The sequence below is a fragment of the Phalacrocorax aristotelis genome, chromosome 2, assembly GCF_949628215.1.
Source record: "Phalacrocorax aristotelis chromosome 2, bGulAri2.1, whole genome shotgun sequence".
NCBI classification, from domain to species: Eukaryota; Metazoa; Chordata; class Aves; order Suliformes; family Phalacrocoracidae; genus Phalacrocorax; species Phalacrocorax aristotelis.
In genome coordinates, this window is record NC_134277.1 from 108,182,367 (window position 1) to 108,326,545 (window position 144,179).

Here is a 144,179-nt window from a genome sequence, read left to right on the forward strand (position 1 = left end):
ACAGCAGTAATATAAATAGTCATAACACCTCATCAGTTTTTCCTCTCTAAGCATGAAATAAAATTGCTGAAGCCTGAAGTGAATCATTTATCTCACAAGATGGTAATAGCGGTAGCACCAAGAGTTACAGGAATTGAAATAAAACCTTCTGTTGTCTTAATCATTTTGTGGCTAAACACACAGTGGTGTATCCTGCTGCTTTGTGCCCGTTCTCCCTGGCCTTGGGGAAGAAAAACTGTCACACCACTGCCACTGAATTGCTGCAGAGACCTGCCCTTTCCCCACCTCTCTCTGCGCTTTTCCCCTTCCCGCAGGGCTGCCTGCTGTGGCATTGCTCTGCCATCCAAGTGCAGGCCATCTCCTCTTGCAGGAGGAGCAACCTGGGAGGCAGGCAGACCCTCCCTGGAGCAGGAAGAGGGACCAGAAACCATCCCCTCACCCTGAGGATTCATGACCTTGCTGATAGATGCCTCTCTGTTACTTCAGAAGCAGAGAGCCACCAAGGAACGCATGGGGCTGGAAGAATTAACTAATTTTTATCCAAAGTCCTGCGTGTTACCTGTGTGTTGGCAGTTTAAGAGTCTTTCAGTTATTCTCATCAAAGTGTTCACCTATGCAGCTTCAATAAGTAAAATAACTGGGTGTAAGCATGGTTTTTTTGTGATGGATGTTTGGTTAAGAGGACATGACTGTGAGCTGCAAGAGTCATTATCTATTAATTTTGCTGGTTTATTTTAGTAAGCAATTTATAGCTTTTCCAAAATCTTTTTTACATTTTCTGCTCATTAATCGAGTCCCATTTATACTCTTCCTTTTGCATTAAAAGATGTATTGCACTATTTAAAGTCTTAATTTAGCCCATATGTCAAAACTATATCTAAATGAGCCACTTACAGCACTTTTGTATAAATTATGTTATGTAAGTCTTTCCCTTCCTGTCTTTTTTATCCTTCCAGATTAAAATTCTTTACTAGAAGGTAGGAAGGGAGCAAATAAAGTATAATAAGCAGCAATATTCAAACCAAAACTTGGGACTACGAAGTCAAGTTCAAGCTGTAGAAGATATTTTAACTGCCTTTAAAAATGGTTCAAAACCTTGCACAAAGGTGCAAGTAAGTGAGATTCTCCCATATAAACTGGGAAAAATCCAAAGCCTTCATTTTAATTTACATTAATATGGTTTTTCCATATAGTAGCCTATAGTTTTGAAACTTGTAATCCAGGCCTTTTTTTATCTGTCCTCCTAATTTGTGTACTTAAGTTATTGCTGCTATCATCATGAAAAGAAGGTGCATACCTCCACAAGGTAATGTATGGTAGGGAAAAAAAAAGGCAGAAGGAGGGAAGATCAAGGCAGACCATTATCACAACTTCTTTCTCAAATCTTATCCAGTCTTCCAGCTTCTGGCAGTCCTTAACTCTGGGGAAAAAAAAAATTAAAAAAAAGGCCAAAACAGAACAACCCCAACCCTGCCTTTCGATCTACCCCAGAGTTACTGAGGCTAGGACACATTCTGTCTTTAAACAGTTGGTTTTTTATGTCTGGAAACTCTTCCGGAGGTTTTGTTTGTGTGTTTGTTTTCTGGCAAGTAATTTCCTCCTGTCTATATACTAGCTACCTATGCGGTGAGCTAGATACTTTACTGGTTTAAATTTTCATATCTTTCCTTTAATGTCTCCGCTGAATGGCCCATTGATTCCAAAACAGTGTATTTACAACAGAGTACAGGAAATGTCGTTCTTTTCATTGGTTGTTTAACAGCAGGCAGTGACATCTCCCATTGGGAGTAGTACCTTTGCACCGTTCAAATGTGCATATAACTTAGATGCTGATATTGATGTTCAGAGTAATGATGTTTGTCATCTGCTCCATTGCAGGTGTGAGAAGCTCTTTCCCACTTAAGCACTACATAATAAGGTGTCACTCTTGTGGTTCTTCATGCTTCTTTCTTCCTTCAGATAGTTTGGGGAACTTATTTTACTTTCTCTTTTTATGAGCAAATCATGAACTTTGTTAGATTATTCAAGGTAGGTACTCTATTTTTAAGATCTCAGTTAACATTAATCAAGATGGGTTTTTGCCCTTAAAACTGTGAGTATTGTCAACATAGGTTTCCTTTTGCTCCCACACTATTTTGTGCTAATATATTGCTTATTATAAGACACAATATTGCCAGTGGTTATAATAATGATCTTTAACATCTGTTCTTTGCAAATACCAACTGTTCCTTAATTTGGTGCCATATTTAAAAATAATTACCCACTTTCAGCCTTCTAATTTAATATCAAGTTATATTTCATTTAATTGTATTTTACTAGGTAGCTGATTTGGTTTCTTTTATTGTACAGTTGATTTTTAGATTATAACAGTTTACTATTTCTCTCACCCTGGATAAATTTGATGGAGAGAATAGTACTCCATATTATTTGCTTCCATTGACAACTTACTTTCAAGCCTGGTGAAAAACAAAAAATGACAACATATTACTGCATTATCCTGAGCAGGAATTTGGATGTACTAGAATCTGAAGGTATATGTACTACATATCTAATGGTGTTGCTCTTTCCTAGTGACTAGTCTTCCTCACAAAGCTGATTTTTCCTTTTTTTTTTTCTGTTTCTTTTTTTACATATTTTTAGCAATACTTTGGAACACTATGTGCTTTTGCCTTTTACTATAAAGAGATTTTTTAATATAAGGCAAGGCACCTTCATGATACCTTCTTTACATCAGGTTTGGAAATCCTTCCAATCCCTGGGCTGCTGATGCATCTGATGCAAAAACAAGAAACAGAATAATTCTGAACCCAAACCTTGAATGTTATGGGTCAGATAATGAATTTTATAAATTTTTTTTTACATATTAGAACTTTCCTGGACTTATTTGCTCACATCCTAACTTACTGTCCATTTCTTCAAGAAGTGTATCCTAACCAGTCCTTGTACCCAAGTAGAGTCCTTCATACCCCTGTAGTGGGTAACATGACACACACTTTCAACTTGTTAATTTTGAGGAGAGGTTTCAGTTATTCAGGCCAATGTGCATTATCACCACCACTGGAAAAAACCTGAGCTCTCCTCCAGATCTGCCCTGCTCCACAGGAAAAACTTTTTGCCTTTCTTTGCCTTCAAGATAAGGTTGGAGAAACCTGAAACCACATAAGGATATGATCAGGCTCTTGATATGGATAGTTCAGAAAAAGAAGTGGGAATCACAATCACTTAGTACAGCATTTTTATAACTTTCTTGACCAGGTTAACATCAACAAATGTTGAAGCCTGGCTCCTATTCTAGCTGGACCTTGGCCTATATTGACCTGTGGCTATTCCAATGTTTCTGCAATGACTTCCATACTGATACTGGATTTATTCCAATTTTCTGCTGAACATAACTTAAGTAACTTGACAATCATGGACGTAAACATTCTCAGAGGAAGCCATGGTCATGCACAAATAACTTTAAAGACAGTTGTAGGTGGTTATCCCTGTTAAGTTTATTGCAGTTCAGATAAAGGAGGCTGGAAATTACATTAAGTTATGAACAACATAGCTTGTAAGACTGTATAAAAGTGACCAACATGGTAGAAATGCAGTCAAATATAGTCAAAATGCATTTTATGTCTATGAAAGGCCTAGATAATTTTTTTTTCTTACAGACAAGGAAAATAGTTTGAATTAATCAAGAACTGAATACAAAGTAGACACAGATACACAATTTTTGACTTTTAAAAATATTAATGAAAAACTAAACTTCTGGTTTTCATGTATACTTATAGCTATACTTCCTGAACAGCAAGACACAGAAACTGAGATTTTAGAGATTTCTTTTCCTGTTTTTGAACTGCTAAAGTCACTGAGCAGAATATTCAAAATCTTATACAAACATATGCTCTTGGAAAATCTCCAGCTTTTCAGAGTCTCAGATACTGGACAATTCAAAGATGACAAGTTCATTGCACTGGAAGTGCTCTGGTCTAAATATACGAACTTTTGTAAGCTTTATTTTTACTGTTGATAGAAAAATCAATCTTCTGATATTTTCCTGATTATGCTTAAAATGAACAGACCGCATACAGATGATTATTTTTTTAATTTATGAATATCAGACTTAACCTTTAAAAAGGGCAGCAGAAACTGTCATTTTTTATTGAAATATTTAGAGCACATATTTTTTTGATGAAGGAACTTACTCTTTTCTCTGTTTGTACAGTACCTAACAAAATAAAAATGCTATTTGTTAGAGTTTCCTAAACAATATTACACATAATATGAAAAACTAATAATGTTATTAACCTGGTGGGGTAGAACTTCAGAATAAATTTATTTATTGAGTTTTTATATTATTGAGTTATTATATTATTTCAGAATTACATTTCTAGTAGTTTGAAGGATTTATGAAATAAAATCAAGCGATAAAGATGTGATATGAAAGAGTGAGTTGTTTTGTGACAATGTATTGGCCTTAGAAGCAAAAAGGGCAGAAAGTCAAGTACACCTAAAAATGAAATGTCTTGTCTTTGACTTCTGGAGAATGAATATTATTCATTGTAATGGGGAATGGTAATTTTGTTACTTACAAATTATGTCTTGAACAGCTCTACATTCCCTTTCTAAATTGCTCATTTTAAGAATGATTGTAAAATTTTAGGTTGAAAGAAGTACTAAGCTACAATATGCAAACATTTTTGTTATGTGACATTAACAATAGATGAGAAAGCCTTACTACCTTGTTTGACGAATCTTAGGATATTATTCTGAATACTTTGTTTCTGCTTCTTTTTGTGTGGGTTGAGAGAAATTGTACACTGAAACTTCAGCATACCTAGCCCTTCACTGGAAGGAGCTAAATGTTGATGTAGATAGCATCTTCCCCCTCACAGCCTGAGGTGCTTTTATTTTACATTGTACCTTGTTCTTTCTTCAATGGTCTGCATGACCACATCCAACATGAACGTACTGTATATGGTATGTTTTACATGTTAAGCCAGGTAATCAGGTTGCATTCTTTTCATAAACAGTGGTATCTCTTCTCTAGTACTACCCTACGTTCATAATTTTAAGACCTCTGCCCTTATCCTGTGCCTCCCCTTCTCTATGCATCATTTCACTCCAGGGTCATAGACAGTTCATTCTACATCAGAAAGCTGCTGAATATGAAAATCAACCAGCTACCAAAATGTACATAGCTATACAAACAAACACATATGCATGTGTATACATAGTTACACAATTTTACAAATATAAACAAAGATAAAATAAAATGAGATAAATATTAATCTGATCATTGGATAATTGTTTTTATGGTTCAACAAGCTAAAAAAATCTTCAGAGAGGAGTCCAGACAAAGCCTGGTAAGTCCTAGAGCATGTGTTGTTTTCTCAAAACAAAGTCTGTAACCAGTTACAAGCAATGATGTCATTCTACTGAGCTAGAAGGCTGTGCTTGCTTTCTTGAAAGCGATTGTCCTAAGAAGATGCGTGCATTCAATTTATAGGATCACAGACTGACTGATTAATTTTTCCAAAGGTCATTTGGCAATAGAACTCTGATTAAATTATTGTCTTGGTAGATTCCAGCATAGTAGATTTTTTTTTCAATTAATATAGAGCCATGTGGGGGACTCTGAAGAAATTTTTCTCTCCTGGACAGGCCTGGAGCATGTTTGTAAGACAGAGTTTACAATGGCACATACCATTTGATTTTGTTTTCTGTAACACAGTTTAAACTAATGAGCTGCAAGTCTTGAAACTGCTACTTTCTTCATAAGAAATACAGTCCAGACTGATGGTAGCAAAGATCTGAAGCAACAGCTGGATTTAATAATTTACTTCACTGGGAAACTATGGTTCTATAGAGATTGGACAATGGAGATACCAATGCTGGAAGAAACCAAGCCAGCAAGTCCATATAACATAGTGCAAAACTATATAGCTATGGTACACTGTTTATTAAGTTTAGCTCTTATACTGATTAAGTTTACCTCTTCATACCAGTTTCAGTGACCTTCCACACTCCAAACAGGTAACCTCCATCACTAGAGAATCCTTCACAGCATACAGGGGCCCTGCATACCAGGATGCATTTAGCTTTCTAGCACGTACAGCACTCATTACTGAGATTAAGATGAGGGATAAGATAAAGAGCTATACTTATCACTACTCCGAAGTCTGTCATTCTACTGCAAATTAGATCAATTTTCTAAGCATACATACAGTTACATAAGCTCAGAAGTGTAATCAGACAGATAAACCCTGATTTTTGGTACTTTTAGTATATTGTACCTGTGAAAGAAGCTATGTGTATATCACTCCTAGGTCTTAATTTCTAGATTTACTAACTCGGATTTCCACTATCTCATGCATCTTTGAACAGTTTTATGGAATAAACATTCAGATTTCAAATCTGCATTTGGATACAGGCATGGCATTTTTGTTGAAGAGAAAGGAAGATTTAACCTGTACAGTTTATAGAATATTCATATATAAAAAAACAAGACATGGAGAAAATTTTTGCCTAATGGGCAAATGTACTATTTTGGGACTGCAATTTAAGCATTATTTTAATTTGTCATATTGGAATTAAAACAAAAGTAACACCAATAAATTACAGTATTACACTAATGAAAGTTTTGCCAGACTTTTTATCTTAAGTGAACACTGAAAAATGTTTCATTTTTTCCCTGTGAAATAAAGATCAAACATTTTAATTAGTTTAATAACAATAATAATATGAATGCTACTTTTAAGTTCTCTAAGGAGCAGGCAAATTTGAGACTGGGCTTATAATAAATGTTACTAGCAATCTCACAAATGCTGGGCCATTTCAGTAAATAATACTGTGTTTCTTTGGCACTTCAGGAAGCAAGGTATTTGGCCAAGGTCAAAACCAGAATGTTGAGCTTCTGTGTTTTGTACCAAACAACGAATGCAAGTCCCTCTATCACATCCTTGCTAGATTTAACTTCCTGAATCCCTAAATGCTTTCTGAAGAGTAGAGTCATCCAGTGGCAATGTTAGTTCCTTCTCCTACCAATCAGCCTCCTTCCCTCTGTGAAACCCCACAGCCTTGCTGTTTGCACAGGAGGTGGGATGGCTCAAGGCAGTGGCCTGACCACTGCACGAGCTGTTCTGCATCTGGCTGCGGGTAAGCTGGCCAGCACCCAAGGCACAGCTGACCTTGCTCCTGGGCTACCCACATCTTCATCTGTCTGGGACCTTGCTGTGCTTCTCATCCTTTCTCCTGACTGCCAGAAAAACTGGTCCTCCATCTGGCTAGTGTCCAAGCTGATCCAGTCACAGTTTGTCCATCTGGTTTATTCTTGAAAAGATGAACTGGATGCTCTTGATTTAGAATAGTAAGTCTGTCCCTACCCTCTCTCCCCCAGCCTACTTACTGACTCTACAACATATGTAATATTGGCTAGGTTTCTGCACAATTTCGGAGAGGAGATCTGGGTACACACCCCCCACACACACACCCCACCACCCCCACACCCACCTACCTCTCTCTTGTCTTTTGCTTTTTTATTCTTGAGTAGCTGACAGAAAGTTTCATAAATACTGTGAAATTGTCACTGATTGCTTCTTCATCCTTACACAGCTTTCGTGTTTATTGCCAGCTGTTTTGTAAAAACAACTTCTCCCCCCCAAAAAAAATAGAACAGCTTAAAATTTTATTTTATATTTTTACTGTATTTTCTTTGTCTGTTTGATACACCACTATCAAATACACACAGATATCCCTTCCTCTGTCTGGTGGGTAAAGCCCTTTAACAACACGCATTCATAAAGATTAATTCCGTATGAACATCATATTTTTAGTACCAAAGGGTAAAATACATAAACAGATGATGGCTTTAAAAGGAAGAGCTTCTGTGAATATTTTTAGCTTACTATAAAATATCTCGGTGTAACTAGGCTGATTTTTCTCCCCACATTTTATCACACAAGGTCTTGTTTGTTGGTTGATTGTGCCTCTGACTCTTAGAGGTCAATGTGTTTCCATGCTGTTACTCATGTAGCATTCATGTCAGGGTCTTCAGCTGGTCTAATTGGCATAGACTACACAGCAGTCAATGAGGCTAGATAAGTTTACATCTGCCCATCCTGCTCACAGATCAAATAGGAGCATTTTACAAGTGGCAGTTACTCAGTACTATCTCTCTGACCTGCCTTTGACATTTAAAGATAGGATAGTCTTACATTACACTAGCTATAAATCTCTGTTAGGCAATGCTATGTTAACTTTTCAGCAACAGCTATGGTAGCATTTTTTTTAAAAGCCCACAAAATTTGATATTGTTTATGAACAATTCAGGATTCTGATGTTTAGCCCACATAAACAGACCTGCTGGTTTCTTCATGTTTCCATTGATATTAGTGCAACTTCAAACTGGTTTTTAGACAGAACATGCTGTTAACACTTGCATGATACACAGATATTAAACAGGAGAATCTCACTGTGGATATTACAGTGAGAAATACAGAAAAAATAAATCACACTATAAGGTTGATTTCAGATATTTTATGGAAGGTAGAGTGAATTATTTCAGCCAAGTTATTAATTTGGCCCTCTTTTTGGGAGGGTAAAATGTTTAAACTCAGATTTTTTAAAAAATACTTATTTTATTTAACTAAACCAGAAATCCTTTCAGACTGCAATAGGTATTAATATGGTGCAAGCAATCACATACCCTCTAGGTAAAAATAAAAGGAAACAAGTTAGGATTAGTGTCATTATAATGACATTGAGGTTAAATTGTGCCCAGAATGCAAATGCAAGCTCTGTATAAAAGTCTATTTTGTCAAGAGTTTACCTCTGAACCTCAATGCAAAATACAGCTGGAAATAAAGAAAAAAAAAAGTAAACATTTTTCCCTTAACATTTTTCCCTGTGAATTAGAACAACAAATAAAACAAGGGGGCAATTCCTTAAAAAAGAAAGGGGGGGACTGGAGGGTGGTGAGGGGAATTGGTGTCAAAGAAAGCAAGGTTCTTCTAATTTCATTTTTGCTGTCTGAAGGACTTTTTCTCAGGGTGTAACTGAAAAACCCAGTTTTTTCATTCTAGAAAACCAGAGAGCTCAAAATATTGCCTTACTGCTTTCCTCTATCCTGTACCTAGAAATCAAAAAAATGTAGAGATGAAGGGTGGTCCACTGAACGTAGAGTGAGGGCACCTTGTCCTATGTCATCTTCTTAGCAACATTAATAAAAAGAAAAAAATTTGGCCTTCTGCTTTCCTCTGCCTCTTGGTCGAAGAGATAAGATTTGGATCTTTTCTTTAACCAGCAGCTAATCTCAAAGCCTTTTCACTTTTCATAGCTGTCTTCCAAGCTATCACTCAGGCTTTGCTGGTGAGACATGGGATGAAATGTTGACATTAAGAAATTCTTCAGACAGGAATCTTTCATTTTATTTTATTGTGTTCTCTTTAATTTCATTCATTTTGGAATGGAAATGTCATGGGTATTAATTAAAAGAATAAAACCCCAAAACACGTTGACATTTCTGAAATTGAAATATTTCATTTAGCTTTGTTGAGCTAATCCAAAAAGGTTATTTTTCTGCCACTGAAATTTGTGCATAAATATCTTTTCCAAATTAGGCTGACCTAGCCATGTAATCTATATTCCAGTTCTCTTACTAATCTCTACACGGGTTTTTATACTGAGAGGTTAAAATGCAGCAGAACACTGGGCTGATCAGTCACATCTATAGACTTGGTCTTCATGAACTTGTGTTTAATATTTCTAATATTTATTCTACCTGCATGCTTCATTTTTTTCTACATGAAAATAAGTATACTAATATTTACTTCACTACCTACCGTAGGGGTAGAATAGCCTTCTAACATTTGTAGCAGACTGACCATGTATGTGAAAAAGTGTATAAGGGTTACATTGCTAACCAAATGGAAAGAAATATTTGTCTTGTTATTCTTCAACATATTTTATAATAATTCATGACTGAATTCTGACTTGTACTATATATGGCTTGTATCTGACAGCAGCTGCTGTCCTCTCTGCAGGAGACAGGTGGGAGAATATGAACTGGCTACTTACAGAAATCAGCCGAATTCAGGCTCTTAGGATGTGATCATCAGAATTAGACCTTGGGCTAAAGACAAAGATGAGATGACATCCCCAATTTCATTCAATTTATATCTAAACAGTGTGTAATAGAGAATAAGGGAGTTCCATTGCTTCCAGGGATCATCTTGAAGATTTTCCTACTCTGAATTTGCTCCTGTTGGTTGTATCTTCTGATGGGAATATGAACAGGAAAAGATAATAAGGTGTCTGCATATTATTTTCCAAACACAATGTATTCTATCATAACAATATTCACTGAGAAAAAGTAAGTGAAAAGTAATGGAAAAAGGAATAATATTTGGAAAGGTCTGATTACCGCATGTTGTTCAGATTCTTTTAATTAAGAAGGTTATGCACCATTTCCACAGACTTTTCACACAAACTACTACATACACACATCTTAAGTAATTATACTTTGTTGCAATTTATTAAACTTCATTCCCCTCTAGGAAGGAAAAAAAAAAAGGAAAAAAAAATTTTGTAACAAAGAAAGCACAAAATCAGATGGGAAAAATATAAAAACACACAAGTTAATCACTACATATTGAAACAAATAAGACACAAAGAGATGTTGAAACTGATTTCAAATAATTCCATGAAAGTCTCATTGGTATTGTAGGACAATCCATGCATTTTTATATTTACACTGCCTCATGTGTAGCTTCTAGCTTCTGTTCCAGAGCTGTGATTTATAACATATTTTAGTGGGAACTGAATTTTAGTTGCAATGGAATTATTAAAGAAATGGAAGAAAAAAAAAAAGTACATTCCTTCAACAAAATGTTTCCACAGAATCACAGAATCCCAGGCTGGAAGGGACCTCAGGGATCATCTAGTCCAACCTTTCTGGGAAAAGCACAGTCTAGACAAGATGGCCCAGCACCCTGTCCAGACAACTCTTGCAGGTGTCCAATGTGGCCGAGTCACCACTTCCCTGGGGAGATTATTCCAATGGGTGACTGTCCTCACTGTGAAAAATTTCCCTCTGGTGTCCAATCAGAATCTCCTCAAGAGCAACTTGTGTCCATTCCCCCTTGTCCTCTCCATGTGACTTCTTGTAAAAAGGGAGTCTCCGTCTCCTTTGTAACTACCCCTTAAGTACTGGTACATGGTGATGAGATCCTCTCCGAGCCTCCTTTTCTCAAGGCTGAACAAACCCTGTTCTCCCAGCCTATCCTCCTATGTCAGGCTTCCCAGTTCTTTGATCATCCTGGTGGCCCTTCTTTGGACCCTTTCCAGGCTGTGCACATCCTTTCTGTATTGCGGGGACCAGAACCGTACACAGTACTCCAGGTGTGGCCTGACAAGCGCTGAGTAGAGTGGGATAATGACTCCTTTATCTCTGTAGGTGATGCCTTTTTTGATGCAACCCAGCATCCTGTTGGCCTTCTCGGCCACAGCAATACACTGTTCACTCATGTTGAGCTTCCTGTCCACCAGGACCCCCAAGTCCCTTTCCACAGAATTGCTCTCCAGCCAGGTGGATCCCAGTCTGTGCTGCACTCCCGGATTATGTTTCCCCAGGTGCATGACCTTACACTTCTCCTTGTTGAACTTCATAAGGTTCTTGCTGGCCCACTCTTCCAGCCTATCCAGATCTTCCTGCAGAGCAGCACTCCCTTCTGGAGTGTCTACTTCCCCACTCAACTTGGTGTCATCTGAAAACTTCATCGGGCTACACTTGATCCCATTTTCCAGATCACTTATGAAGATGTTGAATAACATTGGGCCCAATATTGATCCCTGGGGGACCCCACTTGTGACAGGTTGTCACCTGGAAAGAGTGCTATTTACCACCACCCTTTGGGTGCGGCCCGTCAGCCAGTTCCCCATCCACTGCACAGACCACTTGTCTAGGCCATAATACATTAATTTCTCCAGGAGGAGACTGTGGGGGACCATATCAAAGGCCTTGGAGAAGTCCAGGTAAACAATGTCCACCACCCGCCCCATGTCAGCCAGGCAAGTTACTTTGTCATAGAAGGCCACCAGGTTTGTCAAGCATGATCTGCCTTTAGTGCAGCCATGTTGGCTTTTCCCAATCACGTGCTTCATTTGACTTGTGATGGCCCCCAGGAGGATTCGTTCCATAACTTTCCCAGGGATTGAAGTAAGGCTGATGGGCCTATAGTTACCCGGATCCTCCCTTGAGCCTTTCTTGTAGATAGGGGTAACACTTGCCTTCCTCCAGTCCTCTGGGACATCCCCCCTTCTCTATGACTTCTTGAAAATTATGGAGAATGGCCTTGCGATGATGTCAGCCAGGTCTCTCAGCACCCTTGGGTGGATGGCATCAGGGCCCATCGATCTGTAGGGGTCAAGCTCTTTCAGTAATTCATGCACTAACTCTTCCTTCACTGTTGATAGGTTGGTGCCTGTATAAACCAGCAATTTTGTTCCCAAATCTTGGGACCCAACAGTGCTGGTAAAGACAGAGGTGAAGAAAGTGTTGAGGGCCTCTGCCTTTTCAGCATCATTGGTGATTGATTCTTCTTCTCCGTTTAACAGTGGGCCTATATTTTCCTTCTTTTTCTGCTTGTGGCTGACATACCTGAAGAACCCTTTCTTGTTATTTTTGACATCTTTGGCCAGTTTTGATTCGAGCTGGGCTTTTGCTTTTCTAACTGCCTCTCTGCACGCCCTGGCAATGTCCTTGTAGCTCTTGATGAATAATGCTTCACTTCTCCATCTCTGGTATGCTTCACTTTTGGATTTGAGTAGACCCAGGAGGTCCTGGTTGAGCCATGGGGGCCTCTTGCTCCACTTACTTCCCTTCCCTTTGCAGGGGATAAATTGGCTTTGTGCTTCAAATAGAGAGTTCTTGAAGAACTCCCATCACTCACTAGATCCTTTGTCTTCCATGGAAGCTTTCCACCGAATCCCTCGCAACTGGCCCCTGAGTGAACTGAAGTTTGCTCTTCTAAAATCCAGAACCCTTGTCTTAGAGCTGACCTTCAACACACTCAGCAGGATCCCAAACTCCACAATATTGTGGTCACTGCAGCCAAGGCTATCACTAACCGAGGTATTACAAAGAAGGCTTTCTCGGTTTGTGAATAGCAAGTCCAGCAGTGCTTCATTCCTGGTTGGCACATCTAATATTTGTATCAGGAAACAGTCCTCTATGCATTCCAGGAACCTGGTGGATGACATGTGAGCTGCCGTATTGCTCTTCCAGCAGATGTCTGGGTAGTTGAAGTCACCCATCAGGACCAGGTTCTGTTGGCCAGAAGCTTGCTTTAGTGCCCCAAGTATTGCTTTGTCAGCGTTGTCATCATGATTAGGAGGTCAATAGTAGATGCCCACAGTGAGGTTCTGTTTGGAGATGACTCCTCTGACTTTGACCCTGAGGCATTCGATAGAGCAGTTGCAATCACGACAGTTGACTTTGACACATTCAAGGTTTTCCTTAACGTAGAGTGAAACTCCTCCGCCTCTTCTACCCTGCCTGTCCTTCCGAAAGAGCCTGTAACCATCCATTGTGATCCCCCAGTCATTTGAGTTGTCCCACCATGTTTCAGTCACTCCTATGATGTCATACCCTTCTGAGTGGGCACGGAGCTCCAGTTCCTCCTGTTGGTTACCTAGACTGCGTGCATTTGTATACATACACTTGAGGTGATTACTCTTCTGTTTCACCTCTTGGGAGACAGCTGAAGAACCTTTATCACCATACTGTTTGGCCTGACTTACCCCCCCATTGGACATGCTGGTGTGAGCGTTTTCACAATGGATCCCACCCCCGAAGTCCTTCAGTTTAAAGCCCGCCTCACCAAGTTAGCCAAGTTATGTTTTCATTCAACATAGTATATTTATTCTGTAGAGTGATAAGATATTGCTCAGGAATGCCAAAAAATTATTGCATTTCAGCCTATGCAAGCCTCCAAGCCTCATTTCCCCTTCTTCTCTTGGTTCCATTTGGGTCCACTCAGAGCTGTGCCTCCCTTAAGTGGTGATAGGTAAGACGCACTTTGGAAAAAGCTGAATACCTGAACCCCCATAAAAAGTCCATCTAGAAATAGCAAAAATCCCAACAATAAAAAAACCCAAACAAAACAACAAAACAAAACAAAACAAAAAAATATTACAAATGCTCTCATTGCTCTTTCTCATGCCCCACTGCTGCTATTCCATGCCCCACTGCTATGCACCTTCTCCACCTCTTAGTAGTGTTGTTGTGGCTGCTTACTTAGCCTGGAATAATTCTGCTTAGATTGATGCAAATTCCAGGTGCCTGTTCCAAACAGAAGATCCATGATTTAGGTATAGGTGATTTGGGAGAATCGTCCCCCTTGAAACCTTGAGTTCTGTCCCTCTCCATCCCTGTCCCCCTACTGAGTAAATTCAGCGTACTCTGATATCAGATCAATATTTGAATAACCTACCTTATTTCCACCATTATATATTTGCAAAGGTTATAAGCTGTTACTTGAAAGTTGGAACTACCATATGTAAAACAAAAATAATCAAAGAATAAAACTTCACTCTTTTCATATTTCAAGCCAATGATCTATAAAAGTGTAAAAACACCATAACCTGCATGATATTCGGAGACTAAATATGGAGATGAACACCTCCTCTTCCCCCCAGTTTTAGTTCACAAAAGCAATATATTCCTATGCAAAAGCGAGATCAGGACTTATTAGATAAGTCTTTACATATGTTGCTTTTATATAGCAGCTTGCCATAAAACTCAGCAGACGTTTGACTAACTACATTTAACCTTTTCCAAAATATGAGGCTTTTTAAACTGCTTTCTTTTTAAAATAATATACTTTATTTGTAGATGAAACCATGGCTTCTTATTCTCTTCAAACTGATATAAATGCAATTTAATAATTAATTTTTCACCTTCTAGAGACAAATATCTTCAATGAAAAAAATCTAGTTTTGCTTTGTATAAAGTCTTTTTATTTAGTTTCCTGTGTTTTATGACAGAAATACCCCCTCAGGTGGATAGAAGTGAAATCCCATCACTAAATTTCCTCCAAACCCCTGTCCTTGGGTAAATGCAGCCCATGAACACAGTAGAATAATAATTAACAACTACATGAAATAAGAAGAAACAAACTATGTTCTTTTTTCCTCTCCCCCCCGCCCCCCCCTGTTTTTTTTTTTTGTTTTGTTTTTTTTCCCCTGGAGGGGTGTGTGTATTTCTGTCCCCTTTTGATTTTCCAAGATTTTTCAAGAAAACATTTTGCCCTTGCCAAAGTATCTGTCTGTATTTGAAATTCTCCTCATACTGCAAAGTGATTAAGGGAAGAACTGTTTACCTATAGTCCCACTGAATGAACACAAAAGCATGAAATCCTCTGCAATTAGTCCAATTAGGCAAGTGTCAAAGATGAAGATACCATTTCATTCATTTCCTTGAATGAGAACTGACCCCTATAGTGTTCTTTATTCTATTATTTAAAAATAAACAGTGCTCCTAGGGTTCCCCATCATTATTTTTTCTTTAGTTACTGGAAAATTAAATAGATTTTCCTTAAAAAAAGAAAAATAACTCTACTAAATTCTCCAAGTCTTCTTCAAGTCATTAAGGCACATACATATATAGCCACAAAATATGATTGGTCATTATATTTGAAGAGAAATTTAACTTTAAAATAAATTAATAGATATCATAATACAATTGACTGATCAGAAATCAAGTTTTAAATTGTATAGATAATTGAATTCCATTTTTATTATCATGTTCTTACCCCCAAACAAACACTTAATTTAAGCTATAGCTTTTGGAGGGATAAAATTCCTATTTCTAATCACAATATATATAATGAAAAAGGAAAAGAATCCAAACAGTTAAACTGGAATTCTGAAGTTTCTCTCTCAGTCCCCAGTGTCTATATGACAACTCATTTATTTATTTAGGTAAAATAAAGTTCACTCAACTCTTCCAAACCTCCAGAACAGTTTTGCTCAGGCGATGAGTAGAGCTCCTCATGTGTTCCTTCAGAACGGGGTTTCCCATTCATGGTGATTGTGCAACTAATTCTGCTGTCAGCAAGCAACAGGTCTCCCCTGTGGAGTGAGATGACGTTAAGATTTTAACACACCTTGGAGGGAAGCTGTGCCAACTGTCAAGGTGACAGTGGCTCCTGAAAGCTACTGTACCTCTGAGATCCCTCTCTGCAGGAAATAACATGGTCTGTGAGATCCGGGAAGAGCTACAGGGTAAGCGTTTTCCTTAATATGTGACAGTCCAAACTATTTCCTTTCAATGTTAATATCAGAAATTCTGCCTGTTATTAACAGGTGCCTAGACAAAGACAAGCAGAGAGAACACTCTACTTGGAAAAAGTATGTGTTTTCTTCTCAGTTGAGAAAAGTTATCTCATAATTTTGTGAATTAGCCTTCTTATTTGACTTCTTTTTTAAGGTGTAGACTACACAGCTAATTTATTTTTTTCCTTAATGCTGCATACTATCTGTACCTTGTCAAAAGCCCCCCTCTTCTGGGCAGTTTGCCTCATCCGTTCTTCAACAAACATTTCCAAGAAACTTCCATTTTTATTTACTTCCTACTGCTCGTTTCTGTTCCCTTCGCATGACACATCTTACTTAGATTACATCCTGCGACAGGATTCAGTATTCTCAGTAAACGAGTACATCTTGTTTGCCAACTGTCAACAATGGTTTTACCCTTTTCTTACACCTATGTCTAGTTAATTCTCACCTGGCAAATGAAACATCGTCTTTTCTGTATTGCTAGAAAGCCAATGAGAAGCAGTGTAATAAAAAAAGCACTGTTTTTCCAGGTGATAAATGGTAACCTATCGCTGAATTCCAACTACACTTCTTCGGTTTCTACAGATCTTAGGAGAGCATCCTTCTCATTTTTCTATTTCATACTTGCTATGCCCCACCCTGGGCAAAGCTGATGTCAGACCATGAACCAAAATTATTATACAACCATTTTCACTAATAGCAGCTACCCCCAAACATTCCTGTTTCTTAAACAAACAAACAAGCAAGCATGATAAAAAGTACAGAAGAGATGAAAATGTAATCTTAGTTTATGGTGGCTCCCTCAAACAAATCTAACATCAAGCTTTAGACAAGGATATCAAGGTTTGCCTAGCACAGGCAAAAATGCTTGAGGTAAGACCACCAGAAAGAAATCTTTGTCAGCTTGTTTTTGATATCTAATCTAATAAATAATTAAATAACCATTACTAAGAACACAGTGTTATCAAAGAAACTGAAGATGTATAATATTATCATGTTTGCTCTGATTTGAGAAAAAAATAGTAGCCCATCTACTTCTTAAAGCTGAAACTGTATATAATTTGATAAATTGTGTGTTCATTTCCAGTCCGATATACTGAAGTGGTTAGGAGGAGATAATCCTCAGGAAGTTATCAGGAGATCATCCTCAAAAGACTGAGAATTAATCCTGAATAATCTCACAAAAATCCAGCTGCTCAGATAGTGTACACAGTACTATTCTGTAGAGTATCAGGCTTTCTGATTGTGTCAAGATGGACATAATGGATGGACAGTTTTCCTGTGTTACTTCAAGCCCATTCATTTCAAGTTTCAAGGTCTGTGATATTAGAGGGTTTTGTATTTATTAGAACCAGCTGATTGGCCCCTGACATCTAGACATAAATACAGTCAATAGCGATTCAGTGTTAGCCAAGGTACCAGAGCTCACATATCCATCAGTCAGAACTGTTCCCTTTGCAGACCATGTTCTGCTCTGCTGTAGTTCTCTGAGCTGGCAACACTATCTAGTTGTGTTTTCTTATAGTGTTACATACGCTGAAGAATCACATTTCCTCATTCACCATCTTTTCCGTTCTGGCCAAGATTCCTGAATGTCTGAGTACTAACTGCAGGGCTGCTCAGAATTTACTTTCCGTCCTTTCCAGAAAAAAATATGTTAAAAATATGTGCCAAAGGTACAGAAAAGAGTTTTTCAATTTCTGTGTAGGAAGAGGTGCTAAATTTTCTTAAACTGGATGAGGAAGAAGAAAAAGGGACAGGTAAATTTTCTCAAGATGTCAAAATTTTCTGTTTAAAGGGGGCAATTTCAAGAGAAAAAAAAAAAACAAAACTGTCAGCTGAAGGCATACTTATTCCTTAAGCTACTAATTTCCCTAGTGGAAAACCTAAAACTGTTTTAGAAGTTTTTGGGGTGGGGTTTTTTTTTCAGTTTTGTCATTAACAGGGTACATTAAGTCTGACAAAATGTTATGTTTATTGTTTTACCAATTAGGACTTCTCAGAAATCTTCTTGGCCTGAAGCTAATACTGATGTAGCACTAGGCTCTAAATTATCTCATCATAAATATGTCTTTCATAATAATTACAGAAGTGTTACTGTAATCCACAGTTCTTGTTTATTCCCAAAATATCCTTATTTCTTTTTGAGATCACAGGGAATGCACAATGAATATTTGAATAAAGGTTCAAATTTTCCTAAACTGACTTAAGATAAAACGTAATTACTGTGAAGAAATTATAAACTGTTGCATAATCATTCCACAAGATTTTGAGGGTCTTTTTCTTCTTTTATTTCTTTTTTAAATGAATATTGTATTATTCTTATTATCTTTTCCATCTGACTATAAAAACCAACACTAGCTAGCAGACAAAAATTAACTTTTCTAGAAAGGAACAAGAAAAGTAAAAGGATTTATTTCATGTCTCCCAAAGTATGTAAGGACATAAACCAATACCTTGGGCATGTTTTTTTTCTCAGCACGAAGATTTTATGATTCTTGAAACTTAATTATTTGGGGGTGGGGGGAGAAGCAGTAGGGCAAAAACAAGACTGTTGAAACTCTTTTCTTTGACTAACTTTTGTGACTACTCTAAATTGATCACTTGTTTCCCTGACTAATCTCTGAAAGAGGGCATATCCCTTTCACTTGCAAAATACTCTCACACAAAATGAATTACCTTCCCACCACCTTGGTTACTTGCCAGGGAGTACTTTATTTTTCCACTAGGAAAAAGAAAATCAGCTTGTATTTTACTTGCTAGAGCCTTCTGCATTTTAATTTTGAAGTCTGAATGAACATCAGAGAGGCCTTATGATGTTTTGCACAAAAGTGCCTGTGTTCATAGTTTTACTCAGGGCACCCAAAATAGCATGCAGTAAGCAGTGTCATACAGTGAGTTTTCAAAACTAAAAGCAGAAGTAACTTATACTAGCAGGAAGCTGTAACTCCTAAAGCTTTCCACGGATCTGTGAACTAGAAGAGAACTGCTTACTTCTCTGCATTAGATGTTTAATTCAACTTTTACAATACCCATTTCTTTAAATCAAGAAGGCCTTGAGGTTACCCAGGTAAGATTTCTATCTTTTTTTTTTCTTTATTAACTTCAAAAATCAAACTTAAAACATTTAGCTGGCTGTCTCCGGTGCAAAAACCACAACAGGCAAAGACAAACTCAGAAGCCACTCAAAACCTCTAGAAGGAGAAATCTGCTTTTTTTTTTTTTTCCTCTGAGTCCACTGGCTAACTTCCATAGCTGTGGAAATCCAACTTTCTAAGTTGGATTTACCAGAGGAAATACTTACTATGCCTGTTTTGTGTTCAACTTGCACATTAAAATTTTCATGCTGATTATCGTTCTGTTTTTGCAAGACCCCCACTTCTGACAGACTGCTTGCGATGGTTTCATCTACATTTAGGCAAGTGATTGTCACTAAAGTGTGCTTATGAATTCTGAGGGTGACATCAAGAAGAGTTAAAAGTCTCTTGTTTTACAGGAACACTTAGAAATACTCACTGGTTTGCTACTCTCCATTCTACTGTAGCAATAATATATATTTTTTAAAAAACCTTGTCTTCAATTTACATTCATGTTTCTGTTCCCATTTCTCTTTATAATTCCACACCTAGCAACTGAAAAGTCTTTCAGACCACAAAAAAAGGGATATCTCTACTTTTCTTGGATCTCAAGTGTAAAATGGCAATTTGTTAATAACAAGATGTTCAAAGAGAAATGTAGTACATATACACTATCAAAATGTTTGTATTGCATGTTTCTTTCGTAAGCCTTCTATTAGGAGGTACAGCTACAATTTATTTTTCATGTTCAGACTCTCCGATTAGACTGTAGTCAAAAAACAGCCAGTAGAATATAGACCAGAGATATTTAATAGCAGTTGATTGGTTATTAAAATGCTGAATGACTGCCATCGTGTTAATTTCTACAAATTATTTTGGTACGGAACTGGTGGGAATTACATGGCATTTGGATTATATATATTTTTTAATAGATTGTTATTTAGAATCATTTGTCATTGCAAAAGCATTCCAGATAAACTACTTCTAATTTTACCAGGAAAAAATTGAACTAAAGTGCAAAAATTGACTTGTGGACTCAGTTTTAGGAGTTATAATGATATATTCCAGTGTTCAGTATTTTTCTGCGAGAGGTGTTGAACTAAGCACTTGTATAAAATGAATACAGGGCTGTGTCTGGAGTTCAGGCTTCCTGCATTTTTACAGACTAAAAAATGAATTAGTGTAAGAGCGAGCAGACAATGAAAATCCATTCTTGGAATTACTTTTAGGTAAAGGAGGGGGGAAGAAAGAGGAATCTGCCCACAAAATACTTTAAGAAAAGTAGCTTAAAATTGAAGAACAAAATTACAAATCTTCTGTGGAAAGCCATGTATTTTTAGGACATAGATTTAAACACTTCAACCTGGTGTTAGGTAATATATGAAATTATAATGCACATTTTACATTCAGAACTCTTAAAATGTAGAATATTTAAAAAATTAACTCAATATGTTCCCTCTCTGTTTCAGAATGCTTTACAATCACCAACCTGAAGTAAATATCAGACAATATCAGCACATTCAGGTGTTGAAATAAGAAAGCAATTTGTGATGTGCTATACAGGCAGATTTTAATGATGCCCATGCTTTAAGCTACCTATTACTTTTCATCATTGCCCTTAACTCATTGGGGTGAAACGTCCATTATGTAATCTTTGCATCACATTCACTATAAATATACTTGGAAACTTCTTGTTTAGCTTAATCAGAAAGATTTGGCTATTTCTTAAATCAGTCCAAATTAAAACACATAATTTTGCCAACAGATCGAACAATACAATAGACAATACTGAATTAAACTATTAGTTCTTTTGTAGGTGAAAACAATTATTCTCATTTTACTTTGCAAGTCACAGGAAGTCTTGATTTCTACCAGAGGCAGTGCAAATTATTTCACCACAGTCCTGTATGGTTTTCTTTTTCTCTATTTCAACTATGTTCTCAAGCTCTTTTGAGACTACGTGATGATAAAGGAAGAAAGGAGAAACATAATGTCTTCCTTATCCATCCTTTCAATCCTCTTAACCCAGCAAAATATTTGTTTCTGAAGATGAATGAATCAAGAGGCCAGAGAGTGTGTATGGTAACCTCAGCTGCCCTGGCTATCCTGAGTATTGAGGGAGGTTTCATTCCAGACCCTGCTAAGTAGACAAGGTACATATCCATCACAGGGGGAAGTTGATGAGGATGGAGCAATGTCAACAAGACCACATGGGACAGACTTGGGAACATTGGATACACAGATCCAGATCTCTCCACTGCTGCGTTGCCTGTAGCATAAAAGGAACTGCAATTGCTGCTGCTAACAAGTTGCAACTGTTAACAATGTTTGCAAAGCACATTACTCCCAGCCTTTGTCAGGGACACAAACATAGTGAAGACCTTGTAAATGGAAAGCGATATTAAAATAGAATCCCTCATTTTCAGGCCACTGACCTAACTATTAAATCAAACTCCTTTTGAGACAAAATAATTATAAACATTGAAAAAAACAACATAAAGGATATTCAGTTGGGAAAAAAAAAAAAGTAACGCCTCAGTAAAGGACTTTGTGTCTGCAAATATAGTATTGGAACTAAAAATACGATAATACCTGAAATAAGATTACTAAGACTATCTTAAGGGAGAACTCTAAAGTTTACATATTCTAATGCAATGGATTTGTGGAGGACAAACTCTTTTTTTTGCATTGGAGCTATTTTTTTTCCTGACTTATGAATGACAGTTGTTGCAACCTTAAAATTGCTAACTAAACATTAGAGGAAGTGTAAGCTGTCACTTAACATTTTCTTGTTTTACTTTTTACATGAAGTTATGACACTTTGGAAGCCAAAAGACTTCCTAGTAGAGTAAATATAAAATATAAATAACGAAAGAATAACTGAATTCAGTGTGACTAAGCACAGCCTTTACATGTTTATTCTGATTCAAATCTAGCCAGGATAAAATCTTTCTGCAAAATAAACCCTTATTCATTATTTCACAGATCTTTAAGACAGTCAGTGGTAAATAACATGGGTAAATGAAACAGCAACTTAAAGTTTTTGAAGGTTTATTTTGCTTGACAATATTCTGTTTAAAACTGTTTTTACAACTATATTAAGCAATATTGTACATTTTTACTATATTAGTAAATATTTAAAATGCTCTGTCCCCATTTTCATGCAGCATAAAGAAGGTTTGTGGCTCTTCATTGTTAGAATTTTGATGGTGTAGCCAATCTTATGAGTTCTCTTTAAATACAATGACTACAAAAATTAAAAGGGATTTAAAGAGGCAGTGCTTGGCAAAAGGTAACAACACTATGGTTCCACATTGCTTTCTCTGTAAAGAACCTTTTTAGAATTGTGAATAGGCTATGTAGAATATGCGGGGAACAATTTACATGGCAACATGGTAAATTCCTCCCTCCTGTAGTTCATAAGTTGAAGTGGGATAATGCTCTCTGTCAAAACTGGTCATAAAAAAACAGAATCAAAAGACTTTGCAAAGAAAACTGTATTTATTTAGTGTCTCTTTAATAATTTGAAATTGTTAAATGAGATCTAGATATCCAAACTTGAATTTATGAGGCGATAGAACAAGGAGTTATGTCTTATATTACTTTGTAAACAGATTGTCATTTGCTGCATGCTATCACAAGTGAACAGAGCTCACTTCCTAGGAGTTTTACCTGTGGTAACTAAACACGAGAGCCAAAACCCGAAAAGATGGGAATCTTTGTTAAATAATTTATCTGTGATTTCTGGATGATTGGAAGCACTCTGAAAATTTCGAGAAAACTGCCAACAAGCTTCATAAATAAAGCTGAGAAAATCATAACACAACAGCATGCAAGAATTTATATAATCCAAAATACTCTAAATGTTCTCTGCATATTTTCTGAGATTTACTAAAAAGAGTCATACAAGCACAAATGCCCATACAAAAGGCAATGCTCTGTGTTACATGTTGGCATAAGGAGTATGAATGTGCAAATTGCTTCAGAATGTACCTAAGTGCCCTGACACATTTGCACATATTTTTCAGAAGGGGGACACAGAGTAGGAATAGCCCTAACTTTGGTTGCATTTTGAATTATCTGTGACATTTGAGGTGAGCTGAAATGGGATATTTGTTCTCTAAATGGTGCAAATTCCTTCTCTCTTTCATTCTTGAGATGGAGAACACAAAAAGACACCATTGTCCAAAGGTCAATGAGCTGTGACAATGGGTCATGCTCATGACACCCTTCCCAGGTGCCTCAGCTTCCCATGGAGCCCACAGAAAACTTGAGGGAAGGAGTGAAGGGAGAGGAGGACGTGCCAACACGATGTAAACTACAAACCCCGCATATTTCCTAACAAATTGAAAACAGTTCTAGTTTCAATTACTGCACTGTTCAGCTTCAGTCAGCTGATCTCTCACTCTGTCTTTCTCAATGAGATGCAGATAGCCATCGGAGAAGATTAAGGGCATTGCTGGTGCTCTTTTTATGTATCACTGATATACCTGGGCTGGACCAAAATTTTCTCTTAACAGTAATTCCCAATGGTAGATGAGCTAGAATGATTTATTCTACTTTATATCCCATGAGGTACCCCTGGAAAATAAAAAGACGTTTCTAGACAAATTAAGATGACAACCAGACTTACAGAACAAAAATGTGCAAGTGTATTGGTTTTCCCCTAACATCAAATTTAACATATAAATTGAATTGGTTTCAAATGCCAGATCATTAGATAGCTGGTGTACATGGCTATTTTCATAAAAGACTGACCCATGAAATGTATAAATAGCATTTGGAAATGTCACATAGAGATAACTGTGCTGATTGCTCAGCTTTTTATATGTATACTTTCAGGAGTGTGCAAATGTTATAAAATCAGACCCATTTTCTGGTGCCTTACATTGTTAAAGGAGAAGCCGCTGCCCGAGCATTCACAGACCATTCAGGAAGTTGCGCACACACCCCACCTGAGACTTTCACTGCTAGGACCAGAGTCCCTTCACAGCGGGCAGCTCCACTGAGCCGACAGCTGCCCCTTTTTGACTCACACACACTCAGTCTCACATGCTTTCTCTTCCCTCAGGCTCGACTCTAGTTTTCCCTTAAACAGCGTCTCCAACACAACGTATGCCAGATTAATTTATTGAGAGGTATGGCCATCAAAACCAGCTCGAGCTGGGTGCTTCCAGAGAGGGACCCCAAACAAAGAGATCCCAGAGCAATTAGACCCTTACAATTTAAGTTTCCCTCACCTCACATGACGATTTTGTCTGAGAGCAATATTTGGGTCTGGGGTCTTCTTGTTCTTTATTAGATCCTTTCTCTGTCTCCAGGTGGGACATTCCTTTATGGACATCCATCTTAATGGATACATCTTCTGCTGATGGTTGTGGCTACCTTTTCTGTCTGGTTTGCACAGATTTCAGTATATGGTCAGCATATCTAGGTGAAAGTTCACAGCTTGCAGCTTAAGGCTTTGATAAGCCTTTCTACTAGTGCTATGTGTCGGATTCTGTTTGAGCTAGACAGTAACTTCTGGAACAACGTGTAATATTATTCTACTCAATTCTTTCTCTCAGCTACTTTTTAAAGTGATTATCTTATGAAAAGATTTTTTCCCCACTTAAAGATTATGGGAAAACAGAGTCTGGACTCAAAGACTGCCACAGTTTAAGACCAATTTGACAATGTGGAGGCTAAATGGCCTCAGTTGCCTGAACATTTTAATCACAGCTGTATGAATTTATAAGTGACCCTAATCCCCTGACCTTCGGGCTGGCAGGGGGAGATGGTGCCCTCCAAGAGAAAGACCAGGAAGGTCAGCACAGCAGTCCCCACTGTGTGGTAGAGTCTGGGCTGGGGCCATGGGGGCCCTTGGGGTTTCTCTGGTCCCCTCTTAGAGTCCTCCCACATGTACCCAAATAGTTCCTCCTCTCATATAACCCTGGTGTTCCTCCCCTGTGTACCTCTGGGTTCTCTCCCTGAGCAACCCCAACCCCATCAATTACAGGTTGCACAGGCAATATATGACTGGGACCCCTCATTCAAATCCTCCTAGCCCCCCACACCAGCCCATGGTGTGACTGTGGCTGTGGCCCAGCCCCTCTGGACTTTTCTCCTCTGCTTGGCAGGTCCCGCAGCCGTGGGGAGGCTGATTGCTCCTGACATACTTCTCTGTTGTGGTGACAGGGCTGCTCCCTTGTGCAGTGGAGTTCACGTTCTAGCCGGGCCCAGCAAATTTCTCAAGAGGTACATCAGTAGGAGCAGCTGACACAGAGCAGCATTGCAAGCTGCATGCAATAGGATCCTGATCCCCCCTCAGGTGCTAAACCAAGGCCAGATCCTGAACGGTCCTCTTTTGGTGGGCAGAGCTAGTTAGTTTCACCACTAACATCTGAATGATCCAGACAAGTAACTGCCTCCTTTTAGCCACCCAGCATTAACAAAGCAAAAATTTCCTATTACACTAAGTCCTTAAAAACGAACCTAAGAACTAAGTTATATTAAAAAAGAATTCTCAGCAGATAATATTATTTCCTGCAAATGAAATTATTCTCTCAGAAGAAATAAAAATTTAAAGCAGGAACTTAACCCCAAATACAGTGTCTACAAGCATGGGTTTGTTGCATGTGTGAAGCATTCAGAGAAACTCTGAAATATAAATTTATAATCACATTTTCCAGATATATTCTACAAACTAGAAATATAAATAATTCAAAGGTATGCATAACTTGTAAGGTGTCATAAATCATGGATTTTTGCTTTTCTGTCCATTGGGTTTTTAGTTGTGTGATTTGCCTTTTTTTTTTTTTCTTTTTTTTTTCTGATCAATAGCCTCTCCAGAATAATAGCTGATTTTCAAGTGGAGAAATACTGCTTAAGCCTGAGATACTATAACCTGATTCAGCCTATCTTGGTTTAAAATTAAAACAAGGCAGCACAGTAAAAAGTTTTGCAACATAAAAATGATAGACTGTACTCCTGTGTATTACTAATCATAAATGTCAGATAGGTAAAAAGTATACTATTTCAGTAGGATGGCTGAAGATAAACTGTGTTGGAATAATTTCAGTGGTCTTTTACACACAGCAACTTTAGGTTTCTAGCAATTTTTAATTGTTGTGTGTAGGCTTTCTTTTTTTAAGTATGTAGGAGCAATATTGACTATACCTGAACCAGGAAAGTGAGATGAGCCTACAGACTCATGTAGCAGAAGCTATTGGAGAATGAACTGACATCAGACTGAAATCATATTCACTTGTAATGTGTGAAAAATGTGATAGGTTCAATATATATGTGAAAAAATCACAGGAAACTATAAAGTGAGGAAATAAAGAAAACTTAATTTTGCTTTGATGTTCTTCCATGTACAAAAGAAACATGTTTCTTTTCTTTCTTCACTATGACACGGTATTTAGGATTTACATATGATAGTATGATACCATGGTAGTATGACAAGGTAGTAATCATATTGATCATAAATCATAATAATCATATGGAAGAAAAGCATTCTGGTAAGCGTCTGTGTTAAGTAGGGACTTAAAATATGCGAGGAAAAGTTTCCTGAAGATTTTTTAATATACTGGAAAACATGAAGAAATGTCAACTCCTTTGGATAATATTATTTCTCTTATTGACTCTAGAGACAAATGTTTTCTATGAAGTCCTTATATTATAATTCAAAGTAACTTGTACCAAGAAGATAAATAGTGTGTTTTATAAGAGTTTCCAACATTATTTTAAGCCAGTTAATCTATGAAATGTCTTTGTTCTGTTTTAATTTCCTTTACTGGAGTCATGTATCTCTACCTAAAATGCAAATCATATCCAACAAAGGAACTGTGAGCTATACTCCTAAACGCAAATTAGTACTAACATATTTAACAAGATGTACCTTGACCTTCAGTACTATTAATACAAATTCACGTGTGAAAGAACTTCAAAAAACATAATATTTCTGTGGGGATGGCAATAAGTTTAAGAATGCAGTTCATCTGCCCTGTTTGTAGATGTCTTTTAGGTAATCTATTATCTTAGGCTAATTGTCAAGATCCTCTCTGGACAGAAGGAAAGTAGTTTAGACTTTATATGTTAGTTACCTTTCTTTCAATGCAGTAAAATACATATGCCTTTCTCTTTCCATTGACTATTGAGGGAGCTTGCACATTACACTAGGTCTTTAATTTCAGGTGCTTAAATTAATAAATGCAGTCCTAAGAAAAAATGGGAGCCTCAGGCTTTGTATTATTAAAAACAAAAAAGCTTCCTATGTCATAAAGAATAATCATTCTCAGGCATGGAAAAAAATTAGATAAACACTTAGGTTATTAGCAAGCATAAAATATCTATGAGTCCACAATAAACACTGAAATATTTCATCTTATAGTCACAGTTTTTCAATAAAAAGGAACTTTATTCCATATTATGTTCTGTTCTTCTGGTAATAAAATTAATTTTTCTACCTCATTTAGCAGTTGTATTTAGCAGGCAATGATTCTACAACTAGAATTAATTCACATAAATAGTACTAATAAAGGTAATGTAATAATATTGTAAAAGAAGTAACAAGCAAAGATAAAAAAAATAAAATTAAACATTTTGGACATTTTAACTTTGGCCAAGGCTCTGATATATATTGTCAAAGTGACAGTGGGTACCTGTGGAGAAGCACTGGATGGTTTTTCCTCAGCAGAAACTGTGAATAAGTTTGATTTAACTGAGGCAGAGAGGCTGCAAATTGATTTCTTGATTCATTTAGGACACAGTCAGAGGTAGCATATAGAAAACCCTAGAGAGAAGAGGACAGCATTATTGTTTCCTTCCTTAATAGGTGTAAAAGGTTGGAACTCTGTCAAGTGACGGCAAGTTCATCTGTGTAAAAGACAATGTAAGGTATTTGCCCATCAGACACATCGATTGGTTGATGCAAGGGAGAACCATAGGTGACAGCCTCAGCAACTGCTGATGCCTTGCTGCTTCCCGCGAATGGGGGAAGGAGATAACCAAGGGATGCCGAGCGAGCTGAGCCCTGCTGCCAGTCATACCACCAAGCTCAGGCATGCAGGCTGCAACCGCACTGCTGATAAATCAGGGGAGGTTTATTAGGCACAGCCTGCTCAGTCTTGCCCTATATTGCTTCATGAAGTTAACGGTTAGTTAAAAATTGGTCCAAAATTAGTTCACAGTTAAAAAATAAAATTTAAAGCAATATATTCTCACATCGTTCTCAAAAGAGAAAATGAATTTAAAGAAAACAACCCTTTTCAAGTTTGGAAAAACTAAAATGGCACACTGTATGGTCTTTAGATGGAAATATATTTTTATTTCTAAACACCAACATATGAACAATGGTCATAAAACATCATGGAAACAATTTTTTGCTTTAAAAAAAGGTTTCAGTTAAGTATCCTGCACTGAAGTTACAATGACTTAAAGATTTTTGGAGGGCATTCCTCAGTAGTAATTGTTAGTAGTAGTTAGATCTTCAGGACTTCTCCATTAGGTAGCTAGCTATAGATATATATTGGTGTCATGATCCTCTGTTGGGTTGAACAGTTTGGCAGAGGTAAAACCCCCTTGCTTTCCAACCAACCTCAGGTAGCTCTGGGTGGTTGGGGGCAGCAGGACTTAACTTCTGATTAACTCCAATGTGTTATCGTGACTAGGTTCCTTTTACATTCTCGGAAACAGAATTAAGACTCAAAATGGAGTCAAGTGCCAAGTCACTTTATCCAGCCAACAACAAGTATGCAAGAGAAAAGGATAGAAAAGAGTGGGGAAGGGACAGAGTTGCGATAGTTACCACCATGCACCCACGGCATCCCGTCAGTCCAATGTATCTTCATATCCAGTGGAGGAATGTTCCAGAACACCCACCCGTCATGGTCGCTGCTGGTTTCCCCTTTAATAAGATTGTTCTCTTGCACAGTCAATAGCTGTTTTGCATACCCACGCCTCCCACTCGGCAGTGGGCACATGCCCTGTACTGTCACTAGAGGGTGCTTGAAAGTTCTGAGGGTCCGAGCCCCCCCATATGTTGTCTGTCGACCCTGGACCCGGGCACATGCGCAGGGCACTGGGGCCATGCGCTCCGAGACAGCACAACGCGCACACATTCCTGTCGGGTAGAACTCGCTCGGTTGCTGTGGTGATGGGGCCTCGGTGGCTAAACAGTCCTGCTCGGTTGCCGTGGTAATTACCCTGTCCTGCTCGGTTGCCGTAGTGATCAGGCTTCCTAGTTACACTGTCCTGCCAACAATGTTGAGACGAGTTTCTGGTCCTTTACAGTTGGTAAGTTTGCATAAAGTTCTGTGCATTTACCACTACTTACCATTTATTTAAAAAATAAACTACATATATAAAACAAAGGAAACAATTTGATAGCATGTTCATTAAATCACATATAAAATCCATAATTTGCAAATATAAATTGGGGTTAGCTTTTGATCATTTACAAAATGCTGGCTGTACAGCAATAGTCCACCGGTGAATACTAATGGTGTGTTAAAACCCCATCCTTTTTACTGTTGGAAATTATTTTACACTTTGAACTTTTGAAATACTTCTAAAAATGCAGTAAGTATAGATATATATTTAGTTTATGTTTTGTTTTCCAATATCCATAATGTCCTCTAACGCTCCCATTTCTAAATCTGTGATAAAGAAAACAAAAATAGTTACAATGTCTTTCTCTTGTAACCTTTCTGCAGACGACAGTTATGGCAGCTGATTCTTTTACCATGTTTCGAGATGAATTTCCCATTTGCTGATAACCTTAAGCAAAACCTGTAGAGTTCAATTTACTCCATTAAACTCAACCCAGTCAAAGACCTCTTTCTATAAAAAACAAGAAAGCCAGGCAGAATCTTGGTTATCCAATGGGTAAAGTGATTAAGGTCCAAGAACTTTCTGGCTTGCACTGGTTCTTGTATTGAGCCAGTCTTTCTGATATTTATGTATTAGTTAGGAAATTGTGCTAAAATCTTACCAGAAGACATTATCTTGAAATATTAATTTTCTTTCAGTTCTTTTTATGTCTCTACTTCCTACACAGAAAAAAACCCCATTGTTTTAGACATATTATCTAAGCATTCTAAAGAGGAATAAGCATTTGGATTTAACAACTTTTTTTTTTTTGGGGGGGGGGGGGGGGTGGGGCGTGGGGGGGGGGGGGTGTGTGTTCAGTTTGTTCAATTCATAGCATATGATTTCCCCATTCAAACAACAAACAAGAGGGACTGACCAGGGTGATGTTAGAAAAGAAGGAAAAAGCAGCCTAAAGTCATGGTGCTACTGAAAAAACTTCTGTTAAACTATAAGTTACAAACTATAAACTATCCTTTAAGAGGATTTCAGAAGAGCAAGGTAGTCATAGAGTAGAATCCTGGAATCATAGAGTCATTAAGGTTGGGAAAGACCGCTAAGGTCATCAAGTCCAACCATCAACCCAACACTACCATGCCTCATGGTCCTTTGAGGAGGTAAAAAGGGGACTTCTTACAATTCATTTACCACTTCACACAAAACCCCCTGAATTTTTAATACAGAACAATGTTCCTCTGAGACCTGGTGGAGGAAGTGCTCTTCAAGGTGAAGTGCTTGCATTGCAGATGAATTATGTGGCCTGTATACTGAATCAGTTACTGTTTCCACAAAGATGCTGTTGTAAATCCAAAGTGACTGAATTGCAAGAATCCTGATAATAGATCATATTTTGCTTTAAGCTTGCCTTTTCACAAAACCTGCTTGGTTTTTATTTGATCCTAGCTACAAATATTTCTGCATCCAGTTTGATATCAATATTTGGGGAAAAAAAAAAATCAAGTTTTGTGATCAGCAGAGAAAAATGCCCCCTTTTCCTGTTTCTGTGAAGCAACTGGATTTGCATGTGATAATTATTTTTTTCCTTCTGATTCTCTTTAACAGAGAAAGATATTTCTTTGAAGCATTTCAGAGAATTTAATCAGCTTGGAATTTCTCAACTTTGAAACAGCTCAGACTTCAACCATTTCCTCAAGGTAAAAATATTTTTTTTCAAGCAAATTGCAATTTTAAGCAGTAGTACTGTTCTATTTATTTATTTTAAATATTGTTGCATGCGTTCTGTAAAACTCACCTGATATCAAGGAGAGAAAATGGCAAGACATCTCAAAAGGTAAATGCAGAAGAGCTAAAGTCCCTTATCTACTCCCTGTTCTAGCTGGCATGTTACATCTTTTTCTTTTGGAGGTTGTGCGTCAATGTTTCATACATTTGTTTCTTTTACTTTTACCTAATCCTTCTTGACACTATTTCAGCAATGAGCAGAGTCAATGCATTAGATTTGTTGGTTACTCTACAAAGTAGAGCTTATTTTCATGTTCTACTAAGAAAGCTTGAAACCCTTATATTTATTTTTTAGGAAAATTACACTTTCTGTCCAGTGGGGATTTCTTGTTTTGTTTTCACATTGCTATGCTAGCACTCTGAGCATGGATAACAGCCCTGGCCACTTGCCAGAGAGGGGAATTTCTGTGCCGTGCGTAAGATTCCATAACACCTTGCCAATACCCTGTCCCTGTTTCTATTCCTTTGTTACCGCACATCTGTGAGGGTGAAATAGTACAATAACATAATCAGCATTAGCGACATACATTTCAGTTAATATTTCAGTTAAGGGCAAGAAGGTCACAGAAGTAATTTGTAGGAAAATGAGAGGGAAAATGTACCGAATTTACTCTCGTGGCTGACAGTTGCTGGTAATAACAGCAAGAACTCAGAACTAAAATATTTTCAATGCTCTTTTGTACATCCTTCTCTATAGCAAAACGGTGAGACCAGGGGGTAATCCCAGTTTATCTCTACATGAATTTTCAGCCAGTTGTCTAAATACTTTAATCTTAGGGTTTTTTAAACAAAGCATTAGTGAAATTATGATGCACTACTGAATGAAATTTCATCCCAAGGTAATTGAGACCATCTCTGTATTTTGAAAATGCCCTGCATGGGAAAGTACCCTTCCATTCATTACACTGGCATATAATGTCCTTCGTGAAAACAGTTAAATATATTTCTCTGATTAAGGCACTGATTTTCAAAGAGTCCTTTTCATTCTGAGTGTCCAGAGGACAGATATTTTCTTTAAAATTAACACCTACTGTTGAAGTCTAAATAGGCTGTAGCATGCAAAATACAAGTTCATATGTTCTGTAACAGCCTTTGAGGGGAAAAAAAAAAAGAAGTAACAAAAAAAAGCCATGAAAACTACTTTTGTATACTACTTTGTACTACGTCCTGAATCATAAGACATCTTCTTATCAAAAATTTTTTCCATAAGAGACCTCTAAAAAGTCAAAACATGCTGAACAGAAGTGGAGGTTGGAGAAGGGAAATGAGAGAAAGAACTATCATTAAGGCAGCTGCCTATGTTATCTCACAGCTCAGGAGAGCTTCCTGGACAAAGCAAAACTTACCTAAAATCACAAAAAGAAACCCCAAACCTTCCATTATTTTATGGGACAACAAAAGAAATTTATGATAGTGACGTATCTAACCATTCCTTGCTGTATTTCACTTTTGTTAACAATCTTTTTATTTCTCTGAATAGTTTTCCACATCTTGTTGCCTTCATGCCATTTATCCATTATTTACAAGGCAAGAATCTATGAAAGGACCCAAACCATCTGAAATGATTGGAGATAGCTGGCATGACACAAAATGTAAATCTAGTGATAAAGTCTGATAGCATGATGAGCAGTGGAATGCCATTCAGGGAGGAATATAGGTGTCAGTCTGCTCTATGAATTAAGTGAGCAGAGGAAACACTGAGGTTCAACATCCTGCTGAAAGCTGGCGCTAGAATTAAAATGCAAGAAAAGAATGAAATAAAGCAACATAAAAATACAATAAAGCTGTAGTGACAATTCCCATCTGGGCTGTTCTTTTCACACTTGCAGGATTAAAATGAATAACGGATGTACTCAGAAATCTCATGAAAAAGAGCTACAGAATTCATTAATCTAGGGAATTAAATGATATAGAATTGGTTCTCTAAGACACTGGAGTTATAGGTAGATTTGATGATTAAAATGTCCCAAGTTATAGGTAGATTCAATGATTAAAATGTCCCTATCCATTTACTAATGCAAAGTTCCCAAAGAATGTTTATGATATTTATAATATTTACCAATGCTATTTAGGAAATTTGCAGTGCAGCAGGCCTGGTTTATGGTTTTAATCTGCCCAGTTGCTAAATGTTGTATAAAGCAGAAGGTGTGGGGAAGGAGGGCAAAATTAAAAAGAGAGAAAAAGTGTTATTGTTCTCAGAGTTAGTGGCTGATCTCACATGAATTCAAAGAAAAAGATTTTCAGTTCATTATCAAGAGGCTGAGAAGCAAGGGATTAACTGAACTAAGCAAATATATAATTATTTTTTATTACTTAATTTTGTCACATCCGTCTTGACACCACCTAACCTAACAGTTGACTATGCCACACGCTTATTTTAATCCAAAAGAATGCAGTACCCCTGAATAGATCACTCTGCCCATGACAAAACTATTTGATTCATAACACATTGATCAAGATACTTCTCCTTCAGTCTTGTTCTTCCACATCTTTCTTGTTACTTGAGCAGTGTCACTGCAAATTATATCTGTTGACTGGGAACAACAACGATTGACTCCAGTCCCATTGTTTTCAAGAGATATTGCAAAATTCAAAGTATGTTGTCCTCTGTTACTGTTACATCAACATGGCTTTTATAGAGTTTAACAGCTCAGTTTGAGCAACTTTTTTGAAATAAACTCTTAATAAATTAATAAAATAACTCTTAACATCTCTTAACATGGAAAGGTATACTGTTACCGTAACCTGGTTTCTTGTTCCTTTTCATTCTCCTTGACTTTTTCATAGGCTTACTATCCAACATACAACTACTTTTGAGACAGCATGGGGCAATCAAAGCCCATTTTTCACTGAGGGACTGACACCTATTTATTAAATATATATATAATCCATTAACAGTGGACTTTATAGGCCTAAATAATTTAAAACCGTTAATGTCTGCAGGATATGAGTTCTGGCTTATATAAACTAGTGAATTAAGTCTTTGTCCATTCAGTTACTATGGCAACTTTATGGACTTGCCAGTTTCAGCTGGCTTGCAATGAATTAAAGTCAGAAACTCTGACAGACTCCTGAAATAAGGGGAATAATGTGGATAAATAGCTTTAAAGAAGTTAGATACCCATACAAACCTATTTCAGTAATTTCTTTTGCAAGAAATTTTGGGGGCAAATTTAAACAATCTGATTCAGTGAATCATGGAGTCTTTGAGCCTCAGGCATATTCACATGTTCATATGCATTGAAGTTGTGCACTCTGCTGTGTAGGAACCAGAAAATGCTCTCAAGCCTGATGAAGGAAAGGAAGTGTCTACAAGGCAGGCATACTGATGGCCAGGTCCAAGGCCAAGAAGTGGCTTGAAAAGTATCCATTCATTTCAATGCACTTTGAAGCGCTATTTCTTCCCTACAAATTTTCATGAACCACTGTGAAAGGATGAACTTTGAAGGAAGTACTGAAAGCCTTATGCATCATTTTCACAAAAAACATGCCTATCTCCATGAAGATGTCTCCTATCTCCTATCGTGGGATTTTCTTAAAATATTACTTCCTAGAGGAAACTCCCCAACTCATCTCAGAAACATAGTCATTAATATAGTAAGTGATAGGAAATACAATCCATGCTTGTTTTTCCTGCTTTTCTGCATGAGTTGCTAGCTGACTTTTACAGAGACATATAAAAGGTACCAATGTAATTAGCAGTAAAATGTACTAAAATGGTCATGACAGAAACAGTCCTGGTCATCTTTTGCTATCTAAACACCATAAGTCTCTAATTTTTATAGGTATGTTTCCAAGGTCAAACACTGGTTATTGTACAGGTGCTTCTATTTAAGAAAAGCTGCGCCAGGGGAGGTTTAGATTGGATAGTAGGAAAAATCTCTTTCCTGAAAGAGTGGTCAGACATTGGAACAGGCTGCCCAGAGAGGTGGTGGCGTCACCATCCCTGGAGGTGTTCAAAAAATATGTACATGTGACACTTCAGGGCATGTTTTAGGAGGCATGGTGGTATTAGGTTGATGGTTGGACTTCATGATCTTAGAGGTGTTTTCCAAGCTTAATGATTCTATGATCCTAGGGTTCTATGATTCCTGTCACTTAGCGCTCACCATGACCCCTACACTATTAGTCATCCTAGTGAGGATTTACTTTTAGTGTGAACTCCTCCTATTTCTGCCTCTCTCCTCCACTTGATTTTTGGCGTAAGAAGCTCCTTTGAGTGAAAGGAAAAGTAGGTGATGAAGTTTAAAAATGTTGAGTTTGATTCTGCATTTTAACACGTTAGTAATACTGAGGATACCTGCTAAGCTGGAGATAGAAGAGCTAATGCTACAAAGTACATAAGCACTCTTGAAATAGGCAAAATTACCCTCTGAATGACTCACAGGGACTCTGGCTCAACAATATAATACAGCACAATTTATTTTTTATAATAGGTATCTACGAAGTAAAATATCAAAAGAAATTGGTACAGAGAAGCCTGATTGAGCCACAACGTTGAACAGAGAAGCAACAGAGGGTCACACAGGTAGTGGGAAGATAATGACATGTGAAGCGAGAGATTAAAAACTTGGTTAAAGATGCAATAAACTGTTATTGCAGATGCGTTACAGTGATGGGGACAGAACTGAAGAGTGAGTAGGTAGTTCATCAATCTTAGTGCAAACAGAAAAGCAGGTTTTAAATGAAGAATAAGAAAATAGTGGGGAGGGACCCTCACTGCCTCAGCTTCTCAGTGAGAAAAGAGAATTCAATGCAGGTTAAGAAGAGGAAAAATCATGTAATAAGGTAAAAAACTGGAAAATGGAAGAAATGAATGAAAAGTAAAAAAAAATCTAGAACAGAATATATGGAAAAAACCAAAATATTTTGCAGAGATAACAAAATATTGTAGAGATGTGACAAGGAAGGCCAAGACCCACTTGTAATTAAATCTGGCAATGCATGTCAAAGATAACAAGAAGGGCTTCTTTAAATACATCAGCAAAAAAGGAAGACTGGGGATACAGCGGGCCCACTGCTGAACAAGGAAGGGGCCCTGGTAACGCAAGATGCAGAGAAGGTGGCGTTACTGTATGCCTTCTTTGCCTCGCTCTTTACTACTAAGGCTGGCCCTCAGGCATCTCAGCCCCCAGAGAAGAGAGGAGAAACTGGGGCAAAGGAAGACTTGCCATCAGTTGAGAAACACTGGGTCAGCGATCACCTATGCAAACTGGATCCTCACAAATCCATGGGCCCCGATGGGATGCACCCACGAGTGCTGAGGGAGCTGGCGATGTTCTTGCTAAGCCACTATCCATCATCTTTGAAAGGTCGTGGAGGACAGGAGAGGTGCCCAAGGACTGGAGGGTAGTAAATGTCACCCCAATCTTCAAAAAGGGCAAGAAGGAGGACCCAGGAAACTATAGAACAGTCAGTCTCACCTCCATCCCTGGGAAAGGTGATGGAGCAGTTAATCCTGGATGTCATCTCCAGGCATGTAGAGGAAAAGAAGGTTATCAGAAGTAGTCAACATGGACTCAGCAAGGGGAGATCATGCTTGACCAACCTGATAGCCTTCTATGATGGCGTGACTGGCTGAGTCAATGAAAGGAGAGCAGTGGTTGTTGTCTATCTCGACTTCAGTAAACCATTCGACACTGTCTCCCATAACATCCTCACAGGCAAGCTAAGGACATGTGGGTTGGATGAGTGGACAGTGAGGTGGATTGAGAACTGGCTCAACAACAGAACTCAGAAGGTCGTGATCAATGGAGCAGAGTCTGGATGGAGGCCTGTCACTAGCTGTGTTCCCCAGGGGTCTGTGCTGGGTCCAATCCTGTTTAATCATCAATGACCTGGATGAAGGGATAGAGTGTAACCTCAGCATGTTCACTGATGATACCAAGCTGGGAGGAGTAGCTGGTATACCAGAAGGCTGTGCTGCCATCCAACGAGACGTGGACAGGATGGAGAGCTGGGCTAAAGGGAACCTGATGAAATTCAGCAAGAGCAAGTGTAAGGTCCTGCACCTGGGGAGGAACAACCCCATGCACCGGTACGGGCTGGGGGCTGAACTACTGAAAAGTAGCTCTGTTGAGAAGCACCTTGGAGCGCTGGTGGACAACAAGCTGACCCTGAGCCATACTGTGCCCTTGTGGCCAAGAAGGCCAATGCTATCCAGGGATGCATTGAAAGGAGTGTGGCCTCCAGATCGAGAGGGGTTATCCTCTCCCTCTATTCTACCTTAGTGAGACCATATTTGGAGTACTTTGTCCAGTTCTGGGATGCCCAGTTTAAGAAAGACAGGGAACTGCCTGAGCAAGCCCAGTGGAGAGCTATGAAGATGATCAGGGGAGTGGAGCATCTCTCTTATGAGGAAAGGCTGAGATACTTGGGTTTATTTAGCCTGGAGAAGAGAAGACTGAGTGGGGATTTCATCGATACCTATAAATATCTAAAGGGAGGGTGTCAGGATGATGGGACTAGGCTCTTTTCATTAGTGCCCAGTGACAGGACAAGGAGCAATGGGCACAAGTTGGAACACAGGAAGTTCCACCTCAATATGAGAAAAAGGTAATGTTTTATGTTCATATTCCTTTTTTATTCCCTGTGGTCCTTGCTTCCTATCCTTTGTGGCAAATAATAAAAATCTATTTCCTGTGAGGGTGCCAAAGCAGTTGAACAGGCTGCCCAGGGAGGCTGTGGGGTCTCCTTCCCTGGAGACATTCAAAACCCAACAGGATGTGTTCCTGTGCCCCCTGCTCTAGGTGTCCCTGCTCAAGCAGGGGGGTTGGACAAGATGATCTCCAGAGTTCCCTTCCAACCCCTACCATGCTGTGATTCTGTGACTCTGTGATTTTGCCATCTTCAAAGACAACTGGTTGTCTAGCTTTCCTCTGTCAAGATTACTAGTTTAGAAGATAAGTAATCTTATCTACTAACAATAAAAATTAGCTGAAATAATATCAGCTGAATACTAGGCATTACTTTGAAGTCTTTAACCATACTGAATTTTTAATGCAGTTTTCCACTGCTCTCACTGCTTGCCTTTTTTTTCCCCTCTAAAGTAATGTAATACACCTGAAGAGTGACCAGAGTTTAAGGACCTCAGATAAAAGTGTGTTAAAAAGGCAGCATTTTACCAGAAGTATGTGTGGGTGTTCAAGGCACCCAATAATAGCTAGGAACTTTTCAAAGGCTATTTCCTACATAGTTATAATACATTACAAAACCCACCCAACAACACAGTATGACTTGAACTGTGACTTTTAGACAGGCAAGTTTCAACACAAATTCTAGCAGTGTTTCTCACTTTCTGATTAATGGAGTTTTAGTCAAAAGGGAATTTATAATTAATAAAAATGTCACAAGATATCTTAATTTGATTTGAGGTAAGGAATATGTTGAATGATAATGTAAGTATAAACAGTATCCCCCCCCCCATTCTGCAGGAATACATATGTTGCATGTTCCAAGTAGCAAGATGATAAAAGAAAGTGGAATTATATTTTTTGGATAAGCATGAAAGTAATAGACAAAATTTATGCTCTGAGACATCATAGGAAGAAAAGGCAACTTGGCTATGAAGAGTGTGAAGACATAGGTCTGGGATACTATGCAACTTAGGTTTTTGTTTTGGTTTGGTTTTTTTGTTGTTTTGGTTTGGTTTTTTGTTTATTTTTTTACCTGAAACTATTCTCTGATGTTATGCTAGGAATATCAAAAAGTCTAAAGTAACTCATATCCTTTAAAGTCAAGAATTTTTGGAGGAGGCAATATCAATAGCTACAAAAGGCATTAGATTTTTAGTTGTTCTTTTTTTTTCTTTTTTAATGACTGTCAGAAATTGTGATTGCATTAAAAAATATTCACAATTTGTAACTCTGATGGGATTTTTTGGACTATACCTGGAATATTTTATTCCATACCTTGAAGCAGAACAGAAAAAAGAAGAAATCTTTTCTGAAAATCTTTGGCATGAAATTGATTATACAACACCCTTTATTTGGCCTGGATGACCTAATGCTCTCTTCTTATCTTGTTCTGAATACCTCGGTGCCTGGGAAGTGCTTACAAAGTTTAATGAAATAAAATAAGAACCACATTGGATTAATATATCTTCAGCATATGAGACAGATAAAAAAAAAGGTTATTAGCCTTTACCATATTTGATAGAATGAGTGAAGAAAAAGGATATGTTCCTGCTAATGAAGCAAAAGAGTGAAATATTATAAAAAGGAATAACGGAGAGACAAGCCTCTGCTCATTGAGGTCTAAGCAGAACTGAAACTGAGGTTACTCCATTGCAGGAGATAATGGAAGATTCATCAGCTGAGAACCAGACTAAGAGAATAAAAAGTCAAGAAACAATATTATATTTTTAGCAAGTTTGTCAGTTTAGTCTTTTCCATCTCTACTTCTCACTACTGTGAAAACTACAAATACTCTTCAGTTTGTTGTCTCTATCAAAAAGCAGACAAATTCTATCCTTTTCTGCCTGATATTATTGCAAACTTTTTGAGGGAGGTGCATTTTTTCAGCATGTTTCCAACTGACCTCCACTGTGGTGGTGCACAGGGTGCATATATGTATGTATGCAAGAGACATTGTTCATGAATTTAAATTATGTCTTTGAACTGTATTATGTATCAGAGGAAATTAATGCTGTTAAAAGTAATTGTTCCCTGCTCTATTTACCTTAATATGTTTTATTAATAAACAGAGCACAGAGTTAATGGAAAGAAAAAATTATCTTTTCTTTTTGCTTGTTTTTTTAAAGTGAAGGCATGGTTTGTTTAACTGCTTGTAAGGGACTGGGTTTTAAGATTATTTATTCACTTTACAAGTGAGTCCCGGTAAGTTTCCTCAAATACAAGCATTTGAATTTAATTTCAGTTCAGTTTCGCTTTGACATAGACTGGATGATTTCATTTAAGGGCGTTTCTGATTTACCTCATTTTATGTGGAAAACTGACTCTAAAGCCAAAACCATCAGTTTAACAATAAGTCAAATTATAGCAAAAAGCATCCACTTAACTGAAATGTTGAAGCTTCTTTTTATCCTTGGGCATTTCCTTTTTGGAGGAATTAAATCTCGTTTAAAAACAGGGGAAAGTGGAATTCATTGCACTATTAGTTTTAATGTATGTAAAGAATAATTATGAAAGAAAGCAAAAAGAGGAACCTGAACCCTAAAGAAAGTTTTGGGGGATTTCATGAAGTGCCTTCCTGAAAATCATTTGGCAAACAGATTGAAGTGCGAATCACAGAATGTGGTCCTTTACGTTCTTATGCTGACAAGTGGTTCTCAAGTACTGAGTGGTATCCTGCAGAGCCGAAAATGTTCCACTAGGATTTGCCCACTGAATCAACATCTTATAATTGTATTTGCTACTTCTCTACAATAAAAAGCAAATGCCAGAAGGCAAGAATTTCTGTTTTACTGTGTACATGTGTTAGTTTTTTAAATCAGCAAAATATTTATGCTAAAAGACATGGGTTGTCATAATTTTGTATAGTGCAAACTATCTTTAAAATAAATAATAGTAATAGTTAGGATAGCTACTATTAAAACTAAACATTTGCTAATTTTTAGTGTAGAGAGTGCAGTGTACCACAACTACTGGCATACCTGAATACTTTAGCATCTTAGCATCTGTTTACTAAATTGATTTCTTCATCAGAATAAAATTGCTGAAGCTATTGAATGACTGCAGAAAATGGCAATAATTTTTCATAAAGTTAAGTCCTAAGGTAAGCATTTCAATTTTTCTTTAGCTAGGAAGCATCTGGACTAAAGTAGGATATAGCTGTATGGCAGAATAGTCTGTGAAAAAGAGCTAAATATAATAATTAATTTACCCATGTTTAGGAAAAAGACACAGATATTCCTACTTAATTTTCCCTTTTCTTTCAAATAACAAATAACAAATAACAAATAACCTCTATTCTTCAGTTAATAACATGTGGAAAAACTATGTTTCCAAAAGAAAGAAGATGCCACACCACCCAGGGAGAAACCTTAAAGGTTTCATTACCTTTGGGGAACCTGCTGGAGCTCTGTGTGTGTGTCAGTGTGGCATTCTTGGTGATACCTGCTGGTCCCTTTGGGTGACTTCAGTAGACTCCAAAAGAAACCTTTAATTCTTCTTTATTACTTTATGATGTTCCAGATTTAATTTTAATATTATCTTGGTTCCAGCAGAAAAACAGTAACACAAGCACTCTCAGAGAAAGTTTACAGTCGTACTGGATTGTATTTAGCTCCACCTACACACAGTGTTTACCTTAACCAGCACTCCCAAAGGTCACCGCTGCAGAATGAAAGCAGTCTGGCAGAGTCTTGCCCACCAGAAGTTTATCCTTCCCCACACACTCTATTCTGCTGATGGGAATGGTGTGGGTGACTCTTCCTTTGTACCCAGAGACTTTTTAGATGCATTGAGACATTTTAGCAGTCTGTTTCTAAAGGAGCTCAAAGGAATTGCAATGAGAAAACTTGAGTCTCCTTCTGCCTCGGGTGTGACTGAAGCGTTTGAGGCTGGACTTCCAGCTCTGTGTAATATGATTGATAACAGTGAGTGAAATAATTATTTCATATTTCAAAATCATTATAATTGTCGACAGAGTCTCAGCAGTGGCAACAGTCACCTAAGGAAAGTCAAACATAGGAATGCTGAACCAGACCCAGAAATACTGAGCTGGTCCCAGCTACATGTATCTCCAGCAAACTGCAGATCAGGAACCAATTGCTCAGTATTAATAATACTGGTGGAAGAGGGTTGAAAAAGGCAAGAGACCAGCTATCTTATCTTTTATGATAACATCCATTAATAAATAGGCATTGTGCAGCCAGTTTTATATGACAAAAGTCAAGCAGAATAGAACAGCGCCAATAGTCAGTGGCTTTAACTCAGAAAAAGGCTGTTTCTCCATGTTAGTTTAGTCATGTCTTTTGGTGATTAATATAACTCCGCTAAGGGAATGAGAACGACCAATGATACCGTGGCATGAGGCTATAAAACATAGAATATGTTACCCAGTCCTCTATACTATCTCCTTTGGCTTGTTGGCTGAACAGAGAACAGCTCTATCACTTGTTTTGTTCAGTCACGGCAGGAAATCTCATCCTTTGGCTTTGACCCTTTTCCCCTCGCTTAAAACGAATGTCTTAGCTTTCCCTACAGTTCCTATAGAGTTTTAATGGGAGACATAGGATTTTAAGAAATAAAAATCATGATTTGATACTGTAAAATGTGTTTTGAATCTCTAGATGGACAGACTTCTGGCTACTGCTTGTCATGTTTTGAAGACTCAGGGCTTTGTCCTCTGAAATGCCATCTGGACTTTTTCTACACTGCCACAGATATTCTAGTAAAATACTAGGATCAGATAATATGTGTTAATATACTACCTGGAAAGATAGTCAGTAAATCGTTATAAAACAATAGGAATGACAGGATTTCTAGTCAGTCAGCTCTGCACTGATTTAAAATCCACAGACTTAAAGGCACTAATCAACTAACATATTAATATCTCTAAAGCTATTTTGTCCATGTATAACTGACAGATAATTACTCTGGTGATTCTTTATAATAGTTTGAAGGCCTTCCCTAATAGTACAATAGCATATTTACAAAACTAAGAAAATAATATACCAATTAGAATGAAGTGAAATTTATATCACATTCATAATATCTAAGTAATTGCTCTCCATGTGAGTGAAGTGCTGGGTGACTAGAGGAGACACGTGCAGCCATACTGTGTTAATGTGCACTACCAGTCAATATAATTTGGCCAAATGTCACATCAAGACATGTGTTAAAGAAGGCACTTCTTGAGGTTAAGTAGTAGCTTTTAAAATAGCTAGTCATGTCACAGACTCGCAAGACTGTTGTTGATACAGCTCTAACTAATTAACTGAAGGCCTTATTGCATTTTAAATGTTAGTTCTGATAGCCACAGTGTAATTAAATTCAGCACACTTATTAAATGTATCAGTCCAAATTTATTTTAAAAAAAAAAAGTATGTGAAAGACCCGAATGTAAAAAACAGACTAAATTAAAATATTTAAATTAATACAAATAATAGTTAAAACTAAACCAATATTAAATGATAAACTAATCATAAAGAAAAAAATCAGGCAGATAAACATAAACTGAGAGGCATTATAGAAAAGGTGACCTGAGCTGCAGCAGGACTGGTATCAAATTTACCCATTCACAAAAGTCAATCAATCAATCAAACAATCAATCAATCAGTCAATCACACTGTATGTATGTGTGGCATATGACAGCTGTGATATTCAGTAAAAAATGAAGTTCAAATTGCAAAACAAATTCTTGCAAATTTTAGTCCTTTCTTCCCACTGTTGCTTTTTATCAGCGCAGTTAAACATTACTGTCACAGTAGTGATTTCTCCTGTGCCAATCTGCGATGGTAGTTATCAGTGGAACCAGAGGGCAAATCCAGCATAGTTGGAGCTAAATATGTCATATTTATTCCTTAGCGGTTTAGTATGCCTTCTTCTAGTGTCTCCAAATAAAATACTTAAAATACACGAAGAATGGAAAACGTACATAAAAAAATATATTAGCACTGATTGCGAAAGATCAAATCATATGAAAGGTAATGAGGATTTTTCAACACAATGAAAATGATAATTAAGAGTTTCTAACACACCAAACCTGTAAAAAATATTATCTGCCTCTATATGAAATTTAGTAATGGTAAGAAGCAGCAAGAATAAGATTAAGTCCACTACTTTGCACACTCTGGAAGATTCTATCATTGTTCTATACAGATTAAAAAAAAGAGACTACACCACAAAACATATGCATTAATTAAACTAGTTGATATCTATCTATCTATCTATATATGTATCTATATGTGTGATTAATTCTTTGGGAATTCTAGAAGTAATACAGCATAGGTATCAACCGTATTGTGTGAAACCTAAACTGGTCAATGAAAATGAGTCCGTATACAGTCTTTTCTGGAAGGAAAATAGAGCAGCAGCACTATATAAACTATGATTATCAGTAATCAGCCATATAAAATGCAACTAGAACAAATAGTCAGTAGACATAGTACAAATGAACAAATGTATAGTTGAAACTATGAAGGTTTCTATCCATTCAGGCTTTTTCTAGCACAGTGATCTGTACGTGTTAGTTACAAATATCCTTTCTTCTTTATCCTATTAAGTGAAAATTAAAGATAGCAACATACAAGGGAGATAAATTTTAATATAATCATAATAACACTGATGCACAGAACAGAACTTGCAACTGAAACAACGCCATGTTAGGCTGCTTGAGATAAGAGATATGTTTCAGAAGCTGCATAATAATGAATTAGATTGGCTTACACGATTTTTTCCACTTCGTTGTTGTTGTTTGCTTGATGTTATTAAATCAAACAAAGACGAAAGCAGTTTCCACAAAAGAAATGTCTTCCTGTCTGGAATTTTTAGTTCTGCTCAGTAATTTCAAGGACAGAGAAATTTGGTTTTTTGGGAGTCACTGTTTCAAAATCCTACTGTACAGTAGGATCAAGTACATACATGAGATGGTCCAAATGGTCTCCTTTTAAGGAGCATCTACCACATCTCGTGTTATCATGTTCCAGTGTTTTGCTACTTCTTAATTAAAAGGCTTTACTTATATCAAATTATGGGGGTTTTGTGATAAAATTCAGCTGTTTTTTTCCCTTATTCTTCAGCTAACAGAACTAGAACAGGATTTATCCTCACCTTCACTCTAATCTGTTGTTTGGAATTTTTTTTAATGCTTTAGAAGGTTGTTGTTTTTTCCAACCTTAGTCCTTTATTTTTTCTATCAACAAATACATAACAACACTATATCCCAAAGCCTGTATTTTTTAAAACTTTTATTCCTCCTGTTGTTATTCTTTCAATGCTATGCAGGAACAGGTATTATTTTGTAATGTAATGACATAGTCATAATGTAAAATAAATCACTATTATTGAAACAAAGAGTATTCAGAACCAAGTCAGACTACTACCAGGACACCTAAACTAATATCCAGTTTCAAATGGTGACAGAATGTCTCTTAACGATGGTTCTAGAACAAACCTAACAAAGGACTCTGCAACTTTGTGCAAGAAGGTGAATCTGTTCCTAGTCTACAGGAAACTTGTGATTTTCATTCAGTATAAAAGGAAGATACTGCTTTAAAAGCTGTAGCCTGCTTGTTACAACTGCAACTGATATTCTCATTACTCTGTTCTAAGTATCAGTCTTTATTATTGCAATCCAATGCAAGTGAGAGAGAGTGGACATGTACTTCCCGAAGAATAGGACAGGAGCAGAACAATGGTCCCCATTTCTTTCATTCCCTTGGGAAATTATTAGTGATTGCTCATTTGCCCATCTCTGAAAATATATTTGTCTTTTTTTTCAATGAGACATTATTGTATTAAAAATTTATCTATTTGTGCATATTACTATAGCACCTAAAAGCTCTGTGCTTTTACTAATCCTCCCTTCTGCTGCATATTATAATTATGACACACAGTACAAGGTCATTTCATTTACAAAGACCTTACAAATTGAGTGTAAAACAAGAGGCAACTGATGGATAGAGAAAGACAGAGGAGTACAAGGGTATAATGAGACAATACTAGTCACTGTGATAGGCAGCAGTCTCAGCATAGAGTCACCTTAAACACTGTGAACACTTTTTTCCCGTCGAGTAGATAACACTGAATTTTAGATTTTTTTTAAGGAAAGACTAGAAATAGAGGACAGAATAAGAAATTAATTTCTGGATATTTTACAGGAGCTACTTCTGAGAGTGAGTTACAGTCTGTGGAATAGAAAGAAGGTGATTTTTTCACAAGGGAACAATTGGATTTATAAAGAATGGCAACATGTGCTGGCCAGAGGCTGGAGGCAGTGTCTCAATGCCAAATGAGTAAGACATTGGAAGCAAATATGCTTTGAAAGGTCCTAAAAGCAAAGGCAAATTGAGCATGTCTGATATAGCAGAGATGAGAAAAACAGAAATACATATAACTCTCAATTCCATTACATAGCTTTATGGTTTTTTACAATAATTTGTCTACCATCTGTATTTTCAAATTAAATTCTTTTTATACACGTAACAGTGTACAACATGTCAAAATCTAAAAATGTTTATTCCCCCTCATTTTGTCCAAGACTTGACACTTAAATCCGTATATCATAGACTATTAACATGAATCAATAAAGACAAGACACTGAAACAGACCAAAATATTAATTATGGTCTTTAAGCTGCTGATGTCTAACTGCTGAGTGCATTGCTAAAAGGTGGCCAACAGTGGACCAGCGTAACCATATTCTGTACCCTCACTATGTTTGTGTGTATACACGGTGTCTGTCAGATGAGCTGGATAATGAGTGTCTGTTTGGCATTCACTCTGCATGAAATACTGCCCAACAAACCTGAAATACTTTTTTGAACAAGGTGGGCAGTGTCAGAACAAGTGGCCAAAACACCAGCTAATGGGTAGCCAGAAGCATTTGCTTTGGTCCAGACTGAACACCTGTCTCCTCATTTAAACAGTGATTGAAATAAATGTCTTTACAGTTCCTCAGAAAGGTATCTTTGACTATTCAGCTTTCATTGGTTGAGTTGTCTGTCCTTTGGTATGTACTGCAATAAAAAAATGCTCATTTTCAAGATTAGTTTCTGTGCAAATTACTGCTTAGCGTAAATGTACCCACTGTACAGAGTGTCTCTCCAATGCCTTTAGGCCTTTTAAACCTCACTCCAGCTTTGTTTCAGAGCCAAGTTGAGCTTTCTTGGCCTTGTCTTCCACATCACAAATATTATCCTTGCAGCTTTAGGAAAATAAGCAATTTTCCACAGAAAACTGAAATGAAAGAGTACCCAAATCACATTCCTTCCATTCAAGTCTCATCTTGCAGTATTACAGCTTTACAGTTGAAAACCAGAAAATGTTAAGAATTAGAATGCACACTTTAACACCTACAATTCTATGTGACTTACTATTAGAACTCCTTTATCTCTTTCTCAGTAAATATTCATACACAGATTACTTTTTAACAGAATAAAGTTCAACGTAATGTAAAATTGCTGGAAGGAAAGAAATAGTTGTCTATATGACCTGTCTGTCATTTTAAGCAATTATGACATTCCTCTTTGCATAAGGATGGGTATTTATACCATTATTATTTAAGCCATTATCTTAAAATACATAAATACATATTTTATCCTGGACAGGTAAAAGGCTCCTGGATTTTTCAGGCCTAAAGTAAATGCAGCCGAACATTTTTTCCAGTGTGTTGTACAAACTGACTGATGTGATAAATTCATAAACCAGAATGCTCCTGCATAGGATATGTTGTTCTTCAAGGCTAAAGCCTTGAAAAGAATGGCTAATGACATTGTAAACTAGGGTTTTAAGACCTGAAATGTGTGTGGTAAGGATTTTTTTAAATTTTCCTTTTTGCCCCATAGAAGACAGACATTCTTAACTCAGCCTTTCATGTTATTTAAAATTCAGAGTTTCATTTACAGTACCAAAAATCACTGAACAGTCAATAATAGCATATATTTTGTGCAAAGCTTTCATTTTCTAAAAGAATACTTTTTGCCAGTGAAACCAGCTGCACAAGCCTACAGCTTTGAAAATGCATTTGCCCTTTGCTTAATCAAAGACAAGAATGTCAGAGGTGGTAAAAAATTTAGGACAATTTCAATTGACAAGGAAGAATAAAGTTGCATGGTTTTGCTGCTTCTTATGGCACTCTATGACCTTCGGCATTTTTACAGACATTTTGCTCAGTTAGGAAAAAGGGAAAGAAGAGGTTAAAAAAAATATCTGCACTGCTCTGTTTCAGCTGTCAGTCATCAGGGCCACTAAGGCTCGATGTTCACCCTTCAGGCAGTTCTGTGACTGCAGCTCAAAATGAGTCCTGCCTAAGCAGAAACATACAATTATTCCAATCAAATTATTCCTAGGCTACACAATGCAATTACCCAGCTTAATTTGGAAGATGAATTAATTGAAGGATAATTTTTCTTTTTTGTATAGAAAGTCCCTGTGTAGGATATTCATAAAGGAAAGTTGAACATTTGACTTTCATGCCAGAGTGTCTAAGCGAATATCTATTTTAATAGAAACAGACTTTGTTTCAGGTCTTTCCTTTTAGAAAGAGGTTTTAACACTGCAAATCAGCTCTTATATTAGAAAAATATCAATATGTAAAAGTGGCAAGACAAAAGTGATGTTTTGTCAAAGTTTTTTTCTTTTTTCCTCCTCTTCCACAGATGAAAATTGATTGAAAGAAGGGTTCAGCATGAATTGCTCTGCATTGCTATCTCTCATGCTGATGCTGGTTCAGCTTTGGTCTTGTTCTCCAAGTACGCAGATTCACAGCGCTCAAAACATAGATCTGTCTTTCACAGCATCTCGAAGAGTGAAACGTGGCTGGCTGTGGGAGCCACTTTTTGCAACTGAGGAACAGACTTCAGTGGTGCCTGTGTATGTTGGACAGGTATGATAAGTAATGATTGAAAGATGGTACAAGGTTAGATGCAACGTTGCTGATTAGCAGCTTACTACCTTGACTTTGAAGAGCAAGCATCTCCAGTGTCCTGGAATTATCAAGAAAGGTAGAAAGAGGAGCTCAGGGGGCTGTAATTAGGCAGCACAACATCTCTCCTCTCCTGTGACTTGACTTAGGGTCAGAGAACTCCAAGAGCTGGAGGTCGTTGCTGTACCAAGGACCTTCCTTAACCTATGTGCGCTGTCAAGGAAAGTCCACAGTCACTATGTTACTAAAACTAGTTCCATACACAGCAGATGAAGTTATCAAGCTGAAAAGTTCTTTTCTGTCTTCTGAATGAAAGTTAAGGACTCATTCATCAACATCTGGCAATTTGCTTGTGCTATTTTTGGCATTGCATCAAAGCAGCCATACTGAGTGCAGTGTAGTTTACAAACAGTATTTAGCATGATTTTCTATTACACTAAGTAGCAGCTGATTTACCCCTCATTAATTTTTAATGAAGCAGATTAATACTAAATCCTTTTACCACTGAGAAACTACAGGAATCTGCATGGTTCATTAGATTAAAGTAGGTTTAGAACAACGAGCAATTATTTTTCACCCTCCTTTAAAAATGTACTTTAAGATAATTGTCTTAATGAGGCTTTATCTGCCCCTTTCTTCTATCTAGTATTTTTTATTATTATAATTCATATATTTATTTATTTATTTATTTTTGTATACTAGAAGTCATTGTAATCTTGAGATCTAGTTTTCTTTTCTTTAAGGCATTTTCTAGATGAATGAAGCAAAGTAAGTTTAACTGCTAATTAACTAGCACTAAAATTTAATTGGGCCCAAAGGGTGAAGTGCTCAAAATTCATTAATTACTTTTTCACATCCCCTTTGAAGTAACTGCTATGGAAGTGTGATGTCTCACTTCTGAAAGAACAAGTGTAGATCTACTCATTTTTAAATTATTATTACTTTTCCCATAGCTGGAAAACAGTTTCCTATATAAAAGCTTCATAAGTGTCATGTATTTTCATAGAGCTTTAGAAAAAATTCATAATCTTGCCTTTTTATTTCTCACAGGTAAACTATGGGGAAATTTTACTGAAGATTATGGATAATATATTGCAGTCTAACTACTGTCTAATCAGACATACTTACTTGTTTCTTTTTATTGAGTAGAATATGCTCTGATATCAGTAAATGAATAGATAGGCTACCATCAGCACACAAATTTTTAGTAAGTAAGGCACTGAAGGAAACTGCATTAATGAAAATACAAAGGCAGAGAGCCTGTGTTTTTAAGTCACTATTCCGTATCAACATATTTTTGCAGTCAGATTCAAAGCTCAATCTTTAAATTTCATTTAACATACTCATTAATCCTATTCTATTATCATGTTTAAGAAAAAGAAATGTGTCCATCAGTACTTCAGTGGCAGATTTATGAGGGCAAGTACATCAATTCTTGTTCTGCTTTCTCATTTACAACAGAAAGACCATTTATTCTTCCATGTCTAGCCTAATAAAACAGGAAAACTAAGAACCTTCAGTATGCTTTCTCAGCAAATGTCATCTGTAAGGGACCTCTCATTTAACATGGTCAAGGTCATGAAAATCTTCTGGAGATAAATGATTCTGAGTGAAGCAGTTCAACACAGGTTATGCCTAAACAACCAGTCCAAGGCATGCTTCCAGTCTCTAAGGGTTTGATGCACTCTGTGATCACACCCGAACCCCATCTTAGGTTAAAGATCTATATATTCATCACCTTTCCCATGTCCTGGGTTCATGAAAAGGAAATGAAGATTTATGGATCAAAAAGAATCTATGGTGCCCCTTAGCCAGATCCTAAATCTGGGTGGTATTAAAATGAATTTGGCAAGACCACTCATAAAGGGGTGAACCTGCCCCATATTTTGCACAAAACTGCTTATGCTGAAAATATTTGATTTTAAGTTGTTCATATTTTAAATGGTTCTAAACTCCTTAGCCTTGAAAATTCTCTCTCTTTTACTAGCAAGGGGAATTAACTCTGTGTAGTTTAGAGATTAAATACTCTGACACAACTCTGACCAGGAACTTGAATCTGTTCCTCATATCTCAGAGAAGTGTCCCAGTCACAATCTGAATAAACTATCCTTTTGATTCATGAAGATGCATTATGAAAATCCTCAAAAGGCATGGGCAAATAAAATTTAAAATTATTTTTCCAACTTCAGAAGCTATTACAAAATATATTGAGTAGATCCAATAGGGACATGTGCCCTTTACACCCCATAGTTACTTCTTTCCCACTCTGTGGCCTCATATCCTACACTGAGCTATAGGGTCAATAAGCGTGAAGACAAACAGTAAGATTGTTGAAGTCAACAGGTAGACATTATTTGCGTTTAAAACCCACTGCTTTGTAAGAGGAACAAGCTGAAAGAAAACTTTTCTTTTTTTTTCACATTGGATTTTCAATGATTATCCAGGCTCTTAGAGACTTTGACATCTTTTATTCTAAACCCAAAATATATAAATAAAAAAGAAAAAAGAGAATTAATGATGGCTATAAAAATTGGTGTTCCCATAAAATTCAACTGTGGATGCTTAACATATAAAGAAATTAAGTTATTACTATTTAAAAAGTACTGTTATATATTGTTTAACATTAACAGAACAATTTTGTTGACATGAACAAATGCAGCTGGACCACAATGGTCTCCAGGGCTCAGCTTCATCAGAGGAATCATCATCATGAAGTTCATCTTAGCAAGACAGCAGGATGCAGATCACCCTGGAAGGAAATGGAAAATGTCTATCAATTTATTTTAGAATAAATAATACAGGCTTATACCACAAAATGGCTTTTCACCTCTTTAATATTTCAACAGAAATAGAACATCACTGTCTCTCGTATTTACACTTAGTATTGCTAAATACAAAAATATATATAAAACTTACAAAGTACCCTTGTCATTTGTAATAATAAAAAATTTAGGTAATGTTTAATGATCTTTGCATTGTTTTCAGCAGAAGTTTATGGAAGCTGATGAAACAATGAACTAAAGCAAATACTTACATTCATTCCCTTCACTTCGAAGTGGCTGAAGCATCTTTTTTTTCAGGTTTACCATGCATGTATATGTCTGTTATATCAATACTTTAAAACTGAGCTGTGACTGGCTGAAAATGTGACTGAACCATCTTTTAAATATCAGTATCCAAGAAGGCTCACTAGTGATGGGGTTCACTGTAGAATAAAAACAAACAAAGCCTAACATGAATATTTTCAAACGTCATTCCTCCCAAAATGTGGCTTATTTTTCTGTTTTGTACTTACAGCTGAAATCAGATTTAGACAAGCAGGATGGCAAGCTAAAATACATTTTGACTGGAGAGGGAGCTGGAAGCATTTTTACCATTGATGAAAATAATGGCAAAATTTATGTGACACAAAAGCTGGATCGAGAAAAGAAACCCTTCTACACCCTAAGAGCACAAGCAATTAACAGGAGCACTCAGCTTCCAGTTGAACCTGAATCAGAATTTATTATCAAGGTTCGAGACATCAATGATCATGAACCACAGTTCTTGGATGGACCTTATGTTGCCACTGTTCCAGAGATGTCACCTGAAGGTATGAACCAAAATGCTGTGAAATAAAATCTTCATTTCCTGATTTTTTTTCTAGATAGCTATATTGATATGAAATCTTAATAGCATATTTTATAGACTGTTTTCAGTGATAAGGAAGCAAACTATTCTAGAAGCTTGGAAATTTGCAGAGGTATCTGCTTAAACTGAAGGTTGTGCATACCTCTACTTAACACCCTGCCTTAAATATTTAGGTACCTGCGTGTATGCAAGTCCTTTTACAGAATCTGAACACATGCTTGGCTTGACTATAGAAAGTTGTCTTTCCCATCAGTGATTCAGCCTTGAAAGTGGTACTTGTTTAAAAATATAACATTACCATTTGAAATATGTGGAGTACTACAGCCAGTAACACTGCAAAGGAGATTTGGGTTTAAGAGATTTCACTACTTTTTTGATCAGTATAGCACCCTAGTCTCTAGAAAATTGTTCGGTGTATGTTGTTGCAACTTGTCAGCTCTTCAGGCTTCTACCTGAAAGAAAAGTAGCATGCACATAAATTTTAAGGTCCTCTGACCTCAGCTGACTCTCTTAAGGACATAAATATAAGCATTGTTGAACCGGTAAGTACTCAACAGAATCCTTCAAATCCTTCAGTCTGCTCTGATTCTGTTTAATAATTAAAAATGTATCTTTATTATAGCCTGTGTAGCATAAATCATATTGTACTGTAACTGGAAAATAATCACATTCACATCACAAGCACTCACGATTTTGCCCCCAAAGATCGGGATAGTTTCCTTCCTATAAGTAATGGGTTCAGAACAGGAATGGTATGAAGCTGATTTGGGTGATGACCACCCTCACACCATGTATCATTCCTACCTATTTACACTGCCAAGTCTCTTCCCTATCAGTCAGCTTCTCTTTGTTTGGACTAGATGGTGTGCAGTGAAGGACTGCCTTCTGATTTCCTAAGCACATGAATCGTAATTTTCCTGTCAAGAGGAATAACTTAATCCCTGCATCTCTTCTTCCCCACCTCCACACAATCAAACAGACCTGTACTAGGATCTGTCACGTACCTGGAAACTTAATACAACAAATACAAAGTAAAGTCAACATCTGACAAATAAACATGTATATATACATACATGTGTACATACACATACGCATACATAATGTGTATATACATACCTTTAAAACCTTAAAAAAAACCAAAGTGTGAATGCAGCTGACATAAATAAACATGATATAGATATTGCTATCTCCAAATAACTATCTTCAAAGTCAAAGGAAAACTGGTTCCTTTAAATCTTACAAAAAGAATCCCAGTAATCTTTTAAATTTATACCCCTATCTCTTCTGGTTATTTCTATTACAAATAATATTGAAAAGAAATTCAAATATTGTGCTACATAGAACTATGTGAATTAATGAGATCATTAATGTAATAGCATCAGCAATCATAAAAGGTAATAAAAATTATGTTTCATTCAGCATTGCCCATTCAACTTTTAGGGGAGATTCAGTGGATCTTTCTCAGGGAGCTGTAAACTTTATCTTCTGCCAGCATGGATAGCAGTTGCAAGAAAAGGATATTCATGCCTGGGGTTTAATCAAAAGTGGGGTTAGTATCCTAATTTATGCCAGGAAGCAGAAGCTCACCATCACTAGCAGCAACAGCTACAAAAGACATCCGTTTAATCAATTTATTTCCTAGTCACCCTGCTTATACCACCCTCTACCAGGGAAATCACTTTTGGGTGTGTGATTGCTTCTCCACTGCCACTTTCTTCCATGCAGACAGACTTATTTGTCTCAAGACTCCTGCATCTGAGCTGTCAGTCAAATAACTTTTTCTAACATAATCAGTTGCTTGTTCAGAGGGTACTTCTAACCTTTGCATCTTGCTTACTCCTTCAGGCTTGGAGATGGGAAGACAGGTGCCTTGTCAAGAACATTTGCATTTTTTAATGTGTTCATGGTAATAATCAGTATAGTTCATTGTCTAGAATTATCTGGGTATTTTTATCTGGGTTTACACAGATTTAGGACTTTGACAAAACCCTTTTTTCTCTTTCTTTTTTTTTTTTTTTTTCCCCTGTGGTAAAGCTTTGTTTATGAGGCACTTGGTCTCTTACACATATGGTGCTAAAATAGCTGATAATAGCTAGATTTATACTGACACAGACCTGTAACCATTCACAGAAGTATTTCAGAAATTGACTTATGATTTTCTTCTATCTTATCTTCCTGTCTTAATGATGAGCAGCTGTCTTAATGATGGCTATCTGGGAAAAAAAGAAAAAAGCTAGATAGGGTGGTATGTATGGCCAAGCCCAACAGTAGTAATCTTTTCCTGTATACCTCTGTTTCTCACCTGAAACCACCAACAAGCAGTTGACACATGAGAAGTTTCAGTCTATATTGACTTCATTTGGCCATAAATTGCTACCCTAAGAATGAAAGGCTCTGTAGTCTTTTTCCAACCTCCTGTGTCATCTATCATATATTTAAATTCCTAAAATATCATATCACTTCAGCATAAGATTAATTAAACTGCAAAAACCTTAATTTACTTTGTGAGATTGCTGCAAGGTTATAGGAAAAAAATTCCAGTAAAATGCAGAAATATATGAAAAAAAATCAGAAGTAACACCAGCTCCCGTTTGTCAGAATGGATGAAAAATAAAACAAGATCCCTGTGTGCCTCCTCTCTCAGACACAGACTACCTGAAATAGTAAACTCTCAGATTTGCGATGATCCAGTGTATGATATGTGAATCTAGGTCAGTCCTATGTATCTTGAAATATTTTCTACACTGCTTCTTCTACGTTAATCTCAGAGATCACTCTTTCACCTACTACTTCCATGTGGACACTACTACACTACTGGCATACTAATGTGTAGGTTTGGCATACAGAACGCGAGTGGAGTGGTATAAAATAGTATATATCTTCACAGCGGTCAGCTCCAGTGAAACAGCTGAGCCATGCCATGAGAACTTCTCTGGGCTCCCTTACCCTGCTTCCTAAAGGGTAGGGACTGCGCTTCTGAGGTGAAACCTCTTTTTGTGTGCATCCTAAAGCACTAATCCTTACAAGGAAATTCCTAGTCTCACAGTAGATAGAAACAGTAACCAACTAAAACTTGCAGAGTAGTTACTGTAACAGATCATTATATCAGTGCCTTTTCTCCCAGTAGAATAGAACATCCCCTTGCATAATAAAGGATGTAGACCAGTATTAGTTTAAATGATACAGTGCAGTAAAGACACTTGGCCTTTGCTCTGTTTCAGAGCTCTCTAGCAGCAGTTCAGCTCACTGATGCTAGACCTGGGATCTCCTAGTAATTTCCTCATAGAAAACAAACTCAGTAAGCAATACTTGGGAAAGCAGTTCACTGTTAGTGAACATTTTGCCTGGAACTAAGAAAGCAAGGCAAGACTAACTCACAGCCAACCACTTGCCTCAGAGAACCACAGAAAAACAGAAAATAGACACAAATAATTTTGCCTAAAGTTAGGTACAAATATCAATATATATACGCTAATGTGCCAACAAACTAGAATACATTTTACTCCTTTCTTAGCTGTCTTTTATCTTCAGTACTAAATTTTATTAGGATTTTATATGCAAGTGTCAAAGTATATGAAAAGCGTGTCAGCAAATGTACACTCTTCCGAGAACACAGGACTGTGATTTTCCCTCAGGCATTTGGTACAATTTTGCATTAAGCACCTTCCATATAGCTGTTAAACTTCTACAAATGCAGTATATATGATGGAATGGTTAAGAATCAGATGCAATAATATATCATTATGTTAATATATTAATGTTTTTATAGATTTCAAGCTCTAGTTAGAAAAATGAATAACTATTTGCCATATGAGGACCCTACAGTTTACCTAAGAGGTGGCAATATATAAGTGGCGCTACAACGTTTTGCCAAAGAAGGGTAAAACCAAGGCTACAGGAATACAAAGAAAAATCTTAGGCAGCAATCAGCTAAATGTAGTTTGCCTTAAATAAATCTAATAAAAAGCAAAAAAATGTGTAAGTATGTTTACTATCCATCTTAAGACATTACTGTGTACAAAAAACACATATTTGAGGCTAATGCTTAGATCAACATCCTACAGAGTCCCGTATTCAAAAATGTGTGTTTGAAAGCCCACAGACATATTCAGTAAATTTGTCTCTGTCACGATATCCATTTTCACATAAACGTTGTGAAACTCTATGATGGCTGGATTGTCAATTATATCTTGTCGTGGCTGGACTGTCAAGAGGTGGGGTTTTGGGGTTTGTTTGTTTGTTTAGGGGAGGATACGTGCTCATTGATTGTTTTAAAAAGTATTATTTGTAACAGAACAATTATTCTTCTCCTAAACTTTGAGTTACAAAAAAATGGCTTTTTGGAGTTTTTGAGTACATAATATTAACATTGTAACTTCTGTCACTCAGATACAAATGTCTAGGTAAACATGATTCTGTTCACCAAATGGCTTGCTTTTTTTTTTGTGCTTCAGGTTAAATGTATAAAGAAATACAGGCTTCATGGCAGTGAAAAATTAAAAGCTGAAAAAGTATTCTGAACCCAGGATAATATTTTTCTTCTGCTTATTCCATAGTCCATATTTAATATAAAGGTTCATGTAGTGATCATGAAATCTTTGTCCTAAAAAAATGTGAGAAACCATAGTCTTCTCTTTACATAGCCTCCTATCATCTCAGTTTAAAAAAATAGTCTCCCACCCTGAGAGTGCCGGAGATCTGTTATTGCTCCCAGCAGACTGTCTCCCTCTTTACCAGAGGCCCCTTGCCTTCCCACCTTTCCATCATATCCACCAGCTGCATCTCACTGAGACCAGCTGGGCAAATTCCATGCTTCTGACTTCTGCTATACTCTGGAAGGGTCAATAGGCAAGCAGAAAAGGAGGCTGGGGCTTAGGGAAGCAGCAAATGCTGTTTTAGATTCAACGCGTCTTTCTAATGGTTAGAAACTGTGTAGAAAATAAATCCACTTTGAAATGAATGAGATGCAAAAAACTGTAGTGATAACTTTGCAGTCCTATATTTGTTGGATTTTATTCCTGATTTATTAAATATGGTGGTCTAAACAAGTCCATTTCTAAATGTAGTTGTGGTAACTTGCATTTATTTAGTAGGAAATGGCATTTATAACAGACTGTACCTGTTGGATTATTCATAGTTCTTGATCACTTCCTAAATAGCACTCAAATTTTTTTCAAAGCAACTGCATTCTCGTCATGCTAAATTGTCTTAGAGGATTAATTTGCTGTATTAAAATGGTTTCCAGAGACCACAGTTGATACAAAGTTAACAGTTGTGTAGCTAAGGATTTTCTTTACCCCTCAGTCTTATTAAAGAATACTGTTATTTCTGAAGCATATATGTGTCCTGATTAAATATTAATCTGTTATTTTATCTTTAAATTTCTCCAGAGCAATAGGGAGAGGTATACATATATGTAAACTTCTATACACGCACCTAATACACACCTAAATATCACAAATTTGGTATTGTATGTTTTGAAGGACATATAGCTCCAAAAGTTGGTGGCATTTAATAACATCTAGTAGCGTGTCTCCACTCTGAGAGAAAGTAACATGCATTATAGAATCACTTGGATTGCTGCTGAATAAATTGTGAGAAAATGCAAAAAATATTTTTAAAAATAATTTAAATATTTCATTCAGCATAAACTTATATGGTAAAGCCTTCTTAATTTTTATTTAAAAACAAAACCATTGAAGTACTAGAAAACTCAGAAATTCATATATGTGTTTTATTGGGGATAAGTATCAACTTTGAGTTTGTAGTTAAAAAGGTGTTTCTGGTCTAACTCCTTGCACTCCATCATTTCTTCTTCTTTTCTCCTCCAGCATAACTATACAGCTATATTGGTAAGCAGGTGCAACCATGTGAACGTATGCCAGAAATTTTTAGAAAGTAGCTTGATTTCCTGCTGTTCCTCATGAGAAGTGATATTTGTATTCTTATGCAGAACCTAGGTGAGGAAAAAAAGACAAAAATAATGATTATTTCACAAAATTATGCTACTGTGAATATCTTCTTTTAAAGGACAATCATCAGTGATGTGCCATGAGATTGTTGTCGATCTTGTATTTAAGATATAACCATCTTCCAGCTAGAGACAAAAATCAAGCTCTGCAGATTGATTCTGCTGTGCCTTTTGCACTGGGGATTCTGACATGACTCTTGTCCTGGGACAAGCTCATTAAAGACTCAAGGCTAAAAAATATTATCAGAGCCTTGTTATACTTCTTGGCTGCTTTGCTTGCTAACAATTCAATTCTTTATCACCAGTGGGCCTACTGGTGATAAAGTGGCTGTGTTTTCTTATTCTCATGGGAAACTTCCATAAAATGCTTTCAAAAATATACAAGGGGAGTAGAAACAATTTGCTGTACTTCACTCATGTAGCAGAAATTAGGGGAAAAGGTATAAGATGTGTAATATTTTAAGAAATATAAATACAGTGCTGAAAAGTCATACACTTTAATTTTAATTAAAAATTTGAATGCAATAAGGAGAGTTGCAGAGGAAATATTTTCCCTTTTTAATGATAAATTTTAGAAGATGTCATTTCCTTCTTTAAATTTTCAGGACTGTTTGCTAATATAACTGGTATGTGAAAAGCTTTTTAAAGAGTTTATGTTGTTTATGTTCTGTAATGGTGAGATAAACATAATCATTTTTATTTTTTTCCTTGAGGTACTTCGGTTACACAGGTAACAGCTACAGATGGTGATGATCCTTCTTATGGGAATAGTGCCCGTCTACTTTACAGTCTCATTCAGGGACAGCCTTATTTTTCTGTGGAGCCAAAGACAGGTACTGCAAATTGTCTTGTAACTTGAAAACATTGATAAACTAAGATAAAATGGATGTGAGCAAAAACGTCTGTCTTCAGTTCAACACAAAGATCAACTGATATGACCCTACACTTGTACATATTTGTATAGTTCTTACATGTGAAAAAAACCCCAGTTCTTTCTTTGTCTCTAGAGAATCAACAATTTATTTAGCATGTTATCTTGCTAAAAAAAAAGAGTTGGATTCTGAGTACCCCATCCAACAAATGGACCTAGGAACACTTCTGGGTTAACAACTCTACAACTCATTATGTCACATATCTACCTCTATGTTGGAGAAACCACAGATATGTGACATCCCTCCAAAATCCTCATTTCTGGGGAAGAAAGAAGGTTATGTATGGTAGGGGAGATATTTGGTGTGTTTTGCTCCCCAGAACTCTAAGTATGCAGAATGGATCTGTCATACTGTGCAGGTGTTGCCAAGAGTACTGATTCCCAGTATTAAGACAGTTGTGCTGTGCATGGTTTTAGAATGTAAACCCATAGCTGTGTCCAATGACACATCTTATACCTATATTATATGCTCAAATGCTGGGAAAAATTGGACCATTTTATGTTATTATATTATACTTTTCATTTTTAGGGGTCATCAGAATGGCTTCCCAAATGGATAGAGAAACAAAAGATCAGTATTTGGTCATCATCCAAGCCAAAGATATGGTTGGGCAAGCAGGGGCATTTTCAGCTACAGCCACTGTTACCATCAACCTCTCCGACATCAATGACAATCCACCTAAATTTCAACAGCGTGAGTATAAGCTACTTACAGTAGTTGAGGCTTTGAGGAAACTTAGATCTACTGAAACTCTATTTAGTTCACTGGTAAGTCTTTTCAGAACATGTCTGTGTTTTAACTTCAGCATACAGATTTAAATAATAATTTTTAAAAATCCCACACAAAAGCTCAAAACAAAGAGGAAAAGAAAACCTATTATTACAAAAGACCCCAGGCCTGCTGTTTTCATCACTAGTCTTTGTAGACAAATGACTTACTAAACTGCTTTCCATATAGTTTGCCCTAAGCCTACAAACTGGACAACGGGATATTTAGTACCATTTTCACTCACCTTCTTTCTTTTTCTCCTGTCTTTATTCTTTGCTGACAGATACTGTAAACTTTTTGGCAAATGATGTGACCTTCTCTGTCCAGGGAACTCCCAGCTGCTGGCTGGGCTGTCAGGAAGCAGTAGTAAAATGTAGTTGGGAAGTGCTGCCCTCCACTGTCTTTTCACCCTGTCGGTTCTCCTTAGCTCTTTATTTACTGGTAAAATGGGGCTGAGAGAGGAGGAGTCGAGTGGAAAGGTTGTCACCCTCAGCTCCCAAGATCTATCCCTTGATGGATTAGATACATTGCTCTCATAAAAGATGGGGGCTTTCCCCAAATTTCTGAGAGCCTCAGGCCATCATAGCTACAACAGCTATTAACCACAGCAGATCGCTAAACTGTGTCAGTATTTGTTTCTTTAGGACTCTATTATCTGAGCGTCTCTGAAGAGGCTCCTGTCGGCACTACTGTAGGCACAGTCTTCGCAGAAGACAGCGACATAGGGGAGAATGCAGCCATGAACTATTTCATTGAAGGAGATAGCTCAGATGTTTTTGACATCATTACTAACAATGAGACTCAAGAAGGAATTATCTTATTAAAAAAGGTGAGAGCTCAGAAACCTTCTAAAACATCTCTAAATACTGGAAAGAATCTCCTCAGGCAAGCTGGATACTTAAAAAAAGCCTATTGCTTTGGATTTAACTATTTTTTCTTTCTTCAGGCTTTGTGATTTGATTAACATATTAAGGAGATAAAAAGAAATATGCTTTTATTTCTGTTTACTTTTTTTAACTCATTCCTATTATTTCTAAGCAAAATAGTGGTAATCAAAGTATCCTAATGTTATTACTAGCTGTGCAGCATAGTGTATACCATTGTGAAAAAACATTCTCTCTCTTCTGTGCATCATCTGTAAAATCTTTATCGATACATTGTACACAATATTGCCTCCCTTCCAACACCTCCCATTAAACCTAACTGAAGCCAGAACGTATTACAATGTTAGATAGACAGTGGAATTTTTGTTAAGACATAGGTTTGAAAAGACACTCAGAAACATACCAGTTTATGAATTAAGATATTTAAGAGGCTTTTATACTCTACGACTTATTTTGGAATCACATAGGAAGATTTCTGGGTCATCCAGGTCATTATCTGTACTGATGATGGAGTTTGATAGCTTAGTGAAATCTGGAGCCTGATTGGAATGCTAGAAATTTGGTTTGGGCTTTGGTTTGGTTTGGTTTGGTTCTGGGTTTTTTAGTGGGTTTTGTTTGTTTCTTTGTATGTTTTGTGGCTTAATTTAGATTTATTGCATTTCAGGAAGGTTGGGGTTTTTTTAGTATTTCTTTTTTTAATTACATAAGATAATGACCACCTAAAATAGTGATAAACTAGTGTTTATTAAACAGTGTTGCCTTCTGGAATTTATTTTCTTTAGAGACTAAATTTTAACATACTCAGCTTAACCCCTACAGATTAACTGATTTGCATTGTTTATGTAAAAGTAAAGAACAGTGTTTACTAAGGTTACTCCTATGTTGGAAATACAAGTACTAATACAAGAAGTTGTTTTTCTTAGGGCTCTGACATTTTACAGGAAGACTTTTTTTACAGTGTTGTTTAGCTATAACATTAAAGTCAGCCTACATGTGAAAGCAAACAATGGCATAGCACAGTTTAATTTTAAAGTGTTTTTAAGATTAAAAAAGAAATCTTAGAAGTAATTACTTTAGAAACATTCTTAAAAGAAGGGTAGCACTATTTTGTCTTTAATCTCACACCACTCTAGTTCAAAGGTGGAGAAAGAAATATTCCACATCTCACTGTCTTTCTTAACAGAGAGTGGATTATGAGAGCAAGAGGAGATACAGTATTCAAGCAAAAGTTGTAAACAGGTACACTGATGACCGTTTTCTGAAAGAAGGACCATTTGAAGACAAAACCATTGTAAAAATCAATGTGGAAGATGCTGATGAACCTCCAGTTTTCACCCTGGAGAACTATGTGATGGAGATTGCTGAAGCAGCTGTGAGTGGTTCGTTGGTGGGCGTTGTAACTGCTAGAGATCCAGATGATGATGACTGCCCAGTCAGGTATCTGACTTAAAATGAAAACAGGCGTCAAATATTAACATAGTTGGGATTTCCAAAGCCTATTTCTGTTCCTTGCCTTGGCTCATGACTACAGTTAATCATGCTTTCATTGTGATAGCTTAGGCTATTCTAGGTGTGATTTAATGCTGGTAGGCAGCTAAAGACCACACAGCTGCTTGCTCACCCCCCCAGCCAGTGGGATGCAGAGACTATCAGAAGGGCAAAAGATCAAAAATTCATGGGTTGAGATAAAGGCAGTTTAATAATAAAAAAGGAAGAAAGAAAACAACATAAGGAAAAAAAAAACCACCCAAAACTAACAAAACCTCAAGAAAACCAAATGATAAAAAACAACCTGAATTGCTCACTGCCAGCTGGCCAATACCCAGCCAGTCCCTGAGCAGCAACAGCCCTGGCCAGCCTCCACCCCCTCCCAATTTTATTGCTGAGCAAGACGTCTTGTGGTATGGAATATTCCTTTGGTCCGTTGGGGTCAACTGTCCCGGCTGTGTCCCCTCCCAACTTCTTGTGCACCCTCAGCATACTCACAGGTGGGGTGAGAAGGAGAAAAGGCCATGATGCTGTGTAGGCACTGCTCAGCACTAACTAAAACATCACAACAGTGTACTGTTTTGGTCACCAATCCAAAACATAGCCCCAAACTAGCTACGATGAAGCAAAATACCTCAGCCAGAACCTGTTCACTAGGTTGAATCCCACCCCCTAGCTCGAATCTAAATAAACGAGCTTTGTCTGTTCATCTTTGCAATCAGTTTGAGATGGGGTAATATTTTAAACAGTAGCCTGGAAGACACAGTGCCTAACAGCAGAGCTAGGGTACCACATCCAAATCTGTAAGTGCCTGGAGGTGTTCCAGTCTGTTTCCAATACTCTGGAGATATGGAGAGATGGACTCATTTCTGGGAAGGAGACACAGAACAGCACCACTGACATCTGCTCAGCTCAGCATGACCAAAAATTTACCAATTGCCTACATCTACCACAATTGTCCCGTACAGGTATTATATAAAAAGGGTCCCCCAGGCTTTCAGTTTTGCAAAATAATATTTTTGCTTTCTGTAATCTGTTTCTTAAAGGAGAAAAGAGGTAATTAATCTTTAACAGCGGTTATAATTAAACTAGTTTTTTGAGTTACTTGACTTCACTGTATACTGTGCAATTTAGACAAGCTAGGATAGAGGGACAAATGGATGAGACACAAAATAACTTCTGATGTATATATGAACTTAGCAGATTCTTAACAACAGAAATATATATATATCTATCTGTAGTTACAACTTCAGAGGTTTAGTGAATGAAAGGCCATTTGCTGTGATCTTTCATGCACTTACTGTTATCTAGTAAGATAGTAATGGGTAAAATTAAATAATAATAAATATAATCTACATGTACATTTTTTCAGAAAAGAAGGGCTTGTTTTATGGTTTTTTTTAGATGACTGTAGCATTTCCTGTGAAACATTTAAACACAGTGCATGTCTATGACTTCTTAGTTTGAAATATTTTGATGGAACTTGCTACAAAGTGAATATGTCTGCATAGTCCCAAAACAGTGAAGCATATATTGCAGCACCGAGTTACTTTAAAATGGAGCATGTCACTTCTATGTAAAGATATTTTTCTTGGGCTAAGTGCCATGCACATGAATCTAATTTTGAAGCCATGGCTATCATAAATGACAGTGGTTGCTTATGATACAGAAAACGAGCTGTGTGGCATTGTGGACCCCAGTTTTCAAATAAACAAAGTTACCAAAACTATGCAACAAAACCTCACTACATCAATAATAAAAAATAACTAAAATATATAATAGATTTTGTGAAAATTATCAATAAAGAATCAAATTACCAAAAAAAACCCAACCCTCAAACTAAACAATACACCAATGTCAGAAAACCCTAAACAAGCTTTGGATGCAAAGGCTGAGGAATACTAATATTAAAAAAAAAAAAAAAAGAAATTGAATTGTAAACCTCTAAATAGAGGTTCATAAATGTCACATCTTTGGCTCAAATGATAAGAACTTTCACTGACTGTGTTGTGCTGGTTCCTTGATTTATCCTCATACTGATTTTCAAAACAGATAAAGTGTAACTATAAATAACAAGTTATAGAGTCATCCAACTGCTAGCACATAGCCTGGGCTGGAGTCCTAAGTGCCAACAGGAGAGAGAAAGACTCTGTCAAGCACAACTAAAGGTACAATTAAAGTGGGAATAATTGCATGTGAGAGTTCCAAACTGGAATGGTAAAAACCTTTCAACTTTCCAAACCGGTTTCGTTTCCATGAAATAGTCTCTGCTAGGAACTGTGACATACAGGGCTTTTTTATATGTCATAAAAAATATTTGTAAATATCCTTTCCATGTGAACCAATATCTTTGGTGTCTTTTTCAGTCCATCTCTGGCCTGTGACCAGTGGTTAAACTTTAACAATTTGAATGGTATGTATGTATGTACGTGTGCATGTGCATGTCTGCATACGGACATAGCATCCAGAGCCTTCTAAGTGGAGACTCAGGAACACTGGACTCATTTGCAATCATCTCCTGCATTAGGATTTTGTACCCACCTAGGTGACACCTCGTTACAGATAGTTGCCTGCCTTTCTTTATAATGCCCGTTCCCTTGGCATCAGAGCATTTCAGCAATGATAAAATAGATTTGCCATTATACCTCCACTTAGCTGTTAGTGTTATTCATTTCACAAGAGGCACTTTTGCTGTTTCTTTTCAACAAAGTCATTCACCTGCTGTGAGCCTGACTTTAGAAGAAAGAATGAATAATGCATTCCAGATTCAGTTCACATTAATATAGATCTGAGACATATTTAGTTTTATAAAAAGAAGAGCTTTGATCTTGGCAGCAGTGAATTTTAAATGTTTATATGTGTATATTTTTCATGATTTCTGAGTTGTTGCAGCGCACATTTATATGTATATATGCACAGTTCTGTTTTCTCAGCTGACAATAGCTCTCTATGTCCTTGCTTCTGATAGAACACTTCAGTGTTAGGGATTCTCTTTACTTTTTTTGGTACAGGTACTCTATTGTCCACGGCATGCATTTAAAGAGATTGTTCAGCATCAATGAACACAATGGAACAATCGTTACAACTAAACCTCTGGACCGAGAGATAGCTTCTTGGCACAACATAACTGTTACAGCCACAGAAACAAGTGAGTAAGAAATTTAAGGAACACTGTGTTTTATATACTGCAGACTGTAATTATCCTCTGAATATGCCTTCTTTTAAGTGGAGAATGCATGCTTCTTTCTCATTATATTACCGTTGCTTGCTACATTAAGAAGCATTATTAAAATGATTAGTTAAATAGAAGTGGAATGTATTTGAGCTCCAAGGTCCTGTGCTCTTTCATAAAAGATGACCTTATAAAAAAAGAAAGGAAATTATAATAGGATCAAGACTGTAACACTTTCAAGTTACACTGAAGCATATGAATTGCTCCTGCAGTGCAAGTTCTTATGTTAAATTAGACCCTGGTTAATTTCACACCAGATTTTTGACTAGTGTGAAATTAGCCAGGGTCTAATTTAACACCAGTCAGAAACCTGTGGCTCATTAATTGTGAATGTAAGGCCTAAATCAGCTAGACTTCTCTTCAGTGACAATTAAACCTGTGAAGCATCCTTTATATAGATTTCACCTGTCAGTTCAGTTTGAAAGTCAAATGCAAATTGCCACTGTTTGTGCTTTTGGTGATCTGGTTGCCCTAACTCTGTGACAACACTCTAGAAAATTAACAAATACTGATTTATAAGGCAGTTTAACAAGATTATTAGGATATTATTTAAAAAATAATCACATCCATCCTCAGGAAGGAGAAAAAAACATATGAAACTAAAGTCCAATCAATAAATCAGGTTTTTGCCAAATCCTTTTAGCATGTTTTCTTAATCCTGAATCTTAGTTAAATGTTATTTATTCCTGAGACTGCTTTAAACACATATTCATAAATTGCATTCTTCCCAAAAAGGAGCATTCCATGTATATATGTAGAATATTACTGCTAGCAGTTTAATATAGGATAGTCAGTAGCTATGTTCGTTGAATTCTTTAGTGTTTGGGAATTGATAGTATTCCCTTCCTTTTCAGTTTCTTTGTGAGTTTTTAAGTATGAATGTATTTTACTGCTCATGTTGTTGGGCAGCTGGCAGGTGTTGGTAAAATTGATCTCTGGCATGTTTTTGTCATGTCTTGAATGGTGTTATGGAAACACAGCAGGATAACTTAGGTCTGGACTTTTCTGTTTAGTTAAACAATAAAATAGGAAAGAACAAAATGTTACAAATGAATAAGTGCCTCCTGCAGCAAAAGAGAGTCTTTCACAGTAATGAAAGTTATTGTAGAGAAATCGAGCCCTCATTATCTTCATATTCTTATTCTTTATTTCTTTAATGATAATAAGGTCACTGTCTATAACACTATATTCAAAAGCATTGAAGTTAGGTCACCTTGGTCTGGGCATACCTAAAATGATTTATATTATGAACTAGTAGCATTTTATTCATTGAAATATAGTCATATCATACACTGTGTGTATGAGACATTTGGTGGATGACATTGTGGCTCCACTGAAGCCAAATCAAAATGCTGTTAGAGTTCATCCACACAAGATATTCATTGCAGCTGAGGCAGATATTGAAACTGCATTATAACAGCAAGATCCCTAGGGGCCTATTGAGGTCCTGGTATTCATAAGGGACACAAGTCTTTTGTCTCCATTGTAATGACAGGGATCAGAGCTTAGTAAGAGGAGCTTGTCTCTGTTATTGCAGACTTGTGGTGTGGATCATCTTATCTTCACACCATCGAGCTAGCATGTTTAAAGGTACCCAGAAGTAAATCTAATTTATTGGACCTTAAACAGAAGCAGTTGGAACCTGTAATCTGTTGAGTCTTATTCCACTTTATGCCTAAGATGGTTCTAGCTCAAGAGAAATCAAGTTTCTTTTGGTCAGTTTTTAGTTGGTTGTAATCAGCTTCCACCTAGTACAAGGCTGAAGCATAAACAGCAGCATTCTAACCATGCATGAGAGCAAGAAATCCTTAAGTCATCAGCTTAACACTGATTTATTAAGTCTGTAAGAAGATTGACTGACAATTGATTGATTTAGAAGAGGAAGACCTGCTTCAGCTCTCTATCTATTGAGCTATAGACAGACAACAAAAATTCCTGATAGCAACTGGCTTGAGCTTACTTTGATCCTCATTTCTCTATAAGCCCATTGGAAAAGTGTACTGCCAGTCATAAGCAAACTTACCCACTAGAGACAAGAGTCATTTTTCCACTGGATCTTGTAAATGTCCTTTCATAGTGGGTTCCAGACCTACTACGTGACTACAGAACTTACAGCTCCTTGAAGGTTTCAGTTGTGGATCATATCTTTAATTCAATATTTAATTGTCACTCCACATTGGTCATATATACTTTTGTTGATAGAATTCATAACTTTTTAATTGATCCTTTTTTTAAAAAAAGAAGTTTTCATTTCCTTTAGGAAGTAAAGAAATTTGCTTTAGCCTAAATTATGATTATAACAACAACTGTTATTATTATTTGTTATTATTACTGTTATTATTAATATTACTACAAGTTTCCTTTTACTGGCTGATGACAATGCCAAGCTTTCTTTAATCTCCTGCAAGTATTAAGTTCTACTGTGTCTGTAGAGATGGTCACTGCTTTTCTTTTCACACAGCTCCAAAATAAGCAAGTTACTTATTTAGGTCTCTTATAATTAAAACATCAACTTAATTCTTCACACTGATCCAATCTATTGCATTTGATATCCTGTTCGTTCAGACCTTGTTTTTCCAGTTATGATCTCTCTCATGGACATTCTGACAAAGAGATTTTCTGCTCATTGAAAGATCTTTAGCCTAATGCAGGATACAAGTACGATAGCTGTATTGAAATTCTGACAAGTTTTCCTGTGTAAGGGATAAGGACAAAATAAGTGTTGCCCACCATCTTCCCCAGCTGCAGCCAAAGGATTTTGCTTCACCCAAAATCTTCAGTAAATATTTATGAGTCACTGATTCCCAGAGTGGCTTTTTAACATGTTGCTCCCTTGCAAAACAAAACACCTGTAATTTCAGAAAAATTAAAATCATCCATACAGTTATCTTCCAACAGCAACATGAAAAACGCTCTTCCTTGTCTTTTAAATATATGCTGTGGAAAAAAAACCCAAAAACTACCACAACACAACAACCCAAATGTAGTAAGGAAGTAGAAATAAGACTATTAACAAAACTAAAATAAAAAAGAAGGGTTATTTGATGAAAGAAAACATGTGAATGGCAGCTCTGGGTTGAAAGCTGCCTAAGTGTTTGTGCAAGAAAGGGTAGGCTTTAAAGCCAATACAGAATCTATGAATCTTATAACAAGCAAGTTAGGAATAGCCCAATGTAGCTGGGTCCTTCCCATGCCACTTTATATATGACTGAAGCCACCAAAGGTATTCTGTGCCTCCTAATAAGTGTTACAAATTTTTCCTTGCAATGACAGTCCAGCCAAATCTCTGCCCTACATATCAAATTCTGACTTAAGCAAAAGTGGTTGGGTAGGTCCTGCACTCTCAGTATTATTTCTAAAAAGGATGTGTGCTACCTTCTATATTTATATAAAAAATAAACCAAGCACTGTTTCATTGCCTATTTTATTATTATGGATGTTGGGATTCAACAAGACAAATGTAATCCCACAAAGAAGTATTTTTGAGATGACTGTGACAGATCATAAGCTTTGGTAAATTAGCAACGACTCTGATGATTTCACAGGAGGAATAGCAATGTGAAACTGCTGAGTATCTAGCCCTTTATCTCTGTGGTAGTTGCTTTAGCTGCCATTTCCTTTGGCAAAAGACTCAAAGCTACGAGCACAGATTCCATGAGATCCAAGAAAATAAATGTTTGCTCCAGGCAACTAGTGAATTATAAATTTAAAAAGCAATGTATTAACGAACCAAACCTATAGTTTGAAGTGAACAGGTCAGAAGCAGTGACATTAGCACCTATCATGAGGCATATTTTAACTATAATGAATAGTCTTGTGAGTGACATACTTCTGGTTTAGACAGAGCAGATTGATATATTGATAGTGATATAGGTTTATAGATATTTAGTATTCCTGGAATGGTTTAAGATTCTTTTATTTGTTGGAAAAATGTCTTCATTATGGTCCTTACCCAACAACGTGTCCAAGTTAATGTCAAGATTACTGTTGCAGAGAAACTTCTTGCCTACTAGAGTAAAAAATTACATCGTGGGGAGGGCATACATTTCTCAGAGCTATGCCATGTAAGTGATTTGATGTGTTGATAGGCAAGGGCTTCTGGGAAGTATTTAGTAGAAAATCATGTAATCATTAAGGTTGGAAAAGACCTCTAAGGACATCAAGTCCAACCTAACACTGCCAAGTTGACAACTAAACCATGTCCCTAAGCACCACATCTACACATCTACCTCAAGAGATAGTGACTCAAACACTTCCCTAGGCAGCCTGTTCCAATGCTTGACAACCCTTTTGGTGAAGAAAATTTGCCTGATATCCAATCTAAGCCTTCACTGGTGCAACCTGAGGCTGTTTCCTCTTGTCCTACCGCTTGTTACTTGGGAGAAGAGACCGACGCCCACCTCACTACAACCTCCTTTCAGGTACTTCTAGAGAGAGATAATGTCTCCCCTCAGCCTCCTCTTCTGCAGGCAAAACAACCCCAGTTTCCTCAACCTCTCCTCATAAGACTTGCTCTCCAGACCCTTCACCAGCTTCATTGCCCTTCTCTGGACACGTTCCAGTATCTCAATGTCCTTCTTGTACCAAAACTGAACATGATATTTGAAGTGCGGCCTCACCAGTGCCGAGTACAGGGGCACAATCACTTCCCTACTCCTGCTGGCCGCACTATTCCTGATATAAGCCAGGATGCTGTTGACATTCTTGGCCACCTGAGCACACTGCTGGCTCATGTTCAGCTGGCTGTCAACCAGCACCCCCAGGTCCTTCTCTGCCAGGCAGCTTTCCAGCCACCCTTCCCCAAGCCTGTAGCATTTCCTGGGGTTCTTGTTACCCAAGTGCAGGACCCAGCACTTGGCCTTGTTGAATCTCATACAGTTGATCTCAGCCCATCAATCCAGCCTGTCCAGATCCCTCTCTAGAGCCTTCCCACTCTCAAGTAGATCAACATTCCTGCCCTTTCTGGTGTCATCTGCAAACTTACTGAGGGTGCACTCAATCCCTTTGTCCAGATCATTGATAAAGACATTAAACAGAACTGGCCCCAAAACGGAGTGCTAGGGGACACCACTTGTGATTGGCCACCAACCAGATTTATCTGCATTCACCACAACTTTTTGGGCCCAGCCATCCAGCCAGTTTTTTACCTAGTGAAGAGTGCGCCAGTCCAAACCACAAGCAGCCAGTTTCTTGAGGAGAATGTTGTACCTGCAGATCTTCCTTCCCTTGGTTTCAGGTGACATATTTATAACCATTTTTATTACATAAACAAAATTTATTTTTAGCCTAGTCTACACACAACTTTTGTGCCATGAAACTAGCGTAGTTAGGTCTGGCTTTTCCTCATCTGTGGTAGTTATAGTAATATAAACTTGTGTAAATGCAGTAAATGCAGGAAAAAAGTGCCTTAGAGTAGCAAAGTTTGGGGCTTTTTTTCATATGGGAATAAGCCATACTGACATAGCTTTTATATCTAAAGCCACAGTAATAAAGTGGCTTTAGATATATACAGTAAAAAAGTAAACTTTTATAACAGAAGCAGTACAGTTTCTGAGAGTACAAAATGCCTAAGGAATTTGTGCAAGTAATACTTAGAACAAACCTATAAGCTCAGTCTATGAAGTCCGTCAGCAGTAATGTGTTTAGACGCGCCCAGGCAAAATCAGTGTTCTTTGCCAATATGTATTTGGAGACCAGTGGATAGAACAGCTCTGTTGTTCCAAATTCAAAGTCTCAGCTTTCTGCTTTGGCTAGGTTCAGGTATCAGTGTCCATTGCAATTACTCCACATCTAGCAGTGGCAGAAATATTTTTGAAGCATATGAATTTTGGTGAAATTTCCTCCCAAATCTTCAAAATTTCAAAATACTGAAGAAGAGGAAAAGCAACAGAATTTCTTAAAGGATTGTGGCCAATTGTTGTGGTATCTATGATGTTAAGTGATGTAAGAAAATGGAGCCACCTCCTCTAGCTGCTCCAGCCCAGGACCTTCCTGCCTTGCACTGAAGCCCAGCCCAGCACCCAGGGACCTGTGGCCTCTGCCCAGGCTCAGGGATGTGGCTGATATTTATCTGTTTGCAGGCTCAACCCAAGCTGAGCACCTGTCCCAGAGACACACAGACACAGAGGACACTGACACAGCCAGTCACACAGATTGCTACAGACAAGGCACTGCCTTTAGCAGCACCTACATACAGAAGACACATAAACCACAAGGACAGACAACCAAGTCCCCTCCTCCTCTTTGTCTAGGGAGGCAGGGGGTCACTGGTGCAGGTGCACACACATGCGATACTCTCCAGGTTCACAAGCACACATACACTCACGGATCCCTTCAGTATCCACACAGACCCTCTATCCACTCTGTCCGCTCCCCTGCCTGGATCCCAGGTGCTCTTATCCACACCATGGGTCCCCAAATCACCAGCTAGTCCATGCTCAATGCTCTTTGGCAAACCCACAGCACTCACACACTTGTCCTTCATGCACCCCACGTTTGCAAGTTCAGCCTGAGTGTACCAGCGTAGATGCCCCTAAGTGCCTGGCCTGGATCCAAGGACCCCCTACTCACTGTTGAGTCCAGCTTAAAGTTTGCTAATGAAAGCACATACACACCCCACACACACCTAGTCTGGGGAAGATACACTCATGCCCTGCACCCACCATTCGCTCCAGTAGCTGGGATTAATGTGCCAGGGGCACCCACACCCTCATATGACTCCAGTAGCTGGCACGAATTTTCATTCACACGTGTGCATATCTCACCAGTAGCTGGTACTTAGTCCCTGCACTACACATACACATGCAATGATAGAGAGTTAGGTTATTCAGGGAGATTGCTAAGAAAAGAATTAATAAGATAGATGATAAGACTGACTGGTGATCAGGTGCAGGGCTCAGCCAGAGAAGCTTACTGTCTGGCCCTGTTTTACATGCTACCAGCCCCTTTATACCCCTTTCAGTCTGCCCCCTCTTTGCTCCTGCCTGCGTGTCCCCCATGTGTCTGTACAGCTCCATTGATTCCTATGCCCCTCCAGGTCTGGGGTCCGCTGGTTTACAGTCTTATCAGTTGCAAAATCCCGGTTGATCTACCTGGAATTATCACCCTGGGGTTCCTGGATAGCCCATCAATTATTGTGAGGTTTGTTTCTTGTCACTATCTCCATGTTTGCTTTGTCAGGTCTGTGTTTTGGTATATTTTGTTTCTGTTTTCCCCTTTTTCCCCCTCCATTTCTCAATTGACAAGGTCCTCAATCTGATAACCTCGTAAGAATAAACTTTCTCACACTCTCACGTGCCCCCATCAATTAGTGTTTCTGACCAGGTTTGGTTCTTATCACCCCCTTCCTTATAATTTGTCTCTCAGATTTATGTCCCATATGTTCTTGTTTATGGCTTCCTCCTTTTCTTATTAACTCTTGTTGCACCGAATAAGGTCTTTGACCAGATACCCTCAGAGGACCAGACACTCTCCTTCTTATACCCTTACACATGACTAGTAGAGAAAACTGTTCTGTGTGAACAAAACCTCACTCAATTTCTTCAGATAAGATTTTGGTTTTTACATTTAAATCGGTTTCTGACTTGGTAAATAAAAGAGTGAAAAAAAAATATTACATGAAATGTCCTTATATATTTCAAGATATACTATTCTAATATAACAAGATGGATTGGTGGGAAAAAAAAACCAACAAAACAAAACAAAAAAAACACCACCTTTTGTGAACAGAACCCCAGCAAAAAAAGAAAATGTCCTTTTTTATATATGTATAGGATACATTTGAACTCATTATAAAGAATTAGTATAAAATGTGTCCATAGGTCTCACTGACTGTTTTTTTCTCTGCAGAATATAAGTAAAATTTTAACTTTTTCTAATGCCTAGATTATAGCTTTTGAATTCTGTCTTTTTTTAACCATCAGGAAACCCTGAAAAAATTTCAGAAGCAAATGTATATATTCAAGTTCTCGATGTTAATGATCATGCACCAGAATTCCCTAAATATTATGAAACATTTGTTTGTGAAAATGCAGTTTCTGGCCAGGTAAGTGTGAAAGAGTTAGCCATCAGTTTTCTCTTTACAATGAAGATTTGGTCTGAGATGTTATTATTTCCTTTAATATTGATTATTTCAGAACTGTGAGTACAGGCTGTATTTTGTCTACTTCCAAAATCAGTTCAGTTGATATATGTATAGACTGAAATTTAGATTTCAGAAGACTGATATGTATTTTTCCCCATTTAAAACAAATTTGATACATCTCCTTGTTTGTCTACCAAAATAGGTAATAGAGAACTACAGACAGAAATTTCTGAAAAAAGAAAAAAAAATAAAAACAAAAAACAACAACAACAACAACAACAAAAATCATAAAACATGGATTTGATTCATGCTTATGTCACAGAAGTTAAAACTAGGCCTGGTATCTACAGCAACAGCATAATGTAGCTGGGAAGAACCAGACTCAGATTCAAACCAGACTCATTGTGTTCTTTGGTTATAAATAATTTATTATGAACTGAATTCAAACCCTGTCTAGTTCAGTGGAAATCTGAAGATCTTTAAGTCACAGCCCTTGCAACACCTTCCCTAGCTGGCAGTTTATGGGATTTCCATATTAAGCATCCTTCCCTAGGGGTTTTTTAAAATTTCCTACTCACTCCCTGGGCGAATGGGGTCACATCAGTCAGCTGCCCTAATGCCCCAGGTCCACTGCTGACTGTTTTCCTCCGCCCACTTTCCTCTACAGCTTTAGATTTTTTTTCAAGTGATACAGTTCTACCTCCTAAGCCCCAAACTGTGCAGTAAGCATGCTGCCAGGCTCCACAGAGGAATCTAAAAGAGAACTGAAAGAAGGAAAACAGGATATTCAAAGTTTAAAAAAAAAGGTACAAAATGAGCAACAAAAAACAAACAACAAAAAGCTATAGGCAGAAAAATCTGTCTATATGGTCAGGGTTTTTTTACCATTTTAAAACATTCTTGGACATACAAAAGAGACCTTTGGGATATTTGTGATGGTTCCATTCAAATGTTTTGCTATGTTTTGATGTCTGAATCACAGAGCCTTTCTTTTTACACCAGTTTGGTTTGCTTTGACCTTGATCAGTCTGCAGGTAAATAAAGCTTTCTTTGCAGCAAAAGTAATTTCCTTATAGTTTGTTCAATCCATGTATATATTTCTCTATCAGCAGCTGGTTTGTTTGTTCTGTATTTGGTAATTTTCCACTCTGCAAAGGCTACCTCTGGTTCAGAAATACTTGGAGCAAGCCATTTCTTTTGGTCTTTGGGTAACTCATTGGCAGATCAATACACAGGCAAATGCCACTTCATGTTCCTTGTCTTCAAGACACCATGAATTAAATATGGAAACTTGAGATGAATATTTGTAAACCATGTTTTGGACTTGCCTACAATATAAAATCCCAGGTGATTTATTTCCCAACGTTTTTATTATTTCATAGTTGCTTACTGATAAATAACATCCGTCTGCTAGCCCATTAATGTCTACTTTTCAATAACAGATTAAGTATATATATATTAAGTATTTTGAAGATCACTGGAGGAAATGGCACTGTAAAGAATAGTAGTAGTAACAATAATAATAATAAACTCTTTAAGCATAGGATACAGAATTATTCCTGTTTAACATTGTAATACCTGAATGAGGAATGAGCAGGATATTTTTTCCCATTTTACAGACAGGCAAAATTTTACTGTTTTTTTTTTATTATTATTTTTTCCATTGCTGTAGGTTTTTGAGAGTCATGGGCATCTTCAGTTTAGCCTTTGGAGACCATGACAGTAATGTTAAATAATCTGCTCATTAACAAATGATCTTAGGAAGAAGAGAAAATTGCTATTAAAGTGCATAATTATCACAGTCAAAGTTTATGAAATTTTATTCAATGTTTGTGATTTAAAGCAGGTTTGATAGCTGATGTATCTCCTTCAGTGCTAGTATTCTTTTTCTTGTTTTACTTTTTACTCACAGAAAAAAATATACTTTATTTTCATCAACAAGAAGCCAAAAGGTTCAAAAATCATTTTATAGATACCCTGGTTGTCCACTGAATAACAAAATTTACATTTCAGAAGAATCAGTTTAAGCAGTTGAAAGGCTTAATCAGGACATTACATACCTTTTTATCTTAGCCATATTTCTGCAATCAATTCCAAACAGCTCAGGAATCTGCTTACATGTTATGAGTTGAGATCAAAGCTTGTATAGATATTCTACCCCATTTCAATTTCTGAAGTAGCTATCTCTATCCATCTAGCTGGAAACGAAATGCTGAGAGATAGATATTCTCAGAGATGTTCTGCACCTTTGGAATTCACTTACTTCCCTGATCTCAGCTGAGCTGTGTCTACTTTCATGGGATACTCCAAAATATATTTATATCACCCAGATTATAGTGTTTAGGCAAAAGGAAGGAAAAGCACTGCAGAGAGAAAGATACTGTCAAAAAATAAAGTTTCTTATTTGGATTACTTTTTCTTCATGTCTGCCTGGTTTACAATAAAAGCAACACAGAGTTATGTGTCAAATAGGTTATTTTTACATAGCCTTAGAGTATATGAGGCTATGAAAAAGAATGTGAAACACATCATGAATAAAACTATTTTCCTAATTATCCGAATTCAGAGGCAGTTAACGGTAGCTTCAATCTAGAGAAGCCATATTGTTTTGAAGTTCTGTAGAAAGGTTGGACTAGATGATCCCTGAGGTCCCTTCCAACCTGTGATTCTGTGTGATTCTGTGATTCTGTATTTTCTGAAAGATTATAAAAATTCTTTGTCAGCTTTTATTCAATAGTCTTGACCTTCATGTCCCTTTATGGTGGTTTTGTGAGAGTTATGGACATGTTTGGTTTAGCCTCTGAATGACATTCAAACAAAAGGATTACATTTCAGTCTGTGGGACTATAATTTGAAATTTGACAATAGAAATGGAAGTAAAGAAGATAGGTGGTTTTTGGGGTAATTCTAAATCCATTCATTATGTTTAAAAGACATTTTGAATGGATTTTTCACTACCCCTTTCATGTTAAAGTTCTGTACTGCCCTATAATCCAAGTCAGCTGTATACTAACCACAACTAAAGTTTTCTTTTGCACATTGAAAAAACACTTTCACTGCACCAGCAGTATTAAATAAGTAATTTTAAAAATAACTCAAACATGGAAGTTGTTATATAAAATAGAATTCTATCTTACTACAGCTATAGCTAGTATCAGATCAAATAGAACAATAAGATACCCAAAGCCGGGATTCCTTTTTGATCGGAACTTTTGACATTATAACTGTATGTAGACATATAAATGATGACCACAATGTGGTTTAATTCTGTATAGTTACCCTTTAAGAATGCTTAGAGTAGCTACAAACTGTTGAATTCTAGAGTCAATATTCCATAAAAATAATGAGGACACAAAATGGACTAAATCTGCCTCAAAGGTAACACTAGAGGCATGCTAGCAGGAATGGATTTGTCCCAGAAAGCTTAATTTCCAAGACATTAATAAATTAACTCAGCCTGAAACTGAAGCCTGAAAGTCTGAAGTAAGCTATACCAAATGTCTTACATCATATGTAAGCAAGCTGACCATCCAGAATGTACCTATTTTTAGGCATGGTAATTTCAGTCCTTTTCATGGATATTGGCCTTTCTCCGTATCATGCAGGAAACATTTCAAGTGAAGACAAGCTACACTGGATGCACCTACATTCTGAATTAATGCTGTCTTCTCTACTGCGTACTTATTCTGGCAATTCTGAGTTCCTGTAATTTGGGGATCACATATGCAGTGACTGATGTTGCAGCTTCCTTAGTAATTTTTATTAGATCCAAAGAAGTGACTATGTAGGCATAGCACTTTGAGATAGAGATACGAAAAAAACCCCCAAATTTACTTATTCAGTATTCAGTATATAATAAAATAATAATCAGTTTCAGTGAAAGTGAAGAGTATTCATTTGATATTACTTCTCTACATGATGAAATGTTGAGAGAAGAGACGAGGGGAAATCTTTAACAAATTTCTAGGGGTATATGATTAATGTTAACAATGAGCAGTTTGCTAAAACAGATCTGTTCTAACAAATCATGATTTAAAATTATTTTTGATAGCAAAGAAGCAAAAGTGATGGGCTAGTAAGCCAACATAGATTATTCTGCATCGCTATGTTCTCGTCATCATTTACAAAAAGCGTCTGATCAGTAGTGATAAGAAAATAAAAAGTTAAAAAGAAAAAAAGCAATGAAGGCATCCCTTAGAGTATAAAAACATGGTGAAGCTATGAAAGCACCATATATTCTAGCAGGCCCTTACTCTAAGCTACACCTGCAGATGCACTGAGTGTAACTTGTGACATTTTGACACAGTGAGCACAGTGGCCCACGGAAAATTCCTTTTTCTGTTTTATATGGACCATGATTCAACAAGATTCTCTCATAGCAGAATGGAACAGGCAGAGTTTATCAGCATATACAAACAAACATAAAAAGGCACCTAAGTGTCATGGCATGAGCTTTATAATCATTATTCCTTTGCTGAGATGTACACCATTTTATTTCCAGTTGAGCAGAAACATGTTACATAGAGACAGAGAAATCAGATCAATATTGTGCCAATTTGCTTTTCAAAAAAGAAATAGAAGCAGTCAAAAGGAGAATCTTGGTCTTGAGGTGGAAGGTCTACCTGGAAAATGCAGGTGGTGACTATAGTAATGAACATTTTAATCTTTTACCTGCACTGAACTCTGACGGTCATCAAACATTATTAAGCAATGACAAAAATCCTACTACTTATAAGATCTCTGCCAATTTGAGCAAAACCAGTTCTGTACTCCCAAAACAGGTGAGGGATCAGATCTTTCACATCCTATAGAGCACAGCAGAGCTATTGAAGGATGTTGGGTGGAAAACAAAACAAAAGACGCTAAAGCAGGAAGAGAAAGGGGGCAAATCTGTTCCTGCTTCCTTCCACCTGTCTAATGGGAATGGTAAGACTATAGTTGAGTGTGGGACCACTCACAAAAGACTTCTGATTTTACACTCAGAGTACTCGAGCATCAAAATTAACAATACTTGTTGTTCAGGTGGGCAGTCTATGCCTTAAGCTGAATTTGGTAGAGAGAAAGTGCTTAGAAGCAGAAAGGACAGTAACAGAGTTGTTTTCTTCTTCCTTCTGTACATACATGCATAATTCCAATTCAGTGATACTACTTGGGGTTGAGGAAAAAAATTTCAATGAATTTTCATCAAGACTAGCAGGCAGTCAACTGCTCCATACTCCATAAGTTGTTATCCGCCAGACAAAAAACACTCAGCTAGAAATTCAGTCCAGAATCATTTACAGAAATTCCCTTCTATAAAAATAACTAATTAATGAGGGATCAGAGCTGTTAACGATATCTTAGAGTCCCCCACTGATGATATTTGTTAGTTGAAAGTGCCCACTAATCAGATGGATGGGGAAGCTGAGTACAGCAGGCCGCATCTTTTTGTGACCTTTGATCAAAGGAACCCCTGCTGTTCCCAGCAGTAATCTTAGTCTCTTTGGAAAGAAACAGTAGATGAGGCCTACCCACCATGAACTTAAATCAGTTTTTCAAGAAAAAAATCGAGTTAATTAATCTCAGTTTTAAAGAAATGCATATTTTTGAATGGACTGTGGGATTATTAAAGTTTCTAGACTAATGAGACTTGAAATAAGAAATTTTACAGCAATTAAATTCTAGCCTAGTCAGTATAACAACTGTTATAACCTTGCAGAAGTAACACATAATTCACTCTATTTTCTTTGTTTACATACTAAAATATAGGGGTTTTTTAAACCTTGACTCACAAAGAGTAAGTGCCATTTTTCAGTCTGTGATGCCAGTTTCCCTAGTGAAAGGCTAGAATCTTCTAGGTTAGACGTACAATGCCTAGGAAAACAGAAAAGAAGAAAAAGTTTCTTTCTCTATGGGTGATTGTTCCTTTAGACATAGTAAAATCAGAGCTGCCTATTGCTCTCTGAATATTTTATAGACTCATGAACCTTAGTGGAAGTGATACAGTAAGAAATAAACAATAAGAGCTTGCCCTGTCCTTATGTTCCAAATAATCCCCTGCTTCTAGGGTGAATCCTTAAAGGCATGTGAATATGCTTAGAATAACCATAGGAGTCTTAGGTTTGTGTAGAAGAGCACAGTACAGATCAAAACAATGGAAGGAAGGGTTTTTTCAGCTAGACACATACTCCTTAGAATTATATTGATAGTATCAGATATGGATAAAATTTATACATTCTGTATGAAAAGTAATGGAAATTAATAATGAAATGGGAAAAAAAGTATCTAATTCACAACTGCAATAGTTTATGATTTTCAAACATGATAGATTCTTACTAATATACTTTCCAAAGACATTGCTAATACTTGGTTAAATAACTATTAATCAGAATGAAAACTGAAAGCATAAAAATCACATCAATAAATAATTGTTGGGTTTTGGGGTTTTTTTGAAGGTAAATAGGTAATTCTTCTCTGCTAAGTTACTAAACTAAAACATAAAAAATAAAAAATAAATTAAAAAATCATATGTAGCTAAGGTGTCTTTGTAGGTTAATTACTATAGTACTAGTCATATTCGGTCTAGCTTGATAGACCCTGAATTTTATGGAGAGACATTTATCCACACAAAGTTTTTCTTGGCTGCAGCCATGGATGTTTTACTATCAAATCATCATCAAAGGCCAGCAAAGTCTTTTTTCATTTTTTCAGGTATATAGCAGAATATTTTAATGAAAATGTGCCACTGTTTGTGTTTTAGACTGGATATATAGTTTTGTTTTCTATTGCTGTTCATATTGAGTGTATTCTGAGAAATATATTCCCTTATAAAAATGAATTCTATGATTTATTATCAGGTAATATTAGGGATCAGTATTGCTCTTCACTGATTTCTTGACCTGCATACCTATACCTGTATTTGCATCACATTAGCTATTTTGTTTGCTCTGAGAAAAGGGTAAAAATTTCCTCAAAGAAGCTTCATCTGTTGTACACTGTCACCAGGTAGATCACTGAGCAATCACTCCTTTCATTAGTGGCAATACAAAAATCTCAATGGTCCTCATTTTTCCATAGAGTGAAAATATGTATTTGAAATAAATTTCACATATTAAAAGGGCAGAGTGTTAAGAATACAAAGCTTCTGGGGTATAAGCCACATTTTTCACTCTGCTGTGATAATTTCATCAAACTTAGCTTGCTTGAAAAGAAAAAGAATGTGTGCTGAAGTCTTAGGTCTTTGACTAAAAAATGGTTCAACTGGGAAAATTTTTTCAAAGACACAGATGGAAGGCTGTAGTCACTTCCCTTGACTTACTGCTTTGCTTCTAAAGCACTGCTTGTAGCACTCAGATGCTTTCTGGTTTGGATAAAGTTGAGGCTTCAAGTCCTTTGGGTACAAATATCTACAAGGCATGAGATTACCAATAAAATAGAGACCAAGTTCAAATCGGACACTTTTCTGAAAGTAGGTGGACTTGCATCAGTTTGCTTTCTCTCTGATCAGCGAGGATATATGCTGATGCCCAGGTCATTAAATATTTACTGATGAAAGTAACAAATATAAACTCTTTTTGAGCAGAAATGTTGCTAATTATGTTAACTGTAGTGTGGTTGTTTATTTACAGAGATGAAATATTTTCTTTTGAATGATAACTGTTATTTTTTATTTTATCTTGCAATGACTATCTGGTTTGACATATTTGTAAATGAATACTATTCTGCTTTCTTGAGAAAAAGCAGCCAAGAAGTTCCATAATCAATCTGTTATAATATCCAGAATCAACAATTCAGCACATGAACTTGTCACCATATCTCACTCATTGTAGCTGCAATATATCAGTAGAATGATGTCAATGTGTTTGTGGGCTGGAAGGAAATGGGTTTCAATAGAAGGATTTGTTCAAATGTAGAATGATATAATTCTCACCTTGAAAAAAAAGGACAAAACACTGTATATATGATTACTTTTTTAATTTATGGAAATTTCATTTACCCCTTGTCCTTTGGTCCAGAATATCTTTTACATTTTCACAGGATTTTAATGCCTGCCTCTCTCAAACAGATGAAAAATAAAAGCAGGGTATTTGTAGAATATGAGTCTCGATGAGATTGTTGACTATGGGATGAGTATATTTGTGACTGCATGACATGCACTCAATTTGTATTCACAGGTCACATCTCTAGCATCAGCAGTTTAACATACTTGATATGTTCTTTTATTTTTTTAATGAACAGGTAAATGCTTTTATTCTTACACAATTCTGTTTATCTGTGTTTCCAGCTAATTCAAAGCATCAGTGCAGTGGATAAAGATGACTCAGCAGAAGGTCACCATTTTTACTTCTCATTGGCTGAGGAATCCACAAACAACTCACATTTTACTGTCAAAGATAATCAAGGTGGTGTCATTCATGTAGCTCTTTAACACCTTCCTAATAAAAGATGCTTGCTTCTACTGGTCCTCACACTATCAGTTTTATAAAAAATTTCACTTAAAAATAAATTGTTGTAAGATATGAACAAGTCATGAGGTGCATTTCAAAACAATTCAGTAATACTAAACAGTTTATTTCCCTTTTTCAGCCATGTAACAAAAACAGTAAAAGACAGTTTTATTTCAAGGAAAGGAAAAATGCCAAGATGAAGAGTACACCAGTATTCCTAAAAATTTATTTTCTTAATGTAGGATGTGGTGGGAAATGCCAAGTCTCTTGTTAAAATAGTTCTTGTTAAGAAACCAGATAGCCAGAAAGAGAAGATTGTTGTTAATAAAAGTCTGTTACTTTATCACTTCAACAAGACCAAAATTTTAAACACTGATAAATACAAACAGAATCTTGTTTCCTAATATATTTTAACCTGCATATGCTCATTAATGTTTACATCATAAAATGTCTTCTATATGTATTTTAATGTTATTCAGAACTGATATTGTTGAGACTCTTACAAAGAGTGATATAGAGGGATATTAAGCAAAATCAATCTGAGGTGAAAACATAAGTGCAGTATCAGACGGAACTGTGGGGAGGATGACCGCTCAGAGTCAGTCTGCTGAGGCTGCAAAGAAGAGCTTCTTCAGGATCAGCTAAAGTACACATTACTCGTATTGACATTGCTAATTATTTGACTGTTCCATCTAGGTGAATAAATCAATGGAAATAAGTTTTGGAAAGTTTAGACTATGTTAAATGGCAAACTACTTCTCTCAATATCTCCAAAGTTAATGTATTAGTATGTGTTTCAATTCCCAACTTCATTAACCTCTCACTCAGTGCCAGGAAGAGATAGCTTATTACATTAAGGTCAGACTGTGTAAACGCCACTAGCCTTTGCTACCTTTGCTCATTCTGCACAAAGTTTGGGCACAGCCATGCACAAGGCAATACATACAGTTCTTTTTGGTGGCTATTAATGGTGAAAAATACCAACCCACCTTTTATGACATGGTGAGGTCAGCCCTCAGTCTCTCCCTTGCTGCTGCATTTCCTAGAAATGGGTTGGTGAATTGGGATAGTCCTAGGCAAAAGAAAGTGAGACTAGAGATCTGGGGTGTTTTACCTCAGAGTTACCTTCTGAATTTTGACAGAAACCTAGAAGAACTTAAATGTGAGGGAGTTAACCTCAGTAGACTGTTTGGATAGATGTTTCATACAGATAATGGTAGAGACATTTTTTTTCTACAAATATGTATGCACACATGCAGTAATTCACCCTGACATGATAGAAAATTCTTATATGTAAACATTTATAATGTTTCTTCTTTATATTATACACAGATTTAGACAGGTCTAATTTGTTTTGCAGCAAGCTAAGTTTCAGATTTGAATTAGTTGATATGCAGCAGGAGCTGAACTTAAGTTGCTTACTAGGTTTTGTACAGAACTGATTTCTAAACATTAATAGTTAAATACAAAGCAAGGGGAGAGCCTCTAGCAACTTTTCCCTAATTTAGACAGCAGGAGCTCAGCTAGCTCCAGTTTTTGAGCCAGGGAAAAAATTAAAAGACTATTTCAGCAGACTTTTTTCTTGTTTTTACTTCTTTCCCTTGCTACCTGCTTTCTCTGTATGCTGCCAGACACACTTTTGAAGTGTTTTGATTGGTAAACTGTCTACATTTCATCTGTGAACTGCTGGATTGGTAGCAGCTGGTTACATGGAACCATTTTAAGAACCAATTAGTTAGTCTGAGCAGGTGTCAGGTACTGAACACAGTGGGATTTTTTTTAAGCTCTGAACATTAAAAACAGAGCTCCTAGGTCAAATTTTATTATTGTCCCTGGAATACATAAGTCAAAAATAAATGCAATTATTCACGATTGACACAAAAAACCCACCACATGCCCATGCCTGGTTTTACTTTTTTAACTTTGTTAATATGCATTTTTGCACAGTACCATTGTTTTTAAACAGGTCAGATTCCACTGGAGTTTTATTGTTGTTGTTAATAAAGTGATAAATGCAGATCATGCATAATGATTTATCTTCTAGATAACACAGCTGCAATTTTCACAGCAAGAAGTGGCTTCAGAAGGCAAGAACAGTTTTCTTTCTACTTGCCAATCTTAATTCTGGATAATGGAACCCCACCACTGACGAGCACAAATACTCTCACTATCACTGTCTGCGACTGTGACACCGAAGTTAACACCTTATATTGTCGATATGGAGCTTTCATGTATGCCATGGGTCTGAGCACAGAAGCTTTAGTTGCTGTTTTGGCTTGTATACTGATACTCCTAGGTAAGTATGAGTACAAGAAATTACTTTATTTCCTTTTACAGTAGACTTGATTAAGTGACAAAGACGTTCCCTTAACTGGAAGCCTGGAAGTACTGTGCTGTTGAGAAAAAAATGCAGTAAAGCAAATGTTTTATTTCTTTTCTGTTTTCTTAACTATAATTCCTTCCCCATAGTTTTCAGTAGAATTTGAATTCTAACACAATGTCCTAAAAGTTGGCTTTAGTTGAGTCATGGTCCTACTTGTTTGTATTGGTCCAAAGACTGTATTGAACCCAGGTAAAGCTGAAGACAGTATTACACAAGGAAATTGGCTAGTATAAGAATATATTAGAAGGAACAGTATCCTACTTATTCTGCCTTAGGTATGCCAAATGTAGAGCTAAGATCAACATAAAATAATAAAAGAAAAAAAAATAAAAAAGGATGCAATACTCAGAAAACAACTCCAGAAACAGGAAGTTTCTCTGTCAATTAATAAGGTTGCACCTCCAGACAGCCTTTTCTTCAAATATTGGGTGACTCCTTTTCCTTTCACGGGACACCAAATTAGCCTCCATTACATTTGGGATCTTGTGGATGTGAAAAGTGGGTTTGAGAGTGTTTTAAATGCACAGGAGCTGTGCTCGTACCTCTGCAAGGGCCATGCATAGATGGCAAATGAAACTGCAAACCATACCAACCACCCAAGGCTGGCTGTACCTGCACTGCATGAGGCAACGGATGCTGCAAGATATATTGGAGTGACAGCACTCAGGGAAACAACTTCTTCACCTTCTTCACCTGGTGAAGCATGAAGCCATTGCTGCCAAAATTAATTTCCTTTTTTTTTTTTTTTTTTTTTTTAAGCAAAAGGATATTCCTGCAGAATTTCATGAGTGATTCGATGACACTGAAACATTATAACAGCAGGCACACTGTACTAATCATTCCCCAAAGGCTAAATATCCATCCTGAAAGTCTGCATCTGTCTAAGTGAGGTTAAGATATGGAGGTTCTGAGGCCAGGAAAGAAAGAGAAGTGATAGAGCTGGGTAGGTTTGTTATCCAAGGCAAACTGACTGACCTTAGAGCTTCGTCACTGATGGTAGTCACAGGCCTCAAGACCAAATTCAACCTGATGCGAACAAAGCCACAGGGAAAGGCTTCCAAATCCCTGTCGCTTGTGTAATAATATGGCATATCCGTGTTATGCTATAAAGCAGTATATTTCATAAAACATCATATCTAAAAATACCACTAAACAGTTGATGGCTTTTGTTAGTAAAACCATTTTCCCACTAATGAAACTACAAAAAACTCCGAAGTAAGAAAATGAAAATAAAATCAGGATTTCACTAAGCAATATGGTATCAAATCATTATTATAAATTGTGCAAACCTAGCATAAATTGTTGTTCAACAAAATTTTTTAATAAAATATCAGAATCAAAACAAGAAAACTGAAGCATAATATCTAGCTACACAATTATAATGTCTGGAAAGAAGTAATAGTAACAGAAATTACATTGCCCTAAAAAAAAATCTTTCACTTAAAATTATTCTCTCAAAGTACATGTTAATGAGAGCAAATAAAACTAATATTTTTAAACTCCTATATCACTGAAATACAAAACATTTTTAACTAAACCATTTTTTTGCCATATGAAGGATATCTATGTAAAGAACATTCTTTTTTCTACCCTTATTATACAATATGACCTCTACCAGTTTATAAATAACAGCATACAACACTGAGCGTAACATCATTAACTACAGAGAAGTTGAGGCTTGAAAATGGAGGCTTGCAGCTCTATTCTGATGCTGTATTTTGATTTGCTGTAGTAGCAAAAGAAGAGAAGAAAGACAAGTTCAATAAAGCTAATGGAACTATTTTGACTTTATATCAGTGAAAAATGAAATTTTACAGGTTAAAAATCACCCATATTCTGCATTATGTCCGCAAGGTTATGGCTTATTTTCCATAGCATAAGGAATAGAAACTGGCTGTAATGATTTCCTGTTGTACCTTTGACCTCCTGACTCTTGGTGAGAGCTCACTGAAATTTCTCCTCATATAGAACCCTATAATTCAGTCCTACAGTTAAATGAGTTGCCCAGAAGCAGCACACATACCTGTTAATTATGAGTCAACATATTCATATGGCTTTGGGCTCTCAATATTAGGTGACATGCAGGAAACTGCAGAAACAGAATGGCCTACAGAAAAATACATGTGGCTTTTTTTATCCCTATGAATAAACTGAATAGATAGGGCAAGATTGAAAACAATGGAAAGGTACTTCATAATTATTATGTCTAGATGGGAATCCTCTTGGGCAGACACTAGCCATTTCTTGACTCCATAGCAAGGTCCAGGGATGCACTAGGTCCCCTAATTCCATCTCCTGATTTCCAGCAGAGAAAACAGGAACATACAATTGGATTTGTGGTTTCTAGACTCTGCCTGACTCAGAGTCACCTTATTTATATCTGAGCTTTCCTTGTCCCAGGCAATCTTTCAAGGGGCACTTGAAAGCAGCCCCCTGATCAAAGTCCCTGCTTTAGACCTGGCAGTAAGTGTGAGCTTACAGGAATACCAGCCTGCATTTTAAGTTCTCTCTGACTGTTGCAGGATATCTGGACATGGTCGCTTTGTGTTATGCACTTAAGGGGCTGAGGATCAGGCAAATTGTATTATTGCATTATCCAGGCCATCAGTGGAATTATTAATCAGGATCCTCTCTCCAGATGGAATAAACCTTTGATGTCTACTAAGCCCATGCATATCACAAAAGTCAAAGCAGGTGTATAGATAAATATATTAATCAGAAAGAAAATGAAACTAATCAACCACACTCTTTACAGACACATATTTTAAATGCATTAAATTTTCAAATGTATTTTTGTGATTATTTAAAATGAAATAATAAAATTTCTATACTTAATGTATTTGCCACATATTGGAAATCTAAAGTTTCATTTTTTTCTATTTTCCTGTATCATCATGTATACCATTAGAAGAGTTCACCATGAAAAGGGTTTGGAGAGTTGAAACTATCTGGGTTTTGTAAATACATAGGAACATTTTAGAAATTCTTGTTTCCACTTTTCAAGTTTGGTGTTGGTAGGTCCCAATCAAATAAAATAATATACAGTAAATATGTAGAAATGAAGAATTACTTCAGGTCTCTCATATCCCTAAGTGAGGTAAAATACTGCCATTGTTGGTAGTTGTATCACATTATGTCCTGAGTAAAAAATTACAGACCACAAACTACTTACTAAATAGAACTGTAGTAAGATTTAGTTAAAAACTGAAATCAGCACTCTCTGTGAAAGTCATAGACTATTTCAAAGGGATCATTCAGCTAAAAATTTAATGAAGTAGAATTAAAAAATAATGCTTTCAAATAAAATTTAAAAAAGCTTTCATATATGAGAGAAACAAGCTGCTCTGATTCATAGGCCTTGGTAGTAAACACTGCTACAACATCACGCAAAATTTAGTGATAGTCTTCAAATTTCCAAAGCAGCATAGCAGAAATAATTGAACCACACCCTGCATAGTCAATGGAACTGAATGATTCAACTAACAGGAGGACATCTTGCTCATTGCCTAATTTTTCATTTGATCTTCCTGGGGCTTTGATCTGAGAGAGAGTGAGAGATTAAGAACTTAAATTCTGAATGTGAAATTGATATATTATGTGATAAACCAAAGCAGTTTCAAAAAACATAACCTGTGTTTCCATCAGTTTCGAACTCCCATCTACCAAAAGAACTGCTCCATTTCATTCGCCTATTTTATAAGTCCCTTTGTAGCAGTTTTCCCACCACATATTATGCTATTCTCAAAACCACAGAAACCGTAAAAATTACAGCTCTATAAATTTGTTAAGATAGCTTCACTTTGCAATAGCATTTATATCAAGAAATATTGTCATTTTTAAAGTCTGTCCAAGCACATTCAAAGTATCTGGTTCTGTTTACTTTTTTCCTTGTTTTTCTCTCCCCTCCCCTCCCCTCCCCTCCCCTCCCCTCCCCTCCCCTCCTCTCCTCTCCTCTCCTCTCCTTTTTTCTTTTCTTTGTCAGTGTTCTTTTTGGCAATTGTAGCCATAAGACAGCAGAGGAAGAAGTCTCCCTTTTCAGAGAAAATGGAAGAATTCAGAGAGAACATTGTCAGGTATGATGATGAAGGAGGTGGTGAGGAGGACACAGAAGCCTTTGATATTTCAGCACTGAGGACCCGGACTGTTATGCGAACACACAAACCTCGGAAGAACGTCACCACAGAAATCCACAGCCTCTATAGACAGTCTCTGCAAGTTGGCCCTGACAGCGCAATCTTCAGGCAATTCATTTCAGAGAAGCTTGAAGAAGCAAATACAGACCCTAGTGCTCCTCCATATGACTCACTTCAGACCTATGCATTTGAGGGGACAGGCTCTTTGGCAGGATCCCTCAGCTCTTTAGGTTCAAACATGTCAGATGTGGATCAGAGTTATGACTACCTTACAGACTGGGGATCTCACTTTGAACAGCTTGCAGGCATGTACGCTTCCCATAGAAATGCAGGGGATTAGTTACTCTTTGGTCTATTATTTTCCTAAATCTCAAAAATGAAAAACACCTATGTTTTTTAAAAAAAGGAGATCATCCCACATTTAAGCATGAAAAATAAAAGGCCAAGGGTTTGGGATGGTTATTTTTTTTGGGGGGGTGGGAAATTCTTGAATGTAGAAATCTTTTGAAAAATTACACCAAGTGTGTCATGAGGCAAAGGGATGGAGACTCCCATCTGAATATACCTCATGGCTATTTAGGTGCCCAAATGCAAACTGTGCTGCTTTGGATATCTAGCCCCCCTTCTGGATACTGAAAACCTGGGTCCTGCAAGTACAAAAGGAGGAGTAGAAGCCATAAATGGATATTGTAAATATTCTGTCATCAATAAGCTTTAAACTGTTTCCAAAGTTAAGACAGATTTTTGCTGTTGCAGTTGAACATACTCATTAACCAAAGTTAAACATACATATTTGTATAATGCTTCATTATATAAATATACTTGTGTGAAAACATAGACCCTAGATATTCTAATACAATTGTCAGAAGCACTCACAGAATCATCTATTTATTGTTCTTAGGATGATAAAACTAAACCAAATGTCTCTTCCTCTCAATGTAAAAATAAAGACTATTACAACGGCAGCAAGTATTTGCTGCCATTTTAGTTTTTAATGGAGCTATTGGAAAATATATAAACCAATTCTTGATTTAGCAAATAAGACAGAGAAAAAGAAATCAGTCCAAGTTAGAATCAATATTCAATGTAAATACTGCAATTGATCACATTATATATTACTGTACTTAGAACAAAATGCTTTCCAAATACAGGCATTTTTCCTTTTATTAAGAGTTTAAAGGATGACTGATTTACCAGCACAGATTTATTTTTTTATTGTGGAATATAAAATTATCTGCAGTAGTCAGTTTTATTATAACAATATTAAAATGCTAAGCTGATGGTTATAAAACTTAATGTATAACATTAGATAATAAGATAATAAAATGCTTTAATGTTAATCCATTTTTGAAAATGATCCTGAATCATTCTGAGAGACTCAAGTCAGATTTCAAAATTAATTTTCCACTGTATTTTTTCCAAGCATTCCATAATGAATAGAAATCTGTCGCAGAATATTTCTTTAGTCTTACTTATATGACTACCCAACAGCAATTTTGGATCTGAGGGTCATAAAATATGTTCCAAATGGTCTGCGTGGAAAAAGCAACCTGCCTGTTTTTTAATCACGTCTCTTCCATCAGGTACTTATTTTACAGAAATTACATCATGTAATCAACTGATATATTTCCATGGCTAAAAGCTGGCATCAGGATAAAGAAAATTGTGACTTTTTTTTTTTTAGTTCCTTTTTTTTTTTTAGTAAGATTTTAGGTAAGCACTACTGAATTAGAGAGAGCCAGGCAAAGCTTATGCAAGGAAAAAAACAACAACAAAAAAACCCAACAAACAAAAAACAGTAGTGTAACATACAAACTCTGCAATGTTTGCTACAATTGCTGTTCGCTGAAGAAAACCAAGGCATATAGGCTTAGTGGGAAAGGTGCCAGTGCAGAGTTTAAATTCCTGTCAGCTAAAAATAAAACATGTGGAGGAGTTTGAAAATCAGGAGAGATTTCCAACGTGAGATTTGGTAAGGGCAGAAGCATTATTCATGATATTCATAGCTGGAAAAATACCAGGGTGGGTGTGGGGGTGTGTGTGTGGATTTATCCAACCAGGTGCAGATGAAGCAGCATCTGCTTCATAAGGAAAATCTGGCTTTTGCCAGTCACATGCTAGGATGCCAGTATGAATGAGCAGCTACAAAACAGCTTTAAAAGATTCACAAGTAAAAACATTGTATTAATGACACTAACATTTGTGTTCAATGACTCCCAAACAGATGTGACAAAACAACCTTTATTTGAGATAATATTGTACATATCAGTAATTTGTTCCATGGTGAAAAAACAACTGTACATGCACTGTTTGTTGGAGATGGTGAAAAGTACATTTTTAGGATTAGGTCTATAGATTTGTGCAGGTTATACCCTAAACAAATCCATATTCCACAGACGGTCCCAGTAGCATTAATAGAATTCATCATGCTTTCAGGTTGTATTTAGCACAAAAAGGATAATAGTGTCTGATCCTTTCTCAATCCAGAGATTTTGTCCATTTATGTGGGGAAATAGCTTTGAACACTCAGCCATATCTGCACTTTTATTATAACTGCCTCTTTTTACTGCAAGGAACTTAAACAATAAAAGATTTCTGCAACCAGTGTATACCACTGTCATGTAATTTTTGTACCCCATGTATGCCATTGTTAGTAACTTCTACATGAAAGACCATAATGGCTTACAATAGATCTTAAATGATCTTTAGCTGAAAAAGCATAAGACTGAGCTCTCACAGCAGAGAAAGGGACTGTTTTACTCTGAAGTGAGAAGTTATTCCTAGCTGTTACTGGGCCACATCTTATTAGGTTCCTGGTATTCAATTTAAGTCAAACCTGTCCATCTATTTCCACATGTGAGAAAAGAATCAGTGAACTGACCTGGTAAATTCACACTTCTTTTAACATATTGCACTTAATATGGCTGAAAAATATCTGCAAAATCTTTTGTAGAGGTGTCTGCTTATTTAAAGGAAGTAAACATTCTGAGGAAGCCAAATTTAAATGCATAAGAGATATCACAATAATTAATAGTATGAAATTAATAAAGGATAAGAGTTCCTGATGATGCGATCTGTTAAACTGTGGAATGGTTTTCTCAAGAGAATCCTCCATTACCTTTATCTTTTAACATTCGTTAGTAGCTAGAATTACCTATGCTATTGGCCGAAGTGAAGAATGCAACTTTGGTACCAGATGGTATATATGTATTCAGCTATGTATTACCTGCCTGAGGGAATATAAGGATGACTTACTGACTGGTCAAAGGAACTATAGTCATACACATTGCTTTTCTGTATGAGTGCTTTTAAGAGGTGTTCCTGTATATTTCTTTTTCTGTAACATGGTAATGAGAAAGGCTAAGAACTGGTGAAATACCTAACAAAAGATTGGCTTCCTCTTTTAGACCTTGCTCATAGGGATTCAGTGTTGTGTTATTGGGTTTACTATTTAAAAGCCAAGGAAAAGAAGACTATGCAGATATTAATAAATGTTTAGTGTTCAGATGTTTGAAGTTAAAAAACAAACGAACAAAATCACTTGATTGCACATTGCAGCTTCAGACTCATTGTTGTGACTGGAAAAGGGTACTTTGTTTATCGATTCACCCAAAATAAAATGTTCATTGGATTTTCATTTTGTATATCATGATGTAGGTTTTTTTATTATCATAACACTGAGAAGTAACGCTGCTTGCCACTGAGGATAATCGTAGCCTTTAATTCAAATGATTTTCCTACCTCATTTTCTCACAGATACTGTCATTACACTCCTAGCTTTGCTTTCAAAATTTGCATTGGAAATGTGGTTGTTTTAACACTCATTCTTAACTGTATGGGGTAACCCTGTCAGATGAGAGTAAAATATTTTTGAAAAGAGACTGTGCATTTTATGCTTCAAAGTCAGTTCTAATATATGCTTTCTGAGGAGTAGAAGTTGAAGATTACGTGATTTTACATTCTGGCAAATATTACATTTTACTTTTGATACAGAAAATCAAAACCAGAATAGAAGTAATATGAAAAAAATCAGTAGCTATTAGTAAAGTCTGTGAGATTTCTCTACCAGAAAATTGGTAAACCTACATTTTATAAAGAAAAATAGAGTGGATAAATGTTTATTTAAAAAGCTGACACATATTACAACAGTATTTTGGATGCTCTCATCTTTTTTCAGAAAAAAATTCTTTATGTATGCATCTATATCAGCCTTATTTCTCATACACAGAGTCGAAGGAACAGTAAGATTGAACTATAGTGCACAGAAGGATAAAACATACCTAGAGAGAGATTGCTTAGATCAGTATGAAACAATTTACCCACAGCAGATAGATAATAGCAATAGTCAGAAATATGCATAAGACTCAAGAGGATATCTGCCATCAAAGGCAGTTACATATATGGCACTAAAAGCAAATATTAATAAATAGATTTAGAAACCATCATTACTTCACAAAACTCTACAATATCAGAAACCAGAACAGGATATGGATAGCTCTTAATTCCCCAAACATTTTAATTGTGATCTAGACAATGCTTTAATAATATCACAGTTTATAATCTAAACAATAGTCCATATGTGGAGGTTCAAATAGGATTGGTTTCTAGAGAAACAATAACATTACAAATGTCAAAAATATCCCCCATTGATAATAGTGAAGATACCTGAGATATAAGCAAGGACTGGATGGCCTCAAAGACTGGAGAATAGAAAATGGGTAAAACATAACAGCAAAAATAAAGATCATCCACTCTGGAAATAGTTCTTAAAAAAAAAAATCTGCTGTTCTACTGGGCACTTATCCAATAGAGTAATTAAACAGGACAAGGATATTCTAGCTGCTAAAATAACTATGAGCTGCCAAGAAGATTCAGCCCAGAAAAGCCAAAAAAAAAATCAAATATGAACTAAAGCTCTACTAGATAATACAATAGACAAAAGAAAATTTTGACCATGAAATTAGATTGAGATTAAATTATATAACTGTTTAACTACTTGACAGCTCGTTCTCTTTGTCAGACTCTGATGAGCCATTTCTGAGAGTCACAAATTCATGTAAACAGTGATCCAAAGGTAGTTCTAATACTAATTACTATTAAAGTATTTTCATTGGACAAAATCTTCTTACCAATTCATTATTTATTCCATATGTACAAACTCTTCGGCAAGGCCAGATAGGTGCCAACAGATGTAAAAGAGGTGATGAAAGAAGTTATCCTTAAACATCTCCTTTTAGAATTTCAGCAGTTTAATTCAATATGCATACATTTCATTATACATAGTCAGTGAACCTCATTTCATTGGTTGCAAATACCAATTTACTTATGTCACTTATGAATTCAAAATTTTACAATGACTTTACAAATATTTTATGAGATTTCTTAAAGATAACAGTGACTTTAGTAATACTTTATCTAGGTTCTTGTTGTCAAAACAGCTTATTCTCACAAAAATCTTACCCTACCTTTGCTATCACTGAATATAAAAACATCCTAGTTAGCTTCTGAAAGCATTTACATCCACTGCATTTACCCAACCTTAGCCACCTAAAAATCTGTGTAAGTTATTCAACTTCCTTCCCATCCTGTGTTGCCACTCCCTCAGACATCCCAGAAGTTCAAGGCAGGCTGGACACTCTCCACAACATTTTGCTCTGAGCATTTTCTTGATTTTCCTTTTTGTGTGCTCCTTTAAAAAAACAAAAAACACCCACAAAAAACCAAAACCAACCAGAAACGGACCTTACCAGGAGTTTCACAAATTATGCTGTAATAAAAGAATAATTTGGACCTTTATTTTCCCTTTACAGGGTACAAAATACCTTTATAGACACCTAATATTCCTGCTATTGTAAAGACCTGGAACATCAGAGATAGTTTCCATCATCTAGTTCTCTTAGTGTGCTACGTTATAGATATTTTACTGTAGCTCTTAAGCTCATGATAGTGTGCTGGGAAGGATTCTGTAACCCTTACTAGGGAGATGCAATGGGAAAGATGTCTCTAAGGTAGATATAACCAGGATGGTTTCATATGGATGATCTGATCTCATATTCATGATAGTTTTCATTATTACTATTTTTATTTTAAATTATTTCACAGTTGAAGCCTGACGGTTTAAAAATTTTTAAGAATGGATATTCCTGGTCTACAGGAATTTTTTAAAGAAAAGATAATATAACCTTTATTCCACTTTGCACAAGAAAATAATAATAATAATAAAAAAAGACAGAAATCCCATTGGCTTTTATAGTGGACCTAAACCACCCCAACATCTGCTTGGAGAACAGCACAGTATGGTGCAAGCCATCCAGAGCTTCTGCATACCAGGTGATAGCTGTTTGATGTACAAATTGGATCAGCTCATTACAGGACCCATGGGCTGGCTAGAAGGTATTCTACCTAAAGTAGAAAAAGATCAATATGGTTGGATGGGTGGACTACAATACAGGTAACAAACTGGCTAGGTCACTGGGCTCAGTGGATTGTGTCCTCCACTTCACCAATGTCTAGTCTAGTGGTGTTCCTTAGGGGTTGTTACTGAGCTTAACACCGTTTGTCTTCAACCATTCCCTGGACAATGGTAGGGAATGCACCTTCAGCAAGTTCATGGACAACACCAAACTGGAAGGAACATTCAATATACTGAAGGTTAGGGATGCCTCAAAATGTACCTGATGAAGCTAGAGGAACAGGCAGCAATGTGCTGAAAAGGTAGAGAAACATAACTCTTTGAGTGCTCATGGTGTCCTGCTCTGACAAGGGTCATTTATTCGTATGAATGATAAAATGAATTTGTTAAGATTTACATTAAAGAAACCCCAACAACAACCAAATCAAGGTGTCCAAATACCACTAGTAAACTGGAAGACGTAGCAGCTGTTTGAGTGTGGAGTTTCACATGTTAATATGATATTCACTGTCATCTCTTTTGCTTAGCTAACTCAGAAGGGAAAGCAAAACGTTAGCCGATTTAACTTTAGGGATAATTTTCACTGAATGTAATAGTTGCATCCAGAAATACTCTAGCTGGGAGAAAAGAAAAATACACAATAAGTAGCATAACCATCTGCTTATCTAGAAAGCTGTTAGCACAGAAGATGAGCTCAAAGTATAGGCTTTCTGGTTTTCTTTTTTTTGTTTGTTTTTTATGATTTATGATGTGCAAACAACTTTTTGCTGACACTGTAATATACATAAGTAGGTAGAAAAGCATACAAACTCTTTTCTTAGATAAATAACATAATCCTAAACACAACAATTCTTGCTTATTTCTTTGATTACAGTTAGAAGAAACAAAACATATGAGAATTGCCTGACTTCCAGGGAATTTAATATTCTCTGCCATTTTTCAGAAGTTGACATACCCTGTTAGCCTGAATCCAGGTATACCTGAAGGACTTTTTGTATTCTTACCTTCTTACTACTATCTCTCATAGTAGATTCCGAAGGGACCGCCTACAGCCTGTACCTTAGAGAATAACGTGGAAAGACAAGAAAGAAACCAGAAGGCATGCAACTCAAAACCAAAATTAGAAATTAAGTCACAAGTCATCTTTGATAACAAAAATTAAAAACAAATAAACGAAAAAAACCCTTTTACAGATCTTGAAAAGCCATTAAAGAGTAAGATTTAGAGATGAATCTGAGATATTCAAACATCAATTTTCTTTTCTTTGTGATTGTTTTAAAATGGCACTGTACCTCTGATACAGCCTCTGAGCTTTCAAAAGTGCATATATGGCAACAAAGTGTAAATATAGGAAAACATCATTTTCTGATAAAACAACTATTTTCTTCAATGCTATCTACACTTCAAGTTAATCTTTGAGCATATTCCAGGCAACAGTCCAGCTCAATCTGACATTATAGCTCTCAAAAATTTCCTTCTTCTGGTCTCAGATGCCTTTTTTTACTGTGCATGCTTCCTCATCAAAAAAGCTAATTATCCAATTTACAACACATGTTCTAAATCCCTACCACCTGAAACTGATATGCTGAAGCCCCAGTGCATACTTAACCCTATCCTATGCAAAACAAGTAGAAAATAAAAAAAGTGCCTACTGATTTTCTTAGAAGGCATTTTTCTTTTTTCTGAAACAGGATTCTCAGCTCAGAGCAATCAATCATACCTACAGTGAGAAACTATATTAGAAAAGTCCTTAAAATAATGTCATTGTGGGGATATTTATGGTAGCTTTTTTGTTGGTTGTTTTTTTTTTTAAAGTATAGGGCTATTTACTGGTGGTAATGTTTCATGCAGGTTTGCTTAGACTAATGGATGGGAAAAAAAAACACTAAACAGTTGCACTGCTGGAAATTCTGAGTATCTATAGAAGCACATGGGCACATTAAGACTATACTCATATGCTTTAACACTGAGCAGTTTTATAGACTTGTACTGTTCAAACAATTCTGGAAATGTTTGCCCAACACTTTTATGTTAGTGTTATTCTGCATTGATGGGGTAGCCTAAAAACTTTATCAAGAACCTTGTGAGGTGTCTATTAGATTTCTTCACCTCATTGCAAAATATCAGAGTAAAGCAGATGGACTAAGCTTTTGGTTTTTGAAGCACTACTCTAATGCATCTTCATTGTTGCATTATGCTATTTGCAGTGTTGAAAGCTCTCATCAACTAAACTTATTTTGCAAAGTTTTAAAACAATCCTAATGAACTATAGCTAGGTCTGCTGGCATTATTTAGTTAGTTAGTTAGTTTTCTGCTGATTTCAGAAAATAATGTTTTCATCTATTTAAGTAGTGAATTTTTATTGCTTTACAAAAGACCTGAAGAGCCAGTGCTTACTGAGAATTACTGCACAAGCAGCTTCCACTAAGTAGATGATTATATACATCCTTTCATACTCCTATATTAACTTAAATGCTGATTATTGTGGTTCTTTTTCTTTTTCTTTCTTTTTCTTTCTTTTTTTTTTTTTTAAGTTAAGATGGTTCATATGGGTTCAGGTCTTAGCATGTAAAGCATAGATGTGCTACTGTAGGGTCTATTTTATATACCACAGAGCTTATTGGTGGGAAAATCCTGATATCCAGGATTAGCTTCACACTGTGATTAACTTTTCAGTAGCAGCAGGATTTTTAATTCTAGGTTTTAATAAGTTTGTGTCAGTTATCAGTTGAACACTTTGGTAAGAAATACACTATTTTGATATGAAATGTCTTTATTCTACATCCTTTTTTTTTTTCTGCTTTTCATAAACCAATTCTCCAAATAGTTCTTATTCTTTATTAAAAGATTCATTTCAAAATAGACTCATACAAGGCTTTCAAACTTTAATATTTGTTATTTTCCTTTCCAAGTGATTTTTCTGTCAAATCACACATAAGTCTTAATGCAGCATCCACTGTTAAACAAATCAGGCTTGTTTGTGGCTTACCTATATGTGTTCATCTGGGAGAGGAGAGGCGAAAAATGGTAGATAACAAGGACCTAAAAGTTACTGAAGGTGTGGTCACAATTTTGGGAAATCATTGGCGTAAAGCATGTTACTGACTTCGGGGCATTAGAGAAATAAGACCAATCATGCTCAGAAAATGTCCACCGTTACAGTTCTAAGGGTTGACTTTTGAATACCAAGCTGACCAGTAACCACCCAACAGTGACCTAGGGCACTGAGTCTATAAAAGGTGACTGCTCTCTGGTTATGAGGTAGTGATTTTAATTTTTATTTTTATTACTGTTTTGTATGTGATAGGCTAACGTATCTGATGCTTTACAGTGATACTCTGCTTGAAACAAGTATGGATATATCGTAGAGCTCTTAAAGCCTATATAATCCAAGGTCGCTCCACGCAGCCATGGCATTTTGGCTAAGAAATGCCCATCAATTCAGTTTGATTATAGGATATTCAAACTCACATCCTCTTTTTTCCCCCCACCTACCCCATTGTAAGTGCAACATCTACCTGCCTCATGAGCTGCTTTTACCTCCAGTTACTAAAAGTATAGTCATAATAAAGCTAACTGTAAAACCAAATTGTTAGTCTGGATATTGGTCCACACCCTTCAACAGCTGAAAATTATTACTTTACTGCATAGACAGACAATAAGGGCTTCTGTGCAAGGGACCAGTGAGGCTTGATGAGGTCACAAAAGATGCTGTACAAAGTGGTATCGAATGCAGCATAGTCATGTAGTATGCTCTGCTGTAGGAGACACTAGCGGGAAGGTGGCAACAGAAGAGGGGTACAGGTAAGAGTCTGCACAGGAGATATCCTGACTCTGTCACCCTGGTTCTTGTGTGTATATGTATGTATGAATAAACAGCTTCAGATTATCTTGTGAATATTCCCACCATTTCCTAGGCTGTCCAGATGCCAGCCAGCTGTAGATATAGAAACCATATTACCATTCAAGCACAGAAATGAACCCTTATTCAGAAGAAAGTATGCTAACTTGGTCTAAACCCAGCTCCAGAATGCAGCTTCAGAATCATAACTGGCTTAGGTGTGGCTGCCTTGACATATCTGCACCTGCCTGCCTGTACCTCTCTGCAGAGAGATGCTCTAATATTAGCCTAGCCCTGACTTATTCCATGAGGATTACTATGCTATTAGAGGTCAAATTCAAAAAAAGCAGTTTCTCAGGGGAACAAGCATTAGTATTTTGTGAGTTAACTATTCTAACAGCATCCAATAACACTGCAAATTGCAGAAGCGGACCTTCCATTATAAATCACTTGTTTCTTCAAGTGGTGCTCTGTTTTCTAATTAATTGGTCATATAAGACTTATAGAAACTCAGGGCTGGAAATTGCTGAAAATTATGGGAGAGCAGTTGAACACTTCAAACCAGCCATGAAAGAACAAAGGTTAAATTCTGCCTTTGAGCAGTACTCATGTCGGGCAGACTCTTGCCTGAAAACATTCACTTTATGAAATAAACTTCAGCTATTTTTACTCTGCACAGAGCACGGAAAGCCAGATAATTTACTGCAGTTAAGCAGATGCTTGTTTTGTCATTATTATTGTTATAAATAAAAAGAATGAAGAATAAGTGATCCCAGCCAATGGAGAAATGTTATTGCTATAAATGAAGAGCTTTGAAATACTGCACAAATTGAGGTATCAAATGAAAAGAAAGCGTTACTTAAAAAGATCACTAAGAAAAAGAATAAAAGATGGATTTTTATAATTTTTTAAAAAAGGAAAGAGTAAAGGGGGTTATGGACGGAGCTTTCTTTGTTTCTCCATCACGGTGGGTCTCCTGCTGTTTTGGGCACTGCAGTGGTTTCTGTAGGAGAGCCAGGGGCAGACAAAGGGAACTCTAAATGAAATAACCACCTTCCCATTAAAGAAGGCAGAGCTTAGGAGCAACAAGAAGCACCCGTCTCATCCTCCTTGTTGGTAATGAGGTCAGAGCTTACAGAAAATGCCACCTTGCTCTGAGCAGCGCTGTCCATAGGGAATCCAGATGCACATTCCTACAGCACTAGGGGGCATACCGAGGCAACTTGTTACCAGTCTCATCCTATAAAGCAATAGACTTCATAAATCAGGGACATTTGTTTGTGGGGAGGGCAAGGGAGGAGAAACCCACTTTCTGCTTGATGGGGATAAGTTTCTACATCGCTGTTCTATATGAGAAACCTTGGTTGAGTTTTCTAGCGTTACAGGAACAGGTTTTGGATTATTTCTCAAATACAAAGAATGTGATTTGTTCTTTTTGAACACAGTGTTTTGCCCACTAAGAAAGGCTAAAGAACAAAAACAGAGATTATTTAGCCTAGTGACCTCAGGCTATCTGAAGACTACATGGTTTTCTCAATAAACCTCACTGCCTACATGGTGGTTTGCCTGGCTGGCAGTAAGTTAGGCTTGATGATTAATATAAAAAAATGAAACCTAGTGCTCAGAAAGTTAAATTGATAGCCAGAAGGAACATAGTTCCAGACTGAACTGCCCTAAAGCATAATGAGCTTTGCCTATACTTTCTGTGTAAGGGGAATAAAAATATTCCCAAATATTCCAAAATGCCACACAAGACAATTCTGATAGAGGCTCCTATGCAGTTGGCACCCTTTCCCTTTAACCTGTTTTGCAAAATTGTATATGAAGGGTCCATTGAGTCCATCAGGTTGCTTGGCTGACATCCCAGGGCAGAGACTTGGCACCATGCAGGAATGACAAATTCTGGTTGTTCAGTATGTGACAGGATTTTTATCACTAACTATCACAGCTGATGGCACCCGCTCATTCAGTTTCATTGAAATGACTCTTCTTTTTATTCATGTTCTTCTTAGTAGAGGTTTCTGCGTGAGATGTTTTACAGCTATTATATCAGCTTCATATATATATATAATATGTATATGTCTTCCTGTTGAAAATTTGAGACAATGATATGACATTCATTTGAATTTGTCAGGTATGATGGGATTGCAGCATGAGCCCAAAGAAGAACAAGCCAGTCTTAGTCTATGTTAATGGTTGTTTTGGTGTGTTTCTCTTCCACTCATTCTAAGCTTTCAAACTTTGGCTTTAATATTAACTTCCTCCTTGATTGCTGCCTTATCATTTCAGTTGTCATTGCTTTTAAAAGACATTAGGGTTTTTCTGTTCTGTTATATATTAACATCCATCTGTAAGAAGCAGCTGACAAAGTATCATTTTCATTATTTTTTTTTTAAATATATTAAATGCTTAGATTTCAAAAATAAATGTTTCTTAAGGACAAACCATTGAAAGCTCAAATATTTCAAAATTTTAAACTATATAACTGAATATTTGTTGTGTTTCTGGTGGGTTTTAAAAATGTTTTGATAAGAAAAACAGGAAAAAGATCACTACAAATTAAAAAATCCTCCAGAAAAATATTAGTTTAAAATACAAAAAAAGCATTTTTTCTTTCTAGATATGTGTGAAGTCTTAATAATCCATTCTTTTCTCTCTGAAACTTTTGTTTCAGTTCCATAATAGTTTCTCTGACTTCTAGATTTTGCAGCTTATGTTTTTATATTTCACCCATGAGTTTTCACTTTTCTACTATTTCTATGAATGACATTTTTTGGAATGATTACTATATACAGCACACCTTGAGATTTGTATTATTTAACCATTGAGATGCACAGACATACCTAGTGTTGGTAGGTAAGAAGGCTTCTAGGCTCCCCCCTGGCTCTCCACAAGCCACCTTTAAAGGTCTGCATGAAATCCTGAAAACGCTCTAATTCTGTTTCACAAAACAGATATTTGAAACTGATTGTTGTACAGTGATATACTTCCACAGAATCACAGAATGGTAGCAGTCAGAAGGGACCTATGGAGGTTACCTGGTAAAATCCCCCTGCTCAAGCAGAGACACCTAGAGTTGGTTGCTGTGGGCCATGTCCAGATGGCTTTAGAATATTTCCAAAACCTCTCTGGGCGACCTGTGCAAGTGCTTGGTCACCCTCGCTGGAAGAAAAAACATTTCCTGATGTTCAGGGGGAACCTCCTGTGTTTCACTGTGGGCACATTGCCTCTGGTCCTGTGACTAGCCACCACTGAAAACAAGCTGGTTTTGCCTTCTCTGCAACTTCTCCTCGTGTATTTGTACGCATCAACAAGATCCCCCTTGTAAGCCTTCTCTTCTCCAGACTTACCGGTCCCAGCTCTCTCAGCTTTTCCTCATAGGAGAGATGCTCCGGTCCCTTCATCATCTTTGTGGCACTTTGCTGGACTCTGCCCAATAGTTCCATATCTCTCCTGTACTGAGGAGTCCAGGACTGGGCACAGCACTCCGGGCGTGGCCTCACAGGGTACTGAGTAGAGGAGAAGGATCACCTCCCTCCACCTGCTGGCAATGCTTCACCTAATGCAGCCCAGGACAACATCCGGCTTTTTTGCCACCAGGGCACATTGCTGCCTCATGTTCAACTTGGTGTCCACTCGGAACCTCAGGTCCTTTTCTGCAAAGCTGCTTTCCTGCTGGTCAGACCCAGCATATACCGGTGCCGCCAGCACCACTGCCCAGCATATACTGGGGAGGCTGTTCCTCCCCGGGTGCAGGAGTTTGTACTTCCCTGTGCTGAGCTGCATGAGGTTCCTGTCAGCCATTTTCTCCAGCCTGTTGAGGTCCCTCTGGATGGCAGCACAACCCTTTGCGTACCAGCTACTCCTCCCAGCTTTGTGTCATCCACAGGCTTGCTGAGGGTACACTGTGCCCCGTCACCCAAACCATTAATGAAGATGTTGAACAGGATTGAAGCCAGTGTTGACCCATGGGATACAGACCTGGTTACTGGCCTCCAACTAGGCTTTGTGCCACTGATCACCACCCCCTGGGCCTGCATGCTCACTCAGCTAGTTTCCAATCCACCTTTCTCTCTGCTCATCCAGCTGCACTTCATCACTCGTCTAGGCATGCAATATCCACTGCTCTCCCCGTGTCTACCCAGCCGGTCATTTATCTGTAGAAGGCAATGAGGCTGGTCAAGCATGGCTTCTCCTTTGTGAATCCTTGTTGACTCCTCCCAGTCACTTTCTTGTCCTTCCTGTGCCTGGATATGGTTTCCAGGATTAATTGTTTAGGCTTTTACTTTTTGTTTATGCTTTATGTTCTACAGTATTTAAATGTCTGTCTCACAGTAAAATCATAAAATCATAGAATGTCCTGAGTTGGAAGGGACCCACATAGATCATCAAGTCCAACTCCTCTCCCTGCACAGGTCAACCCCAAATTTACACCATATTACTATGGGCATTGCAAGTGCTTTATAATAGTGTCAGGCCTCATGCTGTGACTGTCTCTCTGGGGAACCTATTCCAGTCCTCCACCACCCTCCGTGTGAAGAACCTTTTCCTAATATCCAAGCTAAATCTTCCTGGCACATCCTCCTGCCATTCCCCTGGATCCTATCTGGTCACTAGAGAGAAGAGGTCAGCGCCTGTCCCTCCTCCCCTTGTGAGGAAGCTGCAGACCGTGATGAGGTCTCCCCTCAGTCTCCCCTTCTCCAGGCTGAATAAACCAAGTGATTTTAGCCACTCCTCTTATAGTTTATCCTCTAAACCCTTCAGCAATTTCATGGCCCTCCTCTGGATACTCTCTAGTAGCTTTATATCCTGAATGTACTGTGGCACCCAAAACAGCACACAGTACTCAAGGTGAGGCTGCACCAGAGCAGAGTAGAGCAAAATCTTATACAAGTCAACTTTCAAACTTCTAGAGGAGTACTAGTGACTTTGAGACAATCTTGATTGATTTTCCTATCCATAAAACAGGCTAAATAGTATTTTACTGCTTCATATGGAACAGAATATGTTTATTTTAAATTATGTCCTGAATTGGAAGTATTTTTAAAATCTTTTTTTTTTTTTTTTTCTGGCACATCTAGATAAGTGGAACAGCTTTATCAGTCTTACATCAATTAATTTATTGTACAACTTGACCCAAGAATGTGTTAAAATAGTGCATAATATAAAAAATTTGGTGTATTAGAATACACTTTTCTGTGGCTGCTAGATTGTAGAAGTATCATATTCCAAGCTTCACAGAGCTCTGGAAAATTATCTCAGATTTCAAAGAAAGAAAATAATTAGCTGTAACTTGGCATTCATTGAAACGTCTTTCCAGTCATTTATAAAGGCGTTGATTTCATAGACTAGCTTCCAAATTCATGTAGGCAATAAATTGTTAGCAACAAAATCTGAACCTGAGAACCAAGTAGTGACATCACTAATCTACAGAGAAGCTGGGTGCTTTCCAGTAATTTATTTACAAATTTCAGATAATTAATTCAATGGAAAGCTTGTCAGTGTTCACTTTTCATATCAAGTGCTGACTTCTATTAAAATTTTCTATTTTGGAGCACTTCATTTTTGTCTATCCACCATCACAAATACTGAGGGCAGAAAGAGGGTTTTTGGAGGGGTTGAGTGGGTGGTGCATGGGTTTTTTTTTTCCCCCTCTCCTGGCTTCCAATAAATAACATCTGACACTTGTAAGCAGTAATAGCTATTACTCTAAAGATATATTCATTGGCATCTCTAAAATTACCATGTAATTGCTAATGCTATAACTATTTGAGGAATAAACTGTCATGTATTATGTCCTCTCCTTCCCTCCATTTTTTGTCAGTTTAAGCAGTTTTTAGGTACATGTTATTTTCTAAAGCAAAAAAAAGTATTTTTTATGCATCAATTTAAAAAATAGCATAGTTATTAAAAAACTATTATTATGTTCTGCTTCAATAATAGTTGACAAAACTGTCAGCTATGTGTTTACTGCATGGTCTTTGGAATTATTTAAAAGAAAATAAACAGCTTGAATTTCATATGTCTGGTGGCATGTATGTATTTGGTGGTTAGAAGGGGCAAAAAAAATAAACAAACTCTCTGACTCAGAGACTGATGAAATCTAATACAGAAAACAGATAAAAACCGAATGTGGACTCAACACCACTAACTTTTTTTGTCAGTGTTTAGTGTCCTTATCACTCAGATCTTCATGAATTCCTGAAGTGGCTTCTAATAACAGTGGAAGAGGCAGCGTTACCCAAAATTTGCTCTCTATACCATCACTGTAGTTATACAAGAACTAATTACACAAAATGTGAAATCCCTACTTGTTTTCTGTCATTAGTACATTTTCGGTAGTATATTTATCTCTTTGACTGGAGGATTTCTGCCTGCTGCTTTTCTTCTTTTATTCATTATAAGGAATTCAGTTTAGAGAGAGAACACAGCTGTCCAATAAAGCTGTAATAACCACTATTGCCAACAATCTAGTAAAGTCAAAAAGATTATTTGATATATTTCTCTGCCACTTAATTTTTTCTGAGTTACTATTTATTTTCTCTACTAGGTCAGACTTTTAAAACTTGAGGTTAGCGTGTGATGAAACTAAACCTAAATTTAGAGTTTTTTCTTCAGCACGTTTGGCATTCTTGTGTTAAAATTCTTGTGCCTTTTTTTTAATTTATTGCTATGTTTTTATAATACAATTTAATTGAAAAAGTATTTTATCCATTTTTTTCTCAAACTTTTTTTTTTCAGTCCTTGTGTTGTGATTCTCTGGTGGTTCATATTTACTTCAAATGTATTACTTGCAGGATTAGATGAGATAATGAGAAAGATTTCCATAGCTCACAGATAAAGTTGCTCCTCTTTTTTGATATTCTTGTCCCAGGTAGTCTCTTTCTACCTTTCTATTCTGTACTTTTAAAATTGTGTTTATTCTGATGATGTGATATTTGTAGTTAAACAAAAAAAATATTAGGAAAACAGTTTATCTTCTTATTTGCAGAATCAACCAATTGGCACCTACCACATTAAACTTGAACACATACTAATTTTTCTCTTTTTTTAAGGAAAAAGGATATATTGCATTTACAGAGCTATGCAGTTTAATCTGCATTTGGCATTGCTTTCAATATTATTCTCTCAATTCGTGTGCAATTAAGTGTGTCCTCAGTTGTGGTGGCAGCAGTTGTATGATACATGTGCAGAGATGAATTTCCATTTTATAAATCTACTTTTAAATGCATTATCATAGCTCCTAGAAGGTCAGTCATGGCTGCGTTCCTATTGCACTTAGTAGTACAGAAACTGTGATCCAAACAACGTCTGCTTCAACAACTTCACATGTTAACAACGTTAAAAACAAAATAAACATAGGCTATGAACACACAAGGCCTTCAGGGAAACAAGGAGACAAAATGTTGGATGTATCTTCTGAGTCTTTTGTGTAACATTTCCTATCAGGAATGGTCTTGTCCTTTGATTCAGGCCTACATTTTATTTTGAGGACAACTCAAATGGTGCCAAACAGGAGCAAGAAGAGTGCTAATGATTTTGCACTACAGGCTTTCTTCCTGGCTTTTTATATAGTAGTGCAGCATTAGAGACCAAGATCAACGTGTGCATCTTTCTCTACAAAAATAAGCTGTGTTTGAAAAGAAAAAGGAAAATTTTACTTTTAACATGTTTACTGCACATAAGGACTCTGACTTCCCAAACTGATAGAGAAAGAAATGGTATATGATTAATACTTATTTTTTTCTTAATCTAAGTTCCAATCCCCAAGGAAAAAAATATCGTTTGGGCCAGGCAAAGTGATCTAGTCTGTTTGATAGAGGTTATTCTGCCAGTCAGATTATGCATCAACACTGCCACAGTTTTGTCTGAAATTTTAGAGACTTCATCTCTTTGAAGAGATGCCACTTTGCCTTCTTCTCATTCTTTGTGATTAAAATGCTATGTGTTGAAACTGTTCAAGTCATACAAAAATGGCAACGCACCTGTAGGGAAATAGACAGGGATCGGCGACCGGAAGATCACGGGATGTGACGGACAGATAGACTCCTCCCCATAGGAGTGGCAGGAACAGGAAGCTCAAGAGCTATATAAGCGTGTGATGCAGTTAAATAAACGGACATTTTGTATCCATCATATTGATGTCTGTGCATCACTGTCCCCAGGGTGGGTAGAGCCCTGTGTCCCGGAGATGTGCGGCCCAAGACAAGTTCTCCCACAGAAGCGTACGGCAACACGCATCAAACCTTTTAGGAGGTCTTCAGAACTTTGTCAACAGAGATTATAGGAAAAAAAGGTGATTAGTCAACAGTTGTTAGTTAAGACAAAAATCCTGTTCACATGTCTCCAAAATTATATGCGATTTGGGAACTAGGCTTCTTAGCATGGAGGTTGCAAGCCTAACTTTGTCGAACTACAAGTTAGACGAGAAGTGAAGAAAAAAATTCCACTGAAAGTTGAAATCTGTGTGTCTGTATCAGGCTGCCTGTAGCTCAGAGATGTAAAAATAATCTATAATGTCCTGTACATATGTAGGATCTATTTGGAATTTTATGGGATCCTCCTGCCTGAAGCTGGCCATGTTGCAAGACATAATAGGGTCATAATGACTGAACCATAGTGATGAGTTATGACTCATTTTGCCAAACTGAAAAAATAAGTTGCGTTTGGTTTTATATAAAATTGCTATTCTGTGTCCTGTACTCTGTGGCTGGAACTTTTCCCAAGTCTATCTCTTAAGCCTTATTTCTGTCCAGCCAGTGTGGGTAAATGTAAACTTGGCCTTAAGCATAGTCTTGAAGGTAACATAGATCTGGCCTTCAGAAACAAAATATTGATTTGTATGGGAATATTTCAAAAATCTACAGAAGAATGAGACCATAGGGGAGGTAAATACTGCATAGTTATGCAATCTTTTCTGGTTTTCCATTACATTTAATTTCCATTGACTTTTTTTTCCAAATAGTCAGGCATAAGACAATTATTTTAACTTTTTTTTTAATAGAAGCTGCTATCTTGTGTCCATTGTAGCATTCAGTCTATGATTGTATTCCAACAAAGCACCCTGATACCAGTTTCACCGGAAACAAAAGCAAGCAAACAAAAAGGACTCAAAAACCCAACCAAACAAGCAAACAAACACTGGATTTATTTCAAAGTTCAGCATATGCTTATGTTCATTTTCTAGGGGGTGAATGAATAAAAACTGAGAAAATCAGATGGATGAGATTTATTGGTAAGAACACTTAAATGTAAACTAAAATAATTTTTGAGTAGAAAGCTAGAGGCATAGTATTATTAAAGGAATTGTAACTCATTGTTGGACTCAAGAGACCAAGTCCCCAATCCCTTTGAATTTGGAATTTTAAAAAGTCCGGGGCGGGGGGCGGGGGGAAGGAAATTAAAAGATTAGAAGGAACACTAATCTAATGTTGTTCAATATTTTGCTACAGCTTAAGGAAAGCCCTGTGGCTGAACCATTACTTCTAATGTTATGTTCCCTTTCTAGATTGTATTCTGTTAATGTTCTCTTTTGTACCACAGTGTGAAGGGACATAGGGCTTTTATCTTTTATTTAAAATTAATGAGGAGTGTATTACTTTGCTAGGAAGGGACATGAGAAGAAAATCTTTTCCCTTAGAAAAAGAAACACAGGTTTGTAAGCAGATTTGATTTTTGGTTCTGGATCTTCCTGCCTTGTTAGGTGACCTTCAACAAATTATTTAAAGTGCTTGTCCTGAAGTTCCTGCATTTTTATGCTATACTGATATTTACAAAGTAACCTCTTAGGTGCATTACGTGCCTTCATTAAAATCTACATTGTGATAGCAAAAATTCAAAGTAGCATGTATTTTTTTAACTAATCAAAGGCTCTTGACTACATATCTTCCATTTAGTTCAGATGTGCTGAAGCAATATTTTGTACCTAAAAGACATTGTCATGTAAAAATTTTAGACAATGTTGGTAATTTGAAGTTAATGGCTCTCCAGCTGAACCTGAAACAAACTCAGTCTTCCCCAAAAAGATTCTGTCTTGGAGTATGCCTACCAGTTCATATGACACTCCTTTCATTAGTGGATAAAAATGTGGGGATTTTCCCATACAGTAATATCTGGGAAATACCTCAGAGCATCATAGTTCTGACAAAAGGAAACCCTATCAGATGAGATATCCCCAAGGCTGGCTGAAGTTAAGTGTCCATCCTATGAAAATTTACAAGTTAACCAGACTTTCTCTAAACTTAAAAAGTGACTTTTGATACAGTAGCTGCAAGTGTCTTTTTCCTACAGTATGAGCTGTTTGAGAACCCTTTGCACTCTCCTGCACACATCTGAGACCCTGAGACTCTATGCATGAAATGTAGGAGTCAGTTCAGCAATCTGTCCCTGTCACCTTCCTTCCCCACCACCCTTCCCCAAAGCTAGTGTTCTTGCCAAAGTCTCAGCAAACACTCTGTGAATTTCTCAGACCCATTAGGTGTTCATAAAAAGTATGTTAACTGAGCAAATAAACTGTTTGTTTCTATCAAATGGAGCACTAAAAAAGCTAGAAAAGCTCTAAACTAAGTATTTTGACTGATTTTTTTAAAGTACCCTATGCATTCAACTGGTCTAACTTTTTTATAGACATCTCTTTTATCCTGAATGATGCAAACACAGGACAATAAATTTATTGAACTCAGCAACTCACTATGCTCTTCATTACAATAAAATTTGTGGCAACTAAATATAAGAAAGCTTAATTCTAAACTGTGTGATTAAGGTAGACAATATGCAATAATCATAGGATAACAAAGAAGATATACCGAGGGAATCAACCTGAATGGGGGTAATAAGAAAACTATGAAATGAATTATTATTGTCAACATTAGTGTCTTCCTAAACTCCAGATAAGAGTTTGAACCATTTCAGATTAAGTTATGTTTGCAACAGTTCATTGCTCCCAAAGAGATCAGGCAGATTGTTCTTTCCATGTGATCTGCCTGTTTGAATTTCTATGGCTGTACTATACCACACTATTTGGCACATATACCACACGGAAGCCCAAATTCTTCATTCACTCGTCAGAAAACTGATATATCATCACAAGTTGCCCAAACTATGGTTTTTTTGTATGGCAATGGAATTAATAGCAAAGAAAGGTAGGAATGATACACACTCATCCCCTCAGCTGGTATGGCATCACGATGTGGGTGAAATCTGATTTGATAACTTCAGAACAGACATACGTTACAGTCCAGATGAAGCCTAGCACAAGAGATTCAGCAATCTCTTACAATTTTACAGAACTCATGTTCATTTACTTAATTTCATCATGAGTTTCCACTTTAACAAAGTTAATTACATGCTCCTAGTTTTCCTGAAGTGAAGGCCATAGCCCCTAATTACCACAAAGATTAGAAGAAAGACACTCATTAACAAGGTCCATTGATATCCAGAATACCTGATAGCACCGTGTCCAAAAAAAAAGAAGAAAAAAAAGAAAGATCCCGCATAGGTCAACATTCAACAGAGTTTTATTAAAAGCATTTTGTATAATTCAATACCTTTCATCAGTTTATTTGGAAAATAATAATAACAGTAATAACTAGAATAATTTAACTGTATTCTTTGTCTGCAAAGTAATATATTTCACCCAATTATATATGGTACATACATATGTTCACTGAATGACCCCCAAATTATAAAATGCAGTCATGTAAATTTTCATCCTCATTCAAACTGGTTTTGTTCTTTTTATCAAGCAGTCTAGTGTCAAATGTCTGAAAATCATTGTTTTCTAGCTTATTGGCAAAAAATTATAAGTTTTTATTCTAACATATAAAGGGAAGAAAGTGCTGGAAACCAATTTTCCAAATACTATAATCATCTTGGCTTATCACTGTCCTTATTAATCTACACGCTCTTGTTCTTTATTATTCTTTCTTTTCCAAGTTGGTACTTAAAAAATCATTGCAATTTACTGCTCACAGAAAATGGATCTTCCAATTTTATTTTCATGTTTATTTGTTTTATTTTTGTCTTCATTAAATACTAAGACATGTTGAGTCATCTGACTCTTCTATGTTATTTTACCCATCTTTTTCTACCCAGCATGAAACTCAGCAGGGTTTACAAAATAAACTGAATTTCAGGAGAGGCTTAATCTTTTTTTCTTGTTTGTGTTGTTTTTCATACTTTCTGATTATGCAATTATTATAGATTTTTTTTCTCTTAGGATAATCTTTCTGTTTGCAAAGGGAAATATTGCTTAGGATCACTCTGAGCATTCACCTGAGAAAAGTATGCATCTTCAATATATGTTTAATTCAGACACTTACTTACACCCTTAATAGCTACTGCTCAAAAACATCTAACTAAAAAAATTACAGAAACAACTGACCTGGTCCTCTTTTATGCTCTTTGGGCACAGGTAGATTGATATAGTCTTTCAAGACTGTGTTTATACCTATACATGTTAGAGTATACAAGAAAATGGATAGCAAGCAGGTTTTAGGTATTAGGAATTCTGAAGAGATCACTGACCTTTCTAATTCAGGGTATTTTATCCATTTGTGATACACTTTTCTTTTGTTTGTGAAGAAAGTAATTTTATTGTGTTGTTCAAGACACAAGGACACATGCTTCATTGTGCTACTTCTAGGGTCTAGTGAACACAAATGTGAACAGGCAAAGGCTTCCCTGAGTGATTTAAAAGACTGATGTTGGTAAGAATTTCACTAGAACAGAAATTCAGCAATTAATTTAGGGGTGGAGCAAGAATTCTGCAGACATTATAGAGAATTTTTTTCAAATATGGAAAACCAGTGAAAGGTACATGGAATTAAGGCTTCTAAATGAGGATCACATTTTATGCTTTCAAAGTGATTTCTTAATTTATTTTTTTATTGAAGATTTAATCTTCAGAATCCTTCAAAAATAATTTACTCTTCTGCACTTCTCATAAACCTAAAGAGTTCACTCATGAAAAATATTAACCACTCAAGTGCATTTATATGCATTTTAAGTAGTTTTGCCTTATAATTCCAAATGAAATACTAGTCATTAATAGAACTGTGGAAAGGCAAGTATTCTGGATTTATAATAGTACAGGGTATTAAGGTTCTCCCTCATATATATTTGGTTGCAGATTTCTACTACAGAAATGGAGGACGCTTAGATCTCCATTGGAAGGGATAAGAAGTATTTGAAGCCTCCCAGAAGAGCAATAAAAGCAATATTATTATTACTATTGTTTTATATTAGTATTTAAATGACATTTGGGGATTTTTTCCCTTAAGAGACTCACATGAGGGAAAGGACTCAGTCCTTCTTTATAAAAACTCTAGGAAAAGTTAATAAAGAGGAGAAAAATGTGGTAAACAATTATTATGAAATTCACTCAAAAATTACATCCTTTCTATGGCACTATTTGAGCTTCTCAGATCCTTAGAAGAAAATATTGTCCATATAATTCTACAGAATTTTCAGTAGAAGATCAGAGCTTGTCTGCACTGTCCAGAAATATCTAGGAGAAAAAAGCAGCAGAGTGAGGTCAGAAAATCTTTTAAATAATGGAGCTTAAATCACATTCCATTAGTGAATCTTTACCTGCCACAAAAACATGTGGAGGTTACACTACCTACAACAGACTTTTAGTCTTGCTCTGAGTGTACAGGTGATTATTCTTGTACTGCTAGTACTGAATACAAATTTCAACATTAGACTCACTCTCTGGCTTTCCACTGAATGCATTCCATGACAGAACAGTGGTGTTTAACCTGACCAACAGCAGTAAACCAAATGCAACCAAGACTTCGGCCAGAAGTAGTATGGTGCAATTTGTGGAATTATTTTTATAAAAGTCTTCCTGCGGCTAATTTAATTTCCAGCTATTTTCTTTGTTCAGTACAAACAAATACTAAACATTTCAGGTACCTCCTATAAGTGAATACAAATGAAAAACACCATTTGCATTTTCATTAACATAGACATTTTGTTTTCATCAAATATACACCAAATGACCAATCTACACTAAGTGGTTGATGGCAATTACTTCTGAAATTAGAAAAAGATGTTATTAAACTAGCGACCCTCATTAGCCTTATCTGCATTAAGTATAAAGTAAGTATAATCTTAGAGAAACTCAGAAAGAAATTTATTTACTCAGGGTTGAATTAAAATAATTTCAGTGTTATACAGCAATAAATTATGTCCTTTTAAGTAAGTCGGTAAAATATGGGAACACCACTGGTGCTATTTTGCATGTGCTATATCTTCAAAGGTAACCAAAAAGAGTGCAACTTATTTGCTAAATGAGAATATGTAAGAAGATGCTTCTGAATTGTTATCTTATGAATAAGATGTTTTAATAACGCATTGATTTATCTCCATTTATTCTGTAAATACATTGCAGAACATTATGTGTACACGGGAAAAGTTTTACTCTTCTTACCAAACAGATCTAAAAGGACCCTGCTGATATCTGCAATCTTAGTAACAATTCAGGGTATGCCCTCTGCTGAAGTCATGCCTGTGCTCCAAATGGTTAGTATTCATCCTTCTCTTAGTAGAGCAGAAAATACTCTAAAAAGTCACACTTTAAATTTTTTTCTATTTTATTTTAATAATGTGAATTTCTAAGTAATTTATTTGTTATTTTAATGAAGAAAGCCTCCTGTACAGGAAGCTAATAAGAAAATATTTTTTCTTTGTTATTTTTCTTAAACATTAAAAAGTATCATCCCAGTTTGCCCCCCTAATTTGCAGGTCAGTAAAGAAAAAGCCCAGCTTCTGATCTGTACTCTGAGGATCACTTCAGTATATTCAGCTTCTTAAAGACAAGTATGCACAAAGACTGTGTGCAGATTTAACGTCTGAGGGATCCTCCTCTAAGCTCAAATGCTGGTTGGACTTTCCTAGCTCCATGTGAAGATGGGGCTTGCTAGCCCCATCTCATGGCAAGGTTGTCAAGCTGTGCCAATGACCTGAACTGCCCTGGCATGCCATTAAGCTCTCATGCAGGTGCATGGGGAGCAAGGCTCCAGCACAAGGCACAGCAGAGCAGGATCCATGCAAACGCAGCCCCACAGTTGCTCAGGCAGAGGAGTTTTCACGGTGCCCTAGCATAGGGCCCTCACCTCAAGGCTGGGGTATCACCCTTGCCTTGTCCTCATTCTGCTCCAAGGGTTCTCTAACTTCGCTTCATGGAAACACATAATTTCAATATGAGGACTCTTTTTCCAGCTGGTTAGGTCCCTTTGCCTTTACAATACTTTTCTAGAGGATATTTGAACTGCCTGAGCAGCAAATTCAACATAGTTCTCCCTCCAGTTGGGCTGAACAGACTTTAAACACTGGCCTTTTCCATTAAAGCATGGCTCTTTGAACAGTTCTCTGTGAAAGGAAGTATTACCTCCCACTGCAATTTGGGTGGAGCCAGATTCAGCAGATGTGAGCAGACCCACTTCTAAGAACTAAACCTTTCCTGAGCCTGACAGACAAATGCCAAGCTTGACTGGAAGCAGAACAGTAGGTACCTCAGGAAATGTCATACAGGAGACTCAAATGCTTTTCAAGGTTAGATTTGCAAGAGATGTGCAACACTTGGATGGGGACTGGGTACATATAGGCCAACAGTATCACAGCAGGCGCCTAATTATGCTTACTGATATGGGCCTATAATCCTTAGTTAAAATGTGCACTAAGAAGAATACTGTAAAATTTTCCTGAACTTTTATTTTCAGTGAGCTGTAGATGTCACTTTAAAAATATTTTAAAAATAAAAAGCAACAAAAACAACGTAATTCAATTGCATTTAGCATATTTGTGCTGACCATTACGTTGTACACAGTACATGAAATCTTTTCTCTTAACTTAAAAACATCCCCACACTATAAACCAAGCAACAAGTAACAATATTTTCCCTAAAATGACATCCTGAGCAACCTGTTTGCTGCTGTGCATGTAAAGCACTAGGGCAAGTGAGACTGACAAGCATTATGCGTAGTTCTGTTTGACAGATAATAGTGTTCATCTGAGTGTGTACAAGTTTGTGTGTGTGTGTTATATCATTTTGAGAAAGGAGAACAGTTACTTTATCAACAACTCAGAATTAGTTCTCTTTCCTGTGCTTCTAATTTGGCTGTTTTAAATAAAGAGTTAATACAAAATGACAACTTCTTCTAGACACTTTGCTACAGAAAACCTTTCACAGTTCTCCGTTGTAGTTATTCTATTTAGTAGTATGGCACTGAACAATGAAATGAGTTCATAATTATCCAGACCTTTTCTAATATCATGACTTAGCACTTACAGGCTTTTGGGTGATGGTAAAGCAATTATTTTCCATCTATTAACACGCAACCATCTAGGTACAACGAAAAAGCCACAGAGGTGTCTAGCTGGTTGGTTGGTTTGTTCGTTGTTTTAAAAAAACCTAAAATCCTTATCAGCCTCAAACTATGCAGCATGACTTGAATACGTTGAATACTTCTGTGATTGTTTGAAGGACTTGGTACTGAAGTACCTAAAACAGTGAGAATATGAAGGGGTTTTTGTCCTCCCCAGAATAAAGATACCAAAAGCACAAAATACTCCAATAAGTGCTTATAAACCCCTTCCACTTCTTGGCTGTCCCAGTGTCAGGAACAGGGAGACAGCATATGATCCAGGGAACTTCTGCCACCTCTTGGCTTCCTCCCCATTACACGATGCGAAGTAGCTCAAGGAATCAGAGCAATTCATCGAGGTCATTCTGATAATGCTTTGGACTTGATGGAATGTGTTACTTTTCTGTTGTTTTAAACTTTCTATTTGCAGGCAGTTCAAAGCAGCAGGGGACAGTAAACACAGAATGCCTTTTCCAAGACTCTGCTGGCTCCTTTCTATTTACACAGTTTCTATCACACTTATCACAATGGCATCTAAGCACTTTTCAGTGTTAAAGATGACAATTACACTGATGGCTTTTCTAAACCTATTGAAGCCTGCCACCAGTTGGCACAGCTTCCTCTCAGCTGCTAGATACGGGCTATGAGATTGCCAATAATTTCAGAGGCTGACAGACCAGCAGTGTTTCAGCCCAGGGATCAACCGAACGTATACCCCTTTGGCTAGTGTCTCAGTCTGTCAATTATAAGATTTCATCTCAGAATGCTTCTACATGCCAATTTTAATTGTTGTCAAAAAGCTGGTGTGTGTAGATGCAGATGCATAACACTGTTACAGTTTACAAGACAGCGGACAAGAGTAGGATAAAGGTGGTGAAATGCCAGATACCTCTGCAAAATTTATGATGGTATGCAGCTGCATTGAGTTTCTATAATATTATTTGAATACAAACAAAATAGACGTGGTGGGACTTTACTCTTAATTACATTTGTCTTCCAAAAATGACTTAAAAAATGGGAAGTTATTTGTACCCTGTTAGCCATCTTATCAAATTTTCACTCCATGTATATTAAACAAATTGGTCTTTGGGGAACGTGAACCTTTTCATAAAGAGAACAAAGAACTTTTCCTTCTCTGTTTACATCGTGCATCCATCATCAGTGGACCTCAGTAATTCCAGTGCCATTTAGAACGTACATTCTGAAAAAATATCTGTTAATCAAAATGCTGGTTTCCAAATCCTATCCTTGAGAGATTCTGAAATGTCTAGATATGGATTTAAGAAGTTCGTCTTGCCATGTAAATTTATGTATTGAGAGCATTCAAAAATATCTCTCCAAAAAGTTAATGATCCAGACAATGAGAAGTTAACCTTCTTCACTCAGCAGGATATGGGACCATGAGGAAAGCAGGGTTTCAGTGCCAATGGGCGATTGTCTTAGCTGGTATAAATTTGCATGACTTTATGAAATCCACAATTACTTTCAGGATTTGAGGATCTTCAGCAACAAGTTAAAATTAGATATCCCATTCCAGCCTATCTAAACTATAAGTTTACATTAAAAAAAGCCCACCCAGAATGACAGCATAAACAACAATTTGTATATTTGTTAAGTATGTTATTAGAGCACACTGAATAAGCCAATACAGGCATTTTTTTAGGCATTTCAAAACTCAAATAATATCAGTGAGCCTTGATTCATTAGGAATCTCTCCCATTCACCATGATTATTCAAAGCTTATTGGAATTGGCCATGAAATGACATCAGCCAGCTTCCTCAGCCCTCATGGGTGCATCCTGCCAGGCCCATGGATTTATGGAAGTCCAGTTTGCTTATTTATCTATTTGTTAACCTGATATAAACTTTTTTTTTTATTTTGTTTAGGGTTTTCCTCTGTTTACAGATATTTGTCCACAGCAGATTACACTATGGGCAGAGACTGGCCTTTGTTTCTTCTGTTTCAAGGCAATTGACCTTCCTCAGAAATTGCACCAGGAACTAAGGCTGTTTACTTAGGACTAGAGGTGTGGTAGGCTGCAAGACATCTGACAGACATCTGCTGCTACAGTGAGGAAAATAACAACTACATTTTAAGATTTCAGAATGCATCTAAAACCTAAACTAAGACCAAGAAACAGAAAGTGTATTGGGGTTATATTTTAGTGTACTTGATGCAGCTATAGTATGATCTTTGTAATAAATTATATTATACATTAAATTAACTTATTATATTTATCACAGAAACCAGCACAAACAAAGTCAAGAGAAGTTTTGTTACCAGATTACATGAAACTAGAGTTGCACCTTTTGTCTATAGTCATCAAATATTTCCATATTGTATGATGGGAGAAAGACAACAAAAACAAGTGTACACATCCAGAGAAAAATCCTATTTGTCATTATTTGTCTAGGCAGATTTATGACCTTTGTTATCCCTGAAATGGGGAAGTTCAACCTTTTTAGCACTTAACATATGCTTACACTGTTGGTAATAATATGGTTTTCAAAAATGTCCTAGATATGTCACCCTCAAACATAATGTCATGAACTCCCATTTGTTAATCTGAATTAATGAGAAGATGATGTCCAGCTAAGGCTGGAAAAAATAATAATTGTATATTGTTAGGGGTGATTGATGTACACATTCATATAGTGTTTTCTGAGGAATAAATCCATTATCACAAAAATTTTCTATGTTCCTTCTACTTGTGTAAGCATCCATAATGGTTTTTAAGGTGTGTAAGAACAAAATTTTGACTAAGCAGAGAAAGTGCAGCTACATTACCCCTCTGGTTCTTTTTTTTCCTGTGGTTTTTTTAGTATAATAATTGTTGACACCAGAAAAATCATGCTTTGTGATATTTTTGTAGTTTTATTATTTTAGGAGCAGGAAAAATTAGAATATTTTCAAAGAATAATATATTACTAATCCATTTTAATACTTCTACAAAGCACATTAGATTTTCTGAGAATAAACTAAAAGCGTATACCACAGTTTCTTCAACTCAATCATGTTCTTCAGTGTCTGGAATTCAGTGCTTCCTTGGTTTGGTGGTAATGGGGTATTTTCATTGATTTTTATATTTTTATTATGACAGTTATAGCAGCTTAGTATTTCTTGGGACTTTAAAGATTTCCCTCGAGAGAAGGGGCACAGAACCAGCACCTAGAGACATTTTTGTTTAAATTATAATGCAATTAATTTTCTTCTATTTTGTAAAGTAGAAATCGATTGGAATATTTAAAGAAATAAACATTATAAAACACCCCAGTTAATTATCTCTCTGAAGATAAATACATAGCACTATTTTTAAAACACTTTCTGAGGAGTAACAGTATAGTATTTTTCTGCAATCTAAAATAGTTATATGTAAGATTATTAAAATTATATTGCTACTTCACGTATCCTGTGCTTCAGAATACATAATCATAATAGGAACACTGCCTCAGAAGTATACAGTTCATATTCAGATGGCAGGATGGTTCAGTAAGGTTACTCTAGTTCAGATTAACAGACACAGAACAAAATGTGCAATGCTTCAGCAAGAGGAATTCCGGAGTGTTAAACTACCCACACACACTCCTAGCTCTGGATTGCCACAGAGGTTGGAGTTGTTCATGGAATGTGGTGTGCAGTAAAATTAGTGTCTTCTCAATGTCTTGTAATGTCTTCCTGACAGATCCATCCTGACTCCTTGTATGCCTTTCCAGACTCCATCTCACACTGAGGGGCTGTTCCTGAGCTTTTAAAAACCACTGTTGTGATCAAGAAACACTGAAAAAGTATAGCAATGCAAAAGGGAAGCCATCACTTCTTCTTGCTCTGTCTTTTATCACTGTGGGTCCCAGGCTGGGAAAGGTTGTGACACAGAGAGATAATAATAATAATAAGGTAGCATATTTATTAATAACCTGGGTATTTTAAAAGGTTGATTGACTTCCAGCTCCTTTGAAGCAATTCCCTACATTTAGTTTATGAACCCATGCCAGTACTTTAACTCTTCTGAGGCTAGGAAAACCTGCTTATGAAAGCAGACTTTCTTGTAATTGCAGTGCTAGTTGCATAAAGTTTTTCTGCCAATCTTTATGCCAACAAGTTTTATGCTATTATTTTAACTTGAAACCCATAGCTTGTGCTGTTCTGTGTCATTAGAAAATGATAGACAGAAGTGCTTTGACACTCGTCAAAACAAAGAGCTGTGAGAAAATTGGAAAAGTGGGATTGTGCATCATCTAGAGCTGGATTGATCTGGTCAAAGTAGAAGAAAAAGCAAACATTTTTTAACCAAAATGTATGGCAAAAATTTATATTTCCTGGCTTTTTTTTTTTCTGTCCTTTCAAAAGCACTTTCAGTTGTAGCTTTAAGAAAATTAACTCAACAGTCAAGGAAGTTTTAATAAAACTTTTAAAAATCAATAAGAAAAAAATATTAATCTCTCAATATTCAGGAACAGCTAAAACAAGACTTAGCTCCCCTCCTTCATCCTATTCTCCTTTCACTGGCTTGTGGTACCAAGAAGTTCAGTAAATCAGGCTGTGTTGGACCAGCCCCCCGAGTGCTTTTTTGACTACACAACAGGTCTGAGGAACTGCCATTCAGCGGGGGCATTGGTGTTTCTTCCACCTTTCCTGTGCTGCAGGGATATTTTTGTCGTCATCCAGGGCGCTCTAGATTTCACTGATTTCCTCTTCATTATAGTTAGGGGATAAGACATGTGGAGTGTAGGACTCTCTTTGCCCATGTAAACAGCTACTCCTATAAATCTCTGTGCTGCAATTCTGAAATGAAGCCAAGGGACAGAGGGTTAGTATTCCCCATAATCAGCAACTCTTCAGCTAAGCAGTGGTTGCTGCTAATTTACTGTGTTTACCAGTTACCTAATGTTTCTCCAGGTAGTCCATTTGTGGCCTTTCCACAGCATATTATTTATTACCTATTTCTGTGGTATATGTTAAAGAGGGTATTTTTATGTAAAAAACCCCGACAAACCAAATCAAACACTAAAAATGTGGTTATAAATTTCTAGAATGAATTATACTTGTTTGTGAAACCAGAGTTTTTGCTGCCTGTTTTCTTCAGGCATTCTGTAGAAGTACATGTTACACTCACTGAGGCGCAACTTCAACGCATCCACTAAATTCTAGTCAAACACATATATGGGTTATAGTATCACTGAAAACAGATATGGTGGCAGATATCACAGAATCACAGAATCACAGGTTGGAAGGGACCTCAGGGATCATGTAGTCCAACCTTTCTGGGAAAAGCACAGTCTAGACAAGATGGCCCAGCACCCTGTCCAGACAACTCTTGCAGGTGTCCAACGTGGTTGAGTCAACCACTTCCCTGGGGAGATTATTCCAATGGGTGACTGTCCTCACTGTGAAAAATTTCCCTCTGGTGTCCAATCAGAATCTCCCCAAGAGCAACTTGTGTCCATTCCCCCTTGTCCTCTCCATGTGACTCCTTGTAAAAAGGGAGTCTCCGTCTCCTTTGTAACTACCCCTTAAGTACTGGTACATGGTGATGAGATCCTCTCCGAGCCTCCTTTTCTCAAGGCTGAACAAACCCTGTTCTCCCAGCCTATCCTCCTATGTCAGGCTTCCCAGTTCTTTGATCATCCTGGTGGCCCTTCTTTGGACCCTTTCCAGGCTGTGCACATCCTTTTTGTATTGCGGGGACCAGAACTGCACACAGTACTCCAGGTGTGGCCTGACAAGTGCTGAGTAGAGTGGGATAATGACTCCTTTATCTCTGTGGGTGATGCCCTTTTTGATGCAACCAAGCATCCTGTTGGCCGCCTTGGCCACAGCAGCACACTGTTTGCTCATGTTGAGCTTCCTGTCCACCAGGACCCCCAGGCCCCTTTCCACAGAGCTGCTCTCCAGCCAGGTGGATCCCAGTCTGTGCTGCACTCCCGGATTATGTTTTCCCAGGTGCATGACCTTACAGTTGTCTTTGTTGAACTTCATAAGGTTCTTGCTGGCCCACTCCTCCAGCTTATCCAGGTCTTCCTGCAGACCAGCTCTGCCTTCTGCAGTGCACTGAATTTGGTGTCATCTGAAAACTTCATCGGGCTACACTTGATCCCATTTTCCAGATGACTTATAAAGATGTTGAATAACATTGGGCCCAGTATTGATCCCTGGGGGACTCCACTTGTGACAGGTTGCCACTTGGAAAAGGAGCTATTTATCACCACCCTTCGGGTGCAGCCCGTCAGCCAGTTCCCCACCCACTGCACAGACCACTTGTCTAGGCCATAACGCATTAATTTCTCCAGGAGGAGACTGTGGGGGACCGTATCAAAGGCCTTGGAGAAGTCCAGGTAGACAATGTCCACTGACCCCCCCAGGTCAACCAGGCAAGTTACTTTGTCATAGAAGACTACCAGGTTTGTCAAGCACAATCTGCCTTCAGTGAAGCCGTGTTGGCTTTTCCCAATCGTGTGCTTCATTTGACTTGTGGTGGCCCCCAGGAGGATTCATTCCATAACTTTCCCAGGGATAGAAGTAAGGCTGATGGGCATATAGTTACCTGGATCCTCCCTCGAGCCCTTCTTGTAGATAGGGGTAACATTTGCCTTCCTCCAGTCCTCTGGGACATCCCCCATTCTCTATGACTTCTTGAAAATTATGGAGAGTGGCCTTGCGATGATGTCAGCCAGCTGTCACAACACCCTCGGGTGGATGGCGTCAGGGCCCATGGATTTGTAGGGGTCAAGCTCCTGTAATAATTCATGTACTAACCCTTCCTTCACTGATGGTGGGTTGGTGTTTGGATCAACTGGCAATTTTGTTCCCAAATCTTGGGACCCGACAGTGCTGGTAAAGACAGAGGTGAAGAAAGTGTTGAGGACCTGTGCCTTTTCAGCATCATTGGTGATTGACTCTCCTATTCTGTTTAACAGTAGGCCTATGTTCTACTACTTTTTCTGCTTGTGGTTGACATACCTGAAGAATCCTTTCTTGTTATTTTTATTCTTCTCTAATGTTTGGCATTTTTAAAAAATTGCCTCATCTCTGAAGGTACAATTGTGTTTGATATCTATGAATGAACAGCTTGGGAAATATATTTTGAGAAGAAAATTAAATCTTGTTGTTAAGATATTTTTAGGTCTTATTGGTGAAGGTCCTATTGTAGACGAAGAACGGAGAAGAAATAATAAATCAGTGATGTCCAAGGGGCAAAAATGCAGGAATCCAATAAAGTTTTTCACATGAGCTTCAATGCTGTTTAGAGAATAGACAGTGAAATGATATACAGTGAAATGATTATCTTTTTAGGGCTGTTCTAAATTATTTAAGTTTAATTATCATGAGATAAATTATGTGAGTTTTAAATATATTTTAAATACTCAGCATGAGGCTTTCAACTTGAGAGCTTTATTTTGGCAGTATAAATAAAGAACATAGGTGACCATACTAAACTCTTTTCCCCAAAACATACTTTATCAGAATAAATCACAGATATTCAAATCTGACAAGTTTTCATTAAGTTTAACAAATACATATTAACTTGTTAGGAACTTTTATGAGATTGTAGTTCAGTAGGTATAAATCAGGACAGTTGTACTGGAACGATGTTGATTTATGTCATACAGTTATAGCCTGTAGACTCGTCCTTCTAGTTTCACTCTTGCAAAATGTTGAGTACCTTCAATTTCCACAGAAATCAGAGCTCGTTAAAGGAAAAAAGGATCTTATCAGATACCTCAGTAGGTTGCAGAAATGAACTTCTGAGCCCACAGGCTATAATCCATGCTAATGAAAATATTATTTTGCACTATCCTGCATGGATGTCACACCATAGTTTAGAAGGTAAGGACAGTGAGTCTGTAAATCTGGATCCTATTACTGGCTGAGTCACTGATTTTCTGCTTTTCTAGCACACAGAAGATCGATCTTAACAACCTTATCAAATTCCTGGTCATCTCATCTGGGTGGCAACATCTCCCCTTTGGTTTCTACAGAAGCCAGGATAGATAACTTCTTATCTCCCAAAATGGAATGAAACTCCATGCTGGAGCTTGGAACATTGCTATAGGTCTTACTTAGAAACATATCTTCTATGAACTTAGGCAAGTCCTTTTGTTACTTTGTGCACTTATTTGTCTGTGTATGAGGTAGGATTCATTTCCATGGAATGGAGTATGAATAATTTCCTCTGTCTTTATATTTGCACATTCTCCATCAAAAGAGGAGACTAATCTCAGCTGAGAGCTCTTTATGCTTTTATAAAATAAAAATGTTACAGCGTAATTATTTTAAGTAGAACTAATTGCATAGGTACAGCAATAACATCTCCAGAGGACTTTGTTGTTGTTTTCTAGTATGTTACAGAAGATGTGTGTATTTAGTCATTCTGATCTGCTTTCTGAGACTGTTGTTCCTAATTGGCAGGAATATTAATTGGAGAATTTTTTTTTTTAAAGAAAAAATTATTATTTTCAGAAATAGAATTAATGAATACTCACCATGAAGACCTTCTTTAAAAAGATACAGAAGCCCTTTTCAAGGTTACAATTACATGATTTGTCCAAATCAAACAATGAACTTGAAGTACTGGACTCAGTCTGCCCATACTGTTTACTAATTGCTTTGTAACACTATAAGTGAACATCTGTTTTTACCCTTTGTTCGCTGTATACTTGACCTGTCTGCCCACCAGGTCAATTCGTACACCATTACATAAGTTGTCTGACTTACGTTTAACCTGCTTATGCGATAACATCACATATGCGTCAGATGGAACTGACTGAAATTGTTCTAATTATGACTGCAGGGGCTACTTCTTTCATATTCAGGGTGAAATACATGTATAGAAATGGGGAATTCTGTATTTAGCAAGTAAAACTTGTAATATGGCACAGGTATAATATCTTACTACAAGACAAATCCTTGTCTTTTTGAAGGCAAAGACAATATATTTGTCATAATCAAAGAACATGAATCACAATTTTAAAACAATTTACCTGTAAGCAAATTCAATTAAGAAAACAAAGCTTTAAACTTTTGACATATTTTTAAACTGTCAAAAATTCTTATTTCTATTTTTATCTAGTTGAAATGCTTTTCTGACATTTTATTTTATATTCTTTAACAGAAAGAAAATACTTTACACTTTTTTTAACTTAACTTAAAGGAGCTTGTTAAGAAAACATACAGTCTAATTTCATCAAAATTGCAGCCACCCTGTCTCATTATAAAGTTCAAAGCACTTCAAATTATTTTAATGAAGGAGTTTGATAGTCATATTGAAAATGTCAGCATGAACATTTTTATTTGTTATTAGAAATAAAGAATACAATTTAAAAGTAATTTTACATAGCCAGCAAGATCTTTATTTTGAAAGCCTGAAAAATATTTATTGTTATAATTATTGAGATCCTTCATCTGAGACCAACAACTTATTGTGTTAACTATTATAAAAATACATAATTTGAGCTTACAATTTATTTTCATGAAACGAAAGTCAGTAAGAGGAAAGCAGACAAACTGTGTTCCTCAAAACCTTTTGCATAGCTTGGGGAAATCAGAAACAAAGTACATACCAGAACATACCTTGGAAAAATATTAGATTAGGTTAGAATGAATTTTATAATTCCTTGAAATTTTTTTTCCAGTGTCTGAAAACCTTTTAAATTTTATGCAGTTCTCATTATTTAACTCTGAGTTATCTACAAGCAGGTCACTTTTACTGACAATGCTCTTTGCTTTCATGAATTTTGCTTTGCATATTTTAAAATAACATGGCATATTTTTCTATAGAAAGAGATAACTAGGTTGCCTTAGAAAACATGGTTCTGATGGTTTACAGTTGGTAAGAGTTATTTTCAAAAAATTAAATGGATTGTTAATGTAGTTATGGAGAAACATTTTTAAAATAATGAAATATTGAAAAATTATATTTTATCACACACACACACAAAGATGAGTTATAATCATGACAGAATAAATGCATGTCATTTTTTACATTCTGGGGGTCACCTGAATAACAGCACCATGAAAATGAAAGTAGACTAAATTTCATTACTACCATTGAAAGAATTTGGGGTCCTTTCATATCTAAAATTCAGAGCAAATTTGATAGAAGGCCTGGCAGATCCTCTGCTTACACTCTTTTTCCCATTGAAAGGGAGAAATACACTTGGAAAATGCCTTTAGCTTTTTAAAATTCTTTCAGAAACTCAGAAATTTATTTTTAATAATAATTTATTTTACTACCAACAGCTTCTAGCACAACAGAGTCAAGGCAAACAGGTATTCAGCTGCTACTGCAATATTAAAATTAAATAATAAAGAAGTCTTTTATTTAGGTATTTTTTGAAGGAGGAAAGGCTTTTTATTTGGTCAGTCCCTAACTCAAATATACTGAAGAGATAAATTTATTCACTTTGACATTAAGCCTGTAAGATGAAGGGTACCAGAAGGAGATTATTTAGAGCAGGGTCATCTTTTGCTCTGGGCTCAGCACCTGCAAATACAAAATTTTGAACATATATAAAGAACTCTGTATGGCATGTGCACTGGTCATAGCTTTCCTACTGACATCATATAAAGTCCTCTGTATATTTGTAGGTCGACTTTAAGCATAGAAGTTCCAGCACATACAGCAGCCTGTCCTTTCTTTTTCATCTATGAGGCGCCCTTCAAACCAGATTCCTTCCCTTAAAAGTATGTTGCAAGGGCATTTCCTGTGTCCTGGTCTAGATCATTACATGGATGTAGAGACATCATTTAGGGTGTCTGAAATGCTACATAAATATAAATGGATCAAGCCACATTACAGATCCTGGACAGAGAATCAATTACATATTTGAGTTGTAAAACAGTGAAATAGGTGTTCCTGAGTTTTTACCCTACTGTACATTTCAGGATTGCCAATTTATGTGCTTTTTATGATCTCAAAGAGAGACGGGGCTCATGCAGAGAAAGTAATTCTGATAAATACACACTTCCCAAACTGCACTGCCTTATAAGCCATCAAAGCAATTTGAAAATCAATTTGATTTTGACAGAGAGCCAGTGTATTCCCTTCAGGATACAACAGACATGCTGAGGCCACTTAGTGAGAGGAAAATTCTGACAATAACATTTTGCCAAAGTTGGAGTATCTGCAGTGTTTTCTCAGAAATATCATAGAATCATATATGATAAGAGTCTAATCTAGAGGTCGAAGTTCAAAACATTGGTATCTTTAACGTGTATCCTCAACTGGAACAGCTGGTTTCTGAGTAGATGATACCAGTGCATTCTCTTTTTTTGTCCTTACAGGTGTGGTACAACTATCAAGGGATGTAGTGAAGCACTCATGACTTCCGAGGCATACTTTATTAAGTAGCGGGCCCTAGAAAACTAGAGGAAAATGTCCTTATCTGTTGGGATCATTCACTGTATAATACTTTTAAATCATTTTTGCAGAGATGACTCAAAAGACTAATTGTTGAGAGAAATTATTTTTTAATTTGTGCGGTTTTTTAATCTGAAATGGTCAGTGTGTATAAGAGTACTGGTATTCATCAAATATTTCCTATTAAAAATGTTATTTTGTTTTTCTGGACTGTTTTGCATAGCTATTTTGAATTACATCAATGGATTTTTTTTTTCCGGATGTCCAACAACTCAATATTTCTACAGTTACATTAAAATCAGTGGCATTACTAAGTGTTACATAAAATGAGATATAGGCCTGCTGTCTGTGCTTTTAGCTGAAAAGTTGCAGCAAGCATTTTAGTTTCAAAAGGAAAAGGCCAGCAATATTCTCATGGGTTACAAATATATCAGTATGGAAACATAGATTCTTACCACAGGCAGGGAAGATGAAATTTGTAATACTCTTTTCATAGTTACAAACAAAATAATAGTCTCAAACCAGAGCTAGCATATATTACTTCCAAAAAGATTTATTAATCAAGGATTGCTCAGGTCACCATTAGATAAAACTGTCAAAACCTTACTAATTAGAACCATTGCTCAATAGACATTCTGCAAGGTTGATCAAAACATCTTTTTGAGAAAACTTTTTAATCACGAATGAACAAATTACGAACTTCCAATCAGAAATTAACAAATTAACAAAAAATGGAAAAGCTTAGAAAAGCTATAAACATGTCCTTACTGAAAGTGAACTTAACTGTGGATAGCATTAGCAGTCTTGACAGTACTAATTTATCATAGTCATCCATAGGTCATGGATAAGAATTTTAATGGACACACTGAGACATGGAACAGTCAAGGCATTTGTCCAAGGTCATGCGGGAAGTCTGTTGCAGAGCTAGATATAAAACTCCTTCACCACCCTATCCTTAACAGTATTTACTTTTTCACTAAGTCATTCTTCTGCTACAAGATGAACTGCTTGCCTGTTAAAAAACATAAAAACAAGTAAGGATCATTTTGGCATGAGCTGGCAATGAGGGTGAGTAAAGGAGTGTGTGTCAGCTACTACTCTGAATTTCCTTTCAGCCAGACATGCAGCATAACACTGTTTGAACTTCTGTTGATTTACTGATATATATTTTCTCCTATTCTTTTCCCATAGCCTGCCATGTCTTTTGGGTAATTTATTTTTTGAGAGATGTAGCTGTTATACACTTGGGGCCATCTAGCTGTATTTATCTTTAATGTTTCTGCAGTTAGTTATACTTACAGAACTCCTAGGAAAAGATGGTGTCCTGTGTTATAATGCATAAATCTTCTTCCCAAAGCCTTCTTGAAACCCTGAATACATTCTTAGGGAAGGGAACTGCATCAGTAGTTTAGTTGTACACCAGTTAACACAGTTAACACTGTAAGGCTGTAGCAATTGTGATTACTAGTACCATTGCAATAGTGCCTGATATGTTGCTGTGCAGTCCAGACCCAGAAAAAGATTTGTAAGGAGCAAACTGACAAAGTGTGAGTTACCTCAGCTGTGATGCCATTCTTCATTCTGTCAAAAAGAAAGGAGAATTAAAAAAGACAAAGCTTTGCTATAAAAATACAGTGTAAAGCAGCGATCTGGATAATGATAAGATGTCCTATTAAGTACAGAGATTAGTTTGCTTTTAACAAGTGATAATTAATTTTTATTTCCCCCATTTACCAGCCTGCATGCAGCTGCTTCCTCTCACCTCTTCAAAATATACCGTCATTTAGTCAGGTCAAGTTTAGGCCTGCAAATCAAATTATTGCTTTAGTAAGTCCTACTGAACTACCTGCTTTCACCTTTTAGACTTTGTGCTAATGCATTTTCAATGATTGTGTTCGTTTAAGTGAGAAGTAACTCATTCCACTAGTCCGAATCAATGCAATTTCTTTTGTACAACATTACATACGGGCTGCCCAGTAATCAGTGTCAAATGAGCAGACCTTAATATTAAAAAAAATTAGCTAATACTATGACACCTTATAATTTCACACAAGGTAGGGGTGAACAAGAAGACAAAGTGTTGGCAAATCATTTAAGTAGAGAATCATCTAAAAAAGAAAAAGTTTGTGTTCACAAGTGAAGCATAGAACTAAAATATATAAGGCAGTTTGTACAGCTCAGAAATTAGTTTTATATAATCAGTGTTCTAATGCAAATCAATAATTGTGTTCTTACCCATTTACTTCTTTAAAAAAGAAATGTATTGTATATATGCATTCCATCGGGGAAAGTATATATGGGATTTTTTATTTGCTATTTTGCGTGATAAAGAACAAGACTTCCTAGCAGATCTTTACACAGGTGACAGCACATGCTGTGCATAAAAACGGGTGGGGTCAGTAGGTCAACTTCCAATATGAACTACAAGCTTAATCCTGTCAAGGGAGAGCAGAAGAGAATATCAGTTGCACTAAATACTCTTTCCCCTGTAAGGCGATAAGTAGTTCTCCAGGTAATAAACCTGCAATGTTATTAACTAGAGAAGTCAAGGAAAGACCCGTGAGCAACTACAGAAAAAACAACTACTAACAGCAATAATTTTAATGCTGAAATGCTGGGATGCTTACCTTTAGTCCCAAAATCATGGTATTTGCACTGTCATTTTCTTTGTTCACTTTTGAGCTATTGTTATTCAGTATTAAAATAAAGCTGAAATGTATGTAGTTAATGAAAAGATATTATTCAACAAGCACCAGAGCAATCTTGTTTAATACAGTTTTAATAAATTTCAAAAAAAGTCAAGGTTTAAAGGAAGAGCCTTGAACATGATTTCTTATTATCAGTTACTGTCACAAAGACCCTACATGACTGCCAATCAACTGGACAATTATCAATATGGTAGACTCAAACTGAGGGTCAAAACCTGACATGTTGCAAGTGAAGAATTAAAATGGGAATGAACTTCTGGTTTAAACACACAAGGGTATATTGCATTTGATGAAGAAATCTTAACATTAGGTATCACCTTTGTCTATCACTAAACAAATATTACAATGTATTGAGAGAAAACTAGGTGACTGTTACAGCATGTAAGGAGGAAGAACATGATGGGAAGAGATATCATTCCTTCCTGTTCTCTCCACATTTGTTCTTTCCACCCTTCAAATAACATCAGGAGCAACAAAATATTTTAGCACTCCTTAAGAAAGAAGCCTTTTTATTCTGTGCCACAGTGGCCAGCTAGTTGGACAGCAGAAGAGATGGGAAAAATCAAAGACCCATTTGAGTATTTACCTATTTTTAGGTATGTATATATATATGAGCAAACTTTATTATTATCTTTGTGGTAGTATTAGCAATGCCAAGAAAAAACATAGACTGAGATTTTAAACTCGGTACTTCTACTACATCCAAGAAAGGAACACAAGATCTACCAAGCTGAATGACTTAGGAGTAGCCTACACTGAAAATAAAACCACAAACCAAATAGTCCTCAGAAGGGACAAGACACAGAAATGAGAAAAGTTCTCTGAATCTACAAGTGGAGTTTGCTGAACCTATTTGCTTGAGACTGCCCTCCCACCTACCAGGGCTACAACAGCTGTTGCCAAGGAGAATAAGTTGTTGGATAAGTACTTTAGTAGAGGGTTCAGGATAAGAACTGATTTTCTTCCTTTTAATAACATATCTTCCATTTAAAACAAAAAACAAACAAAGTGTGGAAATATATATCAAAAATATCCATCCAGCTTGACCTAAGGGTGGTTCAGTTATTTGGTTTCATTGATTTATCTTGGCCTAATTATTTTTAATATAGTGACAGTGAACAACATTTTCTGTGAAACAGCTGCTGCTGGAGTCCTTGTTAGCTAGCAAATTCAGCAGAAAGTGTGTGTGCCAGAACTGCACTGAGAATCTGTGTATGCCACAGCATGTCCATCTGCTATATACAACACATGCCAGTCTCTTCTGTATGTGCTGGGAAGACAAGGATGGGGTGTAGAGAAGCAGAAGAATTAAACGAAGACTATAAATAAGACATATATTATTACCACACTTTTTTTTTTTTTGTTATCCATCCTTTCACATTATTTCTTGTTAAGAACAATGGACATATGCCATTTTCTAAGCACAAGATATAAACAATTAACTTTGCACTCAGGTGAGTTATTCATATTATGCATACCAGTACCGAGATTTCTGATTTCCTGAAATAAGCAGGATTAGAGCTGCCAACTTCTGCTATGTACTCCTGCTTCTGTGGTCATGATTTCTGGCACACATTTCAACAACCAAAATATTGTCTTTGAAATTCTGATATTATGTGGAAAATAGGGCAACCTAAATCAACCATTAAAAATGAGACTACCTCTGCAAAATTCATATACTGATGAATATCTTTGTATCTGCTTGGTCTCACCAGGCGTAACTATATATAAAACCCAAATCCTTGTGCAGGTCAAGAGTGGACCTGTCTAGAAAAGAACAGTCTTACTAACCAACCAAGCATCCAGCAACAACCTACTTGGTATCCAGACAATGCCTGCACAGGTAACACTTGAGTAACTGTTTACAGCTACACAGCTGTGCAGTGGAGATTTACATGATTATTAATATGTGGATTTTTGCTTTTTCCATCTGGGAAGTTCTTCAATTAGGACACAAATCCTAGACATACCCAGATGGGAAATTACACCTCTCAGAAGGTGTATAGAAAATTCATAATGACAAATCCCACAAAGGACACTTGGGAATTCTGGCAGAAAAGTAATGTAGAGCTCAGCCATACCACTTAGGCACAGCCTTGTGTTGTGAAATTACACTGTGTCAGAAGCAGCACAGGAGGGTATTCAGAGGGTAACCGACTCACTCTCACATGACAAGTGAGCTCCCATCTTCACTAAAGGTGAGTAAAGATACCAAGAGAAGAGAAAGAGCTCTTGCTTTCCCTGTGGTTTTTTTTGTTCATTTCAGGGTTTCACCTTAGGAGGTTAGTGAAAGTGGTGTCTGTATTTTAGGCATATTTCAGTATGCTTCTCTGAGGGGCTACATTAATTTGTCATTTGTATTCCAGTAGGAAATAACCTTGATGCAGTCTGGTAGTACAGCTGGTTTCAGGGATTTCCATCACTTTCTTATGCAAATTATTGTGCAAGAAATGAAAAGCAAATCAGTTTGGTCAGTGGTTTTCATGCCAGTGTCTGTGTTTTATGCTGACAACAGCTGGTTGCAAACAGAGCTGTATCTTTTCCAAAGATATATTGCACCTAAAATTGAGATCCATATTCAGTGTTCATTTAGTTCTCATACGAGAACAGCTCTGACTGATTGGCTTCAGTGGGAGATTTCACTCTAGATGGTCTCAGTTAAAACAAAGTGATGGTTTTCTAGGCTAGTTTTTCACTTTGTGTTCTCTTGGGCAGGATAAGCATGTTTTTTGTGTAAGTGTAGACAACTTGTTTCAGAATGTGAGTTTCATTTTAGAATAACATAGGATCATAGAGTCATAGAATAGTTTGAGTTGGAAGGGATCTTTAAAGGTCATCTAGTCAAAACCCCCCGCAATGAGCAGGGACATCTTCAACTAGATCACATTGCTCAGGGACCCATCCTACCTGACCTTGAATGTTTTCAGGTGTGGGAATGTACCATGTTCATAATAAGATGTTCATAATAACATCAGCTGCACAGTTTAATACTCATCATTTGCATATTTAAACACATAAATATTTTTAAACTGAATTTTCTGTATGTCTCTAAGTAAAAATTCAATAAAGGCAATATAAGCTAAAGCGCTTGTTTAGATTAACTCTTTAATCTGAAGTCATAGAAAGATTCTTTAAAGAAATGCTGATCAGCAGCATTTTCAGTTCATACCTGATTAAATTGCCATCCTTGGCACAGAAAAATTTTTTTGTAGTGTGAATATTCTTTTTATATCTTTGGAGCAGATATTTGTTCGTCATGTTTTCCCACTCATTACAGATAACAAACTCCCACTACAGTGGAATGCTCATTCTATTGTCTCACCAGATACACTAAAAGAAGAGAGTCCCATGTTTTGAATCCTACTGTTGCAGTCATCCTCCCTTTTTCATAATTTTATTTTTTTATCTGAGCCTACGACATAGGCATATCAGTATAGTGATAACGTGGCCTAGAAGAACTTTTGTCTTTCTCTTATTGACTCATGGGAAGAAAGTCCCTCTTTGGATCCTGTCATATACAGGTTACAAGTTATTCTCCCTGCAGGCTCAAACTTAATTGATGGCATATACATTACAGTTTGATAGGCTTGATTTCTGCAAAGTCTTGCAAAGGCAAGAAGGAGGACACAGGGAACTACAGTCTGGTCAGCTTCACTTCAGTTCCTGGGGAGGTGATGGAACAACTAATCCTGGAAACCATATCCAGGCACAGGAAGGACAAGAAAGTGACTGGGAGGAGTCAACAAGGATTCACAAAGGAGAAGCCATGCTTGACCAGCCTCATTGCCTTCTACAGATAAATGACCGGCTGGGTAGACACGGGGAGAGCAGTGGATATTGCATGCCTAGACAAGTGATGAAGTGCAGCTGGATGAGCAGAGAGAAAGGTGGATTGGAAACTGGCTGAGTGAGCATGCAGGCCCAGGGGGTGGTGATCAGTGGCACAAAGCCTAGTTGGAGGCCAGTAACCAGGTCTGTATCCCATGGGTCAACACTGGCTTCAATCCTGTTCAACATCTTCATTAATGGTTTGGGTGACGGGGCACAGTGTACCCTCAGCAAGCCTGTGGATGACACAAAGCTGGGAGGAGTAGCTGGTACGCAAAGGGTTGTGCTGCCATCCAGAGGGACCTCAACAGGCTGGAGAAAATGGCTGACAGGAACCTCATGCAGCTCAGCACAGGGAAGTACAAACTCCTGCACCCGGGGAGGAACAGCCTCCCCAGTATATGCTGGGCAGTGGTGCTGGCGGCACCGGTATATGCTGGGTCTGACCAGCAGGAAAGCAGCTTTGCAGAAAAGGACCTGAGGTTCCGAGTGGACACCAAGTTGAACATGAGGCAGCAATGTGCCCTGGTGGCAAAAAAGCCGGATGTTGTCCTGGGCTGCATTAGGTGAAGCATTGCCAGCAGGTGGAGGGAGGTGATCCTTCTCCTCTACTCAGTACCCTGTGAGGCCACGCCCGGAGTGCTGTGCCCAGTCCTGGACTCCTCAGTACAGGAGAGATATGGAACTATTGGGCAGAGTCCAGCAAAGTGCCACAAAGATGATGAAGGGACCGGAGCATCTCTCCTATGAGGAAAAGCTGAGAGAGCTGGGACCGGTAAGTCTGGAGAAGAGAAGGCTTACAAGGGGGATCTTGTTGATGCGTACAAATACACGAGGAGAAGTTGCAGAGAAGGCAAAACCAGCTTGTTTTCAGTGGTGGCTAGTGACAGGACCAGAGGCAACGTGCCCACAGTGAAACACAGGAGGTTCCCCCTGAACATCAGGAAACGTTTTTTCTTCCAGCGAGGGTGACCAAGCACTTGCACAGGTCGCCCAGAGAGGTTTTGGAGTCTCCCACCTTGGGGATACTGAAAAGCCATCTGGACATGGCCCACAGCAACCTACTCTAGGTGTCTCTGCTTGAGCAGGGAGGTTGAACCAGATAACCTCCAGATGTCTCCTCACAAGTCAACACTTCTGTGATTCTGTGATTTTCTGTAATACTGAGTTTGCACTTGAAAACTGCTTAATGCTGCCTTCTGGAATAAAACTTGAAGGATTAAAATTATTTTTTTCTTTTCCTGATCTTATTTATCAGTACTTTATTAAATATCTCTGAGATGGAAAGGAATCCAAGACAATGGCTTCTAAGCAAACACATCAACCATTTCACTTTGCTGCAGAATTACTGAGCCCAGAAATTTCACAACATCTTTCAAATTGGTGTAGTGCTTAGTGGCCCCTTATATAGAAATGTATGTCCATGTCAAAGCAGGAGAGTTAACATACTATGTGCATTCAAGGTTCTTCTGGCTCACAGCTATGTCATGTCACAATGCATACAGTTGGGAAAGGGGAAGAGGCAGTTAGACTATATCTGTTTCTTTTTAACATTCCTTCAGAACCTTAAAAAGCCGTATTATTGAAGTCAGCAATTACACTCTGAGCTGACTCCTGAAGTCAGTCAATGATCAGTTTTTCTTTACTGTTTTACCGTATCTTTTTTATCTTCATTTTCTTCTAGCCATCCTGCCATGTACCGTTGTCCTCATGGCATTGACCCTCTTCTGCTCTTCCTTCCAGCCCAGAGCTCCCTAGTGTTTTCTCATCCCAGCCCCTAGTATTTCCCCCATTCCTGCTCTTCTTGAAACTCTGTAAAAAGTCCATGACCACTGCTGTTAACATGACACTTTCTTCTGGCATAAAATACTCATCCTCTATTTATGTAATCTTTTTCTTTCACTGGAAATAGGAAGCCTGAATATATGATGTAGAAGGCTTCAGTTAAACATTAAACACTTTAAACTGTCTTTTGTTATTTAGAGTATCAGTCATATTTTTTTTACAACTCATAGCTTAACCACTTACAAATAAGTATGTTGAATAGGCACAAAGAACCACGTCTGTGACAGAATCCAACTTTAAAAGTCTTGCTCAGTTGAGAAAAATGATGTTTTGTTTTCAAAATATGATTTTTCTTATTTTTTCTAACTTTCAAACCAAATGAAGTGAACAGTTATAATGGCCATACTGGATTATAATTAGTATTTGCTTTTTGTTATTTTATGTTTTTAATACTCTAGGTCTCTAGTTCTTGGCATCACTAATTAAAAAATGGAGTCCTGTTATGCTAACTGCATACTTGTAAAGCAAATTTTGCAGTTATAAATGTCAGAATTCATAAACAAATATTTTTACAGTTACATATATATTTTTGAGTCTATATCACTCTCATGCACCCACTCTTTCTTTTAATATTTTCTTTTTTTCTTTAGATTTTCCATTTGGTCTTTTGTGTGTCTTAGATGTACTGAGTTATGTTTTCTTGCTAGAAAAGGTCAGCATCTGAAAATAAGGTATAGTGATCTGAACACTAAGTACATGATTTCTAAGAACTTTGGCATAAATTTGTCTTCAGCCATTTGACATACATTATGAAACCACTTGACTATGACCTTTTTCGTGCAACTTAAAGGCTAAAATGTACTTGTTTCCCAGTTCTCTTTCCCAGCTGACAAACTCTAATGAGGGCAGAAGATAGCACAAAATGAATCCATTCTCACAAGGCATTAACAAGGAATGAGGACTAGAACAAAGGTAATCATTTCTTACAACAACTTTTCGCTTGTGATCACAGATGCTTTTAGGAGACACTAAAGAAAGTGTTTTCCAAAGCTCAGTGATTGCACTGATGTGCAAGTTCAACTAGGCACAAGAGAAAAGCCTTGCAATGATGCACAGTTCTGAAATCGTAAGCACTTTCTGACAGGATGACCTTCACAATATGACAAACTATTTCAGTAGATAGGGACTCCAAATATAAGCAGTGGAAATCATCAGAAGCTACAAGGAATTGTACCCGACCAAGGCCATGTGACAGTCTGACCTTCTGACTCATCGATCCCAACAAACCTGGACACTCAGAGCAGTGAAGAAAACCATCAATAGCTAGTGAAAGCTATAGCTGGCCAAAACAACATGACAATTTGACCTGCTGGTTTGGGAAATCCCACAAGGCTTTCCCAGGAGCCTCTATTGTTACAAGCAAAAGGAATGCTCACACTTGGTCAGCATTTAGGAAATGCAGGCAGGAAACAAGGACACAGAATTTCTGGCTTTGAGCACTTACACTTAGACAAGCCCTGACCTGCTTTCTGTAATCAGAGATCATTAAATTGTTTTTTTTCTACTGCAGAATTTAGCTCTGCCATCAGAGAAGAGTTTAGCATCTCACATGTTGCAATCCTATAAACTTTTTGAAATACATCACAGAAGAATTAACTTCCTTTCATTCACTTCTGAATATAAATTATATAATATATAAATTGTAAAGCTCCACTTCATAGCATAATACATACAATATATAAAGGTCCACTTCAATTTCTTGTTGAAAAACGTTGCTGTTATATTATTGGTTTCCATTAATTAGGAAAATTAATAAAAATCCTAACATTCTGCATATGAACAATTTTAAACCCTGTGTGGTCTCTGTTTATGAAGATCTTAGAACAAATGGACACACTACACATGCTATTTACTCTATTAAGGTTATAGCTAAAAAGCAGAATCACACACACCTTGGATTTTGGTTTTTTTTTTTTCTCGATTACAGGTTATGGTGACTTGTTTTAGTTCTGGTCATACCCCTTGTCTCAGCATGCTGCAACAACTAAGCAATGAGAAGATGGAGTCTTGGATATACCTTCTTGGGGTTCTGCACATATAGAGAATTGTCTTTTATGATTGGTTGAGGTCTACTTTTTAACTGTACGATTTTTAACAGCTAAGTATTTTGCTAGATTATTCACTAAAAGTTTAAAAATATGTGTTAAAACAGTACATGGGAAGATTACAAAGGTGGCTGATTTTACCTAAAAAACTATGAGGGGCTTTTCAGGCCCTAGAAGATCATTCCCTAAAAATGTGTTTGCTTTGTGGGACTGAGATTTCCTGCCTTCTGACAATCCAAGCTGTTAGGGCATATTGGGAGAATCTTATATTCTTGTACAGCACCTGACAACATTCAAAGTTTGAACCCAGTCTTTGGCAATCAATATGAGCAAGTTGGAATGCCATACAAACTTTGTCAGAAAAAATTAAGTAAAATACAAGGTTTTAAAGTGAAGGATTTAATTTAAAGATATTTTGACTTTTCAATAGTAATCTGTACAAGGAGAAAAACCTGTGGCTGAAAATGAAAAGTTAGTTATTCATTCATTACAGCCACTCTTTAGCAGCCTGCTATTAATTCACTACCTATGTCCAAGAGTTTTGTATCAAGACTTATGTTTGATACCAACACGTATAACTATTGCATTATGGTTTTGTTTATACTTGATAGTGATTTATGAACTGAACTAAACTGAATGATAATCATGGATCCAGCTCTACTCAGATCCATTATAATTTCAGAAAATCTTTACTTTTGCAGTAAAATGGACACAGAAGTATTACTAGACAGTCAGGAGTACCATATGACTGTTTAAAGATGTTACAGATAGGGTAAAGTGCGATATGCTATGGGAAATATGAGAACAGATATTACCTTTATAGAATTTTTCTCCATTCTGGCAAAAGTGAGATGTGATAAAGAGTAAGTTTGAACATATTTGTGTTCAGCAAGATCTTAGTGCGCACGGTCAACTTGGATGCTAAATGTTCAAAACTGTGCTTTTGTGAAGTTTTGCGGTTATGGTTTAGCCGCCAACTCAGCCCCACACAGCCGCTCACTCACTCCCCCACTGGCAGGACGGGGGAGAGAATCAGAAGGGTAAAGCTTGTGGATTGAGATAAGAGCAGTTTAATAACTAAAATAAACAATTAAAACAAAAACAACAGTAATACAATGAAAAGGAGAATAACGAGAGAGGTGAAACCCAGGGCTAGGGGAAGGGGGAATGAACAACCAAAACCAACAGCCCATGACGCAGCCGCTCACCGCCTGCCGACCTGATGCTGCCAGTCCCTGAGCCAAAACTGCCCCCCCGCCAACTGCCCCCGTTAATGTACTGGTCATGGCGTCACATGGTATGGAACGAACATCCCATTGGCCAGTCGGGGTCAGCTGACTCGTCTGTGGCCCCGTCCCTCCCGGCCTCCTGCCCACCTGGCAGAGCGCGGGAAGCTGGAAAGGCCCCTGACTGCTGCAGGCGCTGCTTGGCGACACCGAGCCGCTACTTAACCGCAACTAACGCATCAGTGTGCCACGGGCGCTTTGCCAGCCGCAGTGAAGGGAATTAACCCTGTCCCAGCCAAAACCAGCATCATGTATCTCCTGTATTATCCTTTCCTGGATAAAGGATGTGATAGGTCTGGACAGTGAGACAGTAGAGCCTTTGTCTCATTTGCAATACAACAAATTCAAGTCAGAAAATCCAGTCCTCGCTCAAGACCACAACTCTGGGTGAGACCATTACTGATAACAGTCCTGGGAGGGATCAGGTGGAACAACAAACAGCTGTAGAGGGGCCAGGGAAGGTTGGATGTGATACTACTTAGGCATGGTACATTATTATGCATGGTGTACTAAGAGCATGTTGTATAACAGTAGCTCCAGTAGATAATTTTACTTTGGTAGATGTCAAAATATACTGTCTGATTTCACATGTTTATTTTGAAAAGGAATAAGGAAAAACTGAATACCTGGAAAGACCATGTTCACTGATACCCAAGCCAGCTGACATAATGTAAACAGAAGATTTGCCTATACCACACATGCTGTATCAAGTAGTGAGACCGCTGTGACAGGATACTTGAGGTTTTATGTCCTGAAAGACTTTACTGTGGACAGTAGATATGAAATCATGGTCAAAAAACATCCTGCAGAAATAAATAATGAGAAGCAAAAGATAATTCCTGAATAAAGTTATTAAATCTGCATGGGCATTTTCAGATTTCCTCTTTTACTTTGACAGAGTATAAGATGTTTCTTTATAGACATCATATGGATTAGGGAATGCAGAGAGAGAGAGAGAGAGAGATGTAGCTGTAGTTAAGGGGATTTTTTTTCAGTCTTACTTCAGGATTTGTATTGTCATTTCACCCCTGTGCTAGTCTGAGTCAATTAAAAATGCACAAAATATAAAGACAATAACAATGCTAAACAGGGAAGAAGCAAGCCATGTGAACTGTGGAAGCAGAAATAGATTAATGCAGTGAAAACTTTCAAGGAGACCCAGATACTCAGTCTTTATTAAAAAGGTTACAATGTCCTGGGCAGATGCAGAACCTCTATAAAGAGGTAGGGAGCCATTTTAATTTTATAGGCACAGAGTCATTTAATGTTATCAGGTAGTGTGTGATACACAAAATACCAAAGACTATTTATTACCTAAGAAATACAAACAGATGTGGGTTTTTTTCTAATTCCTTGTTAAAATGAGTACTTTGTCACAAATGTTCTATAGCTATAAATAATCTCCATTTTGTAGTATTTTAAGCCATAAGTTAATACCTAAGCCAAAAAAAACCCAAAACACAACAAACAAAACCACAGAAAACAAACCGAGCCCAAGAATTGCTTAGAAAGGAAATAATGCATCATTAATTTAGCTCGTATGATCCAAATAAGAACTGAAAATGTAATTCTTAAAGGACTGAATAGTTTTAAAACTACAGCAATGCTCTATGATTTTATTTTGAGGGTCAGATTTATTGCTGAAAGAATGAAAGGTATTTGAGACAATCTAGCCCCAAAGGAATAAATCTGCAATCCAGAGAGTGCTGCAAGGAATAAAAGCTTCTATATTGATTTACTAAACTATCTATATCCTTTTTTCTTCAGGTCTCTTTTTTTTTTTTTTTTTAAAAGCACAATGAATTAAAAATATAAATGAGAAATTTAGCTGCAATGTGGAAATCAATGGGATGTTCAAGAGGAGTCTGCAGAATTTGTTTCCTTGACCTCAGTGTTGCCTTTGGTAATCCATTTGAAAAGGGTTCCTGTGTAATGGTGGGAGACAATTGGAAAGTGCTGAAAGAAATGCCACAATTTATTATATACATGAATTAAATAGACAATGCTTAATTTTGTAGATCTTCTTTCAGAATGGTTTTCTGTTTGATTGAAAAATTGCAACTCTGCTTTTCACTAAGTGAAATTACTGTAGAAGACTGTGACAAGACAAGCCTAATTTATTTTCTTTTCTCTTCTCTTCCCTGTACCCCCCTACATTTTTCCCTGTTTAATTTTAAATGCATTGACTATTCCCTTTTAGGCTCAGTGAAGGCAGACTAATAACTGCTAACAGAATTCCATAAACAATAAATTAGCTTTAGATTAAGCTTGCTTCCATTATTTTTTTTAAGGCTGTGGTAAGAACTGCATGGAGCTCAGAGTGCTAAAATTAAATAAAAGCTCTCTTTTATGGTTAGTGCACAAAAAGATAACTGAAAAGCACTTTTCAAATTATTTCAGGAGAATAGTGCTGGAAAATCTGCGGCGTTCTTTAAAGGCCAGAACCTTATAATATGGTAAAAGGTCCCAGAAGTGGGGTATCCAGAACTTTATCTGTGGCAAATACTATGTAACCTAATACACCAATCTGCAATGACCCTGTCCCTGTTTTTTAACATAGTCATAAGTGCAGAGTGTAATTCAGGTTTGAGGGACAGCTAATCCAGCTGCTTGCTCAGAGTACAGCCACCTACGAGGTCAGATCAGGTTGTTCAGGGCTTTATACAGTCAGGTTTTGAAAACCTCAAAGGACAGAGAGGGCACAGCCTCTCTGGGCAGCTGGCTTCACTGTCTAACTGTCTTCATGAAGAAACACCTTTCCTGTTTCAATTTACGTCCATTGCCTCTTGTTACACTGCATGAATGGTTGTGAAGAGCCTGTCTTTGTCTTCCTAACAATCTAATGCACTGGGGAGGTGCAGTTAGGTGCCCCCAAAGCTGTCTCTTCTCCAGGCTGAGCCAGTTCTGGTCCTTCAGCCTGTGTTCCAACAGGGCAAGTGTACCAACTCTGAGTGTCCTGGGTGCCCTCTGCTGAAGTTGCCCCAGTTTGTTAATATCTTTCTTATACTGGGTGAAAGGATGGGGAGGAGGGTGCTCAAGACTGGATGCAATACTCAAGTTGTGGTCTAATGAGTTCTGTCTAGAGGGTAATAACCCCTTCCATATGCTTGTTAATGCAGCAATGGATGCTGTTGGCCACCTTTGCTGTGAAGGTACATATCTGGCTCAGGTTAAGCTTGCTGCCCCCCAAGACCTTGCCTGCAGGTCTGTTCTTCCCAACCTGTGTTGCTGCAGCGGCTTCTCCATCTCAGGGGCAGGACTTAGCACTTGTTCAGTTTCACAAGATCCCTATTGGCCCATTTCTCCAGCTTGTCTAAGTCATTCTGGATGGCAGCTCTGTCTTTGAGTATATTGACTAGTTCCCCAGTTTGGTGTCATCTGCAGTGTTGGTAAGAATGAGCTCCATTACCTGCTCTGGGTTACTGAGGAAGTCTTTAAATGTAAGAGTTCCCAGGGTAGACCCCTGTGGTACCCACTATTTTCTGAATCTTACCATCTAAGCTGTTCTTTTACCTGTCCAGTTGTCCATCTATCCAGACCATAATGTCCTAACTTAATAAAACATAACACTATTGTTAAGTGACAGTGTCAAAAAACTTGCTAAAGTCAACATAAATTACCTCCACTTCTCTCCACTCATCCTCTATCCCCAAATCCCAGCATTTCAATGTAGAAGGAAATCAGGTGGGTCATGTGTGATTTACTTTTGGTCAGTTGGTACTCTGCCAACTGTTTGCAGTCACTTACTTCTCTTTCAGTTGCCCAGAAATGTGCTATAGGAGTCACTTCATGATTTTCACAGAGACTGAAGTGAGGCTAACTGGCTACAGCTCCAGAGATATCTTTTGGCACTTTTTAAAGGTGGATGCAAAACTTCCCTTTCTCCAGTTCTCACGGGCCTCCCCTATTCTCTATGATGTTTCAAAGATGATAGAAAGTGGCCTTGGAGGGCATTGTCCAGCTCTCTCAGGAGCCTTGGAGTCACCCATTGAGTCCCATGGACTCATACAGGTTAGTATCTCTCCAGTAACTCCTGACCTGATCCGCATGCACTGCTGGTTGCTCCTCTCCTCCTTGAACCCTGTAAGAAATCACCGAGGCCTGGAACACATTATTTGAGAATAATTATGGAAAAAAGACATTGCATATCTCAGCCTTATCTTTGTGTGCAGTCACTAAATCACATGCAGTTCAGTGGTAGTCCCACATTTTCCTTGTTCAATCTTTAATACTAACTCAGTAGAAACACTTCTTGCTGTCCTTGATCTCCTTGGCAAGTCTCTACTCCAGTTGAGCTTTGGCTTTCCTGACACCAAGATCATATGCCTTGGCAATGTTTGTAAATGCCTTCACTGAAGCCTGTCCCTGCTCCCACCTCCTGTATGTTGTCTTTCTGCACTGGAGAGCAGTTATGAGTTCCCTACTTAGCCAAGCTAGAGCCCTGATACAGCTGCTTATGATTCGGTTTTGCGGTTGGGGAATGTTTTCCTTAAAGTCCTGCCAGCTTTCCTAGGCTTCTTTGCCCTTTAAAGCTACCTGCCACAGCATACTCCCCACCAGTTCGCTGAATAAGACCAAGTCTGCTTCAGTGAAGTCCAAGACCTGTACACTATTACTCTCTTTCCTCATTCTCTTCAGGATCTTGAACTCTTCGTGGTTAATAAAGCTAAGGCAACCACTGATTAACACATCCCCAGATACTTCTTCCTTGTTTGTGAACTGCTGATCCTGCAGTGCCCAGTTTTCCCCAACAAACACCCGAAATCCTTTGACTGCTTGTATCCCCCCCTTATTGTCCTCTGAGGAGCTGGCAGGGAGGTTACAGATCCCCACAAGAACAAAGATCTGTTGTGCAGACTGCCAAGGGGTTTTTAAAGATGTCACAGACTTCCTCACCCTAAATTGGGTGGTCTGTAACAAGCTCCCAACTCAATGTCTCCTTTCCTGGCCTCTCTAATGACATTGACCTGCAAGCTGTCACTCAGACTGCAAACTCTTACCCATCATTTACAACACTCCCATACATCCAAGCTGTTTCTGCTCATACAGGATAATGTACTCCCTCATGCTCCTTCACTGCCTGTTGCTCCTGAACAGATTATGCATGTTTGCACCACTCATTTGCTGCAAAGTTTGCACAGTTGTGCAAGCTGGGTCAACATATCTTAGTTGTCCCAACACTGGTTTAGTTTTCTCACTGCACTGTAGTTCCTCCTCCTTGTTTCCCAGGATGCATGCATTTGTGTACCAGCACTTAAGCCAGGTGTTCTTTCACTTTATAATTCCCAAAGTCATTCTTGTTCCTGTCACCCTGTGCCCTTTGCTTTGCACTTCTTTCCAACCACTGCCTCAGTTAACTGTGGTTGTAAGGTCCCAACCCTGATCTTCATGGGTTAACGCTTGACTCAGCAGGCTGGCCAGCCTCCAGGTGAAGATGGCCTTGTTCCACTTTGACAAATGAATGTCATATACCCAAGCATACTGTATAACATTGTCCAGTTAAAGTCTTAAAAAC

The 144,179-nt window shown here is 37.1% G+C and overlaps 1 protein-coding gene across 1 annotated transcript; it reads left to right on the forward strand.

Moving 5' to 3' along the window:
* The first annotated feature begins 19,178 nt into the window (after positions 1–19,178).
* On the forward strand, positions 19,179–91,574 carry CDH19 (cadherin 19). The gene is made up of 13 exons (XM_075084606.1): positions 19,179–19,393; positions 31,314–31,405; positions 48,777–49,003; positions 52,340–52,634; positions 59,357–59,476; positions 60,104–60,268; positions 60,988–61,172; positions 62,411–62,664; positions 65,727–65,863; positions 73,870–73,991; positions 82,294–82,411; positions 84,501–84,752; positions 88,822–91,574. Exons 3-13 carry the CDS (start codon positions 48,806–48,808, stop codon positions 89,310–89,312), a joined length of 2,337 nt encoding a protein of 778 aa, XP_074940707.1. The 5' UTR covers positions 19,179–19,393; positions 31,314–31,405; positions 48,777–48,805; the 3' UTR covers positions 89,313–91,574.
* The last annotated feature ends 52,605 nt before the right edge of the window (positions 91,575–144,179 follow it).

Bases quoted from the DNA above. Each gene is read 5' to 3' on its own strand.
- CDH19 (XM_075084606.1), top strand. From the start codon at position 48,806: ATGAATTGCTCTGCATTGCTATCTCTCATGCTGATGCTGGTTCAGCTT. The intron at 59,477-60,103 runs GTACTGCAAATT...TTTCATTTTTAG, and splicing joins TTCTGTGGAGCCAAAGACAG to GGGTCATCAGAATGGCTTCC. The intron at 73,992-82,293 runs GTAAGTGTGAAA...CTGTGTTTCCAG, and splicing joins AAAATGCAGTTTCTGGCCAG to CTAATTCAAAGCATCAGTGC.